Here is a 144,179-nt window from a genome sequence, read left to right on the forward strand (position 1 = left end):
ATGGGAGCTGCAGTCCAGCAACTTTTGCAGAGCCACACATTGCTCACCTCTGGTCTAAGCCAAGAGTGTTTCCCACAAAAGCATGAATTATAACGTTCAGCTTTGACTCTGCCACTGATTTGCCGTATAACTATGAAACCTTATACCTACACTTTTATTTCCATCCTATAATTGCAGAGGTGTCTTGTCTTGTTGGAATCTTCGACCTGGTAATTTTGAAATATGCTATGAGTCACCATAACTTTGTCAACATATTGTGGCACCACATATAGATTAAGGAGGAGTGAATCCGCAGAGCTTTGCAGTTTTCTTTTTTACTTATCTAGAAATATTTGTTGTCTGGTTTTTTTGGGCGGAGGGTGTCTATTCAAAATGCGGAGACACCAAAAGAGATGCCAAGCTACGTTATCAATTACTCATCTTGTCTGGAGAGCTTAACCCAAGGGATATATATTGGGATCTGAGGTAACAGTCCTATGATGTCAAACCCTTCTCATATTACTCATAGGTTAAAGGTACAGAGCAGCAGCTGGCTGTGTGTGTTTTGAACCATCTGCTTTGCATCACTATGGAAAGAGGTGATGCAATTTGCACTACACACCCTGTTACTGTCTGCCCTTTCATCCCCTTTGATACTGTGCTTCATTTTTTTTGCACCTCAGTAAGAAGGTATACATTTATGGGCTGAACAGAAGATTCACTCTATCCCATCTTCCCAGCTATTGTCTAGCTCAGAGAGAAGGACAAAATGCAGCCCTCCAGAGGTTGCTGAAATGCAATTCCTATCAGTCTTGGCCAGCTTCACCAATGGTGAGGAAACAGAGCCACAGTCCACCAACATTTGAAGAGCCACATTTTACCAGGACCTGATTAGCTCAACTATGGCTAACCTGGTTCCTTCCAGCTGTAATGGATAGATGGTGTATGTGTTGGTTAGTGATAAGAGGAACTTAGAAAAGTTACATTTTCAAACTAAGAATTCCTCAAGAGTCTGTAGTTAAAAATACTTTTCTAAGTTCTAAGCACAACCCAGGTTCAAATTCCCATTTACCCATTAAGCTTGCTGGGTGACTATAGACCAGTTGGTCTGTCTCAGCCTAACCTACTTCACAGTGTTGTTATGGGGATAAAAAAGAGGAGGGGAAAATCTATACACATCACCTTGATCTCCTAGAGCAATCATGCAACAAATTTTGAATTTGTTTTATTTGCTTCAACTTCATAGAATCAAAGAATCATAGAGTTGGAAGAGACCATAAGGGCCAACCCCCTGCCATGCAGGAACCTTCAGTTAAAGCACACCCAACAGATGGCTATCCAGCCTCTGTTTAAAAATCTCCAAAGAGGGAGACTCCACAACCCTCCGAGGGAGTGTGTTCCATTTTCTAACAGCACTTACTGTCAGGACCTTCCTCCTAATGTTGAGGCGGAATCTCTTTTCCTGTAGTTTGAATCCATTGCTCTGGGTCCTATTCTCTGGGGCAGCAGAAAACAAGCAGAAAATATTAAAAATATTATATTGTTATATTTCTGTTATTATATTATCATATTAGATTAGATTTACAATTGCTTTTTTTTAAAAGGTTATGTTTTTAGTATCATGCTCATTATCTTAAAAGAGCCACTGTGGTACAGCGGTTTGAGTATTGGAGCAGGACTCTGGGACACAAGGGTTTGAAACCCTGATCAGCCCTGGAAACCCACTTGGTGACCTTGGCCAAGTCACACTCTCTTGGCCCCAGGGGAAGGCAATGGCAAACCATCTCTGAAGAATCCTTGTCAACAGAACCCCAAAACAGGGCCTCCGTAAGTCAGAAACAACTCGAAGCCACTCAACAGTTAAGGTATACATTAGCTTAGATTTTAAGATTTAGAAGATGCATTTCTGCTTCTCGTGGGACAAAATGTGCTTCAAAGATTATTCTTGCCATCTGCAGTCTCTAGAACAAGTTGCATTAACATCCTTGGTGCATCAATATTGTACTTCTAAAATCACTCTATCTACAAATAGCATATACAGTGGGACCTTGTTATCTGCTGGGGTTTGGTTCCAGGATCCCCTGTAGATAACAAAATCTGTGGATGCTGAAGTCCCATTAAATGTAATGGCAGAACAAAATGGTGTACCTTATATAAAATGGAAAATCAAGGTTTGGTATTTGGAATTTACTGTATACTTTTTTGGAATGTTTTCAAGCCGTGAATGCTTGAATCCATGCATAACAAATCTGTGGATAAGAAGGGCCGACTGTATGATATAGAATATGGAGAAAAATAACGGTTCCCTGTACAATAATAATTCTTAAAATTTGGTGTCTGGTTAATTAGGCTAGTATCTTTTAGCTGACTAAACTATTTCCCCCGAAGCTATTAATCCAACCAATTCATCATCCAAACATTGCAGCCTGGTTTATTTATAACAACAGAACTAATGGATGGGCCACAAATATAGGTATTACTGAGGAACATGCACTCAGGAGAGTCTGTGCCACACAACCCCATCAGTACATTCTGTTCTGTCATAAGATTTACACAGGGAAAGAGAAGAATGGTCCTTCTGTAGAACGACTGGAGTAAGTAAACGTAGTGCTTGATTCCAGGAAGCCATAAACTGTTCAATAACACACAAGGCAGGGTGCCCTAACCAAAATGAAGGGGAAATCTTTTGGCTTGTTTCAGGCATATTGCTTGCAGAAAGCCCTGGAAGAAGTATGTCATATTTTGACTTGCCTGGCCTCCTGCCTTACTCCTTACCCACCCCTGCCTTCTCAACTTCGGAGACCACAATGGTTCAATTGTATATGCTGATTTTAGAAAATATTGCTGTTTTCTATAGATCCTTGCTTATTAAAGCTTATAAAAAGCCTTATTAATTGCAGCATTAGCAGGGAGCTGTACACACACATGCTTTTTGGATCTGAGAACAGTACTACTGGAACAGTATTAGCAGACAGAAGGGCCTAAATGCCCTAAAGGCACCAGATCCTATCAGATCTTGGAAACTAAGCAAGGTCAGCTCTGGTTAATGCTTGGATGGGAGACTGCCAACAGATATCAGGTGCTGTAGACTATATGTCAGAGGAAAGAAATGGCAGAACCACCTCTGTCCTTACCTTTAAAAACCCTATGCATTTCATAGGGTTGCCATAAGTGAACATGTGACTTGAAGGCATATACACACACATACTGGAACAATACTAGTGAAGAACACACCCACTTTGTATAACTCCCCATTCCAGTCTTCCTGGCTTAACCAGTATTTCTAGGAGAGGTCTTGGGTGAATCACTTTTGCATTCCAAAACCATCTAATGGATACAGTAATTTTAAGGGAGTGCTTGTTTAATTATTTCATCCTCACCATAGTCAACATTGTAATGGGTGATCTGACAGTGTCCTTTACCGAATGCATAGCAATCTAAACAGCACAGAAAAGCCTTTTTCACTGAATTTCTTGTGTAGTATTGTCGGCAGTTTTGGTGAATATAAATCAGTGTCCAGGGCCCTTATAAAAATATACTAATGTTACTTGACAGCTGAAATCCTCCTCCAGTCTTTGCAATGGAATACACTCTTCGGAGGATGGAAATATGATTCCTCCACCTCTGGGCTAAAAAGTAAAGAGAGGCTGTTTGGAGCCAGTTCTGCAGTTTGCATTCCTCAACCAAGGTGAATAATGGCTCTTCAGATGTGGTGTTTGACTGCCACATAACTGGGGCTCATGGGAGTTACAATCCAAGAACAAGATGGCCATCTGTCAGGGATAATAATAATAATAATATTTATTTATATTTCCCGCTTCTCCCTTAGGATTGAAGCGGGATTACAACAGTAGAAATGTCATAAAATCCATAGATAATACAAAATACATCAATCAAAATCAAAATAAAATAAAATAAAAAGGGGAAGAGTTGTTACAGTGTTGCTCACAGTTGTAAGAATGGAGTCATCAAATTCAGATGTTCAAAATCGGATTAGAGGAGGTCCATTGGATAGGCCCACCAGATGCTTTGATTGTGATTTCCTGCATGGCAGGGGGTTGCACTCAATGGCCCTTGTGGTCTCTTCCAATTCTATGATTCCCGTTCATGCTGTAGAGACAGAGAGGGCTGAGCTGGCTGAAGCATTACTTGGCTGCAGTTGTTTCTCTTGGGAACCTGATGGATTAGCAACTATACTGTATGCTTAAAAGGACAGAAACCAGCTGTGCAGTGCCACCCTTGTAATTTCTCATCATTAGGAAAAGCAAAACAATATATGCCTTCATTAACACCAGGTCATGTCATGGCAACAAAATCTGCTTCTTTTTCATTTTCAGGACAGGTGACAATTTTTTAAAAAGGGTTACTAGAACACACAAATTCCATTACAATGCACATGCAATCTATGCACTTTGATCTAGTTTAAAAGAGCCTCACTTTTTTTATCTAGGAGATCATGCAGAAACAAAGCCACGCTTCAAAAAATGGGGCTCATGTAGCCCTTTAGATGTGGTTGGACCACATCTTTCCCTACGTTGGCCAAGGCTAATCCAACAACATCCGCAGGGCTGTGTGATTCTCACTCTCCTCCTCCTCCCATATATCCTAGACATTATCTAAACCAGTCATGAAAAGATCAACCTCCCATGTCTGATACTCACTTTCTATCTCTCAAGCTGATTAAAATGATCAGTTGAATGGTAAGGATCATGTGGCCCTTCAGATATTGCTGGACTACATCTCCCATCACTGAGCATAGCCAGTCGTAAGGAATGCTGACAGTTCAACAGCATAAGGTGTACCACAGTTCCAGTCTAAAGGATATATTGGAAATATGTTTTCTACTCAGGCAAATTTCTGAAAAAGGTCATGTCAGGGCTTAAAATGGAATAATGAAAATTTAAGCCAACCCTTTACAGTCTACTTCTATATCAGGACAACTAGCCAGATTAAGAACCAAAGAGTAGTCACTGACTTCTTGCCCACTGGGTCTTCCCTGAGAAACTAGGTCAGAAGTTTACACTCTCCCCTTACACAATTCCTGCTGTTTCCGATCCAGAGCTCTGCATGTTATTTTTGAAAAGATAAATGTGTTTTAAAAAGTAGTATGCTACCTGTGGTTGTTTTCTTTGTAGAGTAACATGTCACTTGTTTGTAACTTCAGACTAACTTGTTATTAACACATCGCCCTGGGTTATAATTTCATGATGGTTTTACAAAAATACACATAACAATGTAGCAATGAACAGTTTTGTGATACATTAAAGATTAACACGTTTTAGACAGCATTTCTGCTGCAACAAAACCAACACAGATACATACTTAACAGGGCTTTTTAAAATAGAGGCATGCCCCCATCACCCTATTATCTGTGACATGCCTTCAAGTCATTTCAGGCTTATGGCAACCCTATCACAGGCTTTTCATGGCAAGGTTTTTGCAGAGGGGTTTACCACTGCCTTCCTATGAGGCTGAGAGAGTGTGATTTCCCAAGGTGGCCCACTGGGTTCCTATACTCTGTGTTTTGGAGTCCTTGTCTGGCAATGAGCCACTATACAGTGGGCCCTTGGTATCTGCTGAGGTTGGTTCCAGAACCCCTTGTGGACACCAACATCTGTGGATACCAACATCTGCATATACAATGAGCTAGTAAAATGGTGTCCCTTGTATAAAATGTATAAAATCAAGATTTCTATATATTTTCAAATATTTCCCAGCCGTGGATTGTTGAATCCGTTGATATCTGTGGATAAGGAAGGCCAACTACACTACACTTGCTTCATCCAAGTATATGACCCTCAAAGCAATGTTTCTGAAGTAACAAGTAAATGTGACTCATTAATGAGAAAGTAAAAAGGTTAACATGTGTTCAGTTAAAGAAAAATATGCACTATTATGCTCTTGTTACCCCCCAAATCGATGTGTCCTAGTTTAACACTATTGTGACACAGTATTTCAAAACTCTGCTCTCATCCTGCATGATTATACTTGCTGCTTTCCTCCTACCTTTCCGCACTGATGGGTGGTAAGCACACCAATTGTTGCTACGCAACCACTACACAACACAAGTCGTATAATAAGCCTGAAATTATTGTGCTTATTAAATGACTATAATTCTCTCAATTTTGATACATTCAAATAGGTCCTTTGCATTTCTTGGCGACAACATGAGTGTGTGTGTGAACAAAGGGTGAGATAGTTTTTTGTGGGTTTTTCGGGCTATGTTTTTCTAAGCCACAGATGCTGGTGAAACATCAGGAATAAACTCTTCCAGAACCCGGCCACATAGCCCGAAAAACCCACAAAAAATATGGATGCCGTCTGTGAAAGCCTTTGACTTCACAAAGGTGAAATGCTAACTGCACATTTCTTCCTTTTACTTCTGGAAGGAAAAAAAAGGAACTAATACTTCCCTATCGTACAGTTATAAGATGGAAGGGACCATAAGGGACGCCTACCCTAACCTCCTCCCATGCAGGAATACATAATGAAAACACTCTTGAGAGATGACGCCTGTTTGTGTGTATCTGTTGTACATTGGTGAATATCTAGGTCACAACAGGTGTCTGTGTAGGGCGATAATTTTATGGAGAATGTGTGGTCCAGTCAAAACTGTGTGACATCTGGTACAATGGCATGCCTGTCATTAATTCTGCAGACCATTGCCCTCTAACACTCAAACCTTGCTCCGGCTATGCATAGCTGAAATGGCCATACCATTAGGCATAGTGGCCATAGTGGGTTGAGTGTTCAATTCAAGCAGGGTTCAGGGGATATTCACACTGTGAAAATAATCCAGGATGAATCTGGGTTGAATCTCTGTTGTTCACATGCATCTTGGATGTGCCCAATTAAAGTTTTTTTTTTTTTGGGGGGGGGGGTGGCTGTTAAAAAACCCACACACTCCATAATAATAAATATCAGGTTTCCTCGCAGTTTTTAAAAGAGATCTGGATTGTCGGTAGCGTGAATAACTGATGCGAATAGACCTGAATAGACCCTGGATAAAATGATACATGCCTTGAACGTGTTCCGAATGCATTTGCATCGTTGCCTCCATCTTTATTCGAATGCTTGCATGTGTGAGCTTACATGTGAACTTGCAGAGATGCGCACTGATGTGGTTTCATGGCCAGCCAGTCATAACTTATTACAGTCCATAGACCTCAAGGTTACACAGTCAATCGAAATATACATGTTGTCATATCCCCCCAAACAAAATCGCCCACAATACAAGAGTTGTGGACGTTGTTAAATCTAACTCTGTCTAGCTGAACTCTAACTGGCCCTTTATACATAGTGGGGTCTAATCTTGGCTGCCTCAGAGAGAAATTGGGCAACGACAAGAGTGACAGGCATTTACCTTCCAGCAAGAACTTTACATTGAATAAAAAGGTCTGATCTGCCTTTCCCCTTCCTTAATAACCGGCAGATCTTGGCTTGTCAGATCTGACTGTAAAGACTACAGAGCAATAAAACATTTTGCATAGACTTGGCTTCCAAGTTGTTACCTGGGCATCTTCTTTTGGCATAAGGAACCCTGGCAAATCTAGTTCTGTGGTGTGAATAACAAACCAGGAATGTGTGAGTGCCATGATTTGAATCATTGTGCTAAAAAAGAAAGCCTGAAGGACCCCCCCCCCCCCAAATCCCCCACTTGGCCATGAAACACACTGGGACCTCAGCAGAAGGGGCCAGAACAAACGACCCTTCCCAGAGTTCCACAGCCTCGAGCCCTGGAGGTTAAAGCGGTACCAAACCGGGTTAATTCCCCAGTGTGGAGGCAGCCTAGGGAGCAGAGGCGCTGTGGGCCCATCATGGGCGGAGAAGGCAGCAGCAGGGCAGGTCTGAGCAGAGCCCGGCTGCGGAGTCGTGGTGGTTGCTGCTGCTCCTGGGCGGAAGGAGAAGGAGAAGGAGACGGAGAAGGAAGGCTGTAGGAAGAAGGGAGAGGGCCCCGGCCTCCTCCTGCTGCTCCTGCTCCATCCATGTCTGGCCCCCGCAGCGCCCTCCAGGCCTGGTGCCGCCGCCAATGCCAGGGCTACCCGGGAGTCGAGATCCGAGACCTCAGCAGCTCCTTCCGGGACGGGCTGGCCTTCTGCGCCATCCTCCACAGGAACCGGCCCGATTTGCTGTGAGTAACCGGAGGAACCGCGCTAGGCCCAAGAAGCCCCGGCCTCGCCTAGGCGCAGCAGCCCGCAGCCCCCGGGGAAGGAGGGTTTGGGAGCAGGCGGGTGGGAGTAGCCCTGGGAACAGGGTGAGCCGACGCCCTCCTTTTCCAGGGCATGTCCTACATTTCGGTCTCTTTCTGCCCAGGAGGAATCCCCAATGGTCCTCCATTTCCCCAGGACAAGCCCTACATTTCAATCGCAAATGTCCCCCATTTCCCCAGGAGAAAGACCTAGATTTCAGCCAATTGTCCTCCATTTCCCCAGGACGAATCCTACATCCCAGCCTCCTTCTGCCCAGGTAGAATTCCCACTTGTCCTCCATTTCCCCAGGACAGGTCCTACATTTCAGCCTCCTTCTTCCCAGGAAGAATTCCCAAATGTCCTCCATTCCCCCAGGACAAGTCCTACATTTTAGTCTTCTTCTCCCGAGGAACTCCCAAATAACCCCAATTTCCCCAGGATGTGTCCTCCATTTCAGCCTCTTTTTGCCCAGGAGGAATAGCCCAAATGTCCTCCATTCTGACCATGACTAAGACTGCAGAGTTAAGACAGTTTGGCACCGCTTTGACTGCCATGGCTCAGTGCTGTGGAATCCTGGGAACAGCAGTTTGTTGTGGTTCCAGAGCTCTCTGACAGAGAAGGCTAAATGTCACCCAGAATCCCATAGCACTGAACGAGGGCAGTTAAAGTGGTGCCAAACTGGGTTATTTCTGCAGCGCGGATGCAGCCTAGGAAGCATGAATTCGTGTTCCTTAAGTCTTTCCCAGAATGGGGAACATTTTGAAATGTAGGATATATCCAACCTCCCTTGACTTCCTTTTATGATGGCTGCACTGATTTTCCAATGTGTATATGACACCCAGTCATCGGCTGCCGTGTAATATTGGTATTTATTAATATGGTGGCTGTAATGAATGAAATGAATCAAAATGGAGGACATTTTGCAATTCCTCCTGGTCAGAGGGCTGAAATATAGGAGTTTATCAGACAAGGGAAATTGGAAGTATAATCCAATGGCAATCCCAACGCAATCAGGGGGTTTCACGTTAATGCGTGATAGACTACCACACGCAATTTTGGGCAACGGGGAGTCAATTCAAATGCAATTCGCATTCACGTAAATTCACTGAACTAGCGAATTCATGTGAATGAGTTCTGGCCCCACTTTCTTTTCATTTGAAATTAAGAGAAACTCCTGCCGTGTGATAAACTCCATAGATATATCCTGGAAAGGATGGCATCAGGTCACCCTGGGAGTGGAAGGGATTCCTTAGGTAAAAAAAGGAGGGAAGCCCTGAGGGATAGTTGTGCCCTGGAGAGGAATGAGGAAAAGGGAGCCCAAATATCTGTGGTGGAGAGGGGAAGACTTGTTGTTGTCCACAGGAACACATACACCTAGTCGCACCTTTCTACTTTGTTGTGGTTGTTGTGTGCCTTCAAGTCCTTTCCTACCTCAGGGCAACCCTATCATGGGGTTTCCTTGGCAAGGTTTGTTCAGAGGGGGGTTTGCCATTGTCTTCTCCTGAGGCTGAGAGCATGTGACTTGCCTAAGGTCACCTACTGAGTTTCACAGCCAAGTGGGGAATCGTACCCTGCTCTCCAGAATCATAGCCCAACACTCAAACCATTACACCACGTTGTGGTGTGATACATTGTTTTATACTTCTTTCCTTCCCCACAGAAGTTATTAGAATTTCAATGATTAAAACTGATTTAGTAAAGAGCAACTGATTTAATAAAGAGCAATTTATTGCCTCAAGGTCAGCAGCCAGTTCTCACAACCTTTTTCTTTGTTTCATGGACCTCTTGAAAATTGTGGGGAGTCCCAGCAGACCACTTAATAACCCCCCTAACTTTGGTTACACAAATCAAAGCTCATTCCTAACTTATATTTTGGTGGAATTCAAAGACATAAGCCATGGTTAGTCTGGAACAGGGGTAGGCAACCTGTGGCCCATGGGCCGGATCCGGCCCAGCAAGGCCTTGGGACCGGCCCCAGCCCGGTCCTGCCACCGATTGCCACCGGGGCCTTTGGTCTATCAGGAGGAGGCGGGCAAGTGGCAGTCAAGGGGGGCAAGGGGGAGCAAGCGGCGGGCAAGGGGGCAAGGGGGGCAATTGTCTATAGAAGCCTCAGAAACATGCATTTATATTAACATTTTTTTAAAAATCAGAATTTTTTTTCGCGTGCCCTCCATTTTTAAAAGTGTCCTCCATTTGAAAATTTTGTCCTACATTTGGCCCGGTTTATATATATATATATATATATATATATATATATATATATTATTTTTTGGCTTCGGCCCCCCCAGTTGTCTGAGGGACAGCAACCCGGCCCCCCGGTCACAAAGGTTGCCTACCCCTGGTCTGGAAAATCAGTACGCAAAAGTATCTTGCAGCACCATTGAGCCTAACTGAAAGATAAAATTGGTAGCATGAGCTTTGATAAACTTGAGTCTATTTCCTCAAATGCATTTGGTCCAAAAGTTCTAATCTATGAAATCTCATGCTACCAATTTCTATCTCTCATCATGATACAATTCAAAAATGTAGCCATGTTAGTCTGTAGAATCAGTGTGTAGAGAAGTCTTGTAGCACCTTTGAGACTGCATCAGCCCCTTTTAGTGCCAGATTGGGGCCAAAGCAACTGCACGCTGCGCCCTCGATCTGGCCTTTCCAAGGCACAAAAAGGAGCTGCAAAAAGCTGTTCCTTACAGCGCTGTGGAAAGGGCGCCATAGCCTCCAGCGCTGCAGCTTTTTGGTGCTTCTTTGGTGCTGCGTCATCTGGATGCAGCGCCAGAGGAGTGCCATGATGCCTCTGGGCGTGTGGTGTGGCAGGTGGTGTAACACTGGCACAGGGGCGGAGTTGGGGAGTGCATCATGTGGATGCCATGCCCCCACTTCATCCCAATGCTGGCCTTAATGGACAGTCTATACAGTCCCTAAACTTCTTTCTTTAGTTAGGTCCAAAACACACTGCAGACATAATCCAGTTTGAGACCGCTTTAATTATCCTGGTTCAGTGCTAGGGAATCCTGGGAATTGTAGTTTATTGTGGCACCAGACAGAGAAAGCTCGATGTCTCACAAAACGACAGTTCCCAGAATTCTCTAGCCATGAGCCAAGGCAATAAAAGCTGTCTCAAACTCGATTATATCTGCAGTGTGTTTTGGACGCTAGTCTCAAGAGTTGCTACAAGAGCTCTCTACATATTGATTCCACCTCTCAGTTAGTCTCAAAGATGCTGCAAGATCAATTTGCATATTTCTATTTCGATGGATATATTTTGAGCCAAGTTTTGTGGCAATTGGGCATATAATGTTGGTTAAGCTTTAGGCAATTTAGCTATTCATCTGCTGGGGCCTCAGGGCATCAAGTGACAACAGCACCACGTTATTGCAATCACAGATGCTAAGCAAGGGTCTGTATAATTTACCATTCAGCCCTGGTAAAAGTGACCTTGAGCTCCATTATCTGAACAAAAATAATGAACTGAATGGCTGGGCACAGCTATTCTCAACTGTTCTGCAACCTTTCTACAGACTGCCACTGCAGAGCGCATAGGCTGGTGGTAGTCTATTGACCACAGTTCAGTTTGTGAAGAATCTCATATACACACAACCATATATACAAAGGAAGAACAGTCTTCCAACTTTATAGTAAAAGATACTTCTAAATTATTATTTCAGTTTTCTGGAATTCTAAGTAGTTGGGATCCAAGGAAGGCTCTCTCAGCATTATCAGAGCGGACTTATAGGCAGAAGGGTTAACATCTATAATAGTGTGCTTTGGGGACTTCATATGTTTTTCTGTTTTACTTTGCTTGATGCCTTGGATTGAACTGCTGTGATATCTTATACCTGTGTGGTGTCTTAAACTGTGGCCTGTTATAAACGGGCACCCTAGCATGGACTCAGTCCGTACTAGGGTTAGAAAGGGGCGTCTCTTCCAGACGCCCCTAACCCTAGTACGGACTGAGTCCGTATGAAATGGCGGCAGCCGTTCCACATGGCTGCCGCCATCTTGACGTAGCAGACTCGCTGCGTCTGCACGTCGCGCCCCAGGAATGACACCGCGAGTGTGCACTTCAGCACTTGCGGCGTCTCTTCCGGGGCGCAGGAAGGAGTGCGATTTTCACACTCCTTCTTTGCAGCATCCGGGAACCGCGCCGTTAGGCTGCTGCGGTTCCCGGACGCTGCAACTGGCGGCGGCAGCAGACCGCTGCTTTTTGGCGGTCTGTAACCCGCCTATTATTGGTTTTCCTTCTCTGATATCAGAGGGCAGCTTTCCAGCCTGGAGATGAACAGTTGAATTCTGAGGTTGGGAATACAGTATTTTAGAAAATGAATTGCAACAGTGGTGAACAACCTGTGATGAGTTGAATCAGCTCACCAGGTACACATAGGTTGATCGGTTCTCTGAGAAGGAGTGGGTGATAGTTGCTGCATTTTGTAGGTAATCATACAACCTTTCCCTACCTGGTGTCCTCCAGATGTGTTGGACTAGAGCTTCTGTCATCCCCATCCAGCTTGGTATCGGAGGGCGCTAAGTAGGGAGAAGGCTGAGAGACTAGCTCTATCAGCCCCAGATTATTTAACACTACTAAATATTACTGCCACTGTATTGTTTTCAAATTCATCTCTCCATATAAGAATCAAGTTTTCTTCTTCATTCTAATTTTTGTTAGGATTTCCTGCCTTTCATTCAATATGCTTCTTCCTTCCTTGCTTATTACTATTTATAAATCTGACTTGTGAACAAAGCACCAGAGAATACAATGTATTCATAGGAAATATCACTTGACAAGGACAGGAGATAAATGACTATGACCCAGTTTGTGTCTTTCAGTGATTTCTGTTGCCAGTATTACTGCGGAAGGTTGCATATTGTTTGCTGGTTCCTTGTGATTGGATTAATTGCCTAGGAGGGAAGACTGGTCCAGTTTTGGGGGGACCATTATCTTGGGCTCCAAGAGTGTCCGTCTGCACAAGTATTACTTGAACAAGGTAGAAAAGAACTAGTATTGTAAATAATTATTTACAGAATGCTTATGAAACAGACATCGTTCCCCATCCCTATCTGAGAGATGGTCACTTACCCATCTCTAGGCCCATATATCATTCCGGGCTGTTGCTAAATCCATATGAATCACAGAAAATTACAATTGATAGAAACTTTGGAAAGTGTCCAGTCAGATCTTCTGCTCAGTGGAATATCTTCCAACTACAGCTTCCTGGCATAGATAGCTTTTTAAATGGATGTGCCATTCACATTAGCTTTGATAGCAACAAATAAAAAATGTGTTAAGTGCACCATTATTATATATGTAGACTAGGCTCCCACAGTTTAGTGCCCTCCAGATGTCTTGGACAATACAATAGAGTAAAAGCTCTATCAACCCCAGCCCGCTCAAAAGGCACGAAGATGGAGGTTGTTGTAAACAAATGGGATGATTATGTGTTCTGCTCTGCTTAAGGACCTCCTTGGACATTTGGGCATTACTGTGGGATATAAACTGTAGGATTTAGATGAGGGACATTCAGTTCATAACGTTCTGATGTTTCTGACTGTAACTCCCATCAGCCATACAGCATAGCCAAAGAGATCATGGGAGTTGAGTCAGACAACATCTGGAGGACACATCCCTTAACTCAATGTTGTGTTCTGATTAGGAAGGACAAGGGAAATGGCCATAAGGAAGCCACTATGTCTCTCATCCTTAGATTCTTTTCCTCTCTGCAATTGGTGTTTTTTTTTGTTTTTTTATTTATATACCGCTTTTCCAAAGATCATAGCGGTGAACAGCAAGTAAGCTAATTAGCAAGTAAGCTAATTTGCCCCCAACAGTCCGGGTACTCATTTTAGCGACCTTGGAAGGATGCAAGCCTGAGTCGAGCTTGGGCCCTTTTGCTGGTCTTGAACTCGCAACCTTGTGGTTTTGAGTGAATGGCTGCAGTACAGGCATTTAACCACTGTGCCACCAGGGCGTGTTGATAATATTGACTTGGTCACCTGATATAATGTGTGTGAATGTCCTTGAACTGCATTTTGTAAAGACATACTATGTGATGATAATCATCATCACCCTCTTTCAGCTGGAAAATTAGCAAAGTGGAAAAAATTAAAGTATGCACACACACAATATCTGATGGTTCCTTTGCTGACTGCCAGATGCATTGGCAGAAATAAGTAGACAGGGAAGAGCTTTTCTCTTTTATCAAGAGGACTGATAAAAGAAACACTTCCTTACACAATATATAAATTACAGAGTTTGCTACCATATGATTTAGTGATGACTGCCAACTTCGGTGGCTTTAATGTGGGATTAGGTAAATTCATGGAATTCAGGCCCATCACTGGCTATTAGTTATGATGAAGATATATTACATCTTGTATCAGAGGCAGTATGGAGACTGTGAGACAATCCTGCTTGCCAGCATCCCATAGACAACTGAGTAGTCACTGTGAAGAGTAGATATTATAAGTTGGGAAATATTAATTAAAAAATTAATCTTAAAAACCTGAGCCGAGTTATCCACTGGTCAATGCTGGTTTTATAGGAGTGGAAACCAGCCTGCCCAATTTGGGGAAGAAGGAAGGAGGCTTCTGAAAATCACTAGAGGAGTTTGCTGGGTTGATTTTCAATTATCCACTCCCTCAACCTCCTTCCCTGGAGGCTTGATCTGGGGTGATCACTCTGGAGGTCCTTGAAAAACCATCCAGAGCAATCAGACCATGGGTTGTGTGTGTGTGGAGGGAGAGGATTGTCAAAAAGCAACCCAGAAAACAACTACGAGCTTGAGGCACATAGGGATCTGCCCAGAATCTCACACAGAGATTCTCTTTACACAGCAGAGAACTTCTGAATTCTTGCCTAGAAATGGAGCAGCAGTCAACTACAATGTGACACTGATGAACAGTAACAAATGTATGTGGGAACTGTCAACTTTTCCTACAGTTTTAAAATACATGTGATAGATGCCACAGGCCAAAAAGGCAGCTGTTAGAAGAGCACATGTCCTAAGCTTCCATTGGAGCAAGCAGCTCAAAAGAGCTACATTTGGCAGAGGTAAAACTTCTCCTTGAAAGAGAATGACTGTTCCATTAAGCAGAAGTCGCTGCTGTTAAATATCCAGGACATAAATCTCTTTTCTAGCAGATGGTCTAACTAAGCAGTTCGCAGTTAAGTGGAGCAAAGTGTATGGTAGGCTTGACACATAGGACCTTACAAGGACATGGCACATTAAGAGAGGATTTTCCAGGGAACATTTAAGGGGAATGTTGAATCATTATTAACCACTTTAGTATGCCCTGATTTAGAAGCTGAGAGATCAAAGCTTGGGAAAAAATTGTCAAAAATCACTCCTTTGCCAGATCAAAAGCAGACCCTCTTCGAAGTTATATTTACAAAGTAGCACACATTAAAAGAGTCTAGCTGGGATAGTGAATAGGCTGCAGTTGTATATTCCTCTGCAATTCCAAGGTCCTCTGTGGGGTTGGCCTGCTCTCCAGCTAAGCCTTAGAATACTCTAACAAGATACATAGACCACAGGAAGATCATAGAAAAGTATTTTTGGACTACAAGTCCCAAAATCCCCCAACCAGTATGGCCTTTAACAATCAGAGCTTTGTGTGTTTAACTCTTGCCCACATATAGTACCTAAACAAATCAGATTAGTCCTAAGAAAAGATTTAGTCACGCAAAAATAACTTTTTCAAAAATCTACCTTCTCCCATCCTTTAACAGCTTAGTTGCTGACACAAGCTGTGGCAGAATGGCTCTCTGGTCTGGTCTGGTCTAACTCACTTTTGGCTTTCCACCCCTCCTGGCCCCATGCAAAGGGTCTCTACTTCTGCTTGAAACTCCAGGCCTTTTCAGTTGGAGGTTATGCCATGGAGGTCCCACACATGTCTTGTGCAACAGCTACTCTGCCAGGAGACTTCACTGGAAATTACATAGCAGATGAGGGAGCAAGTGTGTGATCTTTTTGTTGCTGTTCTGTGCCTTCAAGTCATTTTCTGGCTTATGGTAACTCTAAGGAAAACCTATCAGGGTATTGTTGTTTTTTGTTTGTTTGTTTTTTTGCAAGATTTGTTCAGAGCGGGGTTACCTTTGCCTTCCTCTAAGGCTGAGAGAGCATGACTTGCCCAAGGTCGCCCAATGGGATCAGGGAATTAAAAATAAGGCCCATCATAGCCCACCTTTTATTAGCCAATGTTGAATTTGCTTAATTCCATACACAGCTAGAACAGTTCGCACAACAGTTGTTGGCTGAAGTTTTCAGCCACCTGGGTGCTTCTGCAGTTCAGAAATACCTAGCGCTAGCTGGGTTTGTTTAGGATTATTTGATGATCCAGTCAACCATAGACTGGTTTTTCAGTAACAGGACTTAAGCAATATTTTAAGCTAATGACAGAGCGCTCTTAAGGAAGTCAAAAGTCCAATCTCAAGATCTTTATTTCAGGATTTAGTAAGGACAGCTAGAGTAGCAGCATTTGCCTATTTGATACTATCAGCTCTGTAGTTTATTAGTGAGCATGGCAAAGGCTCTTCCAAGCAAGTAGAGTTGTCCGCAAAGAGTATCACTTACAAGCATCCATAAATCATAATGGATCTTTTAAAGCAGTCTGTAGAAGGAAATGAAAAAGAAAAGAAACAAACATGCAGGCTGATTTTAGAGACTTGTATTCAGAGAGTTAGACACAGTGACTTCAGTGAGATTAACTCCCAAATGAGTGTGTATACAAGCCTTCCCTAACCTAGTGACCTCCACCGGGACCCTGCTGGGGTTAGTGAAAACTGTAGTCCAACACCATCTTGAGGGAAACTAAATTAGTTTCTTGGACTGCAAATGTGATCAGATTATCTGATCTGTGAATCTTTATTGTGTTATTTTTTGAGAAACTGTGATGTAGAATATACATTCTGCAGAGATAATTTTTGCTTTCATCTAAAGATTGTGGATTGTTGTTGTGTGTCATCATTTCCAATTTATGGGGAACCTATCAGGGGGTTTTCTTGGCAAGACTTGTTCAAAGAGGGTTTGCTTTTGCCTTCTTCTGAGGCTGAGAGAGTGTAACTTTGCCAAGGTCACCTAGGGAGATTCCATGACTGAGCAGGAACTCAAACTCTGGTCACCAAAGTCATAATCTCAGACCACTACACCATGCTCTCATCCTTAATTAAATGTTATGTTAAGAAATCTACTCCTGATCATTGACCAGATGCTATCATAACCAATCATGGGTTATGTATGTAACACAGGGGTAGGCAACCTGCGGCCCGCGGGCCGGATGCGGCCCGGCAAGGCCTTGGGACTGGCCCCAGCCCAGTCCTGCCGCCGATTGCCGCCGATTGCCGCCGATTGCCGCCGGGGTCTTTGGGGGGCAATTGTCTATAGAACCCTCAGAAACATGCATTTATACTAACATTTTTTAAAAAATCAGCAAATTTTTTCGTGTGTCCTCCATTTTTTTTTTAAAAAGTGTCTTCCATTTGAAAATTTTGTCCTACATTTGTCCAGGTCTATTTATATATTTATTTATTTATTTAAAAATTAATTATTTATTTTTTGGCTTCGGCCCCCCAGTTGTCTGAGGGACAGCAACCCGGCCCGCGGCTCAAAAAGGTTGCCTACCCCTGGTGTAACAGGTCAGACATTTGTATCCCATGTTCTAGCTTGTTAATTTTCCTCCCTTGGAGAAGGTCCTGAAGATCTTGATAAATGTTTTGTCTTTTAAAGTAACAGTTGTTTACCTTCTTCCCAAACCCATTAGTAAATTTTAAGGGGCAGTGGTCATTAGAAGAACTAAGAAAAATGTAAATTGAGTTGTAGCATTGTTACTGAGCAGATAGACAGAAGTGAATAGGATACAATATTTATTATTATTAACCTTTATTTATAAAGGTTATTTATTTGTAGGTCAGAAGTTGGTGGCATTGTATGAATGAATGATACCATTTTATGATTGTGAAAGATATCATTTGCATAGAGTGTGCTGACATGTTGTCCCATGCAGTCTCCTTTAAGGTTGTTCCCCAATGTTCACATTGTTATTTTTCCTCATGCTGTCATTGTTTTTCAGTTCTTTGTTACTGAATGGGGAAGGAAATCTGGGATTCACTGGTGAGAAGTGGCATTCTAGAGGAAGAATGCCAGGAATCTCTAGTTATGGGGAGAGTCATATGCTGAATGAAGATGACTTGATTTGGTACCCTCTGGTTTATAAAAACAGGTTTTGGAATGTTTTGAGAGCCAATTGAAGCATGTTTGCATCCTACATTGCTCTCTGTTTACTATAAAATGTATTTACCATGCATAAATATTATACAGATACTTCTCAAGGGTTCAGTTTGCCAAAATATAACAAGAGCCATGCTGGATCATTCCAAAGGCCTACCTACTCCAACCTTGTGTTCATACAATAGCCAGTCTGTTGCCTTTAGGAAGCCTATTAGTGGGACCCAAAGAAGCTCATAGTCTTGTGTTTAGCACATGACTGCCAGGCATAGCCTCCCAACCAACATGGTTATTTTCTATGGAGCTATGATCATCTTATATGATGATTTTCATTGGTGTACATAGGGAACAGCTCCCTGGGTAAAATGTAATGTGAAAACTATCTGCATGATGGTGTATACTGGCACTAATAGTGATGGCTGCCAACTTGGACAGATTTAAAAGAGTTTGGTCCAGGACAGACTGCCTCAAAAGGGCAGGCAGGTGGCAGCTTGTTTCCCTCCGGAGGGACATCACAGTCGCCAAACTGCGCAACGTCCCTCCGGAGTAAAAAGAACCTGGTTCTTCCGGGTTCTTTTTGCGGCACCTGGCTTACATCGCGAGTGTGCCACTGGTGCACTCGGGACGTAAACAACGCACAGTGACGTGTGGACGCTGTGTGACCGTTACATAAAGGTAGCGGCCCCCGTGTGGATGGGAGGCCGTCATTAGGCCGCCACCAACACGTAGTAGGTGTGGTTGGTGTGTGGTCCCGAGCCCTATTATCGCTGCCAGGATGCTGCTTCCTGGCGGCTTGTACTGGGCCCATTAGACAAGTAAAGCTAATAGTGGCTACTAATCATGATGGCAGTATATGAACTCCCATATCAGAGGTAGTTTGTTGGTTTTTGGGAAGCACAAATGGAAAAATACTGCTGATGGGTTTCCCAGAATCATCTGTTGGTCCGTATATGCACAGAAAGTTGGAATACTTAGGGCTTTTGTCCTGGCACAATTCTTCCTGTACTCCTAATATGTTCTATATTTTGGTTCAAATGTCATATGTGGATTGGCCTGGATTTTGAGCTCAACTCATTGGGAACTTCTTTTGAACAGGTTGCACACATGTTGGTGAAGAGCATGTTGGTGCAGAAGTGTACCTTTCCAAGTTTTTGTTTTGTTTTGTTTGCATTGTGCCTTTTCTTCAGCCCTAAGACTGAAGTGTAATTAAAGCTAATTAAAAGAATGCCAATTGATATAGGAGAGCAACAAACATAAACAATATAGTAGAGATCTCTCTCTGAAAGTGCCTCCTACGTCTTCATTATTATTTTTTGTCACTTTTGTCATTGGTGGTCCTGTAACGGATATTCTTCTGCAGTCTGAATTCCCTGCCCTTTGTGTCCACAACTGAAGGGTTTCTTTTCCTATGGACAACTAAATTTTCTCTTCCTGAAACATGACACTCTGAAGTGTCTGGCTAATAATGGCCAGCTCACAAAATCTACATATGATCTGGTAGATACTGAAGCATATTTCCTGCCCTTCCTGTGACATCTTTTTTGTTTTGTTTTGCAGGGATTTTAATTCACTTTCCAAGGAGAATGTGTACGAAAACAACCGCCTGGTAAGTCTCTATTGTGATCTTCACTGTTCATCAGTTTATTTTATTTTTATTTATCCTGATTCAGATTGCTCTCAGTAGTGCAAGAAAAATCCTATGTGCCTGGTTGCCCGTGTGTCTGGAAATTTGATACTGGCACTGAGATATTTGAAGCCTGTGTCCCTTGCCAGCTTACAGTATGCTTTTCCCAAACCTTTTTCTTTTCCCATGGTGCTCAAATTATGAAGTCCCTGTTTTCCTTGGCTCTTTTGATGTTCCCTGTATTGATTGATTGGTTGATTCATTCTTCTGCTGCTTATTTTTTCAAAACCAGAAGCTGTTAAAATATTGAAACACAATTTCCTGTTCTAGTTGTCTGATTTTCACTGTGAATTTCCCAGCACTTCCTAGTCATTGGGTAAGGGGTGGGCAGGTAAGAGTGGAAGGCCATTTGGGGATGGCTTGAGAGTTTGCTCAGCCTCCCCTATTCAAACTGATGTGCTAGTACAACTGATTGTCATCCATGAATTCAGTATCTAGGAACATTTTTATGGCTTGCTTGTCTTTTAAAGATACAGCATACTAAGATCTCCAGAGTACAGTACGTGCTTTCCATGCTTTCTGCTGGTATTGGCATATCCATGCTTACATGACAAATTTGCAGACCCAGACTTGCAACCAAATGGAACAGGCATGCCATGACAGTAGAATAATATGGTTACATGTCTTGTGGCATATTTAAGATACCACACAAGCATAAATAATAATCTTGGCTGGTTAGAAGCACACTGATATAATTGCAGAGTTCTGACTAGGGATGGGGTAACTCTGATGTAACTTTTAGTAGTCCCTTTCTTGTGGGAAACAACTGAGCAAGCAACTACAAACATAATATATGTATTATACAACTATACAAACATGCATAGACATAGTTCTTAATTGAAAGGTTGCATTAGCCTCTCCCAGGTCGCAAAGATTATGGCATCATAATTCCATAATATACTATTTGTGTGGATGCATGTTTAATGTATTGCTTATTTCTAATTATTTTGATGTGTTCATAGGATCCTGATCCCAGTTAACTCCATTGTTTCATCTTGGAATAATAACCATGCAGTAATATTCAGTTTTTAAATCTGTGTTTTATTATTGATTAACTCTTTATTAGTTACATTTGCAGTAGTTACATTTGCAGTCTGTTGTTTCTATAACAAGCTTGAAGTAGCCATACATGGCACTTCTCCACTCCATTCTATCCTAACGACAATCAATCTGACTTCGACAAATTTTATGAATCAGTGGGAACTGGAACCTACGTCTCAAGTCCCAGTCCAGCACTCTAACTGCATACCATGCTGGCTTTTGACTTTTCTTTAAGAAAAAACAGAATAAAATAGTTCTGTCTGTATGTCTTACAATATGATATGCAATTTAACACCAGTTATAAGCTCTGGCATTCTCAGACTATAGAAGGATGACTCACCCAAGGTCACCTGGTGAGTCTGTGGTGCAGCTGAGAATTGGTCATAGTCCAGCATACTCTAATGTGCTGCTGCTGGAAGCAAATCTACCACTGTCTTCTTTCTTATTTCCACCTTTTTCTTCATCCTGGCAATTATTTATCATTGAAAAGATTCACCTGTAGTCAATTTGTTTTATTTACTCAGTATTGACAAAGAGTCTGATATTTTGCTAAGCTCTTCTTGCATGAAGTATATTTCATTTGCACAATGTTTTCTAACAGTATTCCTCGCTCCCAGAAATTTGGAGGAGTATTCGAAAGGAATTTAGATTGAAGGGAAGAAAGAGGCGAGGAACTATGAAGTGTAGGACATGGTAAAGTCTTTAAAAGCCTCAGGGACAAGGCAAGATGGAAAAAAGCTGGTGTTGGCCTTTCCATTATTTCTTTTCACTCTGTAACCTCTTTGTTTATTACATTTATATCCTGCTTTTCTGCCAACAAATTCATATTGGTGTATGTGATTCTCCTTCCCATTTTATCTTGTGACAACCTTGTGAGGTAGAGTTGGTGAGTGGTCCATGTTCGCGTTCTGAGCTTTCAGGGCTAAGCCTGGATTTTAACTCAGAAGTCTCCAGTTTTCTAATTTCTGACTGGGCTATTATATCAGTCCAACTACAGCACTTCCAAATGTCGAAACAGTTTCTGTGTACTGTGCTGGTCTTAAGCATAACAGGGAGTTAGTAGATTGTGGCTTGGGCAAAGTTTTACCACTCTTCATTACCAGTATCTTTACAGTACACCTGACCGAGTTCCTTGCTGTCTCTGAAGCAGGTTTGCAGTGTGACTGGCATTTGAATGAACCTCCTTAGATTACCTCTCATGTCTTAGCTTAGGCCTGGGCAGGAGGTACATCTAGATCTATTGGAAGATCTAGTGATTTGAAGTAGGTTGGTGAAGATTTCTGATTCCCAAATGTTTAATAATGACAATAACAAAATAACATACACACAGCCCTCTCCCCCATTAAACTGTTGAAATGAAGAAAGCTGGAATTGAGGAAGAAAGCTTTCTTCATTTTTGATATTCAAAACAAATTCCTCTGCTTAGAATTATTCAGTTTGAGGAGTGTGCCTGTTGCATGAGGAACTAGTTAGTGGACTGTGTCGTTCTATTGAAAAAGAAGGTGGATCCTGGATACCTAACATTTGCCCATCTCTGTCTTAGGAAGCATGCAGGCATAGGAAGAGAAGTGGCTGGATTTGTTGTCCTTTCAAAAAGCTTTATATTGGAAAATTCACCCTGTTTTGTGTTACCTTTCTGACAGAGAGCAGAAACTCTTCCTTTGCAGAAAATTGGCACTCTTCAGGATAAAAAGAATGGGTTGTCAGAGCAAAATTCATTTTTTCATGGTTTATTTATTTAAGTCAAAATACTAGTGGAAATGGTGGCCATGCTGGCTTGGGAGTTCTGGAAGCTGTAGTTCAAAAATGGAATTTTTCCAAGTTATAATTTTGATACACTTATGTGTCTGTGTCAGCCTCAACTTCTCTGAACTGTTTTCCTCCTGTTGCTTCTGCAGGCTTTTGAGGTTGCTGAGCAGGAGCTGGGGATCCCTGCCCTGTTGGATCCCAGTGACATGGTCTCCATGAAGGTCCCTGACTGCCTCAGCATCATGACTTATGTGTCTCAGTATTATAACCATTTCAACAATCCCAGCCAAGGTGAGAGCACTGTTCTTCACACACATACCCATAATACTTTCAGCATTACCCATAGTGGCTGAGGAGTTCTTCTCATTTATGGTGTAGCAGCATCGGTTTCTTTGCTCTCCTTTCAACTTGAGTGCTTGTGCCGAGTCCATAGAGCTATTCTCCATGTGAACACCCTTATGCAAGTATAACAAGTCCCAGCCCTTATCCTGAGCTTGTTCTGAGAGTGAGAGGGAAACGAATAAAGCATCTATATCAGAAAAACCCACGAATGCCTTTCCTGTTTACTGGCAGTATAAATACTGTGATAAATGATTAACAGTTTCCTACCATTTTTTTGCTAGTCAAAAACAACTCTCTGTGGCGACTGCCTTATTCTGTTTAATGGTAGGAATAGTCTTTGGGCAGGGGGAGGGACTTCAAACAGTCCTGAAACATGGAGAATTCCCACCCTACTTTTCATTTTGGAGTTGGGGAGAGCAGTGGAAGGTTGCTTTTAACCTCTAGTATGCTTTGGGAGTGCTCTGAGTATCTCTGGATTTCAGCATGTTAAGACTTCTTCCCCAAACAGAGGTTGTCTATTAAGCCACATAGTGTATAAACACACTATGGCCAAGATCCTGTATAGCACAGCATAGCATAATAGTTCCATAAGCAGAGCTACTCTACATTTCTTCATTCAACCCCCTGGCTAGACTCACTTTTTAGCAGCTGTAGCCCCCTCCAGAATCTTCTGGAAGTCTAAGTAAATTAGGTCATTCACATGCACCTGACTGGACACTTCTCTGATCTCCCCCAAGTCATTCAGCAGCTACTGAATGACTTGAGGGGAGGGCTGTACTAGCTAAACAGTGAGTCCAAGGGTGGGGTTTTGTTGTTCCAGAGGGTGGAACAGAATACCAAGCTCTGCAACAACCCAAAAACATGTTGTTATTGTTGTTTGCCTTTAAATTGTTTCCTACTTATGGTGACCCTAAGGCATAGGGTTATCAACTGGTTTTCTGGTGTTGAGAGTGGGTGACTCACACAAGGTCACCCAATGGATTTCTATGGCTGAGCGTAGAACTGAACCTTATTTTTCAGAGTTGTAGTCCAGCACTCCAGTTGCTACACTAAAAAAAGACATATGCAGCTGTAAGTTGGATTTATGCCTGTATATGTCACTAACAGAATGACAGCCATTATGTGTTCACTACTGAAGTCTCCTCTCACCAAAATCTTCTGGCACGTTCCAAAGGTGAGGCAGAGACTTCTTTCATTTGCAATGAGTATGGAGAAGGTGAGAACACTGTGGGAGTTATTCCTGCTTTCCTTTTCATTCTCCAATATGCAGTGGAAGTGAGAGTTCGGAGATGAAAGCATGATGGCTGGGTCACTAGCAGGCATTTATTTTCCACCTTTCTCCAGTGAGTTCATAGTAGCCTGTATAATTGTCCTTCTTCATACTTTATCCCCAGAACAACCCTGTCAGATGAAAAAGGTCATGCAAAGACAGACTAAAGATTATCCAGTGAGTTACATGGCTCAGTGGGGACTTGAACCTGAATCTTTTAAATCCCTGTTCAGCATTCTGACTATTACACCACACTGGCATAAGATGTTTGCCTCTGGCAAGTGAATGTATAGATGTCTGTGTGTGATATGTATGTATGTATGTATGTGGAAAATTAATTTGTATATGGAGGTAAGTTACCTGTAGCCTATGCTGTCAGGGCAGTGTGCATCATATAAACAAAAAAACAATATAAAACCAATCATTCTAAGATTACAAGCACAATAAAAGTAGAAGCAAAACCACAATTTTTTTTTCCAAAACAGAGAGTAAAACAGCAACAAGACAGCAAATTAAAAAAGATATAAAACAATAATGGAACTAAAGCAATTCAGGACACAAGTTCAAAATGGGAGACAGAAAATATAAAGCCTAACTTGGATATAAAAATACAAAGTGAGTTAAAATGCCTGAAAGATTGAAAGGTGGCTTGCTAGTTGCTGTAATATTAAGGAAAGCACTAGGCAATCCTCTCTAGGGAGAGCGTTTCAATTCCTCAGTTGAGGGGGCTTGGGGACAAGACTCCATCCCTTTCTTCTAACCAGGGGAGAAGCAAGGAGGTTGTGATGAACACAATATTTGCTGCTAAGTTTCTGTCAATATTTGTGGATATCTGGCACTTCCCATGACTTTAATGATGCTGCTCAAACCCTTAAGCCGGGTGCTAAGTCAAACTTAAATGAAAAACTTTGAAGTATGATGCAGAGAAAGAGTGAGTTGTTTGCTGTCAAAAATCATCAGGTAGGAAAAAAGTGAAGGTTTTGCACTTCAGCCCCAACTGTAGGTGGCGTCAAAGTGTGAAAAGCCAGGTTGGCCCGTTGGGCCTTTTAAAACCAGGGAATGCTACCCATTTTTTCTCTTTTCTCACTCTCCAGCTGCCGTTGTGGGTTGAGCTGACTTTTTTCCCCTCTGCCTTTGCAGCCAGAGTCCCCCCATCTATGAAACGTCCAGCAGTTGCCTCCTCACCCACCCTTCCAGTTTATGGGCCTGCAGCTGCATCTGAGACTACATCAACATCCCAGGTACCTAAGCCTGCTAAAAATCAGGACCCATCTAATTGGTCCAGATCTTTCTCACTTGCTTCCAGTCCTGGCTTCTCAAATGATACACTCCAAAAGAAATTCAAAACAGATAGTTTTGCTTGGCTTACTTATGTGCTGTTTGTAGTACTGTGCGCCCGCATCATATGTGGACGTGACATAAATGGCTTTCAGCATATGCTGAAAGCCATGTGGGAAGAAGCAGCGCCACGCACCAGAAATACTAATGGTGTATGAACCGCCACGCCGCCGCAAGCACCTTACTTTTAATGGGGCTTGAGCATACATGGAATTTCCTTTACACGGGGGATCCAGAACGGATCCCCCATGTAAGGGAAGGGACCACTGTAATTGTTTATATTCTGTATTTTAAATTTTTGGTACTGTGCCTGAAGAATTCTGGTCATTAGCTGGTCTAAACATGTAATAAAAAATAAAATAAAATAAAACTAGTTCTTTCTCTAAGAGGGCATGGTGGGCAATGCTCAGCTTGTCACGCAACCAGGTTGAATGCAGCTCACTTGTACCCTGGGTGACAGCCTACCAGGAGTTCATTAAAGATCATGCTTATCTTGCCTGTGGTTGCAAAAACACAGAGATTGTCAAGATCTGTGCGTGCCATAATATAGTGCACATGGATCAAAAGGTGTTCTGGCCTAGTGTGGAGAACTGAAAAGAAGCTGTAGCTCAGTGGTAGGGCACACAAGGTTACAGGTGCAGTCTTCAACATCTTAGGATACAGCTGGAAAAACACCTGCCTGAAGCTGTGGGGTTGTTACCATTAACTGTTAAAAATAAGAGGCTAGACATAATGTGTGACATAGTGTAAGTCCTATGTTATTCCTAACATTCCCAGGCTTTTTACCTTACTTATTTTGAAATAGCTGTCAAAGGAACAGTTGATGTATTTACAGGATCTCTGGACCCTTTTATTCCACTGTTTCATCCTGAAATAATAGTCATGCTATTGCCTTTAATGGAATTGTGTATGTGTTCCTGGACATAGCGGTTCAAAAGCCTTGCCTAGAGGCAAAGTACAGAGATACTAAGCCCAGTGACATACCTTTCATGCCAGGATTTAGTTAGGTTACCTACAGGACTGCTGAAGAATAGTTAGGTTCAAGCTGAGATTTGTTGCTGTTGTTATGTGTCTTCAGGTCATTTACAGCTTATGGTGATTCTAAGGCAACCCTATCACAGGATTTTCTTTCAAAATTTGTTTAGAGGGGGTTTGCGATTGCCTTGCTCTGATGTTGAGAGAGTGTGACTTGCCCAAGGTTACTCACTTAGGCCTGTTACAGACAGCCAAAATAAAGCTGCTTCGAGTCACAGTGGAGGTATAGTGTTTCAATGATGCATGCGTCCTAAGAGTCCAGAAATCGCACCAAAGCCACGCTCCAGCCCTAAGGACTGGAGCGTGGCTTTGGTGTGGCTTCTGGACTCTTGCATCATTGAAACACCATACCTCCACTGTGACTCAAAGCAGCTTTATTTTGGCTGTCTGTAACAGGCCTTAGTTTCCATGGCTGCAGCAGGGATTACAATATGATAAATCCTCTCCATTCATTTGTCTAAGTCCTGTCAGCAGCATGTAAACAAACTAACATTGCCTTCAATGATGTCAGTATTTTTCCTCCACCACCATCCACCAAGCCAAACAATAGCACAAGACTTGAAACTACCAAGGGACTAGATTTGTCTGTGTAAAGAAGATGGAGCCATTTTACACTGAGTTAGGTTACTGGATTTGTTGTTCTGCTCCACAGCAGTGGAACACTGCTGGGCAAGAGTTTTTAAGTAATTTAGATTTTATTTATAAATGAGTTGATCAGCCACAAATTAGTAATAGGATAGCAAACATCTGCATTCTCCAGATGGTAATCTGGGGCCCAGAAGTGTACTTTGCTATTTAGATCGACCCCTTAGAATACCTTTCAGACAGCAGTAGGGAGTTTGTACCCCTTCCACATGCTGGCCTTCATCAGCTCTAGGGAGTATATCTAGTGGTGAGGGATGATTGGATTCTCAGTCCCACAACATCTAGAGGGCCACTCTTTTCCTGTCCCTGCTTTAGGGATTTCACAGTAGCAGAACTCTTGGCTCAGGTGCTACACTTTATGCAAACAAAAGCACATTGGATGATTGATCATGCATGCAAAATCCAATAGAAAGGGCAAAATATCTCTTTCACAGATTTCACAAGTTTCATTTTACAAAAGAAAGTGTGGATCAACCTCTTTTTGTAACTTGGTGACAACTTTGTAGGGTTGTAGGAAATTGACTTGAGGGCCAAATCAAGCTTTTGGGTGCACCTTGATTCCCCCCAACTGAAGTCATACTTCACCTGTTTGCAACATGGGCATTATTCCCCTAAGTAGATGATCACCTAGAGGATGAAAAGCCAAATGATGTCAGGAGCAGAAGGAAATTGCTCTTGAAGAGATCTCTCACCACTCAAAAAAAAGAAAAAAGAAAAAAGAAAAAAAAAGGAAAAAAAGAAAGAAAGAAAAGAAAAGAAAAAGAAAGGGAAAAAAGACAAAAAAAAAGAGATAGAGAGAGAGATAGGGAAAGTAATACAACAAGATGCCTTTTCTCTTTAAAGGCAGTAAAAGAACTTCTCTCCTTAGGAGCAATGTGGCCAGACCTTGGACTGCTGCCTAGAGCTGGATTGTATCATTGTTGTTATTATTCAGATGTTGCATTTAAAAATTCAATAGTTATCATAATATATTTTCCTTTGAGCTAGACAAATCATTTGTAATGGGACAAATACTGGAAGATTGCCTTTTACTCCGCCCTTCCTGGCAATCACTTCAAGAAGAGGACCATAGACTAGAGAGGATTCATTCCAGTATTTACTAATGCATCCTCAGCCAAATGTCTTGAACTGTTAACTCCCATTGTTCTGGACAATAGGTAGATGGTTGATTTGGAGGCTATTGTCCAATGCACTTAGGAGGCACAAGCTTTGCTTCATTCATTCCAGGATTAGATGAGAGCCAGAGTATCTTGTAGAAGTGGATAAGACTCTTCATAATATTCTACCGTATGTGAACTGGGTGAGGCAGCCATTTGCAATATAAATATAATGCAACTGCAATCTGATAAAAGTATTTGGCACTTGACTTCCCCTCTCCACTCCCTAGTCTTTTGGTCAGAGTTGCAGCTCTGTGGACTATCTTTCTCCAAGGTGGTGCACACCAATGTTTTGAAGTAGCTCTCATCAGCTCCATGCAGCATAGGCAGTGGCTAGGAATTTTGGAAGTTGTAGATTAAAAAGTCTGGAGAGCACAAGGCTGGAGAAAGCTATACCAAATAGAAGTCTGTTAAGACTTATAATAGAAGTGGATGATATATAGTCTTCCAGATTGCACTGGACAGCATGTCCTATCAGCCTTAGTTGCAGAGCAAATGGTGAAAGATGATAGGAGCTTCAGTTCAACAGCTTCTGGAGGTTGACTGTCTTCCACCTGTAGCTGAGGAATAGTTCTTTGTTCCAAGAAATGGAGGCATCCTCATTAGAACTTCTTTTTACTTCAGGATGATGTTGCTGAAGGCCTGGCAGAACAGTCCCAACGAACTACCCTTAGCAGTACGTGTACAGCTTGCCAACAACATGTTCACTTGGTCCAGCGCTATCTGGCTGATGGAAAACTCTATCACCGTCAGTGCTTCAGGTAAGCTCTTCCAACCCAAGTCCATTGAAAACAAACACTGTCACCTCTTGTCCTACAAGTCTGCTCTTCTTTTACTAAGCATGCTTAATGTTGCCAAGGCCACTTGGAGCATCTCATTTTCTGAATGATGAACTCAGAACACTTTCATATTTTGTTTTGTTATTGTGAGGCCTGGTGCCCTGGTTTTTAAAGAGGAAAAATATTGAGGTGGAGGGAAGCGTCATCAGTCTTCTGTATTTAAAAAGAGTCCATCATCTGTACACTCAAGAAGGCCTATGATGGCTTTTCCTGGCCAGTGACTGTCTTTTATGTGCTTCTCTATTTTATAGAATTATTGCTCAGACTAGCTTTTTTTCTTGTTAGTACTAACAACAAGAGGCAGATCGAGGCGGGATTACAACAAAATCACATACATCATACAGATCAAACGTTAAAATTTCCATAAAAATAGCCCTCCTATGACACAATAATACAGGACAACTCTCTAAGGATAGCAGAGAAAAACAATAGGAAAGTTGCCACTTCTCCTTCTGCCTTGTTTAGAATAAGCTAGCAGGGTCTTGGGAGATGAACAGTTTTCTGATGCTGCTACCTGTCTTCTTTCCCTCTGTTGCCAGAGAAGTTGGCAACTTCTCAGCATCTTTATATAATTTTGAAGGACAAAATTTAACCTAATAAGAGTGAATACCGGCAGCTAGCTGTGTGTGTGAGAGAGTGTGTCAGCGGGAAATTGGCTGCAGGTTTCTTGTCAGTTTGGGAAGAATGTGAGATGCTTTGCAATGTATATAGATAAGCAAAATGACTGTGCACTGATTCTCAAGAAGTGCAGGTACTCAAGAAGAGGGAACAGCAATAGATTTTGGAAAGAAGACAAACCATGCAGGGTACATCAGCCAGACCAGGTAGGATAGAAGGGACACCTACTTTACCCCAACTCTCAATTTCAGTTGGATAAGAACTAATATACATATCAGTTGCGATTCATTTTGATTGGTCAGCAAATAAATTGAGTGGGCATAAGGATAGGATAAAAGAGGGTGAATGCTTTTTAGCATTCCTCCAGCATGGAAGCTCGTTGTCTGTGATAAACTAAGAACTGATAACTGCCTGATACATGGGCCAAAAATGTTGATTTATACAGGTACTGGGAAGGATAGATATACTTAAATAATTATGACTGCTGTTAAGATATAACAAGGATAATAACTCTTTTATGCCTGCATGTAGAGAGATCTTGTAGCACCTTTGAGACTAATTGAAAGAAAAAATTTGGCAGCATGAGTTTTTGTAGACTTAAGTTGAATGATGCATTAACATGCAGTATAAACAAATGTACTCAAGCTGTGCACCCAGATATTGCTATGTCAGTGTTTTTCTCTAAAGGGAATGGAAATGTTTTATGTCTATGAATAGTTATAATAAATAGCTTAATAGTACCAAAAGAGACTGCTCATTTTCCCTATAAATAACCTGAAATTCCCAAACAGCTGGCCCTCCGCATCCATGTATTCTTTGTCCACAGATTCAACCATCCATGGCTTGACAATATTTTAAAAATATATAAATTTCAAAAAGCAAACCTTGATTTTGCCATTTTACTACACCATTCAATATAATGGGACTTGAGCATCCGTGGATTTTGGTATCCACGGGGGGTCCTGGAACCAAACCATAGTGGAAAACAAGGGTCCACTGTATTTGAAAATGCACAAGTGGAGTGTTAATGGCCATCTTTATGTGACGCCATCTTTATGTGACACTATCCATATGGGGTGCATGTGCATGACGCAAGCACAGTGGTACATCCGCACCTCCGGATGCCACGCTTGCGTCCTGAATGCATCGCCGTGCGCCAGTGGTGCACTGATGACGGCGGCCCCACATGCCAAGAAGAACTTGGTTTTTCTAGGTTCTTTTTGATGTGGAGGGATGCCGCGCTGTTTGAGTGTTGTGGCGTCCCTCTGAAGGAAAACTGGGCGCCTCCAGACCGCACCTTTGAGGCGGTCTAGAGAGCCCCAATGATACCCTGTATGGTTTAACTAACCTTGTGAGTTTGGCACTTAGGAGACCAGACATTGATAATGGCACCCCAGGCATAATTCAGAATTAGCTGGCAAGTGGCAAGGGCCCTCAACCCCTCAGTCTAAGGCAGTGGTTCCCAACCTTCCTAATGCTGCGACCTTTTAATACAGGTCACCATGTTGTGGTGACCCCCAACCATGAAATTATTTCCGTTGCTACTTCATAACTGTAATTAAATAGGTGTTTTCTGATGGTCTTAGGCGACCCCTGTGAAAGGGTTATTCGACCCCCAAAGGGGTCCCGACCCACAGGCTGGGAACCCCTGGTCTAAGGGATAGGGGCGGGGAGCCACACCTGTTTCCCTCCCTCTGTCACTCTTTGAGATACATGTAGGGTTGCTTTTTCAGTTTACAAATGGGAGAAGGAGGCCAAGAAATTGAAGTTTAGTGACTGAATTTTGGTCTTTTGAGTATTTTGGTGATTGCTAGGCCACGACTCTTTATAACCTTCTAGTAACATGCTCTCTTTCTGACAGATGTAAGGAATGCTCCAGCACACTCCTTCCTGGATCCTATAAGCCTGGACCTGAATTGGGCACATTTGTATGTACCCAGCATCGTGGCAAGCTAGGCCTGAATGGAAGGGCTGAACGGAGGCCAAGTCCAGATCATCAGCATATAAAGGAAAGCAGAGAGACTGGGGTAGTGACTGCTGGGATGGAGGAAGAAAATGGAGTATTAGAGACTCATCCATCAGCTGTAGAAGCGAAAAGCGAAGGGACAAGATCATTTGACAGAATGGAGGCAGAGACTGAGACGCCTCTTGCTCAGCCAAAGAATGAAATGCTTGCCTCTACTCCTGACTCTGAGCCTTCCTCTCAAATGCCTTCCAAGCCCCCTGTGCCAGCCAAGCCCCCCATGTTCATCCAGGATAAAGCTAAGCTCAGGGAGGCTCGGCCTACTCCTGCCCCCCGGAAGAGCATGGACACCACAGCCCCATCGCCACCAAATTCCCATCCTGTTCCAAGGCCCAGAGCCAACATCCAGACTGAGAGCTCCAGTGAGCCAGGATCTGAGCTGGTCAATGGTAAGCAAACGTGAGTACGGTCAGGAGATCAGAAAATGGATCTTGTATAAGCCAATTCATGATACTAAAGTAAAATGAGGTGTGTGTGAATTGTAGGCACAAACAGACATCTTGGGCATCTAAAGGCATATTACTGTGCAGCCCTCTGGGAAGTCTTTCTCTCCTGAAAAGCATACCTATGTGCTAGGATAAACCAATTGTCCACCGAGCCCTGTATTGTCTACTGTGATTGGCAACAGGATTGGCCACCAGAGCAGTCCTCGGACAGTGCTGGCTCTTTGGCTTAGTAATGGAGATGAGCACTGCCCCCTACAGTTGGCTACGACTAGACATTCATGTCAAGGGACTACCTTTACCTTTACCTTTAATCCAAAAAAGTAACTTTTCCAAGCTGGATGTCATTCACAGCCCTGTTCCTTGTTTCTTTCAATTAGAAACTGACTGAAATTCTCTTTGTAGTGTAGACATAGATCAAAAACATAAAATAAACATAAAATAAAAGGTAACAGTAAAAGAACAATAAACATAAGATAAAACCAACATTACTATACTCAACTATAAGTCGACCTCATGTATAAGTCAAGGTCAGGTTTTGGGGCCAAAACTTTGCCATGACCCATGGATGAGTTGAGGGAAAAACTTGGAGGCTCCTTCAGTGTGCGTATGCGTGCATGCAGCAAGAGGGACTCTCATTGAAGCTGTTTCTTTCAACTTTGGTTTCAGCCTTCACCCAGACAGCATAGTCAATGGGCTGGAGAGGTTCTCTGTTTGTTTGTTTAAAAGCAATTAATCACTCAGGACTCTTTCTGCTTGGCGCAAGAGAAAAAGAAACTATCTTCCCACTGCATGGGGAAATCTGAAAGAGCTTCCATTCCATTCCATTCCATTCACATTACCATTCTGACCTGTAAATAAGTCAACCTGGGATTTTGGGGTTAATTTTTGGGAATAAATTTTTAGCCTTGTAGATGTATATACAATAGCAATAAAAGCTTACCTATAACACAAAATAAAACCAGCCAGGAAAAAAAAAAACCAGATCTAAAACTACATTTCCTCATCATCCCAGTCAAAATAGCTAGTGGTCAGAGATTGAGGAATATGTCACTCATCAACACTTGGGAATCCAAGCAAGAAAGGGAGGGGGAAATCCTGATCTTAAAATACTAGAGCAGTTCCAAATACTGCTGGGAAAATTAAAAACCTAGTATTGAAAAGAGCCTCTAGGGAGAGTGTCACATGGCACCACAGAAAAAGTCCCTTTCCCTCTTGCTACTGATCTTGCCCATTCTTTAATTCAGGGATGGGGAGCTTAAGGTCTTGGACATGAATCTGTTCCTTAAGGCTTCCCCAGATTGCCATGTCTCATCTTTATGGCATCATTGTCTTGGTAGCTTCCCAGGCTTTGTACATTCCCCATTCTGAAAGGTTAAAATTCTTCTCCTGGGGGCTTTGTTCCTGGCAATACTAAATTTAAGGTAAAATATGGTAGAGTTTTTGGTCACACTCTTTTGCCACTGAAAAGCAGCTTCTAAGAACTTCTCTGAAATTGAAAATGGCTTCTGAACTGATAGAGGACCTCCATCCTTGATTTAACTGGTGATGCTTGAGAGATCTGGGAGCATCTTCTGCATATAAACTATTTGTTCTGTTGGGAAATTCTGGCCTCTCTGCTATTTGCACTGTAGATGCATTGCAGAAAAAAGGAAACACTAAGAAAAGCAAATACTGCCCTTCCCAGAGCACAGTCTGAACAGAAAAACATGGCACATAGAGGTCATCGTGTAAATTTGGGTATTGAATATCACAGTGACTGCAGCAAGTCAATAACAAAGAACTGTGGGTTTCAATGTCTGTTTAGAAGAGAATAATTTATATCAGGTTTGAGGGATTTGTGGCTATTTTAATTTTGTTGGGATTCTGGCCAGGGGTAAGGGATGATGGGGACAGTAGTTCATCAACACATGGAGGGGCAAGGTTTCCAAGCTCTGATTTAAATGTATTGCAGGGAAGTAATGCAATTGTTATTGGCAGCTACTACCCATTTCTACTACTTTCAAAAGTTACTTTTAAAAGGGCATTTTTAGACATATTTTGTCAGGAATTTACATGTTTCTGCCATTGCCTTATCTTAAAGGGTTTTTTTCTCTCTCTCAAGAAAGTAATTAAAATTGTTGGAAAAGTAACCAGCAGCAGAATGAGAAACTTAACGAGTTACTTTTTAAACATTACATCATACAAGAGCAATGGGTTACATGTCAAACATTATGATGAATAACAGGAACAAAATACTTTTAAAAGGTGAATTTCAAAACCTCTGCTTCAGTGGTATAGGGAAAGAGGCAGAGTCTTGGAGTCTCTCCTTTTTTTGTTATTTGCACTCAGAATGTGTTTTATCTTCCTTTCCCACAGTAAATATCAATCATATGGAAATTTCCTCTCTTGATTTGGCTGTCATTGTCTCCTGCAGTTGGGGCCAGCTTTTTGTGGAAAACTGTCGAGAAACTCTCTTGTGAAGCAATTACAGGGCTAGGTTTGCATCTCTTTATTTGGCTGAGGCAGAGTTCACTTTGCCCCCACTGTATTCACAGGCAACTCTCGAAGTGTTCCATTGTCAGGATTATAGGTCTACTCCCATTTTACAATTCTGTGTCAAGATAATCTCAGTTCTGTACCAAAAGGGAATGCAGCCTTATAAATCAATCCACTGAAGTTACTAGTCTTACAAACTGTTAGGGTCTTAATAGGGGAATTAAAATGGCCTTCTTCCAAGTAGACTGGAGGAGGGACTAAGCTGTCTTTTCCCTGTTTGACAGCCTACTGTGTTTTCATGCTGGTCCTTTCTTCACAGCTGGCATACAGAGTTTAGAAAAGGTTATTTTTTAAAAAAAAAACTACAACTGCTGGAGTCCCACAGTCACCATGGTCACAATCATCATCTCTAACATATGAGATTTTTGGTTGCCCACGTCTACTACGTGAGTTGTTAAACAGAAGGAATGGCTTCTTGAATGGATGGGTGGCAGAAAAGGCATGGAAATAAAGGATGAGTGTACCTTGGGCTTGGACCAGAGAATTGTAATCAAAGTATAAAAATAAGGAGCTGTGTTGGTTCTGCTCCCAGCAGCAGACATCCTCCCTCATAATTTAACACACTACTTTCAGAAGACATTGTGCAAATATATGGTCAAGTTTTATAAGGACTAGCCATTTTCTTTGTAAAATAAATTTTCTGCATTATAATGGATTTGGAACTATTTTCTAGAAGATGTTACACACCTGTTGTTTTCTTCAATTTCTGGTTAGGTAGGCCATCTGACCCCTGCCTTCCAGTTCCGAAGCCCAGAGGCAGGCCAGCATCCTCAGACCGGTATGTTCTTTTGCTTGAAAATCACATTGAGATAGAGAAACCAATACTGAAATGTAAAGTCTAATAAATCTCTGACCACAGTACTTCCCCACCTTGTGGAACACATGTGAAAATATTAGCAATAAGTGTGCATGTGTGTGTGTGTGTGTGTGAGTGTAAATGTAATAGAGATTACCTCAGGAAACATATTCGGGATAGCCATGTTGGCCATGAGACAAAATAGAACAATAAAAGTGATACTTTTATTGGCCAACCAATATGCACATCTGAGACAAAATGTTGACCTGTGACTCTAACATCATCCCTTTTCTTCTACTGTATGATTTTTAATATCTTTGCCTGATGAAGAAGCCAGTGAAGCTTGGAAAGCTTGCATGATGTATTTTGTGCAGGATGGCTTCTGTGCTCAGTATCCATTTCTGATGCTTATGTAGCAGAATCACAAAGTACACGTGAACTTGGACATAAGGGAACATCTGACATTCATTGAGCAATGAACATTGGATCACCTCATTACTCAAAAAGACAGCTCCATTTTTCCTCCCTACATCTATCTTTATACAATGTCTATTTCTCCACCTTCCAACTAGAACTGGTGAGTCACCAAAGCCAAAAGACCCTCCATGGATTGCATTGGTTCAAGGGGAGCCCAAGAAGAAGCCTGCTCCTCCCCCACCAGGTGGTAGCAAGGAGAGTCCACCTAAGGCTTCAGAAGAGGATGAAGGTGTTGAAGAGGAAGAAAAAACACAAGGGAGAGAAAGCCAGCCCACTATAAGGGAGCCAAAGCCCTATAACCCCTTTGAGGAGGAGGAGGAGGAGGAGGAAGAGGAGAAGGAATCTGTCACACCACAGAATGCTCCAAAGCCAGAGCAGATTGACGCTGAAGCCACCACGAGGGTTCTTCACCCCTGGTATGGCATCACCCCTACCAGCAGCCCCAAGACAAAGAAGCGTCCAGCACCAAGGGCTCCCAATGCATCCCCACTTGGTGAGTCTGTATTCTATCTTCAAATGGGAAACAAATTACCCCTCTATGATATCTATCCAACATACAAGTTACTCCATCTCCTTCATATAACATTGTTCCCTGGTAACCCTGTACTTTTGATGCCTTTAGAAGCAGAAGAGTGCAATTAAACTGGGTCATCTTGGCCTACATTTGAAGGATCAAGGAGCTGAGAGATATTTACTGGTAATGATTTCTCTCAGTAATTTGTAGTAATTTTCTCTGTCAACATTCCTTTTTCTTGCATATGCATTCTGCTTAAAACATGCTGTGATTTGGATGGCACAGAGCAGTTTTCAAGTGGTTCTGCAGATGAGTGTGTGTCATCCCATCCTCTCAAGTGTTTCACTTGTTTTGCAGCTCACCATTCCATCTCCCGACTCTCCAGATCAGAGCCATCTTCTTCTACCCCATCGCCTGCCCTCAGCCTAGAGAGCATCACATCTGAGTGTTCAGCCAAGGCCTCTGAAAACTTGGAGGAGACCTCTGTGCCCAAGAGCTCATCTGAGCCCATGGTTCATGCTCCAGCTGTTTCCAGTGATCCCTGCTTGGATCCTCCACTTGCCAGCATCTCTAGCGAGGGTCCTGCAGCTCTGCCCAGTTACTCTGCTGTTTCCTCATCATCATCCAGTGAGTTGGCTGATTCTGGGCATGAGCTACCTGGGGGAAATTTACAGTCCACCAAAAGCTGCTCAGCTGGGAACTTGAAAATCAGCTCTGGGCAAGTCTCACCCAAGCCTTTGGTTGGTGCCACCCCCACACCTATCCTCTTGATGTCGGATCTGAACAGTGGGGGTGCCAGGAGCTCTACTTCACCCAAAGCACAGCCAAAGGTAAGTTGAAGTGCTTCAAAAACCTAAATGGAATTCGGTGACCCTGGCCGTGTCTGTAGATCAGGGTGGGGAATCCTAGGTCTTCCAGCTGCTTTGGTGACCATTTCCCAGAAGTTCGGGTAATAAGGGACTGTGGGAGTTGAAGCCCAAACCTTCTGGAATGCCAAGAGTTTTTCACTCCTGCTATGCGTCTTTCAAGTGATTACTTCTCAATCTTGCACTGGTCTTCCGTGTTGAAACTGGGTGTAGTTTTAAGCCTCCCCAAGAGTTTGATGCTGAACATTGGCATATATTACTGCTTTAGCATAAACTTTATTAATGGTAAATGTTGAAGCAGATGGTACACAGAAGGGAAAAATTCAATCCCTTTCACTAATGGTTTCCAGAATCCTCTCATAGCCAATGGTAGAATTGGGCCTCTAAACAACTAATTCTATCCAGACTATTCCCCAACTGGCGAGCAAATTCCCCATAGCCGAAGCCCTTAGACTTGGGTTCACTCCACGAAAGGCAAGACTGACAGAAGATGGACTCCCAAGGGTTATACAGTATGCCCTTGTCATACACTGCACTGCTGCAAGCACAAATTCCATTATTTGTATTGGGGTTCAAGCATACATGCAATTTCTTTTATGTGGGGAGGGGGTCTGGAACAGATCCCTCACGTAAAAGAAGGGCGCACTGTATAGAGGAGAAACAAACAAAATCAAAGTGCACAAGTGTGACTCTTATCCCCCACAATGGCTATGAGAACTATGCAAGCAAGTTAAAAATAAAAATTTGATAATAAGTTAGTAATAGAGGAAAATTCACTCACCCAGTCCATTTCCAATCTTTGTATCTTTTCCCAGGCTCAAACTGCCATGCTGATGCAAAAAGTATCGAACAGTGTCATTAATACAAATTAATTTGGTTTAACATATCTGTTTAACAAATCTGTTAATTTGTTTATGCTTGGCCATAAAATTAATAACAACTCTAAAATAAAAATGGATTCAATTACAAGGGATTCCACCTAAAGATTAGGAAGAACTACTTTACTGTAAGAACTGTTATGACAGTTGAATAGACTGCCCCGGACTGCAGAGTGAACTGTACTTCTTTGGAAGACTTTAAACAGAGATTGGGTGGACTCTTTCAGAAACGTTGTAGCGTAGTTATACTGTATTTTCCTACATGTCAGGGATTGGACTAAATAGCCCTTGCAGCCCCTTCCTAAGGGTATGTGATATTATAAAACCCATCTATCTGGTGGCAGAGGCCCAACTCCTTACAACAGGTCTGTCAAGTACTTCTTGGTCCTCTTGACTTTGGCTGAAATCAGCCCCGGCAACATGTGTACCAACAAATGTGTATATTCAAGTATCTTGACACGAAGCTTTAACCAGTTAGGGCTTTACTGCCTCAGTTGTTCAGGATTCATGATAAAATGTTTGGCCTGTTCTCCATTTCCCTTTAGCTATACTCACTGATTACATTAGTGATTATACACTGCCTACAAAATTAAAGTGCACAAGTGCTTTTGGGGGTAATTGGGAATAATACACTCCCAACAGGAACAGTTGCTATGCAGTGTGGTACAGGATTTCAGATCCTTGAGCCAAGCCTGGTCAAAAACTCTTTGCTACCTGAGGTAAGGACAAAATGGTGCCTCTTCATGTTGCACACACACCACCTTCCCATCTAAGAAAATCCACCAAAAGTGGAAGTTATTTTCAGGCTTATTTCTGGCTTCTCATCAGCCACTTTTGAGTGTATGTGTGTGTGTTCTGGGGTGTATGCAAAGGTAAAAATTATCTCCTGTACCCTCTGCAGTTGCCCATCCCTAATCTTGCCCAATATTGTCAACACTGACTGGCAGCAGCCCTCCTGTTTTCAAATGTGTTGCTTTTCTGACTTGTTGAGATGCTGCAGATTGATCCAGTTACTTTCTGCACATAAAGCACACACTTGATTCTGACCTGTGGCCCTCACCCACACCCTGGGCATTCAGGCAGAGTGATAGCCCACTTAATGCTTAAGGCGGGCCTTTTGATGTTCTGTCTTGTGTGTTTATCCACAGTCATCCTGTAAAGAGAATCCCTTCAACCGGAAGCCATCACCTGTTGCCTCCCCATCCATTAAGAAAAACCCAAAGGGACCCAAGCCTGCAAGGCCTCCTGCTCCAGGACATGGCTTTCCATTAATCAAACGGAAGGTAAATGGCAAGAAAGTAGAAAGACTGAACTGCTTGCTCTGATGCTTTAATTCCCAGGGTGTCCCCACCCCCAACAGTAGTGGAATGAGGAAAGTAGAGGCCTAAGTGGTGCCATGAAGGAGCAATTGATATTTAGAGGTGGGGATAGTAGCTTCTTTCAAAAATTTGCACCAGAGTAAAAAGTGCTGGTCAGGGATATGAACTGTGGTCCTGGAACCTTACTTTAAGATCATCTCCACCCAAATTCTCTTCATGTAGCTATTTCCTGATTAATTTAGGCACAAAACAGATGGCGGGTAAGGAGTTGTTTAATGCTGCCCCAATCCAGTGTTTTTCTGGGCCAAAAAGAAGCAGCAAAATGCCGCTTCTTTTTGGCCCGGAAAAAGGACATCCTTGCCGTGGCGGCAGCACTTTTCAGCACTCCTTTTGGCATGTAGTGTGTGAGTGCCGTGCCAAAGGAGTGCCGCAACATTGTTCTTTGTGTGTTCAAGTGAGTGGTGTGACGCCAGCATTGAGGCGGCATTGGGGTGTGCATCCAAATGTCCCCCCCCCCCCCTATGCTGCCCCGATGATGGTGCTTACTGTCGGTCTGTACAGCCTCTTACTTCATGCCATACTCAAAGCTGCGTAAATTTTTGTAAGTTCTCAGGATTCCAATCTCCCAATCATGAATTTGTATGCTTAAAAATAACAGCTTTTCATTTTAAAAGAAAAGTTGTTATCCCTCATAATTGTGTAAGCATGTTCTCAAAGGCTCAGGAGGTGCTTGCAGGAGGCAGGGAGTCCAAATTGTGACATTTCATCCTAGCCTTTGTTCACATATTTTCTGTAATGTTATCTCCCTCTCCCCCCTCCCCACTCTGGAGTCCACAAAAATATGACTGGCTTGGTTTGTTTGTTTTTTTTAAAAAAGGAAAGAAAAGAAAGCATGGCTCTGTGTTCCTCTTTCTTGTAGGTTCAGTCAGACCAGTATGTCCCAGTGGAGGATATCTATGGTGAGATGGACAGTATTGAGCAACATCTGGATGAGTTGGAGCACCAAGGAGTTGAACTCGAAAGAAGACTCCGCAGCATGGAGAATGGTAGGATGAGTGATGCCACTCTTGAGGGGAAAGGGGGAAAAGTCAGGAAGAGTCCTGAGATACAAGACAGTGTTGATTAAATTGCCAAGTGTGCCAGCTTTTCCTTCTGACTTACCACTGTGGGATCGTTAACCTGGTCTTGAGTAGCTGTTGTCTGGCAACATATTTCCATATTGTATCTTGTGTATGTGCAGCTTTTTAAAAGTTTCAATATTTTCAATGATTTAAGAAAAATAATTATTTTTAAATTATAATTATAGATAATAACACTATCAGTGTTTATTTCAATGCACATTATTGTATGGAAACATGGAGGCTGAGGACCAGTATTTGGTTAGAGAAGCAGAAAAAAGTTTGAGGGCAAGGTATTGAAAGGAGAGAGTACTCAAATGTACTAGGTGGAGAATCTCAGGAGGAATAGATGTAAGGCTGCTGTGAAGGAAGGGGGTATGCAAGATAGGACAGCCTGGCTTCTTGGCATGTAAGAGAAGGGTAAAAGTAAAGAAGGAAGGATTTGCTCTTCAATTGCTCCCTCTTAGCTCCTTCTGCAAGTGGGAATAGCTCAAGAAACTTGGGTCTTCTGTCATCAGTTTATTGTCAGGAACTTTGGCTTGATTCTCTCCAGACAAGCCAGAGTCATAAACTTGGGAGTGTTTTGTGCTTATACCTCTGGCTTGTTGTGGGGAAGAGAAGCTGAAATACCAGATTTGCACATCATAATAAACAAACCACAGGCTTAGGCTTGTACTTTCATTCACAGTAAGTCAGAATTTTCTGAATGAGGCCATTGTGAAATTTATTTGATTGATATTCAGGGTAAAGGACTTATTATGATGCCTGTTTTTAGTGAGGAGGAGAGTGAACTGGAACATGATGAGGGGCTGGTTGAAGGAGGATAAAACAGGATATCAGTTTTAACTGACAATTTCAGCCCCTGGGTGAGCTGGAGAGTGAGGATCGCAAGCTAACATGCTGCTTGCTGAGGTAATGTATCTCCATTAAAAACAAAGGCAAAGAGGAAGGTTGAATGTTGGCAGCTTGAAAAGGAGGAGACAGGGTTTTTTTTACAAAAAATCCCCCAGCCAGCATTTTGTAGCAGGTAGGATGGAATCCATATAGAGACATTGTTAGTTGAAGAAACACTCTTCTTGTTGGACCTCTGCTTAAAAAATAGCATCTCTGGGTCTTGGGTGCTTGAAGGAAGCATTGAGCATGAGTCAGAGATGCTCTGTCTGCATCTGCCTTCTGCTTTTGGCAGGTGAAGGAAAGTGACTCCTTTATTTATTGACTGTTTCTGAGCCTCTGCTCTCCATTTGACTGGCAGATGTACCAGAAGATGGTTTGCTGGTAGACTGGTTTAAACTCATTCATGAGAAGCACATGCTGGTACGACGGGAGTCTGAGCTCATCTACATGTGAGTATGGCTTAGCTCCAGACTATTTGATGAATCTGCCAGAACCTAAGATCCTTGAGAGAAGGCTTTCTCTTGCTCCCACCACCATTGCAGACTCACTTGGAGAGGATGTGAGAGAGAGCCTCCCAACCTCTGGAATGCCCTTCCAAGGGAGGTTAGGCTGGCCTCCTCCCTGCCTTCCTTTCATTGGCAAGCTAAGACATATTCAATATATAATTATGCCAGAGTGATTTTTACAGACTATGTGTGTTTTAGCTATGCCTTTCAACTTTTGTATATTTTAATGTGCTGTAATTTTGTACTGTTTTAGATGATCTTGACAGTTTTAAATTTTACTGTACAGTCGTTGCTCTGGATTTTGGGGGATCCATTCTGGACCACCACCACCCCGCGCCCCCCCCCCCCCCCGCAAATATTAAAGTCCCATTGTCCCCAATGGCGGCGCTGGCCAAGGAAAGGCCATGTGGCTGGGGAAATGGTGCTGCTGGCTGCCACAAGATTGCACTGGCCAAGGAAAGGCCGCACGGCTGAGCCAAGGCCGTGTCAGTTCAAAGAAGGTATTGCCTTGGCCAGGGCAGCCTTCCTCTGGCAGGCACAAGCTTTCCTCGGCCAGAGCAAGGCTGCAATGGCTCGGAAAATGGCTGCAACAGCTGGATGAAGGCTGTGCTAATTGAAGCAAGGCCACGCTAGCTGAGGTAAAGCCGGAAGAAGGTCATGCTAGCCATAAGGTGAGGGAGGGAAGGGAGGGAGAGAGCTGCGGGCTTGTCAATTGCAAGTAATCGAAACCGCAAATGGCAAGTCCACAGATACGGAGGGACAACTGTAATTTCTTTTAATGTTTTTATCTGTGAGCCACCTTGGGCCCTTTCTGGGAGACAGGAAGCATACAAATATAATAAATGAATAATACAACAAGCTGAGTTTGGCTGCTGTCCCAAAGACATTTACTGGGGAGTTGATCTAGACTACTGCAAGACTTACATGGATTCAATATGCTGTGGACTTTACTGTTAGTGGGGTAGTCTCTGGTAAGTGGAAATCTTAGGACAGGGAACAAAGGCAAACTGTCCAGTGAAACTGAGGAAGTGAGATGTACCTCTGTGCATTTGTTAGAATATTAGAATAATTATGTCCCATGTTATAGCCCCAACAGACATACAAAAGATGTCCATACAGGGCTAAACATTACCTGGTGTCTATATGGGAACCAGGGCTATTAAAGCAGCATTTTCTGCCCTTATCTTTTTGTGGTGCTACCTAAGGCAGTAACTCCCACTGGTATCATCTGGGAGTTGGGTTGAACAGCTGTATTTAACTTAGCCTATGATTCCAGTAGCCTTTCTTTGCTGGTAGTTGGCCACTGTTCATTGGAATCAAGGAGAAAAATCAATGAAATGTACCCTCTCTGTGTAGGCCTAACCCTGATTCCTGAAGACCAGTCTGAATGAGCAAAAACATAGGAAGAGCTGTGCTGGGTCCGACTGAAGGCCTATCTGGGAAGCCCACAAGAAGGGCTTAGATGCAATACTGCTTAAAGTGGACTTTATGGCCTTCTGAAAGTTGCTCAGATTGAATTTTGGCAAGTCTGCAGCAGCAGGGAATTCCACAATGGCAGTAGGGGAGCACATGTGTGGGCAGCTGTAAAAGTGGCTCTCTTCATAAGAAATGGAAATACCATTTCCATACAGGAGTGTGGCAAAAGGCACATTTTTGTTACTGCTGAAATCACCATATCTTAAGTAGTAGAAATCCTAGCCATGAACCACTGAACTGGGAAAAGTGAGGAAGGTTTCCATTTCTCAAAGGAAAGGTGTTTTCCCTTCTTTTAAATCATCTCCCAAAATTTGGATGGCATACAATAGATCTGTGAAGCCCTGTAGCCATAATCTTCTTCAGAGTTTCCAGCTGGAAATGGCTGTGGTTCCCCTGTGACACATAGTAATCTCATTCAGTCATGATATCCTCTTTTACTGGATAGGACTGAAACAAAATTCAGTGTGCTGCTGGATTTCGAAGGCATCCAGGATTCAAACCGATTCTTCAAAAGGAATATTATCGTACTAAGTATTTCCCTGCCACTGCATTCCTGGTTTATAACTAGATTGAGAGGATTGTAACCACCTTAAGAGAACTTCTCAGCCCTTAAAGTGGATAACAATCATTGGGCACAGGAGCAGGAGAATGATGCATTCATAACCATAATGGTGAAGGGTCTGGAAACCATGTCCTATGAGGAACGACTTAGGGAGCTGGGGATGTTTAGCCTAGAGAAGAGAGGGTTAAGAGATGATATGATAGCCCTCTTTAAATATTTGAAGGGATGTCATATTGAGGAGGGAGCAAGCTTGTTTTCTGCTGCTCCAGAAAACAGGACCCAGTACAATGGATGCAAGCTACAGGAAAAGAGATTCCACCTCAACATTAGGAGGAACTTCCTGACAGTAAGGCTGTTAGACGGTGGAACACACTTCCTCAGAGTGTGGTGGAGTCTCCTTCTTTAGAGGTCTTTAAGCAGAGGCTGGATGGCCATCGGGGATGCTTTGATTAAGAGTTTCTGCATAGCAGGGGGTTGGACTGGAGGGCTCTTGTGGTCTCTTCCAACTCTACAATTCTATGATTCTATAATCTGTTTATGGGCTTCCCAGAAGCATCTGTTTAGCTGTTATAAATAAATAATAATAAAAAATTTATTTCTATCCCCCTTAAAACAAGATTAAACAGTATAAGATTAAAAACTACGGTGCATATTAAAAACCAACTAATCCAAATAAAATCATCATGGAAAGAGTTCACTAGATGGGAAGTCTTATTCATGGCCGAGTATTTATTCTGGGAAGGCCTGCCGGAAGGGATCCATCTTAATGGCTTTTTTGAAGCTCTCTAGATTGGTAATTTGACGGATCTCGTCTGGCAGGCCATTCCATAAGTTGGGAGCAGCTGCAGAAAATGTCCTCTGGGAGTCGCTATGGAAGCAAATAGAATGCTGGGCTGGATAGATGTACTGTATGGTCTGATCCAACACAACTTATCTTAAAAGTCTTGTTAAAGGATTCAGACACAGACAGTTACTTGAAAGTGAATAATGCTCAGCTTCCTTCCTTTTAGCTTTAAGCAACAGAACTTGGAGCAGCGTCAGGCTGATGTGGAGTATGAGCTGCGGTGCCTTCTCAATAAACCTGGTAAGTTTCTTTTGTTGTGCTCTTGTTTGGCCGTGTGTGTGTTACAAAACTTGGAAAGTATTCAAATAACTTTAATGACTGCCTGGGGATACAGACAATCATAATCCAGTACATCAGGAGGCTCCTGAGTTGTGGAGAGATAAATTATATTGAGATTGCTTTTTGTGGCTATTATTGTTTTTTCCAGTGCATCCTAACTGCCAGCAGAGAGCACTGTTCAATAAATAGACTTTTTCTATTTCTGTTACCGGCCTATCCACGCATTATAAGGCATTTCCTGACCTGTTTAGTAAGAGTCCAACAAGAGGGATGCTCCCAGAATAGGCTGAAAATGTGAATGATGCATAGAAAAGTAGAGAACTTAAATCAATCAGTGTGCAAAACTATGTTGTGTTGAGCCACAATGGATCTTTTGTCAGGAGAGAATTTTGAATATAATTATCAGTCCCAGACAAGGAAGTCAGGGAAACTGGAACATAGGAATCAGCTTCATACTGAGTCAGGCGGTTAGTCTGCCCAGTCTAGTACTCTTTATTACAGTCTACTTTGATGGGCCTTACCATTCCTCAGAGTTTGGAAAAAGTTTATTTTTCCAGAGGGTGGAGGTAGGGGTGGACTACAGCTCCCAGAATCCCCTAACTATCATCGTCAGTACCTTTTCCAAGTTGTGGCCATGCTGCTTGAGATCCTTTTAATTGGAGATAACGTTGCAGTTAATTGCTGTCGTTGATTTCAACTTATGGTAACACTATCAGTGATAGATCTTCAAGTCAGCCTATCATCAGTAGCCCTGCTCAGGTCTTGTAGATTCAGTGAGGTGGCTTCCTTGATTGGATTTGTCCATCTGTAATGTGGTCTTCCTTTTTTCCTATTGCCTTCTACTTCCCTGGGCATTATTGTTTTTTCTAGTGAGTCATATCTTCTCATGATATGGCCAATGTACAACAGCTTCATTTAAATCATCTTGGCTTATAAGGACTGTTCAGATTTGATTTGTTCTAGACCTCATTTATTTGTCTTTTTAGCAGTCCATAGTATCTGCAGAACTCTTCTCCAGCACCACATTTCAAATGCGTTGATTTTCTTCCTACCAGCTTTCTTCCTTGTATAGCTTTCACAGCCCTACATAGAAATAGGAAATATGTTGATATGGACAATCATAACTTTCGTATTCAATGATACAGCTTTACACTTCAGAATCTTGTCTAGTTCCTTCATAGCTGCCCTTCCAAGTCCTAGTCTTATGATTTCTTGACTGCAGTCTCCATTCTGTTTAATAGCTGAGCCAAGGTATGGAAAATCTTGTACTATTTCCATTTTTTCATCATCTACTTTAAAGTTATTTAAATCACCTGTGGTCATTATTTTTGTTTTCTTTATGTTCAGCTGTAAACCCACCTTTGCACTTGCTTCCTTGACTTTCTTCAGTAATCATTTCAAGTCTTTGCCATTTTTTGCTAGTAATGCCATTTTTTGCAAGTAGTATGGTGTTATCTGCATATCTTAAATTGTTGATGTTCCTTCCTGCAATTTTCTTACCTCCTTCCTCTAAATCAAATCTTACTTTACATATGATACATTCAGCTTACAAGTTAAACAGATATGGAGATAAATGCAGCCTTCCCTGACCCTCTTGTCAATTGGAAAGCATTCCATTTCTCCATATTCTGTCCTGATGGTGGCCTCTTGTCCTGAGTACAGGATAATCAAATGCTGTGCCACATCCATTTCTTTCAGAGTGATCTATAATTTTTGATTATTACACACTCAAAAGCTTTGCTATAATTTATAAAGCACTGGCTGATTTTCTTTTGAAATTCTTTAATGCGCTCTGTTATCCAGTGTTTCCTATATGATCCCTAGCGCTTCCTTTACTGAACCCAGCTTTGACATTTGTCATTTCTTACTCCATATATGGTAAAAGTCTTTGTTGTAGAATTTGGAGTATCACTTTGCTTGCACTGAAAATTAATGCAGTAGTCCTGTGGTTATTGCTACTACTTGCTGTAGCTTGAGCGCCTTCCAACTTGGGAGTTTCATCTTCTAGCACCATGTCTTGCTTCATTTTGGATTGTTTCATCATAGGGTTTTCATGGTAAAAAACATTCAAAAGAGGTTTACTGTCCCTTCTTCTGCACAGTAGTAACAAACATTTGCTATGATACCACTGCCATTGTCTCTGAGAGACCATTTGCCAGTGTCACTCCCCACTTTTTCTGCTGCCCAGAAGCTGTTTGGTACATTTAGTCTGTCTCCTCAGCAAAAGCCTGTCTAACATGGGTCTAACAGACCCTACTAGTAGCACTGCTGCTGTCAGCTTAGCCTCTTGCCCCACAGGAGTATGCAGTCCCACCACCACAGAAAGACAATGCCACGAATGGGGGAGATAGCATATTCTTGTCCGATGTGTTTTACCACTTGTTGATAGGCTGTCTTTTATATCTTTATTAGGCCATCTTTTATATCTGACAAATGAGAATAGAAAGACAAAGCAACTTATTCCCAGCAATTTGTGTATTAAAAGAAGACCTTTTTTATATGGAAAATGTTCTCCTCTTTATTCTGACCAGACGATCAAGTATGTTTTCAGCTGTTAAGGAGCTGCTTAGTAGTAGAGTTTACTTGTAGAAGGTATCTTTTTTATTTCAATAGCTTTCTTTAGCTTTGATGCTTCCTTCTTTTCAAAGTAAAAAAGTGGTGGCAGCGCTTAAGCCCATCAGATGTGGCTCACCCCTGGAATTCGATCTCACACTTGCAATGCCCGCTGATCATCTTCATCCCACACTTTGATGGCTTGATTGGGTCACAATCGTGGGTCCCCTTTATTGGAGGCTGACAGACTTATCTACCCTGTAATGACCCCAGGCAGATCTTATCCCTGCAGCAAACAGCCACCATCAGGAGCAGTTGTGTTTGGTGGCTATCGCACCGGCCGTACCACCAGAAGCCAAAGGAAGAACATTTTTTAGAGTGAGATGGGTGTCATATGGATCCACCTCAGATAAAATTTCACAGAGTCGGAGTTTGGCCATTGTACTGAATGAAGTTCTTTTTGTCACTGTGTTATTCTCTTACTGTTGGACAGAGAAAGACTGGACGGATGATGACCGGGTGAGGGAGAAGGTGCTGATGCAAGAGCTTGTGACCATTATTGAACAACGGAATGCAATTGTCAACTGTTTGGATGAAGACCGGCAAAGGTAGCTTGAAGGAAAGGCCAGGGAAATAGGCTGCTACTAAATAATAGGGGTTGGGATGACCATGCTGGCTCTAAACCTTCAAAACACAAATGTACAATGCAATTCTTATCATGAAACCATATTCAGGCAAAGCATGGAGCTTTGCCTGTGGGAACCAATGCTGATAGTTTGAGCAAGTTTGGATAGTTTGCGTTGGACCCATTTCAAACTGGCTTCCGGACGGGTTACGGAGTTGAGACGGCCATGGTCGCCTTGGTCGATGATCTCTGTCTGGGCATTGACAGGGGAAGCGTGTCCCTGCTGGTGCTCTTGGACATCTCAGCGGCTTTCGATACCATAGACCATGGTATCCTTCTGGGACGCCTGGCAGAGGTGGGAATCGGGGGCACTGCGCTCCAGTGGTTCCGGTCCTACCTCTCCGGGAGGTCCCAGATGGTGCAGCTGGGAGACGTGTGCTCCGATGAGAGACCCCTTAAAACTGGGGTCCCTCAAGGGGCCATTCTGTCTCCCATGCTATTTAATATCTACATGAAACCGCTGGGAGAGATCATCCGGAGACATGGGGCGCGGGGTTATCAGTACGCTGATGACACCCAAATTATTTTCTCTATGTCTCCGACTGATGCAGTGACCGGGGATGGCGTCTCTCCTCTCGTGGCCTGTCTAGAGTCAGTAATGGGCTGGATGAGGGAAAACCGACTCAAGTTGAATCCAGAGAAAACGGAGCTACTAGTGATAGGTTCTCCTGGTCCAGGAATGGCGGTGGTTCCACCTGTCCTGAACGGGGTCACGCTCCCTGTGAAGGACTCCGTCCGCAGTCTGGGGGTGCTTCTTGATTCGTCGCTTCACCTGACAGCTCAGGTGAATGCGACGATCAAGAGCACCTGTTATCAGCTTCGGCTGATTCGCCAGCTGCGTCCATACCTGGCCCAGAGGGACCTTGAAACTGTTGTACATGCTCTGGTAACCTCGAGATTGGATTTCTGCAACGTACTCTACATGGGGCAACCCTTATACCAAACTCGGAAACTGCAAATGGTACAGAACATGGCGGCCCGGCTGGTCACTGGTGCTCCCAGGACCAGCCATATAACACCGATTTTGAAAGACCTCCACTGGCTGCCCATTCGTTTCCGAGCTCAATATAAGGTGTTGGTAATTACCTATAAAGCCCTAAATGGCTTGGGCCCAGGATACCTAAAGGACCGCCTCTCCCCATACATTCCGCCTCGCACCCTCAGAACGTCTGGGCAGCAGCTACTGAAGGTGCCTGGGGCTAGATTAGCCTCCACTTCTCGGAGGACGTTTTCCATAGCTGCCCCAGCCCTTTGGAATGCGCTGCCCACACAGCTCCGCTCGTCTACCACCCTGGTCCAATTTAGGAAGGACCTTAAAACCTTCCTATTCCAACAGGCATTCCCCGAATAGATATCCTGTGGGCCTCCCTCCTCTTTCGTGGCCAAGAGGTTGGGCTTAGGGGCTTTTATTGTTGGTTTTGTTTTATTGTATTGTATGCATTTTAATTTGTATGTATTTTATCTGTTGTAAGCCGCCCTGATCGAAGGAAGGGCGGCATATAAATAAAAATTTTATTTATTTATTTATTTATTGTGGTTTGGGAGAATATGTGGCCAGGTTCCTAAGCAAGAATTGGAGCCAAATGGTACTTAGAGAAGAGTAATGCTTCTTGCCTGCATAACTGTTTTAAGCCATGGCTGTTCTCCCTAAGGTGAATCTCACTGTAGCTTTCTCTTGTTTTGTCAGGGAGGAAGAGGAGGATAAAATGTTGGAAGCAATGATTAAAAAGAAAGGTAAGTGAGGACTAAGTTCCAAGAATTAAGCAGCCACAGAGTCTCAACTGTCTCCCACATAATTACTTGTTGACATCGATTCTCAAGTTATCAACCAGATTGTCTGTAGCTAACCATACTAAAAACTTAATACAATCTCAATTCTATCCTGAGAAAACCTCATTTATATATATATTTATAAATGATAGAAACTGAAATGTATATATTGTGTTGTTTTCCATATTTTTCCAATCAGTCAAGTGGTATTCTACCTGCATATTCAGTTGAAATAGAAATGGGGAAGTATAGGAAAATATTGGGGGGACAGAACAGATATCCAAGGATTCTTTGCTTCCTCTCCAAATGAGTTTCAGCCACATGTGCTACAGGTACACTTCCATTATTGAGGAATATCCCCCAGCAGAGGCGAACACATAGTTACTATCCCTGCCCAAAGACGGCATTCGTTGTGTTAGCTGGATGCAACAGAATCTCCTTTAACAGTTATCTCAACGATGAAGGAAACTCAGTATTCTCCTCAAAAGTGACTGTGATTGAAGGAAGGAGAAAGTCAGAGGCACTGTGCCAAAGAATTCAAATCCCACCCCCAGCAGTTGCCTGGGGGCAAATGGAGGTTAAATCTTCTCTTCTCCTCTAAAGCAACCACTTCAGAAGAATGAAATGTCAAAAAGCTTTTCATGGCTACACTGTTAATTTTGTTAATTTATTTGGATTCTAGCAGCTATAGGGTAGTGGAAGAAACAGTACACGATACTAAATCCTCACCTTCCCTGAAACATTAGCAATCCAAGAAGCAGAGAAAGGGGGAAAATTCAGGAGTCTTGTGGAACCGTTAAGAATAATTTATTTTAGCAGGCGCATCTGTGGATTACAATCCAATACCCAGATGTACTGATAGAATACAGTATTCTGGCCCTCAGGTATCTATATTTCTGTAACTTATTTCACAGTACTCTGGTATATGGATAATTTATCCCACTTCCACAACTATGTAACTGTGTAGATATGCCTGTGGCTTGAATATTTTAATCTATTAGTGGATTTGAGGAACTGCCTTTGCAGTCCATGATAGCTCGTGCTGAAATAAATTGGTTAATCTTAAAGGTGTCACAAGACTCCTTTCTTCTGCCATCACTTTAATACTGAAAACTCTTTGAGATTTTATATGTGCACTTTCAAGTATTTTATTGTCAACCCTAAAGACTAGAATTTGGTTCCTTAACAAAAAATCTCAGGCAGTTTAATTTAGCATCAAGAAAACATTCTGGGTCTTTTCTATACTCCTGGATAATTATGGTATGCACATCATCCTGGTATTGAATACACAGAGATCATTCCAATTTGAGGCTGTATCTTCATGTGCAAAACTTGAAGATGTTCACATGCATGTATACACAACCAGATAGTGACACTGTATTAATTGTGAGGGCATGCAAACAATAGTTGTGCATTTGTTCAGTGGCTATTGCCTTTTCCACTCTTCTCCACAAATAATAATAATAATAATAATAATAATAATAATAATAGGTTTTATTTATATACCGCCCAATCACTGGGAATCCAAGCGGTTTACAATAGAGGGGATAACAGACAGTTCCCTGCCCACAGGCTTACAATCTAAAAGACATGACACAAAAGGAGAAGGAAATGGTGAGGGGGGAGGGAATCAGGTCCAGCATTCTTCTCTCCCTCTGAGGCCTGGACCAAGGCAGATGGACTGGAGGGAGGGCTCTTCTTCTTCAGGCTAGCCCCTGATGGTACTGGGCCAGCCTTCTCTCTCCCTCAGAGGCCGAAAGATGAGTTAGGGAGGGAGGAGCCTCTTTCTTCAGGCTAGCCCCTGATGGTACTGGGCCAGCCTTCTCTCTCCCTCAGAGGCCAAAATAGTAGAAATCATTTCTTATTTGCGCATAGTTTAATTTCTGTAAACAGTGTTTGACTGATCTAGTTAAAATTATCCACCTGCATAATTTAGATTTCAGATCCTGGAATGAAGACTTTCTTTAGCACAGAGTCTCTGGTGTTACATTTTGTTTACACACACACACACTATGTAGGAGCTCAGGTTGAATCCCTAGTGTCCCAAGAAAGAACTCTTATTATAAAAAATATGGACAAATGCTTGCTGGTCATTCTTGGTGCTGTTGTCGAAGCAGTTAACATTTCCAAGCTCTGCCCTTTTCTCTCTCCTGCCTGCCCACCCCACGATGCATTCCAAAGAAAGAATGTTTTATACATCTCCCTTTCTCTCTCCAGAATTTCACAAGGAACCTGATGCTGATGGCAAGAAAAAAGGGAAATTCAAGCCTATGAAAGTGCTGAAGCTGCTTGGGAACAAAAATGAGTCAAAGAGCAAATCACCCAAGGAAAAAAGCTAAAGCAGGTGGCAACCAGAAGCAGGGGAGGGCTGCTGTGCTCTGTGATTGCCTCTGTCCTATTTGGCTGGGCACTTGGCAAAGAGGACTTTTTGCCTCCTGCTTGCTCTCTTTCTTAGAAGGCATGGCTTGCCATACATCAAAGCTGGCTTTTCCCTGGAGAAAAGGTAGTTACCTTCCAGCAACAGATACTCCTCTGCTTAAAGAAGCAAGGGGGCAGGAGGCAAGGCATGTCCAGTCAGCACTGAAAATTATGGAGGGATAGATGTGAAGGAAAGAGTCACTTGTCCCTTTCTCCCTCAGGGTGGGGTGAAGGAAAGGAAGAAATGAGATTGGGTTTGACTTAACCAGTTATGCACATGTTATTATTCATGTTTCTGTGCAGTCCAGGATTTGGTTAGCTGTGGCAAATTTGCACTAATTGACTCCCTTCTCTAACTGTGATAATCACATGTGCCTCACATTCTGAAAATCTTTCACAGCAGTCTGGGGAATGGGACTCTGTTTTCCTGCTCCAAATGCATTTTTACTTGCTTGTCAAAAAAACAAAACAAAAAACCTGGGGCTTTCCAAGCAGGATTATTTATTTTATTGCTGGCTTAAACTGTTAAAACTAGAGAGATTGCAGAAAACAATTCAGTATCGTAAGGGCCCATAGAAACAGCCAACAAACCAGAACCTGTATCCTACTTTTAGAAGCCTTCTGTACTACCAAAAACAACGTGCCGTGAATGTGAGGCCTCTTGGGAAACTGTTAAGCAAAGCAAGAGAATTGTTTTGGTTTGTATGGGACACTCACTGCGCCTTGTAAACCCTCTTGGTTGCTGCTGCTAATATCATCCATGGTGCTCCTTGGGATGCAGGAAGCTGGGAAAGGATCAAACGTTCCCTGCCCACTATTAGGCATGAGGATGTCAAGCTGTACTCAATGCCAACAAGGCTTTCATTTTTGCCTTGCTCACCAGTGCCACCCTTTGCCCATTTGGGAGGGATCTCAGCTGCTCCTCTCCCAGCTTAGTCTGTATCTACTTTTCTAAAAATGCAAAGACAGCTATTTCTGTGATATTCTTAGCTGACTTTGAAACCTATCTACCCCACTTCCAGCTTTCTTTTGATTTGTTGTATGTATGTTGTGTGTGTGCTGAGAAGAGAGACACATCTTTCTTTCTTCCTTTCTGCCTTCTCCTCTGTGCTGAGGAGTTATTTATTGAAATGTTTGTTTCGTCTGAGTTAAACACTGATAGTATTGTAAGTGCTGGTTAGTCAGCTGTTAGTCTTGAGTTCTTGTTAGCAGAGTAGACTACCAGCCCAGAGCAAATTGCTGTGCTGCCTTATCCAAATATGAATTTCTTGGCCAAGCCCTGGCTACGATACACACTCCACACAATTGCAGAAAGAGGATCTAGGTTGATAATGTTACCAGCTCTGGTCAGGGCCATATTCTGAGTCCCTACAAATGAATGACAACTACCAACAAACCCCCACTCTCCATAGCAAAGTCATCCCTGGGTTTGATCCCAAAGCACAACTTTCCCTTCTACCTTAAAAAAAAGGTTCCAAAATACCATCTAATTTGCTCTCATCAAAAAACCCTGGTGGTCAGAATGACACTGTATTAACCACAATTTTCACTGATATACAAGAAAAAGAAATTAAACAGAACAATTGTACTGAATGTCTGTTGTAGTGTTTATTTCTGTGTTTTGAACCACTTTGTTATAGAAAAAAGAGAACAAAATCATTTCTACATAAATATATTTCCAGGGAGTTAAAAACAGAGGGTCATGAAATCTCAAGTATATATCCAACACTAGTCTTCTTTCTTTTTATTCCAAGTGAGACAGCTGACGGTTGCAGTAGACTTAAGCACACACCTGCCTACCCTGTCACATCTAACTTAGAATATGGACAAATGAAGGGAGCTGAATGTCCTTTTCTATCTCTTTGTGTTTAGTCACTTTTCTCTAAGCTCAATTTCTGATACCAGCAATGGAGCAAAAGATGCTTCCAGCTACAGAGTGCAGTGAATTAAGGTACGGATGATATCAGCTCCCCTCATCCACCCACACCCATGGCTGTAACAAACTGAAGCTTTCTGCATGTTTGAGGCAGACATATGAGCAGACAAACATGACTCCTCCATTACATCTAGATTGACCCTGGCTACTTACTCTATACCCACATTAAGAAAAAGGCTTGTGTTTAGATAAAGTGCACCAATACGTCACTTTTTTACTTTGGTTCAGAACATACCATATTTGTTCCTGTGTGATTATACACAAGATTATGATTGAAATAGCAAAATTTAACTTCCAGTGAATCTTGCAGAGGTCCATTCAAAAATATGTGACCTGAACACTTGCTGAAAGTTCTTCACACAGTTCTCATCCTAATGAACAGAAGCACTAAATGCTAGAAAATGACATGAGGTACACTGGGTTCTACTATTACTTCCTTGTCTGCTTAAAGAAAGAAAGCACTTTGTGCCTTTATTGTTCCCAAACAGCAGTTCACTGGCTGCTTGTAAGCCATACCCTTGAAAAGGCTCTGCTACTGCAAAATACTATGAACAGAGAGTTCCTAATCTTCTGAGTTCATGCAGAAAACAGGATTTTTGATCAGCTTAGCTGCAGGGGAAATGATGTTCACTAGCTTCCAAGATTATTGTTTACTTGCTGCTGGCAAAGGCAGGTAAAAAGCAATCTCAGTTCAGATAAACAGAGGGAAGAATGCACTGAGCAGACAGGAAGACTTTGGGTGGGGAGAGCATGTATGTGCAGCTGTCTTACAGCTCACCAATAAATGGGGCTCTCAAGTCCAAAAACATTGTGCATTGCTTCACTACAGTGTTACAATTACACCATTAAGAGCCATTCTTGACACTGTCTTCTGTGAAGCTCATTAGGGTAGCAGAAAGTAGTTAGGGTGAAACAGTCTTGTGCTAAATGGGTAAAGGATTACTGGCCTTCTTCATTTGTGTTTTCAGGTTCAGGTTTGTTGCCTGTATTGAAGGATTTAGCCATTGCCTCTTTCAGTTCTGCACTTCTCTGCTTATCAATTATCTCCATCTCACGTAGTTTCTGAAAAAGAGAAGGTGGGGCAGAAGAAAATTTATTTCATTCCTTTACAAAGTAATCTGCAGTTCTAGAGACCAGAAGGCTTACTTCCACATATTCACTTACTTGAAAAATCTCCCTCACAGTCTTAAAAGTATGTTATACCCAACAGACAGAATGAAACAGTAATCCTATAAATGTCAGAATCTTCAGGCCAGAAGAGGCCAGATACCTGTGATATTTCAGTAAGGATGATACCATGGTATGACTTGCCCTGTCCCAGAGCCTCCATCTCTGCCAGAAACTTCTGTCGATCTTGGATTTCATTCACCACTAGACAAGTGAAGAAAGAAAGGAATCTGGAATGAAGGACCTATGGGTTTGGACACATCAGTACTTCCTGAACATCAATTTTTTCAGTTCTTAAGACATATTTTGTTAGTTGCTTGTATGCCTTTTAAATTTAACAATGATTATCCCTTTCTTTGGGAGGAAGCTTGATAACTTTAAGGTTTGTTTGCTTGTCTGGAAAGGAAGTATTTTACAGATAATTTATTTATGGGTTATCATTTTTCACATGAAGAGCTCGTGGCCCCAACGTTAGATGGCATTCATTACAGAATTATACAAACATGGATGACTGGTTTCGCAATGGATGTAGTTTACAGTAAATAGAATCTCCAGGTTTAGTGGAGATACACTGCTGAATACTAGCTGCTAGAAATGGAAGGCAGCAGTTCAAGAGAGCTGTTGCCTTCCAGGAAGATAGAGGTAAATCATTGACCACCAGATGGACAGGAATCTATCATTTTATGAGATGTGTATGAATGGCTCTTACTTTCTCTTACCTTTTGTGCCACATGTGAGACATTGTGGCACCTTTTCTTCACAAATAGCATACACCTCAGAATTCCTTAAAGATTTAATGGGGTTCTGCACTGTGTACACCATTTGCAGAGGGGACATTGCACACATTTATGTATGTATGTATGTATGTATGTGTATGTATGGTTTCTATTGTAGCAGGAAATCTTTTAAATAGGTTAACCCAGGCTGGCTGCTTAGCCTGCTGGTATAGTTGGGTCAGTTTTGCTGATGGTCAGTTCTACATTGTGTGTGCTCTGATAAGAATATGGCTCATGTAGTTCTGTTGCTATCTTTGATTTGCTCATTTCTTGCATCAGTTTGCTGTGGTGCCATCATGATGAATTGCCCTGCAATATTTATTTTGTGGGGATGGCTTTGCACTGCATTGTTCCTGTGTAGCAGGGCAGGAGTTGTACCCCTGTTTCATCGTTCAGCCCAGACGTATAAGAAATCTTTGGCTGGGCAATGCAAATAAACTGTTACACCCAGCTACAGATTTGGCAGCAGTGTTTGGCATCTTTAGATAAATAACAGGGCACAATAAGGGGGATACCTATAATACAGGTATTGATTTCGTCTGAGCAACATCTCTACTCCAACCTGGAACAGTTGCTCACACTCTCCATCTTCCAAGACTACAAATTGCACATCAGAGTACTGCTTTTAACCAGGCAGATCCAGTGTACGTACATTCATCAAACCGGTCCAGTTCTGGTACATCTTCTTCCACTTTGACTGGTTGCTTCTGGGGTTTTTTCCTTATCTTATCCTTTCCCTTTGCGAAGATATTTTGGAGCCTTTCCTTTTCCTTCTCTAGGTCTCCTAACAAAGAAAGGAGATGATGTTTCATTTCCCCCCCTACCCCTTGCAGACAAGCTTCTGTCCCTAAAAATAAGGAGACCTCCTATACAAAAGATACAAGCAAAATCATTCTTGCCAGTTTGTATGTTACAAAGTCTGTGCACACAGAAAGTAATAAATATTTGGGTAGAAGTTCTGAATCAGCTATGTTTATTATATGAGGCAACTTGAGCACAGGAAGCTTTAGAAAACATTTCAAACACAATCCTAGCATGTTCCTCCCAAGTTAACTTTGAGTGAGGATTGTAGCTTTCGATTTTTAAAGAAGAGAGATGAAAACTGACTTAACACAAGGACCTTTTAAGCTATGGTGTTAAATTTCTGCTCACCTTTTAAGAATAGGAACTTCATAAATGGGTGACCTTGACAATAAGTTTAGGATAAATGTAGCACAGTATTCAACAGCTGGAAGCCAGGACTAGGAAATTCTAGTTCATATATTGTCTTGGCTATTCACTTATTGATGTCTTCAGGCATGCCATTAATTTAATTTTTTTTTACTCTTAATAAATTCTAACTTGCACTTTATCCTAAGGTACCAAGTGGGATAAAACTTAAACGAAAACAGAAGAGCCAAAATTTACTACTAATATAAAAGGATTAAAATCCCCCCCCCCCCAAAAAAAAAAGCATTACAACACAAACCAACCAATACCAGACTTTAATATGGCTGGGCAAATAAGCTGCATGTTTGACTTGAAATGTTAGCTCAGTTGGTACTACGATTGCTTCCATGGGAAGGGCATTTCAGAGATGGGGTTCCACTGCTGAGAAGCCCCTCTTTCTTTTCTCTCAGCCTCATGCACATAAATGCACACTCATACACTGCTAATCTGACAGAGCTGTTTTGTTGTTGTGTGGCTTCAAGTCATTTCTGATTTATGGTGACCCTGAGGCAAATGTATCATGGGGTTTTCTTGGCAAAATTTGTTCAGGGGAGGTTTGCCTTTGCCTTCCTCTGAAGCTGAGTGTGTGTGATTTTCCCAATGTCAACCAGTGGGTTTCCATGGCTGAGCAGGAATTTGAACCCTGGTCTCCAGAGTTGTAGTCCAATGCTGAAACCATTACACCATGTTGCCTCTCTATTTTTAATGATGACTAAAACTTATACTTTCAAAATTGTAAATGCTGTATGTAGAAATGCTATATGTTACTGTTGCTAACTAACTTCAAATATGGAATATTATTTGCAAAAGTGTGTTGGCTTACGAGTGGCTTGAGGCCTGAATTTCTCCCGGGTATATGCATCTCCTGCCCGGCAGATCTCAGCAGGACGTCGATGTGATCTACCATAGGGGCTGATGGAAAGAAAATCCTTGGGAGGTGAGACAGACTTTGGAATCTGTGGTTCTTTGCTAGATGTTGGGTTGCAGCGGAGAGGCAGGGAATCACCTTCTAAGGAATGAAAGACAGAGTGGATATTAATTAGCTTTGTGACATACTGCTAGGGGCACTATCTTAACACGACTCCTTTTGGCATAAAAAACAATTACTAATCTGAATCAAATGCTTAAACAGCTATTTAGAATGTTTTGCTTTGTAGAAACACACACACACTTGTATCCTTATACACAGATTTTTTATACACGGATTCAAGCATCCACGGCTTGAAAATATTCAAAAAAAGTATAAATTTCAAGTAGCAAACCTTGATTTTTCCATTTTATATAAGGGACATAATTTTGCTCTGCCACTGTATTTATGGGACTTGAGCAGACACAGATTTTGTTATTCATGGGGGTTCCTAGAACCAAACCCCAGTGGAGAACAAGGTCCACTGTATTAGCCTTTCAGAGAAAAGACTTGTGTCCTACATTGCTTGGATTTTGAAGAAGGACTAGGGAAGACTAGCACAGGACCCCATGTTCTCATTGCGAGGAAGAAGGGAACATCTAAGAACACATTTAATTAATGAGGTGGGGTGTGTTTTATTATCGTTACTAATCATAAGGAACAACGTACAAGTAATGTGTTATTACTAAGTCCTGCTTGTTTTTGTAGTGCTTACACATCACTAGTGAGCTAACAATAGCAAAACCAGTTATGAATTCAATAAAATGCCGACACAGCAGCAATATAACAAAAACAAACAATTTATTAATTTGGGAGTTGTAATGCAAATAAGCTATGGAAATTAGCCTGGCTATGAATGCAAGATAGAGCATGGTATGTGACACAAAGTCAAAGTCTTTTAAATCTCTGCTTTAATTAAAAACTTGCCCAAACTAATTTTACAGTATATGTTGAAGATCCCATTCAGCAGCAGTCAGAACCACAAGACAGCCTTCATTAATGTTCTATAGAGAGAGCTGGATAAAACTAGAGTAAAGTAACCATCACTCGTGACTTATTTCCACTTACGACCTCTTGAGCCTATATAAGATTCCTTTACGAGGGGCTGAGTTATTTCTTTGCTCAGAAATGGCTCATGTGACTGAGAGTGAGCCAAATTCAGAAACCTGGAAACTAGTAATAACCAGCAACTTTGCAGCTAATTGTAAAGAAAGGGTTGAATTTCAGCATAACTCACGTTTCATGCAGTTTACAAGATGACGCTGCTGGAAGTTGGTAAGTCTGGATTCTTGCATCATCACTGAAATACAAAAAAAACAATCTGAAAAAATCCATATCAACAAAGATGGCACTACCTTCACAGCAATGGATTTAACATGAATAGAAGTTAGGTAGAAGAGGTAAATCCGGTCTCTGGGAATGGCTCACAGGTAGTTAGACGATGCTACCCAAGGTCTTTAAATACAGCATTTATATCACTAGTGTTCTTCACATGTGTTGGACTCCAGCCCCTGCCTATAGAGGTATGTAGATGGCACCGCAATGGGGAAGCCTGATATATAGCAATGTTTGTCAAAATGCCAATCAGTGGGCCAGTACTGGTCCATGAATCATTGGCTGCTGGTCAAGTTTCCAAAATAGAAAGAAACAGTTGTAGCCAATGGGCACAAAGATGGTACTGATTCTGGGCACACTAAGGAAAACTATGCCAGTTTCCCGCATTAGATATCCTGACAAGCACTGGTCTATAGTATTATTCCTCATATTTAAACAGAGTCTTAAATGACTATTCTTCAAATGTATGATCAGCTGTCAGGACCCACTGGTATCATGAGCAAAAAGCATTCTACACTGACACTGATTAAATTCAAACAACACTTTCTGATTAATACTCAAGGTCTTTTTTTTGTCCTTCCAAAGTAAATATGTACATACTAAATATTGTTCTGGAGTACAAAAAATCCAAGCCAAAGAGATATTTTTGATACAATTTGCACTGGATTGTCCATTTCAAAAGGCATTAACAGAGAGGCTATTACAAAGAAACAACTGATATTTTTAAAATGATGTTGAATTTAGATACTGCTTGCATGTCATCATGCAATATGGATAACCACACCTAAAAGAAGGGCTGATGCTCAGTAAGAGAATGCATACTTTGCATCTTTTCTATGTCCAGATAGATCTAGGAAAGACTCATTATCTGAAAGGCTAGACTGCTGCTACGAACCACTATAGATAATTCTGAGCTGGATGGATAAATGGTGTGACCTGAGACAGCTTCCTATATTCCTGTGGTTGGACAAACAATGCTGTACCTGCAATTGCTGCTGCCTGTAGCTGGGAAGGGAGAGAAGGAGCAACCAATATAAAAGGAACTGCAGAAAGAAAAGGTTGTGCATCTGCCACTGTTTAAATACTTGAAGGGATGTCATACTGAGGAGGGAGCAAGCTTGTTTTCTGCTGCTCCAGAGAACAGGACCCGGAACAATGGATGCAAGCTCCAGGAGAAGAGATTCCACCTCAACATTAGGAGGAACTCCTGACAGTGAGGGCTGTTCGACAGTGGAATACTCACTCCTTCCTCGGAGTGTAGTGGAGTCTCCTTCCTTGGAGGTCTTTAAGCAGAGGCTGGATGGCCATCTGTTGAGGATGCTTTGATTTAGATTTCCTGCATGGCAGAATGGGGTTGGACTGGATGGTCCTTGCAGTCTCTTCCAACTCTATGTCTATGATTCTATGATCTTCTATCCCAACATCCATTGGTGGCTGGACAGATTTTTTAAAATATGCATGTGATCTGAAACACCATTTATTCAAATTGAGGTTTATACAGGACATCATGGTTGGATGCTCTAGTACTGCAAAGCAGAATGCGTAGCTACATAACCTTGTTCTGATTTCATGTAGCCTTCTAGTTACCTTTTAGCAGTTCTTGTGTTTCCTGGCTGTATTTGGTCACAGTGGGCGCATGCCAGAATCCAGTGCCTTTGGCCACAGCTGGTGTGGTCCTCTCTTGGGAAGCCATTGTGGCACCTTGAAAAGAACAGTGGAGAAACGCATCTTTTGTAACCATCAGGACCACAATGCCAGGAAGTATTCTCTCTCATTCTACTAAACCATTCTATCACTTCTTGTTTACGTCCCTCAAAAGTTGGTCATTGTGAGGAATTTTCCTTTTTCCTTTGCATGATGAGATATTTCTTTTTAAAAATAAATACGGCGTGCAAACCTTCCAGACTTTGGAAGATGCCAGGGATAGTTTTGCTCACATTTAGTACTTAATTGCCATACACGCAATCCACTTTGTGTTTGTTATGCATAGGCCACACTTGTGTGTTTCTAGGCCAAATTTCTGGGGTTTCAGCTACTTGCAAACCACATCTCTCTACACTGGCCTCCATACAAATAGTTTTCCTCCTTCCTTGGTGTGGGAAATGTGAACCTCAGTTCCTAGGAGCAGTTGGCCTCAAAGTACAAAACAATCTTAGAGTTCCAAAAATGCCAGTCATTAGCTGCCTTTTTAGCTGCAAGACCCACTACTTTCAGCTGACGTTTGGCATGAGTGGATAGGTATGCTAAGGTCCAAAACACACTGCAGGAATAACCCAGTTTGAGACCACTTTAACTGCCCTGGCTCAATGCTAGGGAATTCTGGTAACTGTTGTTTTGTGAGACATTGAGCCTTCTCTGTCGGAGAGAGCTCTGGTGCCACAATAAACTACAATTCCCAGGATTCCCTAGCACTGAGCCAGGGCAGTTAAGGCGGTCTCAAACTGGATTATTTCTGCAGTGTGTTTTGGACATAAGTGTATTAGACAAATTATAAGAAGCAGTAAATACACTTTTGTGCCACACTTTTAAAACTATTTTTTAAACACAGCTAAAGGTTAATTTGCTTATAAGCTTCTGGTATCAGTACTGATATATATATATATATATATATATATATACACACACACACACAGACACACACACACACATATATTTCATTTCAGAGTTATGATGGTGAGCCTAAGGCAAATCTGTCATGGGGTTTCCTTGGCAAAATTTCGTTAGCGTGACATTGTCCCTTCTTCCTCTGAGGCTGAGAGAGTGTGACTTACATAAGTGGATTCAAGACCAAGCGGGAATTTGAGCCCTGGTCTCCAGCGCCCAAGTCCAACCCTCAAAACACTACATACCTATATTTCAAATCAAGTGCTACAGATGTTAGGCATTCGCCCCCAGAAAGCACGCCCAAGATGGCGGCCTTTTGCAGTCAAGATAGGCAAGTGACGATGGGGCCAAGGCACAGCAGGCTTGCCTTCTCTTATACTCTGCAGCTTGGCTGACTTGCTTGGGGGAACTAGCAACACTGGGCCACCTCTGGAGGCCATTTTAACAAGGGGGACCGACCTCCTTGCACCTTTTAACACAGTGGAATGGATCTACAGAAAGTGGTGTCCTGTGAACCGCTTATCAGGCTGGGAAGGGGATTGTGATGAAGGAATGGACTAGAGTCCAGAACACACTGCAGGAATAACCCAGTTTGAGACCGCCTTAACTGCCCTGACTCGGTGCTGGGGAATCCTGGGAACTGTAGTTTGTTGTGGCACCAGAGCTCTCTCTCTCTCTGTCAGAGAAGGCTCAATGATGTCTCACAAAACTACAGTTCCCAGGATTCCCCAGCACTGAGCCAGGGCCTCAAGCTGGGTTATTCCTGCAGTGTGTTCTGGACTGAGACTCTGGAGACCAGGGTTCGAATCCTGGCTCAGCCACAAAACCCAATGGGCGGCCTTGGTCAAGTCACACTCTCTCAGCCTCAGAGGAACCCTATGGGACAACAACAACAACCCTCTCTTACGCCAGGCAGCGTCCCCCGTCGCCACGGCAACCAGCTCCTCCTCCTCCGACTTCCTGTGACGTCAGCGGTGACACCGGAAGTACTCCTGAGGAGGAGCGCAGCCATCGTTCGGAGGCAGCGGCTGGCCGTTGGTGAGCAGCCAGGAAGAGGAGCGGGATGTCGGACAACGAGGACAAGTAAGGGATGTCTGCCCATAGGAAATCATTGGGAGTCTTTGCCCATAGGGATACATTGAATGTCTGCCCATAGAGATCACTGGAGAACACTTGCCCATAGAGAGTAATGGGAGAATGCAGTACTGGCCCATAGGGATACATTGAATGTCTGCCCATAGGGATCACTGGAGAACACTTGCCCATAGAGAGTAATGGGAGAATGCAGTACTGGCCCATAGGGATACATTGAATGTCTGCCCATAGAGATCACTGGAGAACACTTGCCCATAGAGAGTAATGGGAGAATGCAGTACTGGCCCATAGGGATACATTGAATGTCTGCCCATAGGGATCACTGGAGAACACTTGCCCATAGAGAGTAATGGGAGAATGCAGTACTGGCCCATAGGGATACATTGAATGTCTGCCCATAGAGATCACTGGAGAACACTTGCCCATAGAGAGTAATGGGAGAATGCAGTACTGGCCCATAGGGATACATTGGGAATTACTTGCCCATAGGGATCACTGGAGAACACTTGCCCATAGAGAGTAATGGGAGAATGCAGTACTGGCCCATAGGGATACATTGAATGTCTGCCCATAGGGATCACTGGAGAACACTTGCCCATAGAGAGTAATGGGAGAATGCAGTACTGGCCCATAGGGATACATTGGGAATTACTTGCCCATAGGGATCACTGGAGAACACTTGCCCATAGAGAGTAATGGGAGAATGCAGTACTGGCCCATAGGGATACATTGGGAATTACTTGCCCATAGGGATCACTGGAGAACACTTGCCCATAGAGAGTAATGGGAGAATGCAGTACTGGCCCATAGGGATACATTGGGAATTACTTGCCCATAGGGATCACTGGAGAACACTTGCCCATAGAGAGTAATGGGAGAATGCAGTACTGGCCCATAGGGATACATTGGGAATTACTTGCCCATAGGGATCACTGGAGAACACTTGCCCATAGAGAGTAATGGGAGAATGCAGTACTGGCCCATAGGGATACATTGGGAATTACTTGCCCATAGGGATCACTGGAGAACACTTGCCCATAGAGAGTAATGGGAGAATGCAGTACTGGCCCATAGGGTTACATTGGGAATTACTTGCCCATAGGGATCACTGGAGAACACTTGCCCATAGAGAGTGATGAGAGAATGCAGTACTGGCCCATAGGGATACATTGGGAATTACTTGCCCATAGGGATCACTGGAGAACACTTGCCCATAGAGAGTAATGGGAGAATGCAGTACTGGCCCATAGGGTTACATTGGGAATTACTTGCCCATAGGGATCACTGGAGAACACTTGCCCATAGAGAGTAATGGGAGAATGCAGTACTGGCCCATAGGGATACATTGGGAATTACTTGCCCATAGGGATCACTGGAGAACACTTGCCCATAGAGAGTAATGGGAGAATGCAGTACTGGCCCATAGGGATACATTGGGAATTACTTGCCCATAGGGGATCACTGGAGAACACTTGCCCATAGAGAGTAATGGGAGAATGCAGTACTGGCCCATAGGGATACATTGGGAATTACTTGCCCATAGGGATCACTGGAGAACACTTGCCCATAGAGAGTAATGGGAGAATGCAGTACTGGCCCATAGGGTTACATTGGGAATTACTTGCCCATAGGGATCACTGGAGAACACTTGCCCATAGAGAGTGATGAGAGAATGCAGTACTGGCCCATAGGGTTACATTGGGAATTACTTGCCCATAGGGATCACTGGAGAACACTTGCCCATAGAGAGTAATGGGAGAATGCAGTACTGGCCCATAGGGATACATTGGGAATTACTTGCCCATAGGGATCACTGGAGAACACTTGCCCATAGAGAGTAATGGGAGAATGCAGTACTGGCCCATAGGGATACATTGAATGTCTGCCCATAGGGATCACTGGAGAACACTTGCCCATAGAGAGTAATGGGAGAATGCAGTACTGGCCCATAGGGATACATTGGGAATTACTTGCCCATAGGGATCACTGGAGAACACTTGCCCATAGAGAGTAATGGGAGAATGCAGTACTGGCCCATAGGGATACATTGAATGTCTGCCCATAGGGATCACTGGAGAACACTTGCCCATAGAGAGTAATGGGAGAATGCAGTACTGGCCCATAGGGATACATTGGGAATTACTTGCCCATAGGGATCACTGGAGAACACTTGCCCATAGAGAGTAATGGGAGAATGCAGTACTGGCCCATAGGGATACATTGGGAATTACTTGCCCATAGGGATCACTGGAGAACACTTGCCCATAGAGAGTAATGGGAGAATGCAGTACTGGCCCATAGGGATACATTGGGAATTACTTGCCCATAGGGGATCACTGGAGAACACTTGCCCATAGAGAGTAATGGGAGAATGCAGTACTGGCCCATAGGGATACATTGGGAATTACTTGCCCATGGGGATCACTGGAGAACACTTGCCCATAGAGAGTAATGGGAGAATGCAGTACTGGCCCATAGGGATACATTGGGAATTACTTGCCCATAGGGATCACTGGAGAACACTTGCCCATAGAGAGTAATGGGAGAATGCAGTACTGGCCCATAGGGATACATTGGGAATTACTTGCCCATAGGGGATCACTGGAGAACACTTGCCCATAGAGAGTAATGGGAGAATGCAGTACTGGCCCATAGGGATACATTGGGAATTACTTGCCCATAGGGATCACTGGAGAACACTTGCCCATAGAGAGTAATGGGAGAATGCAGTACTGGCCCATAGGGATACATTGGGAATTACTTGCCCATAGGGATCACTGGAGAACACTTGCCCATAGAGAGTAATGGGAGAATGCAGTACTGGCCCATAGGGATACATTGGGAATTACTTGCCCATAGGGGATCACTGGAGAACACTTGCCCATAGAGAGTAATGGGAGAATGCAATACTGGCCCATAGGGATACATTGGGAATTACTTGCCCATAGGGATCACTGGAGAACACTTGCCCATAGAGAGTAATGGGAGAATGCAGTACTGGCCCATAGGGATACATTGGGAATTACTTGCCCATAGGGATCACTGGAGAACACTTGCCCATAGAGAGTAATGGGAGAATGCAGTACTGGCCCATAGGGATACATTGAATGTCTGCCCATAGGGATCACTGGAGAACACTTGCCCATAGAGAGTAATGGGAGAATGCAGTACTGGCCCATAGGGATACATTGGGAATTACTTGCCCATAGGGATCACTGGAGAACACTTGCCCATAGAGAGTAATGGGAGAATGCAGTACTGGCCCATAGGGATACATTGAATGTCTGCCCATAGGGATCACTGGAGAACACTTGCCCATAGAGAGTAATGGGAGAATGCAGTACTGGCCCATAGGGATACATTGGGAATTACTTGCCCATAGGGATCACTGGAGAACACTTGCCCATAGAGAGTAATGGGAGAATGCAGTACTGGCCCATAGGGATACATTGGGAATTACTTGCCCATAGGGATCACTGGAGAACACTTGCCCATAGAGAGTAATGGGAGAATGCAGTACTGGCCCATAGGGATACATTGGGAATTACTTGCCCATAGGGGATCACTGGAGAACACTTGCCCATAGAGAGTAATGGGAGAATGCAGTACTGGCCCATAGGGATACATTGGGAATTACTTGCCCATAGGGATCACTGGAGAACACTTGCCCATAGAGAGTAATGGGAGAATGCAGTACTGGCCCATAGGGATACATTGGGAATTACTTGCCCATAGGGATCACTGGAGAACACTTGCCCATAGAGAGTAATGGGAGAATGCAGTACTGGCCCATAGGGATACATTGGGAATTACTTGCCCATAGGGATCACTGGAGAACACTTGCCCATAGAGAGTAATGGGAGAATGCAGTACTGGCCCATAGGGTTACATTGGGAATTACTTGCCCATAGGGATCACTGGAGAACACTTGCCCATAGAGAGTAATGGGAGAATGCAGTACTGGCCCATAGGGTTACATTGGGAATTACTTGCCCATAGGGATCACTGGAGAACACTTGCCCATAGAGAGTAATGGGAGAATGCAGTACTGGCCCATAGGGATACATTGGGAATTACTTGCCCATAGGGATCACTGGAGAACACTTGCCCATAGAGAGTAATGGGAGAATGCAGTACTGGCCCATAGGGATACATTGGGAATTACTTGCCCATAGGGATCACTGGAGAACACTTGCCCATAGAGAGTAATGGGAGAATGCAGTACTGGCCCATAGGGATACATTGGGAATTACTTGCCCATAGGGATCACTGGAGAACACTTGCCCATAGAGAGTAATGGGAGAATGCAGTACTGGCCCATAGGGATACATTGGGAATTACTTGCCCATAGGGATCACTGGAGAACACTTGCCCATAGAGAGTAATGGGAGAATGCAGTACTGGCCCATAGGGTTACATTGGGAATTACTTGCCCATAGGGATCACTGGAGAACACTTGCCCATAGAGAGTAATGGGAGAATGCAGTACTGGCCCATAGGGTTACATTGGGAATTACTTGCCCATAGGGATCACTGGAGAACACTTGCCCATAGAGAGTAATGGGAGAATGCAGTACTGGCCCATAGGGATACATTGGGAATTACTTGTCCATAGGGGATCACTGGAGAACACTTGCCCATAGAGAGTAATGGGAGAATGCAGTACTGGCCCATAGGGATACATTGGGAATTACTTGCCCATAGGGATCACTGGAGAACACTTGCCCATAGAGAGTAATGGGAGAATGCAGTACTGGCCCATAGGGATACATTGGGAATTACTTGCCCATAGGGATCACTGGAGAACACTTGCCCATAGAGAGTAATGGGAGAATGCAGTACTGGCCCATAGGGTTACATTGGGAATTACTTGCCCATAGGGATCACTGGAGAACACTTGCCCATAGAGAGTAATGGGAGAATGCAGTACTGGCCCATAGGGTTACATTGGGAATTACTTGCCCATAGGGATCACTGGAGAACACTTGCCCATAGAGAGTAATGGGAGAATGCAGTACTGGCCCATAGGGTTACATTGGGAATTACTTGCCCATAGGGGATCACTGGAGAACACTTGCCCATAGAGAGTAATGGGAGAATGCAGTACTGGCCCATAGGGATACATTGGGAATTACTTGCCCATAGGGGATCACTGGAGAACACTTGCCCATAGAGAGTAATGGGAGAATGCAGTACTGGCCCATAGGGATACATTGGGAATTACTTGCCCATAGGGGATCACTGGAGAACACTTGCCCATAGAGAGTAATGGGAGAATGCAGTACTGGCCCATAGGGATACATTGGGAATTACTTGCCCATAGGGATCACTGGAGAACACTTGCCCATAGAGAGTAATGGGAGAATGCAGTACTGGCCCATAGGGATACATTGGGAATTACTTGCCCATAGGGATCACTGGAGAACACTTGCCCATAGAGAGTAATGGGAGAATGCAGTACTGGCCCATAGGGATACATTGGGAATTACTTGCCCATAGGGATCACTGGAGAACACTTGCCCATAGAGAGTAATGGGAGAATGCAGTACTGGCCCATAGGGTTACATTGGGAATTACTTGCCCATAGGGATCACTGGAGAACACTTGCCCATAGAGAGTAATGGGAGAATGCAGTACTGGCCCATAGGGTTACATTGGGAATTACTTGCCCATAGGGATCACTGGAGAACACTTGCCCATAGAGAGTAATGGGAGAATGCAGTACTGGCCCATAGGGATACATTGGGAATTACTTGCCCATAGGGATCACTGGAGAACACTTGCCCATAGAGAGTAATGGGAGAATGCAGTACTGGCCCATAGGGATACATTGGGAATTACTTGCCCATAGGGATCACTGGAGAACACTTGCCCATAGAGAGTAATGGGAGAATGCAGTACTGGCCCATAGGGTTACATTGGGAATTACTTGCCCATAGGGATCACTGGAGAACACTTGCCCATAGAGAGTAATGGGAGAATGCAGTACTGGCCCATAGGGTTACATTGGGAATTACTTGCCCATAGGGATCACTGGAGAACACTTGCCCATAGAGAGTAATGGGAGAATGCAGTACTGGCCCATAGGGATACATTGGGAATTACTTGTCCATAGGGGATCACTGGAGAACACTTGCCCATAGAGAGTAATGGGAGAATGCAGTACTGGCCCATAGGGATACATTGGGAATTACTTGCCCATAGGGATCACTGGAGAACACTTGCCCATAGAGAGTAATGGGAGAATGCAGTACTGGCCCATAGGGATACATTGGGAATTACTTGCCCATAGGGATCACTGGAGAACACTTGCCCATAGAGAGTAATGGGAGAATGCAGTACTGGCCCATAGGGTTACATTGGGAATTACTTGCCCATAGGGATCACTGGAGAACACTTGCCCATAGAGAGTAATGGGAGAATGCAGTACTGGCCCATAGGGTTACATTGGGAATTACTTGCCCATAGGGATCACTGGAGAACACTTGCCCATAGAGAGTAATGGGAGAATGCAGTACTGGCCCATAGGGTTACATTGGGAATTACTTGCCCATAGGGATCACTGGAGAACACTTGCCCATAGAGAGTAATGGGAGAATGCAGTACTGGCCCATAGGGATACATTGGGAATTACTTGCCCATAGGGGATCACTGGAGAACACTTGCCCATAGAGAGTAATGGGAGAATGCAGTACTGGCCCATAGGGATACATTGGGAATTACTTGCCCATAGGGGATCACTGGAGAACACTTGCCCATAGAGAGTAATGGGAGAATGCATACCATACTTTCCCATTGGGGAAGACTGAACACTCTCCCAGTGTTTCCCTATGGGCAAGCATCCTGCAGTGATTCTCTATGGACAAGTACGGTTTTTCTAGGCTATGGGCAAGTCCTGTCATTTGTTTTCCTACGTCCCCATTTTGGACTTCCTCCCACACAGAAGATAAAACACCATATAAAGTGTACATACGTTCATGCTTTCTTAGTCCTGCTCAAAGTGGAGAACATTTAGGAATTCCTCTTGGACAGACGATCGAATTGTAGGACATGTCCTGGAAACGGAGGACGTCTAGTCACCCTGCAGGGGTACCTACATAAATTCATCCCCAGGGCTGCCCCAAATGTTTTCACTGCAAAGGAAGACAAGGCACCATTCAAGAAAAACGTAGGCCCTGTGTCCTAATAACAGCTAAAATCATATGAACAGAAAAACCCATGCTTCTTAGTCATGCTGAAAATGGAGGGCGTTTTGGAGTTCCTCCTGGAGCTGCCCAAGTCACCCAGTGGGTTTCATGGCTGAGATGGGGATTGAAATTGATCTCCAGGGTCCTAGCCTCGCACTCAAACCACTGTGGTCCAAAACACACCAGAGAAATAATCCAATTTGAGATCGCTTTAACTTCCCTGGGTCAGTGTCAGGGAATCCTGGGAGTTGTGGTTTATTGCAGCACCAGGGCTCTCTGACAGAGAGGGCTAAATGCCCCTCTATCTGCTTGTTTTGTGGCACAAAAGGCCAATTTCTTTTTAATCCTTGAGCTTGATTTTTTATGAGAGTGGCATTGGCTCCCTGCCCCCTTTGCATTGCCCTCCTGAGATTTAGTTTATGCTTAATATCCCCTGATAGACATGTCCTCCATACATTTACTTAATGTATCATTTAAACATCTTGCTGTTGAAGAAGATTGAATTAATGCATTTCTTAGTGTTCCAATCCTGAAAAGAGTTGTTTGGGTATTTAGGGGATACTGTTTGTGAAAATGAGCAAAAGGGTGTTTGAATTTGGGGATGCAGCAAGGTTTGACCTGCTGAATATTTTAATATTTTTTCTTCCAACAGTTTTGATGGAGATGACTTTGATGACGTGGAAGAAGATGAAGGACTGGATGATCTGGAAAATGCCGAGGAGGTAAATGACTTCCATTTGTGGAACCTGAACATCTGTAAAATCACAGCACTTGCTGGCAGTACTCTGAAGTTTTATAAAGAATAAGTGTGTGAACATGTACGCATTTTGCCAGGGAATGTGTGTTCTATGTTGGAATGAAAAAGCAGAGAATAGGAAATGCATCTATATCTTTAGCCTGAGCCTGGATGGCTCCAGAGAATATTTAGTGTAACTCCTCCAAAACTCTTGTGGTGAGGATTTTGGTCAGTGGCTTGGAAACAAGCCCTGGCCTGTTAAGGAAAGCACTTGTTTGAAAATGATAAACCTTGTTTAATCAGTAATCTATTTATCTAGTGCTTTCCCCCTTTCATTGCTTTATTTAATGTCCTTATTTAATTTAAATTATTTGTATGCTTGAATTTAAGTTTCAAGTTGTCCCGGTGACTTATTTATATGTGTAATTCTGTGGATGTGATTAACTGTTCTTTATATTCTACAGGAAGGTCAGGAAAATGTGGAAATCCTACCATCTGGAGAGCGACAGCAGGCAAACCAGAAGAGGATCACTACTCCGTACATGACCAAATATGAGAGAGCCAGAGTTCTTGGTACCCGTGCCCTCCAGATAGCGTAAGTATTTTTATGGCCTGTGTGTTAAGCTGGAATGGAGAGTATGAGCCAACAAATTCTGCAGAAGTGTTCTCCCCTGTGTTTATAGATACTTCCATCTAGGGAATATACCTGATGCTGAACTCACCTTTTTACCCTTCTCTTAGAAAAGTTGCCATTCCATCCAAAGGCAGAATCTTCAAACAGAACAGTGGAGCTTTTGCTATGTCCTGGAAAGTTCTAGGCTTTGTCTCAGTACATCAGAGATGTCTGGTTACAGCTTAAGTGGGAAAGTCCATTAGCCTTCAGATCTTGCATCACATAGATGGATACCTGAAGAAGTGAGATATGCTTAAATGGCAATGGACAATAGGTTTCATCAGCTATAAGTTTTGCAGCCTCACTACTCTAAAAGCTTTTCATACAATCTTGCAAAACTTCATATTAATTCTGTTACTGCTCATTCTGGCTTGCCAGAAAATTCCAGTTTCTTTGATTGTTCATAGGACATACAGTAGAAGGCTGTTAGGGACGCATGCTTTAAATTAGCAAGAAGATAAATGTTTCATTCTTAGAGACATAACCATGCTATGTCTCTCAATTATCTCTGTCTGCATCACTTACTTACATTTCTGTCGTTACAAAATATAGGCTTTAGCAATTACTGGTAGCAAGGGATATATAGCACACATAACCCCTTTTCAGAGATATGTTTAGACTACTTAGTCAGCAAATATTCAAAGCAAATAAGCATTACACTTATTCCTCCAGGTTAGGGGCATAGGATCCCCATGAATGTGGAAAGACCACAGATAACAAAAACACTTTGTTTTTACCTGAGAGAACACCTCTTTAGGAATCTCTTGGTCCTCCAGTGCAACTCTGTGGTCAACATCTGCCAGACACTGACCATAAAATTGCACTGGAGGAGCTACAAATGCCTAGTGGAGTGTTCTCTCTAGGAATCTCAAGGTCCTTTGGTGCGTCTTTTGGTTAAAGTTGGCAACAGGGATGTGCTGGAGGACCTAGATATTCCTAGAGAGAACATATTAATAAAATCCATGAATAATCAAAGCCGCAAAAGTCAAAGCTGCAAATGTGGAGGGACAAGTGTAGTTGTTAATACAGAGTTCTTTGATGATAGTATGCAGACAGTTCCATAAGAAAACCAAGTATCTGGCCAGTTTTGTTCTTGTGTGAACACAGGTTTTTTTAAAGTTCATTTTACTATCCATAAATGTTACGATAAGTGATAGATATGATCCAGGCTTCACAGTTTCGATCAATTCCACGAAAGAGACAGTTAATCTAATATTTGTAAAGCTCCAATGTTATTTATATTAGCATACTATCCCGATATTGGATAGGAGCTTCAATTCAGATGAGGGAATGTGTGGGTGAGATGAGGGATCTCTTTGGATATATGAAGACATAACTCTTCATATAGGAAAAGTCAATAAGGAAGCCTTAACATGAGGTACAGAAACCATGGTTCCAATTATGCTGCTTTGTACTTTGGATGGGTGTTTTTTTATGGGTGTTTCCCCCCCTCTTCACTCAGCATTCTGAAAAGGCTGGGGGTGGGAGGCTGCTTTTCTCTGCTAATGTTTGGGCATTTTGAAACATTGGTCAGTGAATAGCAGTAGCAGCTTCATTTATCTACTGCTTCATACCATTCTAAGCAGTCTTTAAGCGGTTTACAACTGTAAGCTAATTGCTCCCATCAAGTTTGGTACTCATTTTAGTGACCTTGGAAGGATGCAGGCCTGAGTCGAGCCTGAACTCTGTCTGGTATTGAACTTATAACCTTGTGGTTTGTGAGTGAGTGGCTGCAGTACAGGCATTTAACCACTATGCCACCAGGGCTCATAATGTGGAGGTGGAGAGAAGTATCCTTGTCCTAGACGTATCTTCCATTTAGAGCTTCAGGAAAGCACACAGAATTAATACAGTGACATACTTTGAGGTGGGCATGAGCCTTACATGAGCTTTGACCCTGACAAAATTAAATACAACATACCTAATGCTGAGCCGCATTCGTATCTGAAGTCAGTAGAAATTCCATTACTTTGATAAGCCATCTGACATATACTGTGTTTGTTTTTAATAAATAAATAAATAAAAAGAATATTGTGTTTGTGTGAAAGTCACAGCACATGCTTTATTTATTTATTTATTTATTTTAAACATTTTTATCTCACTTGACCAAAAAAGTGCCCTGTTTAAAAATGTACTTATACCTTGAATACTGTGAAGGTGCCATGTAGATGTAATTATTCCACGCTGTCTTATTTTATGCAGTTCTATATCTTTCTATTAATCCTCCATAGAGGATCTACTGTGCATGGTGTAGGCATCCCTCTGGATACCAGTGGGGTTATTTTGCATGGTCTGCTAGTTGCCTCTCATTCTTGCTGCATGGCCAGTCCACAGCTTTTTGTGTTTGTACATAATTTCAGTGATGTCTTTAATAATGTTTCCTGTCTACTGAATCATTAATATAGATATTTAATAAATGTAGTAAAATTATTTCTTTAAAAGCTTTAAATTGCATCAGTTAAAATATTAGCAACTGTACATATCACAAAACTGGGTCAGCTGAAAATGAGAAAGATGGGGAATAAAAAGTCAGGGCAAATTAAATGTTTGGCTTTGAGAGAAGCTTTTCATTGACTGCCTAAAACACATGGAATCATTTTCTTCCTACTCAGCATGTGTGCACCAGTGATGGTAGAGCTGGAGGGAGAGACAGACCCATTGCTGATTGCAATGAAAGAGCTCAAGTAAGTTGGAGATATTCCTGCTATGTGCATGATTTGTCACAGAATATAATTCTCTCTCTCTCTCTTTCTCTCTTTCTTTCTTGCCCTTTCTGAGCATTCTCTCTGTGTGTCGAATCAGCATGCAAAGATCAAGGATGAGTATGTTCACCCCACCCTGCCTGTCACTACCCCCATTGCCACCCCTTTGTTGGAATGATAATATCTGATTATATAGGCTCCTTCATGATCAAAAACCCTGATTTTCATAGGTTCTAAATTTCCAGAAAATGTCCACCAGTAGAGAAGACTCCTCACTCCCAATTTTTTAATGACTGTCATGGACAGTTATGGAACAGGGGGAGAGAGAGCTACTGCACTCGCTACCTCTCTTATATGTCGACTCTGTACAAAAGTAGAACTACTGGAAAAGTGTCTCTCAGCTCCAAAAGAGGAAAGATAATTCAAAAAATAGTTCTTAAAGAACTACGTTTTATTTTGTTTTATGTTTTACATGTGCATCTATAAAGCAGAAGGAATATTATTTTATCTTCAAATCATTGTAAGTTTTTATACAAAATTCCATACTGCTGTTCTATTCATACTTACATCTTTTCTGCAGAAATTTAATCAGCAAACTTTTGAATTTTCTCTAGTTTCTGGTTCTGCACTGTGAAACCAACATTATTTGGAACTGAAAGCTTCATAGACTAGTACCAGTTTCTGCATTATGTACAGCTGGCCCTTCGTATCCACGGGGGATCTATTCCAGATACGCATCCCCTGCCTCGCGGATAAGAAAAAATGTGAGACCTCAAGTCCCACTGTTTCCAGTGGCAGCGTGACATGCACACTGCCATTGAGAACAATAGTGCTTGCCATCCACAGATACTCACATCTGCAGATGACAAACCTGCAGATGGCGAGAGCCCACTGTACAAACGGTGAAAAGAGTACTAATAAGATGCAATTCTGATTTGTAAGTTCCATTTGATGCATAACAGCAGAAGTGGCAAGAAAAAGAAACACAAATTAAAAGTCAATTCCTCTTCTTTCATTTCATTTGTACCCTCTCTTCTAGTTTGGCATTCTTCATAAAATGAACCTGAGATCTAGCTCTCATTTTCCATATAACTGTGTACATCTGTATGCATAATTTTATGGAAGCACATTTCCATAGTCCGAGTATCTAAAATTGTTTTGATGTTCAAATTGTGTAGAGACAGTCATTCCCTGATGCCTCCAACTGGAAGTCGTGATGAGGGACTTGCCAACAGAGATATCATTCTCTATGTAGCTTTGAGCCATTGTAATAAATTCTTGAAATTTTTAGATATTTCCTTGTTTTTACTTTTCATGTGCTGCAAGATTATAAACCTGAAGTCCTGGACAAAGTCCAAGCTGGATAATTACATTGTTGACCTAAAAAGTCGTATTTAGATTAAACTGGATTTGAGTTACTTTTCTTTCAATTCTAAATAGTTTGCTTCTCTAAGAGCTTTTAATGGCTGTAGTATTCCACTCAAAGTTGGGGTCATTTCTGTGGTTTTTGAAGTGTATGAATGTTTTAAACTCTGTGTCACATAAATAAGACCCTTTGTGTCACCCCTAGAGGGAAATTTTTCAATTCTTTCCTCTACCTGTTCACTGTGCTAGTTCCTTCCTGGGACTAGTTAACAAAGAGCATCTCCCTATAGTTTCGAAGGAGAGGGAAACACTGTATCTGAAAATTTTCTGTAAGTGTTCAGTGTTGATATTCCTCATGCAGGTCCCAGTGAGCCAGATCCTCCAAGACATGACCAACATTTGTGCTGTTTTCTATTTCTTTTCTCCTTGCAGAGCACGGAAAATTCCCATAATTATCCGCAGATACCTGCCAGATGGAAGCTATGAAGACTGGGGTGTAGATGAACTAATTATCACAGATTGATCTGCTTCTTTTCTGTGTTCCAACCTCACTTTTACTGCATATTTTTTAAATTTTATTTTTGTGTAAATAAATACTAAAATCCAATTGTAAGTTGGTTCTTGGATGTCATCTCTCTCTGTTTAATTCTGAAGAAAATCCATAATCTTTCCTTTTTCTGTTTTAGTGTTGCAGCTACTGTTACAATACAGCTTTCAACACTCTCTTTTGAACATTCTGGCATTTAATCTGTGGCTGGCTTTACTGAGCAACATGAAGTGCCTGCTGCCTTTGAAATGTTACATCTGTGAACTGGGGCAGGGAGAGAAGAGCAGCTTCCTCTATATTTGTGACCATCATGTTATACCTAAGCGATTTTAAAGTGATTCTGCAGCTGCCAGGCTTCCAGATGCCCTCTGAGGCAATTGAGAGACCCCTTCCTCCCCCCTCTGACTTACACCCTTTTCCAGGGGCCTGTAGTAGAGGAGACATTTCTGTTGCCTGCCAATAGACAGACATGCCATTGTGCCCAGGAGCAAGTTGCCTTGGAAACCCCTCAATTTCCCCTCTGATCAAGGCTGGCTCTGTGGGCTTCTCAGGAGTATCACAGAGCAACTCTCATCAAATCTCCCATTGTTCCCTGCTCCTGCCCTGGCTTCTTATCAGTCAACAGGATCCCCTTACAGTGGCTGTTGTGCAGCAGGAAACGCCGTTGCCTTGATGAGTGGCTACCTGGTGAGGCTCTGCCTGACATGGATGGGTATCATCTATGCTTTATAGCAGGTATCAGTGCACCTCTTTCCCACCACCTCAACATCATCCTAGTCACTGCCTTGCTCAAAGTATGTCTGGTCTTTTCATTCCAAAGTACCACAGAACTCCTTAAGCAGGAGGAAGGGTGGTTCTTAAAACTTTATCTTAGTGGATCATGCTGCGCATCAAGGAGGCAATCTGTTTGGGGGCACCTCAAGTGTAATGGACAAAATTAAGGAGAGGGTTTCCTCTTGACTAAACAAATGTACCAACAATATTTTAAAAGGAACAGCTGTTTCTTCAATAGACATTTTAAAAATTGTTGCAGGGAAAATAGTCTTGTGGCACCTTAAGGCCTATCAAAATTATTCAGGTCTCTTCAGTTGGGATGTTGATCTGATATGAACAGCATTAGATCACAGCCTTTAATTGAAAGTTATACATGCTTTTTAAAGTAGTGTATTTATTTATTTATATGGGACATGAGTACAAAAAATAACATAACTTTTAAAATATAGAACATCAATTGAAAATAACATCTTTAAAACATTACAATAAACAAATATGTTAGTGGAAATCAGTAAATGTTTTGTAAATAAGAACACTGTAAATTGCCAAGCAAAAGCTGGAGTTTCCAAAGGGAGAGTTTCAGAATTGGAGCGCGCATATATATATATATGCTTCTGTTCTTGTTGGCTGTTAGAAGTGTAAGAGTAAAGAGACTTAATGTACTGTTCTCTGTGTACTGAGATATGCAAGGCAAGGCAAGCATTTTTAAGGTATTTTGATAACTGCTTAAAGGGTCAATGGCAGCATCTTAAACTGTGTCTGCAAACAAATAGAAAGCCAATGTAGACAGTCCAGCATTAAGTAATATGACCTCTACTAGACAAAACCTCAAGTAAGTAAACAACCTCATTCTGCACTACCTGGAGTTTCCAGTCTTCAAAGGTAACATCGCAGTAGACTAAACCAAGTCATCCTTATCCCAGAGGATGAGTTACAAATGGCATGCTGGCTGAAGCTGGTAGGAGATATTTCTGGGTGTAGCTACTATGTGAGAGTTAAATTGCAAAGCAAAGTTAATGAATACTCCCCAGAACCCAACTGACTTCTGGGAAGAGCAACTCATTCAGCCCTTGATTTACTAGCAATCAATGCATTGGCACCTTCATCTTACTGGCCTACTTCAGAGCTACATCCATTCTGGTGATGACTCAAAGCCTTAATATCAGGAATCTGTACAGGAAACAGGTTACTAGCAAGTTCTCTCTCTCTCTCTCTCACACACACACACGAAACCCATTAGGCATTTCTTAAACGTTTTTACATGCATGTGCCAGATACCTTAAAACCAAGGCCACTATGAAAAGATGCATATAACAATCTCTCACAAGTCTGTCTAATTTGCCTAGCTCTTGAAGAATTTTATTGTTGAAGGTAAGGAAAGTTGTTGATCTCTAGCTCAAATTTCTATCTGGGATACTAATGCGGTTATGAGCTTTAATCCTACTTGGCTTAGGTGTCCAGAAATTCATTTTCACACAAGAACCCCTTCAGCTGCTGCACCACCACTATCACTTCAACTATCTCCAAAAACACAACAAATAATTTGATCAGTTGCCTCCATCTGAACTTTTTCAGTACTAGGCAAATGATGGCCTCCTTCAGAGCTATACCTACATACTCCTATTCCATATAGAATTTATATATATTGTTAGTAGTATCAATGGTTCCTAAAGTTTTTCTGTGGCCAGTAAGGTCTCAGAGGATCTGGCCTACTGCCTTAGAAACTGCTCTTCTAACATTTGACCACAAGGCAGTAGATATCTCAAGTGACTGAAAAAATAATGGGACTGAGTAGGCAATTTTTATCAGCAAGATGTTTAATAATGTTGTTCCACTTGAAGGTTTCATTTCATCCAACAGCTGAGGAGGGCAAAACAGTCCCATACTAGCTAAAATTGTTTTGCTATACAGTTTGGGGAAGACGTAAAGGTATGTAAGATGTGGGATGCAAAGGTAATGAAGACATTAAGATGGGCTCTAAAATGGTTAGATTCAACAGGTTTTTTACCACTCACCAGACTGAGCTGCCTTTTTCCTGTAGTTTCATTGGAACTCCACTGAAATCAAGGAAAAAAGTTACTGAAAACTGATGAGTGAACACATTAAAAGCCTAGGCTAGGTTTTGGTTTCAATGATCAAATGAGTTGCAGACCAGAAGATACATGGAAACACCTGACAAAGGAACAGATTTGGAAATTAGTTTGATTCAATAACCTGCTTAACAAAGGGGGCTGTGACCTCACAAAGTCTGGAGACGTCTTGGATCTCAGAGGAAATATTTTTAGGTGTTGCTAATGGAATTCAAATTTTATATTCTGTACTTTGAAATGCTTTTCTTACAATGACACATGGCCAGAAGGAGGCGGGACAGTTTGCATACCTATCCCAGCTATGGTCCCTATGCTTCTAATCCATAATGCCAATATAGAAGTATGCAACCAAATTTCATGGGCAGAAGGGTGACAAATACCTCTGAAGACTGCTTTAATCTTTGTGGATAGGGCAACTTTAAAAATGTTCAGAGGCCAGTCTTGCCTTTAAATCTGTAATAGCTGAGTCTTCTTTGCCTCTTTTTTAAAAACACACTTCCTTTCTACTCAACTTTCTACTCTACACAACTTTGCTCCACCCCTAGAACAGAATACTCCAGCAGTCAATATACCCAGCAGTATTGTGGCCCGGCAGACCAACCAACTCCCTGCTCAACTCAGTGGCAAGGCCTTGTTGTTATGGAAGGGAGAAAGGGAAACCTTCAGCAACTTCATACTTAAGGGCTGAACATTAAAAGGTCATAAAATTTGCCAGACACACATTTTGTGGAATAAAAATGGTCCAGTAAAGCACCTTGTTTTATCAAGCATCTTGTTGAACGTGTTGCTTGTTATATGGGAGGCTGTTGGCCAACTGCAATAAGCTCACATTTATTAAGACTGCCATGAAATCCTGAGCTTTATTTTATAAGGTGGACTCAAGATGGATATTGATATCCCATTGAATAAATAGCCTTCATACTCTGTTGGCTGTTACTTTGATCAACCCAGTAATTTTGTTGTTGTTAACTGCTGTTTAGAGGACTTTGACCCATGGAGACACCACGAATGACAGATCTCCAAGTCACCCTGTTAGCAACAGCCCCACCCAGATCTTGCAGATTCAGGGCTCTTGAATCTGCAAGATCTTGATTGAACCCATCCATCTGTAATGTGGTCCTCCTCTTTTCCTACTGCCTTCTATTTTACATGTCTTCACATGATGTGACCAAAGTACAACAGCTTCAGTTTAGTCATCTTGGCTTATAGGGAGAGTTCAGCCCTGATTTTTTTTCTAGGACCCATTTATTTGTCTTCTTAGTAATACAGTAATACAGAAGTTTGTTTTTCTTAAAGATCAGGACTGCATCAGGGTCTGTCAGGGTGCATATGCCAGCAGTGTGTGGTGAAGCCATTGGTGGGTAAATCATTCAAAAGTCACCAGACGTGTTTTTTTTCTGCCTCCTCTGTCTTTCTTTCTAACACCCCCTTTACTCTCTTTCCCTTGTCCTCTCTCTTTATTTACACCTAGCAAGTAACTGAAGGAAGGACATATCACTCTTCTTGGATGCATGAATTAATAGTTTTTTAAATTATTTTAAAAATTAAGCTGGAGACTGCATGTAGTTTTAGTGTTGCAGGTTGCAGTCTTCTGCAGCAGCAATACTTTCTTCCTAGGTGCAAATGGAATACAGAGATGGGAACTGTATATGCTTTAAGGAGTGGTTTTAGGGGCCATTTTGTGAAATGGCACTTAAAGGGATATGATAGTCAGCTGTCACCAAGAGCAGGCATTAAAACCACAAGGAATGTGTTGTGGGCTCACAGCAACCTTGCCAATAAAAGGTTAATCTGTGGAGTTGCATCTTACAAGCCTCCTTGCCCTCCCCACTCCCCCTGGCGTTTAATCACGTTGGCGTGATGAAATTTCAGTAATGAAATGTGCCTTTGTGTGATCATTTTGGCATCCGCAATGGAGCGCGGGAGTCGTTTTCTTGGTTCACTAAAAAAAAAATAGCTTCTTTGTTTTAATAGTCCCCCTCCCCCTCAAGCCTTGCATCTCTATCAGATACAATTAAAGGGATAGCAAGGGACTCTAGGCCAGCTCCCACCAGACTGCAAAGGGAATGTGCATCTTCTTTGTGTCCAGTGTGGAAGCTGGTGGGTGCCAGATCCTGCTTTTGCTGTGAAGACAGAAACATAGTTGTTGGCACTAAACATGACCAGCCAGTGACTAAGGGAGCACATCACTACCATTTCCTTAACCAGCCTTCTTTTGGGGGAAGTGTGGGGAACAATTGAATTCAGCTGAGGGATCTCTTTGGCCACCTTTGCGGTCATTCCTTAGGCAGGATTACTCCTAATCTTCAACTGTGGCAAATCCTGTTTGGCTATTTATTGTTTTCCTAATCCAGATCTCAGTTGTACTTCCTCAGACATACTGCAAGAACTGCATGCAGAATATTACTCTACTCTTGGCTATCCCTCCCAATTTTTACGGAAAGTTTTCTTACTAACATTTTATTTTCTCTGTTCTGGATTATTGGAAAGCACATTTTTGTTTGCATTGACTTAACCCTAAAGATATACTATCTTAATTTGCTCTGTCCTTACTTTAGACTATATATTGAAGGAACAAGTTTCAGAAAGTTTATTGTAGCAAAAACAGAGTCTTGAGGACCCTAAAGCTTAAGTGGACTCTACCAACCTGCCTGATCTTGAGATTTCCATGAAAACTCTTATCTGGGTCCTTTATGCCAACAGAAGTCTGTTGGGCAGCCACAAGAGAGAGGCCTCTTTTTATGGTGGCACCCTGTTTCTAGAACAACCTTCACTGATGTTAATATTATTTCAATTCCAGGCTCAACTTACAGTATTTTAAAGTTATTTTATACATTTTAATGTTTTTGAGTTGTTCTATTATAATGCTGTTTTAACATTCCGCCATATTATATTTATGGTAGGTTTCTGTCTTCTCATGCCTTTTGTATATTGCCCTGGTTTCTGTTCAGATGAAGAACAGTTTACAAAACAAAACATTACTGAAAATAGGTCTGAAAGTTATCAAAGAGTGACACAACACCATTTCTTAAAATGATGACTATGAAGCCCTCTGGAAGAGGCAAAAGCTGGGTGTTCAGTATGCCAGGGTCCAGAGCATATCCACCCCTACTTCAAATAAAAATTCACCATCAATATGAATGTCACAACATGACATTCTATACCCACTTACCTGATAATAAAACCCATTGGATTGGATTGTGCTGTTGAGAATATAAGAAGAATCACAATGGGACAAACCAATGGCCTATCTAGCCCAGAATTTTGTTCACATAGTAGCCCACCACTTGTGCAGCAACTAGCATACAGAGGCATAATGGCCATGATACTGGATGGAATAAATATGCATCTTTTCTAGTAGCTTCATCTTTCCCAAAATTGTCCAATCCATTTTTAGTCACCCAAGTTGGCCCTTATTCTGTGTTGATTTCCACAGGTTAACTATGCACTACTTGAAGTACTTCCTTTTATCTGTCTTGCATCTCCCATTATTTAGCTTCAGTGGCTGAGTTCTATTAAGACTGAAATAATCAAGCACTGTCTGCTGTCCAACCTCCATGAATTAAACAGGATTCTCAGTTTTACCTTATTTGCTAGTTGAAGGAATAGATTTTACTGCTTTTCAGTTTTTGCTTTCACGTGAAAGAACCAAGAGCAATTCTTTCCATAACATTGCTCATATTTCAAAATCCCATTGAATTAGTCCACTGCTACCTTTGTGCTTTCTTTCACCTTATCCTCAGCTATAATTGCAACTTTGTGAACAGCTAACTGAAACAAGCCATCCAGCTCCCAGTCATTATAACCTTTGGTGCTATGGTGAAGGCATGGCCCAAATTACTTCATTTGCCTGGGCATTGAAAACATTTGAACTGAAACGGCCCTCAGTACATAAGACCAGAGCCATTAAAGTCAGAAGGGATAATGTCAGGCCAAATGCATAACCCATTCACCCACTCCATTTTTTTGCATACGCCCACACAGAGACTGAGCAAATACTGCACTCTGCTATGCAAAATATGGCATTTCCAAGCTTTAGGTGACCTATGACTATGACTCCCCCTTTCTTACCTTGCTACCTTTTGTCTTGCAAGAAGAAATTCCAAGGTGAAGAAAGGACATGTCATCTGGTCATCATCTTGAAAGGCTTGCTGTGGAAACGTCTACCTTTAGAAAAGCTAGGCAAGTCAATGAAAATGATGTTTTAAATTCCTCCTGGATGCTATTGAGTATAGTAACATAGAGAGCAGAGGTGACATTGGTTGTTTTCAAGGACAGTGTGGAGGCTTGAAATGAAAGGATCATGGTTTGAACTGGAAATGTGGGTAGTATCAAACATGTTTGTTGCTACAAGTGATCTTGCCAGGGTGTGTTGCTAGTGGAGGAGCATGTTCTTTTGTTTAGGATTCAGCCATAGTGCATGAATGAGGCAAGGTCACGTTCAGATTTGTTTATCCAAAAAACAAACTGTAAGTTAAAACAAATTGTGAATGGTTCAGAATTTTCTCTCTCAAGATATCAACAGTTTTGAGATTACTCAGCAGTCAATTGACAACAGGCTTATAATATTGTAACAATAATGCTATACATTATTAGCTTAATAATAAGTTAATAATGGGTGGGATGGGGACTATGTGGGTATCTAGTTGTGGCTGAACTCCAGTTGCCACCATCCAATGCCATAATTATACCGGCTAGGACTGATGGGACCTGCAGTCCCACAACATCTGGTAAACCACACATTCCCTATCCCTGAGTTATAGAATTCATTTCTATGAAAGGCAATGGTTACTATTCCATCTTTCAATGAAAGGATTAGTTATAATCCTGCAGGATAGATCTGTTCAGTTTTTGTGGTTAGATTTATCCATTGCCTTGATTACATCCCATTTGGATTACAGTAACACACTCTACCTGTGTGTTTGAAAACTTCAGAAACTTTAGCAGATCAAAAATGCTGTGGCCAGGGTGCTGACCACTGCTGCCTACCAATTAATTTCTGGATGAAATTCAAAGTGCTCATTGTGATCTATGACGTCCTATATAACTTAGGCCCAGACTATATGAAATACTGTATTTCCATATATGAGCTTGCCTGAGGTTTAAGATCCTTGGACTTTCACACCAAGTACACTTGGTGTGGATACAATAGAAAGAGCCTTGTGGCAGGTCCCAGGCTGTGGAACTCTCTGCCACAGGAAACTAGGCTGACTCCCTGCTCTTTTTTCTTTAAAAACAAAACAAAACAAGAAGAAGCATTTAGTTAAGTGCCTGTGCAGACAGGTCTTTAAAGGGGAGGAGGTGCTGTTGTTCTTGGAATGTTCTTAAATGATTTTATATTGTTTTGGAGTACTGATTGTTCAACATAGTATTCTAAATTGTTTTTAAAACTTTTATTAGGTGGCTTTAATTTATGTACCTAGCTTTATTTTATACTGTAAGCCACCTAGAAAGGCAGTATAAAAATTAGGTTACATTTAAAAAAAAAAATCCCTAAGGCCTAAAAATTGTCCCTCCACATTCAGAGACAATTTTAGAATACCAGATACACTGGAAAACTGACAGGAGGAAACTAGCATCTTGTGACCTTTCCAGTAGCTTCTAGTTGATCACAGCTGGACATGAAAGATATAGTCCATTAAAAGATGGTGTGCCAGAGTGTTTAGAGAGAAATTTGGTCTTTTGTATGAGAAAGGTGTTATGTTCTGTTAGCATCTTTTCATCAATGTGCCGAGAAGGTATATGTGAGCAAAAAAGATTTGTGTGTAGTGTAGAAATAGATCTTTGTGCCTCTCAGTCCTTTTGTTTGTGTGCGTGTGTGCAGGTATGTAAAAGGTAAGTGACAATGGAAAAAAGAAACAGAAACTGACACACAGAGCAGAAACCTTTTAAAGTTTATTATTTCATACATTTGATGCAAAGTTAATTGTGCTAGGACAACACAGGGCTGTAGTGCTGGGGACAGGGAAGGATGTGCTACTTGCATAAATAAGGGTGCAGAACAGTTAATAGATTACATGCATACAAGGAATACAGGCATACTACATGTCCTTTTCAAAAACTATGGAGAAGAGACAATCATCCATAGCTGAAAATGGAGGCAAGCATATATAAAGTTCATAACTTTGGGCAGGTTAGCCTCATCCATCTCATTTCAAAGGGGTTGGGAAGAACAGCATGTACTGCAATGCATATTGTGGCTATTAGTGTCCATCTTTATGCGCCATCTGTTCTTCTTCTGGTAGATTCATACCATCATTTTATTAGGGACAGCAATCTTACAAGTGACAGATTCAGTGACACTAACTGGGGACAGTGTTTCTGGTATGTGCAGGCAAAGCTTCACACAGGGCTATGGAAAAGATGAAGGCACAGTTTGATTTAGCTGGATTGGTTGCCTCCATATGAAAATTCAAAAGTCAGTGCAGAGTTCTTCCATTTTTGCACAGCCTGACTTTCTTTTTAATGCCCATTCAACACAACATAAGGACCAACAATGTCCTTGTTGTGGCAAATTTAGAATGTATAATAAAATTTGTGAACACAAGAGCATGGCTGATTCTACTGTTAGGCAGGGAGATGCATCCTCTCACAGCAGATTTTGGAAAACTTTTAAGGGCAGGGAATGACTAATGCTGTTAAATGGATTTATTTAATTTTTATATCAGTACTGGGAGTACTTTTTAAAAATTTCTGGCTCATGCACCAATACTTGTACTGTCTCTCTTGAGAGACAGAGAATATATTAGCTAAGCTAATATGATGGTCACACAGAAGTTCTCATGACACATTTGATTATGTATTCAAGCAAGAAGTAAAGGAATGGGGGGACATGGCCCTCTGAATGTCAGACTGTACCTCTCATCCGGCCTAGCCTGCATGCTCAATGTTGTGAGATGATGGAGGTTGCAGATCTGCAACATAGAGGAGTCCATGTGCTCCCCATCACTGAAGCAGGAGTACTACATTGACTGTTCTTGGTTTCTAAGCTCTTCTGTCTTCCTTCACCCCCCTTTCACACACATGTGCACACACTCACATACACTCATAAGCATGCCAGAAGGAAACGCATTGGCTTTGGCAGGGTATTTTCTGGAGTATTAGAAAGGTAGCTGCAAGAGTTTAGATTAAACCACAGAGTGTGGAAACAAACTAGGAATACAAAATGTTCATAACAACAAAGTAGGAATCAGTCCCCTTTGCCCTTTATGGTCCAAGGGACCAACATGTACACACACATTTACATGCTGTGATGCAAAGGTGGCCAGAGCATATAATGCAGTTCCTGAGTCCAATGTACTGTGTAGTTAAGTCTTAAGAGAGCCAGGCAGCAGAGAGGTGATGGACTAGATAAAAGAAAGTGGAACGCAGATGCCAATTATCAATAGGAAAAGCAAGCATAGGTTGGTCTTCCAATGGGGAACAAAATTTCATGCATGTGCGATTCTGAAGCAGGAATGTCCTAGAGCACTGTCCACATCAGCTGCACCATCCTATTTCTCCTCCTATAACATATCCATCAGAGAGTCCAACTAGCCAGGCTTCACCCACAGCAAGTGGCAAACTAATGGCCATTGGTTTCTTTCTCAACCATCAGACTGATGGTCTGGACAGCTGGGGGATGTCTGGACAGGAGGGGATGAGAAGGAAAAGGATTATCTTTCAATTGTATTGTTGTTATTTTTAAACCCTTGATCTGCCCGACAAAAACCCACCATGAATAGTTGCTCCATGCCTAGAATCATCCTCATCTAGAAGGCCTACGGGATCTTGGAAGCCAATCAGGGACTGGGAGTATGGGGTATGGGTGGGAACCTTCCTCCAGCCAGGTGAGCCATCGATAACTGCGGTCATGATAGACACGCCCGGATATTCTTTGGGTTCTGGCGACTGGATTACACCAAATGACCTCGGAACTTGGAGGCTCGTCTTCTGGGGCTGATTCTTCGGAGCCTTTCCGCTGCTGCTTTGGTCACTGCTCCCCATTCCCTAGGGTCTCGAAAGGGTCGTATACACAGGCTGTTCCCAGTGTGTGGGACTATGAGATTGTGGCACTGAGGGTGCCGGGTCAGAGATGGCAGTGTATAAGGGACGTTGGGAAGGCCCCATATATGAAAAGGCCGAATAGAGGCCAGAAGCCTGACTGGAGTGGCTGTAGTAGGGTCCTGTGGGCTGGTGGTCAGGGTAGTCAAATTGGGGCCTGGATATAGAGGGAAAGGCTGAACCATAGTGGGGCAGACTAAGGGATGTATATGCTATCTGAGATGTAGAGGGTTGGTCAGTGTAATGACCCCCTGGAGCTGAGCCCTCTGTTTTGACTTGAGCCTTGGAGTCTACCACTGATGATGTGGCAGCAGACAAGGAAACCCCATGCTGTTTGGAGATCCAAGCAGAGTGTCCACTGGCTGCAGCCAGGGCACTCCCAAGGCCATAACCGGCAGCTGCGGCATAGCCCCCAACATGGCCTGGATGAGCAGCATGTCCATTTGGTGGCAGGTACTGGTCAAACTCATTAACATCAAAGGGCTCCATGTTTGACATCACTTCATGGCTGATCTCCCCGATATCCACATTGCCGAAGTCGATGTGAGGCTTTCCTCCTTCCCCAAGGGAACGACCCTCCCGCTTGGCGTCAGTCTTACCCGACTGCAATTCTGTTTTCGGAGTGGTTGGTGGTGTGGGGGGCCCATGGCTCTGACCTGTAAGAGGAAAACAACATGAAAGGACAGAACATGCGAATGATCAGTACCTATGCCTAAAGTAGGGCTTCCTAACAACAGAAACTCTTTGCTGAATTATTTCAAATATACCACATGGAACTGTTCTCCTGCAACTGTGGCCCCTACACCTACAGCTCCCTTCAGCCATAGTTAGAATAATCAATAGTAAATGATGATTTGAACTGTAGTTCAAAGGCATCTGGAAGACCACAGATGCTCATCCCTATCTTTGAGGATGGAAAGTGCTCAGGCCAGGACCTTCTACTCTCACTGTACTGGAATTCAGATATCCCTTTGCTGGTGTAGAGGCTAAAGGACAGTTAGTAGGGGGGGGGGTTTGTTTTGTTTTTTAAATCCAAGATGACATCTGGGTGTAATTCATTTCTTGGCCTTTAATGGTGAACCCTTGAGTTCATTATGTTGATAAGCTCATCCATGCCAAACCAAAAAACAGGCCGGTCGCTGTTGTATTTGCCATTTCTGGTATGGTTGTGAAAGCTAGACAGTGAAGAAAACTGACAGGAAGAAAATCAACTCATTTGAAATGTGGTGCTGGAGATACTGTGGCCTGTTTATAAGAAATGGGTCCTAGAGCAAATCAAGCCTGAACTCTCCCTAAAAGCCAAGATGCCTAAACTGAGACTGTCGTACTTTGGCGTGATTCACTGGAAAAGACAATAATGCTTGATAAAGTGAAAGGCAGTAGAAAAAAGAGGAAGACTGCATTCCAGATAGGTAGATTCAATCAAGAAAGCCATAGCCCTGAGTCTGCAAGAACTGAGCAGGGCTGTTGATGACAGAGTGACTTGCAGGTCTCCCATTCAAAGGGTCACCATACACTTGAAGTCAGTTTGGTGGCAGTTAACAACAATCTTTCATAATTCTATCCTATCATGTTTAAACAGCAGGTTTTATGGGACTAACCTGAGGAGTGTTCAGGGTGCCCATCAGACAGGGGTGATCCTTCTCCAGCATGCCTATGGTCCAAATGGGCATTCTTATAGTGAGCCTGGATTGCAGCAGCTCCACCTGCTTCTCCATCAGCTTGGCCATCATTTTCACCCTGGGCAGCCTTGCCATTTTTTCGCCGACGTGGCTGATACTTGTAATCAGGATGGTCCTTCTTGTGCTGCATCCGCAGCCGCTCGGCTTCTTCAATGAAGGGTCGCTTGTCACTTTCATTCAACAGTCTTAAAGAGATCAGAGAGAGAGAGAGTTGGGAGCAGGGGACGGAAGTGGGTGATAGGTTTGTCAAAGGAGGAAGCCACAAAATATCCAGGCCATATAAACAGACAACTTCCAAAAGAGACAATCTCATATTACCACAGAATTGAAGAAAAGAGGGAGAAGATATAATCTGAAATTTGACTTCCTCATGCTGCTGGTCAATCTCCTTTAAGCCATCTAGCAGTGTGAACTACCAATTGTGTGAGCAGCCACATTTTTCTTAGTCCAGAGAGAGTTACACTCTCAGATAATCAGTAGGCATGATGAGCAGAATGCAGTTCAGTGCACCAGAAAAGTTATTTGCTGTAGGTACCATTTTATTTAGCCTTTGCCAACATGAAAAAACTGGTGGTTGCGAACAGGCAGATTATTTGGAAGTGTGTGTGGTTTCCTCCAAATGAAGTCTATTAATTTTCAGTATATGTTGTCCACTGAAATTCTAAGAGTGTGTAATTTCTTTTGTGTGGTTCAACAGAATAATATGACATATTTTGTGAAGATGTGGCATATTCCATACTTTGTTCACTAGGGTTTAGGCAGCTGTATAATTTGGAAAATGCCTCTAATAATCCCAAATGTTGCACATATTTATAAGGCACCGTGTGTTCTAACCTCAGTTGCTCCTGTTTAACAGGGACTGCTTTATATTATGCTGTTTTGGACAAGTAAATAAAAATACAGCGCAGCCTTGTAGCATTTTCCATGAAAGCCACTATAGAAATGTAAAATCAGTCTGGTAATATTAGGCATTTTCTCCAGTCAGGACTGGATTTTGCTGCTCATCTCATTCATTAGACACGGGCTGGAAGAAATCATGTATCTTTTTGTTTCCGACTCTTGTTTTTATTCCTTTTCACTGTATGTCAAGCATTGCTGGCCAGCCAGTGTAATTGAAGTAATTTTCTACTGGATCTTAAAAACTCTACTCAATTTTTATGACGCTATAGTCAAAATTTTTGTTCTCAACTATTAGAAAATTAGTTATAACCCAAGGGGTGAGGAAAGGAGAAAATATATTACTACATGTTTTACAATTCACTTTTTTTCTTCAAGGATACATACTTTTCTCCTCTGGTTTTACTCTCACAACCACCTTTAAGCTGAACTCTCATCTTGCTCCCCCCTCCCCCCGCCAAATAATGCGAAGAGAGGGCAACACTGCTCCCCAAATGACTGTGGCGTTCACCTGCATCCCTTCAAAACCCCGGAACTCAGCAGAAGAGAAGGCACAAGTGGAGTGAGGCTCAGTGGGCAAAGAAATAGAAATCTCAGGGTTTTTTAAAAAAATACTCTTTAAATTTTTTTTTTTTTAAAAGCACCACTTCTTACAAAATTTTCACTTGAATCACAGGAAACTACGTAAATCTAAATACATTTGGGCTGTGATTATGATGCTATAATTGACAGATATAATTTTAATTTTGCTAGTTGTTTATCCCACAACTATTGCCATTATATTCAGTGATATATGGAAATTACGATTTATGAGTAACATAACTACAAAAAACATTACTAAGGATATGGTATGGTATGGTATGGTATGGTATGGTATGGTATGAGTTCAAGGGAAGTAACACCATGAGTTACTGCACTGGGTGACGTCAATCCTAGTGATGCCACTGAGTTGAGAGAGTGTGGATTGCCCAGTGTGCCCCATAGGGATTACAGAGCTCCCTAGTTCTGACCACATCACTTATATATAAGAAGGCTTTTCTGCTAAGTGTCACATCCCCTCTCAGTGTGCTCATTCCTTTTTGTGGGGTAGTAGAATAAACTTCCAAATGGAGATAATATATTTTGGCTGCTGAGAGGGTGATTAAGATGCTGCCCCCCACCTCCATTCCACACACAGAAGCCAGCTGGGTGGACAGTTCCATTTTTCTTCAACACTAGTGGCAAAAGGAATTGCCTTCTTCTACACAGGAGGGCAGTAGGCTACTTTAGGGGATGCATGCCAGGCTGCATGGCACACACTATTCCAACTTCTTACCATTCCCAAACATCTTAATATCTGAAGCCTCAGGCAGTCACAACGTTCAGTTTAGTGGTAGGGCTGTCACAACCTCTAGTGAGTACTTCAATAGCTTTTACCACACTATCTGTATTATACTTTTATTCCATATTGTCCATCCATGCCCAGAAAAAAAAATTTGGCCCAAATGTTAATACTGTATCCCCAGTAGTTTACGTGTGTTCAGTGGAAACTACGGCGCGTTACAGACGGCCCAGAAGGGGCAGTCTCGCGCCGCTGCTAGTTGCTGCATCCAGGAACCGCAGCATCCAAACGGCGCAGTTCCCGGATGCAGCAAAGAAGGAGCGCAAAAATTGTGCTCCTTCCTGGGCCCCGGAAGAGACGCCGCGAGGCGCTAGTCACGCACTCGCGGTGTCACTTCTGCTGCGTGATGTGTGGACACAGAGTGTTTGCTACGTCAAAATGGCGGCGCTCATCTGTATGCGCCGCCGCCATTTTGACGTAGTCATTACGTGCGAGGGGCAAGGCACGTCAGGAAGCGCCGCCCCTCGCACGTAATGACAGTGCGATGATGGCGCCTCATGGGCCCGTCTGTAACGAGCCTACCACTCTCTTTCACTTGTCTCTTTTTCCAAAGGAGGCAGAAGCCTCTGGGTCAATGGGAGTATGAAAAACCCATGAAGCAGGATCTTTTCAATTAACCAGTTTGTCATTTACAGTTGGCCCTCTGTATCCACTGATTCTTTATCCATGGATTCAAGTATTCACAGCTAGAAATACACACACACACACACACACACACAGAATATATATATATATATATATATATATATATATATATATCTCCAAAAAGCAAAACTTTTGTATGAGGATCACCATTTTACTATGCCAGGGACTTGAGTGTCCATGGATTTTGGTATCCACTGAGGATCACCATTTTACTATGCCATTGTATTTAATGGGACTAGAGCATCCATGGATTTTGGTATCCACTAGGGATCCTGGAACCAAACCCCAGTGGATACCAAGGGGCCTGTATTACTGTTAATTTTGTTTTGGGGTTGACTCTGAGACTTAATTCACATATTCAAATAGCCCATTAAACTGTTGCCAAACTTTCTCTGTGGTCCCACTTCTCATAAGAGCCATGGAAGACGTTATTTTCACATGCATGCTGTGTCTGGGAGGGGAGGGAATAGAAAGGGAATGCTAAAGAAAATTTTCTCCATGAAATTTGTGCAGCTGTTAAAGCAATCTGTGAGGGGGAAAAGGTGCAGTGAAAGTTGTTCAAGCCAACAGAGGACCTAGCAATAGTTTATAATGTGAGAGATGCTTCTGCACCTTTACAGAAGGGCCGGCCCAGTAGTTCATGTGTTAATCTTTAGTCTTGCTCTCATGTGTAGACTTTCTATCTGTGGAGATATCAAGCCTATATATACAAAATGATAGGCTATTATAACCAATACTTATACAATCAAAAGGTAGTAAACTTCACTTATCATATAAATAATGCTCCAGAGATGGGAACCAGAGGCTTCAACCTTGGTATCTGTTCCGGAATAGCAAGGTTCAACCTTGGAATATGTGAAGCAGCAATTTAATAACTTTAGTTGATAGATTAATCCATGGATTGATAGATTAATCAGCTAAAGAAGTCTTCCCGAAGATGGTACACTCCAGACGTGTTGAACTTAAACTCCTGTCATCCTCAGCCAGCATGGCCAAGGTTTAGCTTTCTAGCCTGAAGGACACAAGATTAATCTGTGTGAAGATGCAGGTTAATAACAAATTGGTTTATTTGTTCTGAGATGTTACACAAATAGGAATGGAATGAGAAAATATTAGAAATGACCATTCACTCAAACTGCTTATGTTTATGAAATTATAAATTTTATAATTCCATAAATTTTATAAATTATAAAATTACATGCTTTCCAATAGCTATCTGCCTAACTATCTTTCATTTGTTTTTAATGACTTGTTTTTCGGACAACTTTGGCTACCAAAGTGGTTTGCAATAAAAATGCCCAGTACAATGATCACTGTTGTATTGTTGAGATATGCCTTCAAGTTGTTTCCAAGTTATGGTGGCCCTAAGGTTTTTCTTAACAAGATTTGTCCAGAGTGGGTTTGCCATTGCCTTCCCCTGGAGCTGAGAGAGTGTGACTTATCTAAGGTCACCCAGTTGGTTTCCATGGCCAAGTCAGAATTTGAACCCTGGTTTCCAGGGCCGTAGACCAACATTTACACTCCTTCACCACATTGGTTCCTCATAATCACTATGCAAAGGTATCTATAAGACAGGCCCTATGGGGCGCCATCATGATGTGCGAGGGGTGGCACTTTCAGACGCCCCTCGCACGTGATGAGGGTGTCAAAATGGCGGTGCCCTGTACATATGGGCACTGCCATTTTGATGTGACATACGCCTAGCCCTCGTGATGCCACAAATGCGCCATTGGCGCCTTGCGGCATCACAACCACACCGCAGAAAGAACCTGCTTTTTGTGGGTTGTTTTTGCTGTGCGAGGGAGCCGTGCGGTTTGTCCGCTGTAGCTCCCTCGCGCAGCAAACCAGAGCAATGGGAGACCGCCCTTTTTGGGCGGTCTGTATCCCGCCTATGTCAGTCTCTACAGGGACTAAGCAGTTTCTAGCTTAAAATATATTAAATGGGTATCTCTTCTAAAGTCATTTTATTTACATTTGACTGAGTGACTAATACTTGAAAACACACGATTAATCAGCTAAACGTTACTTGATACATTGTCAGCCAGATTAATAGTAAAGAGTCCCCATGGACAGCATTTCTTGCCCTCACTATTGAATAACCCAACCTTCTCTAAAAATAAATAGGATGCTGAGTATGAGCTAGATAGACTTTTTACAACGATATAGTGAGCAGGAAACATATATCTTCAAAACTTGCATTCTTGTAGACAGGAATGAATACTTTTTCCATTTTTCTCCCCACTGTAAAAAAGTTCTCAAAAATTAAGCAAGTCCATTTTCTGTTTGTGACTTATTCTACATTTTTTTAAAAAATGCATACATAGCTATATTGTGCAGAAAATGGCATGTTTTCCATATATGAAATTTGTTTTCTATGCAAACAACATCTATGTGATTTTACACACATAATAAGTCTGCAAATTGTAAAGATTTTCTGCAAGTCTAGGAAGTATGCAAAGTGCCCAGGAGTCTCCTTGTTAAAGTATTTCAATTCTTGGGAAACACATTTGTCATCCATTATTCCATTTTTTAAAACAATATTCTTTCCATACCTAATAGTGAGTGTTTCCAGAGTTCAGCAACCCTTGTTTAAGATACATCTGTACACATCCTCAAGTATACAATTTAGTATATTCTGTCTGTACATTTATGATCTGTGTAATGTTTCACCCTTCCAGTCTTGGTGTTTCCTTTTATTCTGCATATTGTTCTCTTCTGTCTTGTAACACTGAGGAATTATTAGTTGGCCAATGCCCATACTTTTCATCCTGACTTTAGGTTCTAGTATACCCACCAAAATCTAAACTGACAGAGCTTCTGCATATTTATGCAAGTGAATGAGGTTCTTATATTAATGAAATAAACCTTTTTGTAGAGTCTAAGACCAGAAACGTGAAGAGACAATAGGAGTTACTGGCTGGAATGATAAATGATAAGCAGTTGATAGAGAAGGTAAAGGCAGATTCAAGACTTAAACTTGCATTTGCACTGCAGAAATAATCCAGTTTGACATCACTTTTACTGCCATGGTTCAATGCTATGGAATTCTGGGAACTGTAGTTTGTTGTGGCACCAGAGCGCTCTGACAGAGAAGGATAAAAGTCTAGCAAAAGTACAATTTCCAAAATTCCATAGCACTGAGCCATACCTGTTAAAGTGGCATTAAACTGGATTATTTCTGCAGTGTGGATGTAGCCAGAGTCTCCTTTTTTTTCAGCCATCATATAGGATGACCTGCACTGGAGCTTCTTATGGTGTTGACCTAACTTCACACCAGGCAGTGCTGAGTGGGTCACCACCATCCGCCACATAACTACATTCCAGTATTGCCTTAATCCAGCAGATTAAAACAATAGTGCCTCCATGAGTTCAACACCAGCTTTCCTGTCTCTCTTCCTGATCACATATCTCTCACACAAATGCCCCCAAGAATGATCAGCCCTGATATTAGTTATTAGGGAACTTGTCCCTTGCAAGCTGTTTGACTTATTCTGCCCTTGCACGAACTAATACATACATAAAGCAAACAAAATGGATTCCATAAATGCATCCTTATCTACCTATTTTCAAGCTTGAAAAGTTATTTTTCTGGCCCATAACTCTCAGAATTTCCCTAGCCATCATTGTGAAAGGCCGTGCTGTCTGAGGAATTCTGGGGGCTGATGTCCAAAAAAGTAACTTTTCCCTTTCCATGTTCTAACCTAATTATGCTGCATCTTCCCAACAAAATGCAACTAGGAAGCACTATATGTGTATTGTTATGGAAATATATTTTACAGAAAAAAATGTGTTCTAGGAAAACATGCCTTTTTCATCAACTGTCTCTGCTCCATCTTGGCATTGAATCACAGCATTCTGATTTCTTTAGTCTCTCCTTCAGATTTCAGGTAGGTATTATAAGTGAGTATCTGCCACACACCTGCACCCGCACCTCCACTGACCCAACCCTATCTTTGTCTTCTCGTTCTACATCTCCTGGCTTCCTCTTTTTCTTCCCAGGGATCAGAACTCCAAATCAGCTTTAGCAAAGTGAAACTGGTATAAGCAGGCAGAGGCTGGGAGATTTGCAGGATTTAGATTTCACTCATTTCCTGCCTGGACATCCCCCCTACTTCATGACCTTTCAGGCAAAGGAATTTTTCTATGGACATACAAAAAGAAAAAGGAAAGAACAGATTGGCATGTAAAGCCATTGGTCTTAAATCAGCTTTAACTCAGCCTTCTATCCCTCACTGCCCCAAATATGGACTGCTTGGTGGTGTCTACGAACCAGTTTTACAGTCAGAGAAAGTCCAGATCTGTGTGTTGCAGTTCTGTAATGTATCTAGTCTATTGGGTATGCCTTTGTTCACTGCAGTGATACGGCTGAACGGTTACGCTTACTCATCCCTCTTTATTCACTGGTATCAGGGGCAGCCAAGTCAGTAAGATAAGAGGGGCTTAGTCATTGCTCATCCAGAGAGTCACAGAACTGGGCAATGTTACTTTTTTGGACTAGATCTTCCAATATCCTCCACAGGCCATGCTGGCTCGAGGATTCTGAGTGTTTGAGTCTACTGACAAGAATTTCCCAAGTTTCGGAACATAATGATGAAAATTCATCAGGGGATGGTCACAGGGTAGAGGGCATTTGATCATAAGTTCATATGGATGCACACAGATATGTACCAACAGAGATGTTGCAACGATGACTGTATTATGCCAGTGGAAAATTTTCCAACATTGATTGTGCTGAAAAATCACAGATTTCTGTAATGTCATAGTGTATATGCCAGTCAACTTTCTCATGGCTAGATCATTTATTTCCTCTTGAACCAAGAGAGGGCCCTTCACATACCCAAATCAGGCAAAGGAACTGAGTCATCTGTTACGCATCATATTTTGCCAGATACAGAAAACACTTAAAAGGGACCACCAGTACGAGACGGATGAATTTAGACTTATCAAGAGACCCAGTGTTATCCATTAGCAGGTGTTGGTAGACATAATTTCTTCCCCCATGATAGGTTTTAAAGGAACAACAACAAAAAAAATCTCATGGCACCTTAAAGAGTAACTTATTTTGTCTGTAAGGCAAAAGCATTTGTTGGTCTTGCTGCAACAGACTAACATCACTACCATCATCCCCATGGAGTTTATATATATATATATATATATATATATATATATATATATATATCCACCCTACATCATGGGATCTCTGGGCAGAGTAGAACTAAAATCCATGTAACAATTTATAATCTAAAACAATGAAAACAATTTAAAGTCTAAAAGCAATTAATTTAACAATGCTAGGATATTACCAATTGTAAAAAATATATTGGGAGGGTTGTGTATGCAAACATTTCATATTTAAATTAATGGTTACAGACTGTACATTTGACATTTCACTGGCATTTGACTTCACTGTTTACATTTCCCCCTCGTTTCATGTACATTTGTTCATCTGATAAAACGATTCCATTCCACCAAAGCTTATGCTGTAATTTGTCATTTTGAAGGAACCACAAGACTCTTCATTGCTTTTGGTGAGGGAACAGTATTGGGAAAGGCGTTCACTACTTATGTCACATGTTTGGAGTCTTTGCTCTGGCATTGAAAATCAGATTTTCGGGTTGAGACCTTGCATGACAAGCTTAAATTGCTGAAACTCCCTCTTCATCAAAACTATTAAATTGATAAATTAATGTTGTTGTTATGCTCCCTCAAGTCAGTCCCCTCTTACAGGTAAGAGTGACTTGGCAAGGATGAAGTGCAAAATCTTTCCTAAAGGTACTGCTGAGCTGGGCAATCTATTGTCCTCCAGATATTATTGAATTAGAACATTTGGGCATGCTACCTGCAGCTGATAGATGAGTCCAAGATCTAAAGGAGCACAGTGTCTTCATTCCTGCCAGTGTGTAAAATTCATTTGTTCTAAAATAATATCAAGCACTTTCTAATCAATTTTCCCCTTCAAAAATATTAACTTATCTCCCATGTGGGTGCCCAGTCTGTGTGCACTGAGCCAAGGGGTTGTTCTTGGGATGGTACACATTTTTCGTCAATTAAAGCACAACAGTTGGCAATATGTTGTTGTTGTTGTTGTTAGCTGCCTTCAAGTCAGTTTTGACTTATGAAGACCCATAATAAGAGATCTTTCCAAGTTAATCCATCCTCAACAGCTCTGCTCAGATATTGCATACTCAGGGCTGTGGCTTCATTGATTGAGTCTATCAGGAATGCATTCCTCCTCTTTTCCTTCATCTTACTAATCATTATTGTCTCTTCTAGTGAATCATGTCTTCTCATAATATGGCCAAAGTATGACAGCCTCAGTTTAAGTTGTCTTGCCTTCCAGGTAGAGTTGAGGCCTAATTTGTTCATGTATTGGTCTTTTCAGCTGTCCACGCTACCAATGAACTCTTTTCCAGCTCCATTTTTCAAATGAGTTTATTTTCTTCCTACCAGTTTTCTTCATGAGTCAGCTTTCACATCCATGCATAGAAATAAGAAATACGATGGCATAGACCATCCTGACTTTATCCAGGATCTTACCTAGTTCCTTCATAGCTGCCCTTCTAAGTCCTAGTCTTCTTCTGATTTCTTAATTGCAGCAGTCTCCACTCTGATTAATGACTGAGCCAAGGTATGGGCAATCTTGAACTATTTCAATGGAGTTTATCACACGGAAGGAGTTTCTCTTAATTTTGAATGAAAAGAAAGTGGGGCCAGAACTCATTCACGTGAATTCTGTAGTTCAGCGAATTTACGTGAATTCGAATTGCATTCAAACTGACTTCCCATTGTCTGAAAATAGCTTACCATTGCCCGAAATTGCGTGTGGTAGTCTATCACGCAATAACGTGAAACCCCATGATTGCGTTCGGACTGACTTCCCATTGCCCGAAATTGCATGTGGTAGTCTATCACGCAATAACGTTAAACCCCATGATTGCGTTCAGATTGCCATTGGATTATACTTCCAATTTTCCTTGTCTGATAACATTCAATGTCTTCAGTGTCTACTTTAAAGTTATGTAAATCATCTGTAGTAATTCTTTTTGTTTTCTTATGATCAAGTGTAAATCTGCCTTTGCACTTTTCTTCCTTGACTTTAATAATTGTTCCGTCTGCTATTTTGTGCTAGTAGTATATTGTCATCTGCATATCTTATATTGTTGATGCTCCTTCCTCTAATTTCAGTGCCTTCTTCCTCTTAATTTAATCCTGTTTTGTGTATAATATTTCAAGCATATCCATTAAATAGGTTTTAATAGTTGTATGGTTTTAATAGTTTTTAATTGTAATTTTAGTAGTTTTATCATCTGATAATGATTGTAATATGTTATGTTTTATTTTGAATTGATTTGTTTTGTTCTGTTGTACATCGCTTTGATCTATTTTGGAAAAGCGGTCTATAAATAAACTGTATTATTATTATTATTATTATTATTATTATTATTATTATTATATAAGTAGGGTGATAATGCAGTCTTGTTTGACCCTCTTGCCAACTGGAAACCATTCCATTTCTCCATATTCTGTTCTAACATTAGCTTCTTGTCCTGAGAACATGATATGCATCAGGATAATCAAATGTTGTGCCACACTCATTTCTTTAAGAATGATTCATAGCTTTTCATGATAAATACAATCAAAAGTTTTGCTATAATCTATAAAACACAGGCTGATTTTCTTTTGAAATTCTTTGGTACTCTCCATTATGTAGCATATGTTTGCAATATTATTCCTAGCACCTCTTCCTTTCCTTAATCCAGTTTTGACAGCTGGTATTTATGACTCCTTATATGGTAAGTCTGTTGTAGAATTTTGAACACTGCTTTGTTTGCATGGGAAATTAATGCCATCATTCTGGGGTTATTGCAATCCCTGGTGTCCCCCTTCTTAGCGACTGGAATGTATATTGAGCATTTCTAATCTGTGGGCCATCATTTTGTTTTCCATATCTGTTGACAGATTAGAGTAGATTCTGTCTCTGTATGCCATCTATTCCTGATTATTTGTTTCTCCCAAGTGCTTCAGAGTGCAGTTTCCACTTCACTTTCTAAAATTTGAAGTTGGTCTTCATGTGGTTCTTCTTCAAATGAATCTGTCATCCTTTCATCTCTTTTATATAATTCTTCCAAGTATTGTTTCTATCATCTTTTTATGTCTACTTGGTCATATAATGTGTTTGTTCCCCTGCTGGTCATAGAGCATCTCCATTCTTGGCTTAAATTGCATTTTGATTTTTCGGATCTTGTGAAAGAGGTCTCTTGTTCTTCCTCTTTTGTTTCCAGTTTCTGTTTTTCTGCATTGGGTATTATAATAATTCTTCTTATCCCTGTGCATAAATAATCGAACAGTTGTATTTAGGGTTCTGACTCGATTTTTGCCGCCTTTCACTTTTGCTTCTCTTCTGTCCTTTACTGCTTGAAGAGTTTCATCAGTTTCATTGAGGCTTCTATTTCTTTTTGGCTACAGTGTCTTTCAGCATTCCAGCTAGGCTTAATAGTGCAAATCTCCCCACACACAAACATTGTCTTTAAATTCTTTGGGGATTTCTTCAGATTGTATTTCAGTATGATAGTTGGCTTAGTATTATTCTTTAACTTTACTCTAACTTTTGGTATTAGTAGCTCATAGTCTTTGCTACAATCTGCTCCTGGTCTTGTTTTTGTAGAGAAAATGGAGTGTCTTTAGCTTCTTCTTCCAAAGACATAGTCTGTTTGATTTCTATATTGTCCATGAAGTGATGTGCATGTATACAGTTGTTTCTTGGGTTGTTTGAAGAATGTTTGTGATGTACAAACTATTGGCCTCACAAAGTTCAGACAGTTAGTCTCCTGCCTCATTTCTTGATCCTAGGCCAAATTTTCCTACAATCCTTGACTCTGTTCCATTTCCTATTTTTGCATTCCAGTGGCCTATGATTAACAGGAAGTCCTGTTTTGCAAACTTGTAAACATGGCACAGATTGTTCTTGCAGAAACATCATTGGCATCTGATGTGCCCAACCTAGGGTGTTATTTCTGTTAGGGAAACTAATGCCTCCTCTCCCTTTCACATCCATGAGTTTGCCAGAATCTTTTGTTAAAATTATGCTTTGTTTTAAGGCTTAAAAAACTTGTTTAGAGGTTGTGTGCTCTTCCTACCTTGTGGAGAGAAGTAATGTGCAGTGTGGTATTGAAAAGTGAGAGAAAGCAATAAACAGTGAAAAGTTTGCACTTCCACCATCTACTTACATTGTTTTATATTTGTTATGAATGGACAGAATACTAAGTTATTGTTTGGGCAAATATTGCAGAATGGATCAAATATGACAGTGATACTGAGTTGCAAATTGTGTAGAAAGCCTTTGAGGGCATATCTGCTGACCTGAAGTACTAACTAATAATTCCTGCTTCCTTAAGAGCATAATTCTGTAAGGAGGCTACAATTCTCTGAAAAGGCGATACTTCTTTGCCACATTAGAGTTCCCTGTAATCTCTGGTGAAGCCTTAAATTGGCATAAAACTACAACATGTATGTCATATACAGATAATTTATCCAATAACATGTTACTGTTAAGATTATCAAAAACATTAATTATTACTAGAACAAATAGATCCTTAGGACTGTTAAGGGAATGGCATAAAAATTCTACTAAAATGCTCTAAAATGTAATTTTAGAAGTAACTGGAACACATCAAAGACACTGCAGCAAGAAAGTAATGTTCCAGTCATTACATTACTGTTGACATTCAGTTTCATTATGCTTTCATTGCAAGAATTAAAAAAGGGAACACATGACAGGTAAGAAATTATGGTCATCACTTAACTTGCAAGGTATAATTGTGGATAAGTCCTCAATTTAGCATCTCCTTGTAATCAGTTTGTTATTGACATCCCTACAATTTCTGGATGTGCACATTGGGAAGTAAGGTACGTCAGAGAATATTTTTAATGTACTTTTTTTCATGTCATAAGTTCATATAATTAGTGATGGATACATCTCAGAATTTCCCTCCTTTTACCCTTTTTGCAGCAACTGCTACTCCTCAGGGACCTGTTCTATGGAAAATCTTTCTTCTGCCTGGAATTTGTTATTCAATTTCTAATCCAGGAGAGGGTGCTGTGGACACCAGTATCTTAGTTACTAGGAATCAGCAGAACAAGTTTCCAGATTCCAATAATTTTAATTTTGTCTCCAAAAGGTTGAGGCTGCTGTTACAGGGTTTTCACAGAATACATATACAGTATATGCACCTACTCCCTCATGCATACCAAGGTTTACCACTCTCTTCCATAACACTGCCTACCAACATGTTGTACCTTGCCTCCAGCCTTGAAAAGAGACGGGAAAGAAATAAAAGTTGTTATTATTATTAACCTCACTGAGCATCAGCATCCATCACTATTCTCCCTCCCTAATTCCCTTTGTCTGTCTCTGACTCTTAAAGAATAGGATCCCATCTCTCAAAGGTTTTGCTGGTTAGAACAATCCAGCAGCCCTATAGAAGCTCAAGCCAATTTGGTATCTAACGTGGGTCCAGCAATATACTCCCACAGAGTCTGAGGTGTCAGATGCCACAGATGTCAAATAGAAAAAAGTGGCTAGTTTCAGTTTCAAAAATATCCTAGGGTTCTTTTAACATCTTTCTAAGCAGGCTTCTTTAAATATACCATCATTGTATCCTGGATTCTGTTGATTAGTCCGAACTAAAACTGTTGAATCAATTGTTACATACCTTCCAACATTTAAGAGATGAAAACTGTGTGGCCGAGCAACATCAGAGTATGATCAAGATGGCAACAGTTATGAATGAGGAAGAATGCACAAGCTAGGAAAGGCTGCAGCAGTTTACTTTTGCCTAAGTCTATAGTAAAAGTAATTTACACTCAGTTAATTCAGAAGAGGGGAGAGGAGGGAAGGAAGCAGAATCATGCTCTTCTGCTGCGTCTCCTAGCTTCTGTATGCCTAGTTTTGTACTTTTAATTCATCTTGCAACAATTCAAATAAGTTACAACAAAGAGGGAAAGTGGAGGGAGACAGAGAAACTGGGACATTTTAAAATCAGCTGACAAAATGGGACAACAGAGAATAAATCATGCCTGCTCTGCCAAATCTGGACATTTGTAGGGTATGTTGTTGAGGGGTGCATCAACACATTGGTGAATCCCATTGATTAAATGGGTCTATTTTAATCAGGACTCCACTGATGTTGGCAATGGGAGAGGAGTAATTCCGTTTTCACTGTATAAAAGTCCCCAATGACACATACTTATTAAATGAAACAGCTAATGATTACTAGTATGTTTCAGTCCTACAGGCCAACCTTTCACATTGTCTAATTATGACCACAGCTAAACTACACTGTGTAATACAGATGCTCACCGAGCCAGGAGTCATGAACAGGTCACCAGTGATGAGACAGCAAACGGAAGGAAACAGGCACTCATAAATCAGCCTCCAGTCCCTCTGAATTCTTTTTTAACAATTCAAATATGGCAGAAGTCTGTTGTTACAGCCTTTTGTCTCCATCCATGCACCCTTTCACTGCATTGAGTCATTTCTAAATGAGATTATATGTGTATGTCTTTCATGCTAACAAAATATTCTGCTACCTGAGGTGGAGCAGAAAATGAATTCCCCACCGATCTACCCAAATCAAGGTATATATCCCACTCAACCACAGAAATCCACTGGGTGACCCTGAGAAAGTCAAACTCTCTCAGCCTCAGAGGGAGCCAAAGGCAAACTCCCTCGGAACAAATCTTGCCAAGAAAACCCTGTGACAGGATGTCCTTAGGGTCACCATAATTTGTTAATGACTCAAAGGCACACAACAAAACCAGCAGTGATTAATGTCACCCAAGTTATTTTGGTATATGGGGCAGAAAATCCCACAAGAACCTCCCTGCTCCCTAGCAGTAAAAATAAATAAAGAATTAAATAACCAACAGTTTGCTGTGCTTTCATGACACCTACAGTCTGTTGCCTGAGGCAGCTTCATTGCTCTGATTCATAGTGAGGTTAACCCTAGTAACTAACCCTGACACCCTTCTGGTGGACATGAAAATGCTGCTGTCTGTTCCAATGAAATAGTGATGATGATGATGATGATGATGATGATGATGGATCTAAAATTAGCCAATAGGACTGAATCCAAATTAGATCGGATGTAACCAACTTGTAGCTTATGACAGGTAGATTATTTAATGGTTGTTATTGTGTGCCTTCACGTCATTTCTGATTTATAGCAACCCTAAGGCTGCTATAATTGGGTATTGGGATAATATCATTGGGATTTCTTGGCAGAATTGGTTCAAAAGGGTTTTACTCTTGCCTTTCTTTGAAGCTGAGAGAGTGTGACTTGCCCAGGGTCACCCAGTGGGTTTCCATGGCCAAGCAGGGATTTAAATCCTGGTCTCCCGGAGTCTTAATCCAACACTCAAACCCCTAAGACACGCTAGCGTTCAATTATTTCATTACCACTAGACAATCTAATGTTAAGAAGGGAACCCTGTCTGGAGTAATTTAATAGATTTGTATAGTGCCTTTCATAACATTTTTCCCCTTGGCAAGTTTACAATGCTGATATTTCTAACTTGTCAAAATCAACAGGTAAACTTTGTCAAGAATCGGGCATGATCCAAATACATGTGACTTATCTATCTAGTAGAAATGAAACAAGCTGGAGCTGGTCAGTGCTAGGGTTCAGTGCATAAAAGCCATTCTGAGAAAGATTAGATATAAATGCCACCAATGATAATGTCCTCTGTAGCCCAAAACCTTCTATGGGGTACTTCCCAGCATGATGTGAGGGAGCAGAGGAGTATAACTAAAAGCAAAGTAATTAGAATGATTAATTGCAGCATACAAAAGAAGTTGAGTAGTTACCACTGCAGATGTTACCACACAGGCTAAATCACTTCAAGCTGTCCCCTTATACAACAGATCTCTTAAAAATCTGAGTCACACTGTAAGGGACAAGCACACAATAACCCAGTGGGAGATTCACCATGAAACCAGATAAGGGCCGATTGATGTCTCCCAGAGGTGTGGTTTCATAATGAATTCTGGATGGGATGGACAGAGGTTGAGCGTACTTCACACACACTTGTTTTCCCACGCTAGCAACGTTATCTGTGCCAATGCACTTGATTTTAGTAACAGTATGCAACCTGTTCTCCTACACTGCCAGCTCACAGTGCTGCTACATCTTGGTAAAACAGGAGCAAAAACATAAAGGCAAAGCATGCAAAAAAGGGAAAGGTTTTTGAATATGCATCCATGCAACCAACAATTGGCCATTCTATGTCACTTTCTTGTTTTCTTGAAGCCTGTATAGCAAATTATAGGTAACTGCGAATTATGCAATCGCATGTCAGGACAAAGAGATTTTGCAGCACCTTTGAGACTAATTGAAAAATAGAAATTGATAGTATGAGCTTTTGTAGACTTAAGCCTACTTTCTCAAATGCATCTTAGGAAGTAGGCTCAATTCTATGAAAGCTCATGCTACCAAATTTTGTTTTTCAGATAGTCTCAAAGGCGTTGCAAGATCCCTTTGCATGCTGATCATCCAGACTAATATGGTGATGTCTTTGTTCAATATACCAGGACAGTACACATTGGTCAGGCAATACAGACACACTGCATGTTCTTCTCACATAAAAATATACACATAAACTATGTGCATACAGTTTCCTAAATAAAATATATGTTGTCTAAGAAATTAATTTAGTATGAAATCATTGGCCCTTGATTTTCAGAATCAGTGTGGTTCCATGCCGGAAGAGACCCAATAAAACTCAGCTGAGCTGCTGAACTACTCTGTGAATATGAAGGCAGGAATAGTGAAAAAGGACCTCTTGGGCAACTGTCAGCACATGATCTGTAAAATGGAAATATTAAAGACAATGACCTAAATCCAGTTATTAGGCCCAAATTGCGTAGACCCACTGCATTAACAGAATTTATATTTGGTTTACCAAATTCCCATTGATTCAGTTATCTACTCTAGTTGAAACTAATAACATAGGTGTAAAAAGGGGGATATCCATGATATAGTATGTAAAGTACAAGGAGATAAGGGGCCCCAAACCCTAAAGGCACCAGATCTTGTCTGATCTTGGAAGCTAAGCAGGGTCAGCACTGGTTAGTACTTGGATGGGAAATCACACCAGGTGCTGTATGCTATATTTCAGAGCAGGAAACTGGCCAAACCAGTCTGAATATTCTTCCTTAAAAAAAAACTTATAAAATTCAAGAAGCCACCTTATATCAACAGGCAACTTGAAAGTACATACATGCACAAAGAAAGAAAGAATCTATAATCTTTAAAATAAAACTTAAATGCTGTTAAGTGCTCCCTTTTTTTCCTTTTAAAGTGTGCAATCACAGGACAGAAGGAGTAAGTTGAACAAAATGTACTAACTGCACAATGGCAATTGTAGGCATACTTTGGGTTAGGAGAAGAGAAGCAAGGAGGATTCATAGTTCGCAAAAACAATTTCTTTGAATTTGCTGTCAACAAACCAGACATATCAGTTCTGATTGTTAAGCCTATCACTTTCACCATACTTGTTTCTGTATAGGGACTTAAATAGCCTTAAATCTCTTTTTCTCTCTTGCACTTTTAAGTCAAGACTGGAGATGTTGCTTCTGATTCTGGCAGCTGTTGTTCAAAAAACAATGTTTCCAGTCTGGCTTAAAAGTAGATGGCATGGTCATCCAAAACTCGACAAAACTCTGCTTGCTTTTAATGTAGAAGAGTTGCATTTTGCATTTTGGCCAAATGCGTCTCACATTTACAATTAAAATGTCCTGTATGAAAAAACAACAAGGTGAGATTCAAAATATTAACCATTGGGCGGGGGGGGGGGGGAGGGGGTTGGAGCTATTGATCCATATTTAACTCTGCCTGTACAATACAGGGCAGTTTCATGATTTTACATGAAATTCCCCTCCCCTTCTGTCACTCCCTTTTCTTCTCCTTACTTTAAAATACATTTGTAGTTGGTCCAATCTACAAAAAGAAAAGCATAGCTCACCAACTGAAAACCATCAATTGAAATGGCCTTCAACCATTTAAATCTATGTAAACTTGCTATCCTTTAGCCTGTCCATCTCAAGTGGACCAAAGGAACAATGTGGGAATGATCCACCTAATACCATGCTGCTGTGCAGCCCCTATTCATTCTTAATGAGGCTTGTACAAGAATCCCACCAAAACTCAGAGAAAGGAGTGCCGAAGCTAATTTTTCCTGTTTGTGTGTCTCTCGGGTCAGATCAGAAAATGATCTTGATTTCAAAGTAGTATTTGAGGGCTCAAACACTGCTGTACTGTATTGGAATTTCACAGCAGAATTACCAAGTAAAATCACATTTCAGTTTTTCAGTTAGAGGGCAAAGTGACGGAAAGAGAGAGAGAGAGAAGTCTGAAGTGTATTTTAAGGTAATATTTATTTTAAAATATTTCTGCTGATTTTGAAGTGTTGGCAGCGGGGTATTGAAAAAATGAAGAAAACGTGTACAGCCGTGTTAGCGGGGAGAGACACAAGGAATTCTCTGTTAGCAAAAGCAAATAAGGCAAAGCAAATAAAGACATAAATCAGATTTTAAAAATAAATAAATAAAAAAGAAGGCAGCCATGTTGATTTGGCCCACAGGTCACTGTCATGTGAGCCAGCAGGAAATGTTGTGACTGCTCTTCTGAAGCTAGAAGGAGATTGCCCTACCATTAGGCAAAAGACGGTGGATGCCTTAGGCAGCAGATGTCTGGGAGTGGATATGGGGAGAAGCACCAAATGCCAAAGGACAGAGCTATGTGCAGCACATGGCCTGCTGTGTGCTTCCAAAACAAGCCTCTTGCCCTCAGGTGGAGTAGAGAATGCAGCTCCACTGCCAGTTTTAGTCTGGTTATTTGTGTCCATGGAATTGGAGCACCACCTTGCACTTCAACTTAGGACTGATAAGGTCTTCGGCCAGCACTGAGCCAGAATAATACAGCTGGTCCTCCATATCCACAGATTCTTCATTCGTGGATTCAACCATCTATGGCTTGAAAATATTAAAATATATATATATCAATTCCAAAAAGCGAACCTTGATTTTGCCATTTTATATAAGGGACACCATTTTACTACCCCACTGTATATAAAGGGACTTGAGCATCTTGGTACCCACAAGGGGCAGGGGGTCCAAGAACCCACTGTACTGCAAAAAGTAAATATTGGTTATATGCTATTTTATATAAGGGACACCATTTCACTAGCTATTCTATTTAATGAAACTTGAGCATCCATGGATTTTGGTATCCCCGGAGGTCCTGGAACCAAACCCCAGCAGATACCAAGAGCCCATTGTAGCAAGAATAAGAATAAAAAGAATAGCCATATTAGTCTGGAAATCCAGTATGCTACAAATCTTGCAGCACCTTCGTGATTAACTGAAAGAAAGAAGCTGGTAGCATGAGCTTTCGTAGACACAGACTCAAGCCTACAAAAGGTCATGCTACCAGCTGCTTTCTTGCAGTTAGTTGTAAAGGTGCTACAAGATCCCTTTGCATATTTGTTTTTGTTGTTCTTGTTTTTGTTACTATCCTGCCCTTCCCTAACTAAAAAAATAAACCAAAAACAAAAGTTACAAATATAATTAAACTATGCATAAAATTGAAACCAATTAAAATGTATAATTCTTAAAAACAACAAATCAACAAAACACAGACAGCACAGTTCTGCATTTCCCAATCCACCGGAGATGCCAGCCTTCCAAGGCTTGCTGATTATTTTTTTTAAGTCTTAAGCAGCTTGCAGAAAGCTAGCAAGGAGGGCACCTCTCAGTTCCAGAGCCAAAGAGCAGCCTTTGAGAAAGCCGTTTCCCATTTCCCCACTAAATGTACCAGATATACCTGGGAGGCTGGGAGAGAGAAGGGCCTCCTTCTCAAATTATGTAAGCATGACCAAAGTGATGATGATGATGATGAGGAGGAGGAGGAGGAGGAGGAGGATACACATATCAGAGACCATAATACTAAAAATTCAACATTATCGAGAACTCTGTCAATACATGTTACTATTCACCATGATACAGGAGACATCAGATAGTGTCCAGCTCTTTTGACTCTAGAAATCACAATTAGAAGTCCCATCCTGATTCTGGTGCATGGTGGAATCCTAAGCAAATTTACCCATAAATAAATCCCAGTGTTCAATGAACCTTATTCCCTAGACAGTGAATTGAAGCTCGATTCAGATATAACACTATAATAAGACCACTATAATAAGCCTAATAAGAATTAAATGCAACCATGAGCTGAACAAAATCTAGACCCAAAGCTATCATTGTCACTCCATTTACCATTCACTAATCTGATTAATTCTAGATAGGTTAAAAAGCCACTGGAAACAATCTGACACCATCACTGGGCTTGTAGTTACAGATGTGAATGCTATTCTCTTCTCTGAAAATAGTTGTTGTTTTTGCCTTCCTCTCTATACTGCAGAAATAGATTTATTTTAGATACTCACCTTCTTGTTGTATTTTTCATTATGTAAATTATAATTACTATTATTATTAAGCTTTATTTATAAAGTGCTGTAAATTTACACAGCGCTGCACATACAATCAGCTGAAAAATAGAACAGAATAAAATAAAATAAACTTGCCTATGGCATATGTTCTACAAAAATAATTAAACATAATACATATTAATACAAATTAACATTTAAATAATAAAATATAGCAAACAACAAATAAAAATAAACATAGGATAACAATCATGTGATGTCTGGGAACGTTTCCCTGAACAGTAGTGGCTTTAACTCAGTTTTAAAGCTGGTTAATATTTTGCATTGCTAAATCCTTACACCTTTGTAAAGGCTAAATATTTGTTAAGCTGAAAACTCCCAACAAAAAGGATTTGGGATGGTCTTTTAATGGTTTCTAGCTAATACTGCATAAGAAAGTACATGGAATAAAGACATGTATTATTTGTCTTCATTGCTACTCATTCTGTTCCTTACTTCTAATGTCCTAGTTAGGTACCTAGCCATCACACACAAATATACCTTACAGATACCAGGATAGCTGAAAACAGTTGTCTTTATGTCAGGTTCTTGTTGATAAACAAGTTTATAATTATATCAACAACAGAACTGGACTTTAAAATCTGTAAATGGTCAAGAAAGTCCTTCCCTCCCTCAAATGATTATTTAACAAACTTCAAAAAAAGTGAAATGTGTTGTCATTTTTAAAAAATCAGTAACAAATATTAGATGCCCAGCGATAGAGGTGATTCTTTTTAAAGGTAAATGAAATATTTCAAAGTGTTCCCAACCTAGAACTGAATTAAAATAGCAGAGCCTATTTAGAAGTAAGTCAACTGATTTCTGTAGGACTCTCCTAGAGAAGTGTGGAATGTAGCTCAAACTTATCTGGAGGTAAATAATAATAATAATAATAATAATAATAATAATTAGTTTGGTCTGATTTGGTATAAGGCAACTTCCATTGCTCTTAAATCAGGTAGGTATGAATACAAATAAGATCATGGCCAAGACATTTTGTGGCCCAAGGAAATATAGCAACCTTCAAAACTGCGACATAATCAGTCCTGGTGCATAGTATCCAAACCCGTACAGATTTTTCTGACATAGAAAGCAGAAAAATCCCTTAAACATCTCTCATTTTCTCCAAGGGGCAATACATTAATAGACAATAATAACAGCACAGTAATATGTGACAATATACGAGAAGAACTAACATCTAAAAAGTTTTGCTATCCTTTCATAACTGTAACTGCTACTTGAAATGTCCCCCTTATTCTGCCTAGTGGTAGGTTTTGCACTGATCATGATTATGACTACTACTGCTATGACTGCTGGTGGTGATACTAAAAGCAGTACTAGTGGTAGTAGCAGCATTAGGTGTACTAATGACCATGTGCATTAGTAGAATGCACAAACCCACCAAAATGTTATAAATTCTGGCAAAACATTAACATGAAATAAGGTCAGTCCACAAACTTGCAGATTTTACACAAAAAACACTGTTATCCAAAAATAAGAATAAAATAAATACAAAAATAAGATAGAATGCATACACATTCACAGCAAAATACAACTACATTATCTGAAATAGTTTCACATGGATTGAGAAAAATGTAGATGTGGGAAAGATGAATGAATCAATCCTAACACTTTGGCTGCGTCTGCACTGCAGAAACAATGCACTTTGATACTACTTTAATTGCCAAGCCTTGGGGCTATGGAATTCTTGGATTTGTAGTTTTGTGAGATATTTAGCATTATCTGTCAGAGAGCCCTGGTGCCACAACAAACTACAAATCCAAGGACTCTATAGCACTGAGCCATGGCAGTTAAAGCAGTGTCAGACTGCATTATTTTTGCAGTGCAGATACAGCTGTAGAAGTGTTGTTTGTGGTTGACATTTTATTTCAGCGTTCTATTTTCTTTGAGTTGTTATACAGGAAGAAGAAATGGGAAAGGTATTTGGTGTGATAAAGAAAAAAAATCCCCCATAGGTGCTACTTTCCTTTAGTGAAGAGATAAACTGAGGTTACTGGAAAGGATGAGTCTGGAAATTAGTGTTTTAATGTTTATTCCTGGTTTCTTTAGTTCCATTAAAATAAGGATTCTCTGCCAGACATATCTCAGCTAAAATCAAAGAGGGAAACAGTAGAGATGAATACCACTTTTTTGAAGTTCAGTCTATACAGTATTTTTGTGTGTTGACACAATGAAAAAAAACTTTGGGGTAAAAATGGGGTGTACCTCAGACAGTTTTAGGGAGACAACAAAGACGTATTTCTGTATAGAAAGTTGCCTTATAATGAGAGGGATCAATGATCTATTTAGCTCAGTATGGTCTGTGCTGATCAACTGATAAAATCTCTCCAGGATTTAAAGTCAAAATCTTTCCTCACATGGAATTCTGAGGATCAAAACCTGGAATTTTTTTTTCATGCAAAGCATGTGCTCTTCTACTGAGCCATGGCCCTTGCTGAAACCACTGACTGGAGTTATTCATGAGGAAGGACACAAGGGGCATAAAGTGGAACCCTTGGCCCTACATCACATGTGTGCTGCATTGCTCCCCATAGACAAATTACTCAGCAAAGCTAATCACATGAACTCAGCCTAGCTACTTATTTAGATTCCTGGAGGGAATGATGGTTAGGGTGTGGATAGGAGAAGGACTTTGAAAACAATCAGTGTGGCCAGATCTTGGGATTTCAGTCTCTCTGTTTTGCTTATCATTCCATTTATCCCCTAAAAACCATTGGTCATGTGATAATATCAAAACTGCATCTTCCATTTTGTTGTCTTTTGTTTGAAACTATTCTTTTCAAACTCAAGTTTTCAAATAAAAGCAGAAATCCAACCCAGAGCCCATAGGATTCAATTCAAAACGAAAGTACCATACATACTCAATTATAAGTCGACCTCATATATAAGTCGAGGGCAAGGTTTGGGGCCAAAATTACGGATTTTGATATGACCCGTGGATAAGTCAAAGGTAAAACTTAGGGGCATGTAATGAAGGATATAAAGGACGAAGTGAAGTAAAACAATGCCAAAGAATTTACAAGATTCCAGCTGGCATAACTATTTGTGCACATACTAAAGGCTAGATGGATGTAGAAGGGGGTCAGTGCTTCCAGGGCAGATTAAACTCTTGCCTTTCACCATATATAAAAATACAGTTCTTACACTGACCCGCAGATAAGTTGACTCAGTTTTTTCGGGTCTATTTTTTAACCTAAATTTCTAGTAACTCATTTATTTTATTCCTTCAGGCTTTATGCATATAAACTGTGCTCTATTGAAGCTGAATGCGAAAGGATATCTTTCATTGATAGAATTCACTTTTAAGGCTGATATGCATGACCTTGTTGCATTTTAGATTTTGCAGCAAGGTCCTGCACAGCTCAGTTCCCAAGCCAATAATGCAATATAGATTGCTACAAAACATGAAAAGATTACTCAACTCAGTAAATTAAATGCTATACTGGTCACCTTTAAAAAAAATGGTATGTAGTGTAGTGGTTTGAGTGTTGGACTATGACTCTGGAGACCAGGGTTTGATTCCCCATTTAGCCATGGAAATCCACTGGGTGACATTTGGCAAGTCACATACTCTCAGTCCCAGAAAACCCTGTGATAGGTTCACCTTAGGGTCACCTTAAGTTGGAAATGACTTGTAGGCACACAGCAACACAACCATATATATGTTCTAGGGGAATATTTTGCCCACAAAGCCACAATTCACATGAAAAGAGAAACTAGCTACCCTCAAGCAGAAGTTTGACAAGTTATTTTTTGGACTATACATGGATAGGAAACTTAGGAAGTTGCAATAAAAAAACAACAATTTTTTCCAGACATTGGTCTCAGGTAAGAAGAAGCCACATGTCACAATCCCCAAGACAGTAAGTTTACATAAAGCCACAGAATAATGCCATGACATTAACAAGTGACTTCTCCATGTCTTGCCTTAAGACTAGTTCATTTCAGCTTCCTTTTTGTAAATTCTGTTTCAGGTGTTGGGGGAAAGGGGAGAATTGTCTCCATAATAATCACTGACTTCGTAAGCATTTTTCTATAGATTTTCATGACATATTCACAACTGCACACAAGACAGCACTGTAAATGGTAATGCCCTCTATAGCATGGGGAAATAGCCACATTTCCCCATAACTTATATAGTGCATTTTAAATGCTGGGAAAATGTGCTATCTCAGAAAAAAAATGCCTCCTTAAAAGAAGATGCCCAGATCTCAAGTAGCAGATGAGTAAGATGAACAAGGCAGATGGATAACCCTCCCAATACTTAAAAGTGCAATCTTATGCATGTTTTTCAGGACAGAGTATGCCCCACAGTGTTTAGTGGGACTTACTCCCAGGCAAGGAATGCAGATTTAAGCAATTTACTATATGAATTCACATATGGACATGAGTAAGGAGTGTCATATACCTGCTTATTATTTCAGTGAATGCTGGTTTATTGCCACAACATATACAGTAATAAAGTTCTGTATATAAAAAGAAATCCAAGTTCTGACAAACTGATATTCAAAAAGTAATGAATATACTGTACAACAAAAGATCATGGTCTAATGACAACATAAGGGCCTTGTCTTTTCATTTTAGCACCTTTTTCACTATTCCTGTTACACGGTTCCATTATTCTTCTCCCACCCAGCACAGCCCTTTGCTATCCCAATATTTCTCTAGTGCCAGATTCCAAATGCACATCACCTTCTGACAGTCACCACTTCTATTGATACATGTAGCTAAACAACAATGGGATGGAGGACAGAACTTTTTCTCTTCCCAAACCTCCTGTTATCAGCAGTTCCCACTCTGTCATCAACATTTTGGTTAAAATACATTTAAAGAAGTTTTTGAAAAATGGTTGGTAATAGTGCAACAGCAAGGTCAAACTCCAAATGCTCCAAAGTGAACTTCCATAAATCATGAGACGGACTTAAAACCGTAAATTAAAAATAAGTGTGTGTCACATGTGTGCATGTCCTGCATGTCGACACATTCATGAGTGCATGCCATTTTTCTGCTCAGCCTTTAGACCATGAGAGTAACATATGGAATTTCCCAATGAAGAAAGCAGATTCATATTTTAATTCAAAATTACCCCGATTTTCTCATCGTGATTGTTCATTTTAGATTTAAGAATTGTCCAGAGTCATCAGTTCAACACCCAAGCACTGTCAAGTAGAGCCTCATAGATTAATGAGGGAGTAAAATTTTAGCGGACAACCAAGGGTGTACAGAGAAGGAATGCAAAAGGTCTAACTTAGGAGGCAAAGTACATAGTGTTTGAAAAACCATCTCATGGGCATGCATTTTACTGTCCAATGAATCAGGCCTTGGGATAGAAAAGAAGACTATACAAAATCAAAACAGCCACAACTTCAGAGCTTTAAAAATACATCTTTTTGGACCACAGCTACTGGAATCCTCACTGTCCGTGTCAGCTAGAGGATTCTGGAAGTCATGACTCAAAAAAGTCACATTTCCAAGTTCTGACTAAGTTTTATACTGGCAACATGTAACTGACACAGAATGTTTCTTCTGTGCTTCCTTCTATTGACTGTTCCTCTTTACTTGGAACATCTCACTTGTCCACTTTTTCATGCTGCATAAAGACAAACCCAATATGTTTCCCGACTTTCTATCCCTCCATAGCATGCCTCAGCTTTTCCCCTGTGTTGTATGCTTTCTTCCCACACTTCAGCCATTCTTACCTCCAGAGCTTCCCAAGGGTCTTACTAAGCTCTGCATTGTGGAGGTGAGGATACTGGTCTGCCAGCTTCCTCCGGGCAGCTTGTGCCCACACCATGAAGGCATTCATAGGCCGCTTGACATGGGGCTTGCTCTTGCTGCTTCCATTGACCCGCACAGGCATGGGCACCAGGGTCCAGTCGTAGCCGCTCAGTACCTGGCTCACTGCTTCCCGGATGCACACTGGGAACTTATCATCGTCTGCTTCAGAATCCTGCTGTTCCTTTTTCACCTTCCCCATCTCACCGCTGCTGGAGTTGGTAAGGTGAGTGTTGGCATCCGATGCCATGGAAGGTCCTGGTGAAAGGCAATGGTGGTCTTCAGAACCCACAGGGCTCATCTCCACCTCGGAAAGGTCTTGATCATCTGTCATGGTTTATTCTTTGTTTTACTCCTCAGATATTTACAACTTCAAAACTGAAACCACAAGAAAAAGAAAGGAATGGAAAAAGGAAGGTGAGTGTGAATGCTGAAACTGAAAAGCACTAAAAAAGTTCCAGAAATCCAAAAGAACCATTAAATATTTAACAAAAAAATATGGACAGGAAACATACCACCTTACAAATCATTTTATGAGAGCTAAATCTTTTTTCATTTAATGCAAAATCTGTGATCAAAGGAGAGTGAGAGAAGATTTCAAATTAATTAGAAACTTCCAATACCTGCTGTAAAGTTCCCTAGTATGGAAATCCACTTTTGGGTGGGCATATTGGACAAAAACAAAGATCTTGGAGAGGCAAGAAGACCAGAAAGCAACTCCTACATTCTAATTTCTCCTTCTAAATTTCAGTTCCAAAGATGGCTGGAACTATCAATTTAAACTTACTTTGAGATTGAAGTCAAGAATGTTGGCAGTTGTAGGAGGAATTGATGGTTTTAGCATTAAAGGATCCAAACACAAATGCCTTACAATTGTCTGAGGGTACATTTCACAGTCTCTCTTTAGGGCACTATGCCTTTTGAAGCAGACCAGGTAAAAGGCACTATAGAGTGGGATGGAAATGTTTTGGCTTCATATTATCTTCCTGTTTCAGTTATGCTCTAAAATTCCTTTAAAATACAACTTCTAGAAAATTCAAAGCTTCAATTCATTGTCGCTTCCCTGTTACTTCTTATAAAGTTTCTGCCAGATACTAACCAACCTCTGGGAATCAAAAAATAAACTGGACACCATCACCTGGTGTATTTTCCCCCCTCTTTTCTTTAAATGAACTTAGCCAAATGAACCATTTGCCTTTGAAATTTGCAATTTTTGGTTCAAAGATCATTTGAGGAGAATAGCAACAACTTCATCTGGAAAAGAAAAACTGAAGGAGAGATCTGTCAGATACTTTAAAAACAAGAGAGAGCATGAAAAAGAGGGAACGAATTACCAAGTTCAGGTAGGAAAACTTACATCGGCCGGTCTGTCGGGCAAATCCAGAGAGAACTGTAATTTGTATCCCAATAGCCTCTCTGTTCTCCTTTCACAAGCCTGGTGGCTTTCAGGAGCTGTGTGCTGAGGGAACTCTCAGACAAGTGCCATTCCTAGGGGGAGGCTTGGTTTTTCCTAATACCCTGCATGAATGTCTCTGTGACTGGCTTGCTGCTTAACACTGGGGGAGGGAAAGGCAGAGGGTGGAGCTATGAGCTCTTTATGGCCCAAATACATTCATTGTATGCAGGCAAGAGATTCCTAAGCATCCCTTTACACACACTGCATTGGAGCCCCCATCTCAAACTGACACTTGTTCAGAAAGACGTGGTGAATGGCAGACAACTTTTAATAAATTTGTCTTACACTGGGCCCTTAAACACCAGGGGCTTGTTAGTTTTATTTGTCAGGCCGCCGTGCCTCCTCCAGCATAAGATAGGTCTATGTTTATGGGTTGCTTCTTCATACATGCCTGCATGCAATGCACAATGTATGTGTGTGACAACTGTGCACTGATGCACACTTGTCAATGTACATATTTTGCAAGGCTGCTTTAGCCACCATGGACACAGCTATGTCAAATTGTCTTCATTGTAGAACACGATAAACTACTGCAAAAGGTCCAGAGGCCAATTTTCTACCCTAGAGTCCCATTTGGAACTACTCAGACTGCCAAAAAAACCCAAAAAACCAAAACTCAAAAAGCAAAATCCAGACGTATCCAGAAGTAGTACACTTTGGGTTTTGAGTAATGGTGATACTGCCGATGAAACCTGTTGAATAGATAAATTGCCAGTTCTGGGAGCTTCTAAGAGAGACAATTATTCCCAATTTTTTGGCCAAAAGAAGGCATTCCAGGGATTATGGAGGGGTCCAGAGCAGCACACAGCCTTGGAAGCCACATGTGGCCCCAGGACTGCTTTGTGCCAATCCTTAGAGTAGATAGAATTTTGTTACTTTTATAGCAGTCTTCTTCAGCCTGAGATCCTCAAGATGTTTTTGGATTCATTCTTTTAGTTTCAGTCACCATCGTCAATGATTGGATCTTATAGGATTTGTAATCTGAAACATTTGAAGAGTGCCAGTTTGGTATACTGTATCACATATGTGTACTATAAGTCTTCCTAGGCTTTGCTCAGCATCTCATCACATATAAGAAATCAAACTGAGGCCTTTACTTGATCATTCTTCTGGATATATTTTATCTTGCACAGCTTAGTAAAATTATGTTTTGGGACTAGAGCTCCCACAATCCACTAGCGTTAATATGGTTAGTGACCATGTTGGCTCAGCAGGTTTGGGAACTGCAGTAAAATAAAGTAACTTTTCCAAGTACTGAATAGTATTGAAGAGAAAGTTCTGAATTTAGAAGGGCTCTTCAAATATGTTGGAATACAATGCCTACCAGTAAGGCAGCAGATGAATATTAGTATGTGCATTCAAGTCAACTCCAATGAGAGAGTTTGACTTGCCCAAGATTGTTGTTGTTGTTAACTGCCCTTCAGTTGACCCTGATTCATGGAGACCCTGTAGATGAGACATCTCCAAGACCCCCTATCCTCCACCTCTCTGCTTAGGTCTTGTAGATGCAATCTAGACCTTGACTGAGTCTAGCTATCTGGCCTGCAGTCTTCTTCTCTTTCTACTGCTCTCAACCTTTCCCAATATTATTGTTTTTTCTAATGAGTCATACCTTCTCATGATGTGGACAAAGTACGAAAGCCTCAATTTGATCATTTTGGCTTCCAGGGAGAGTTCAGGCTTGATCTGTTCAACATCCCATCTGTTTGTCTTTTTGGCTGTCCACAGTATCCGCAACACTCTTCTCCAGCACCACATGTAAAATGAGTTGATTTTCTTCCTATCTACTTTCTTCATTGTCCAGCTCTCACATGCATACATGATTATAGGGAATACAATGGATTGGAAGATTCTAACTTTAGTGTTCAGTTGTATATGTTTACCCTTTAGGATCTTGTCTAGTTCTTTTATGGCTGCCCTTCCCAATCTTCTTCTTATTACTTGACTGTAGTATCCATTCTGATCAATCAGATTTTATCACACCAGCCTATTCAGTGATTGTAATTGCATTGTTGAATCAAATGGGAACCTTCTGGTTTGAAAACAATCACTGTCACCCTTCTCAGCAATTGAGCTGATATGCTGCTTTGGTAATCCATGGTCTCATGTTCACTCTTCCACACTGCCTTGCTAATTCCACATTTCTCCTCAGGTATGATATACCCAGTATATGTGTGTCTTTTTATTTTTATTTTTGCTACTTGGAAATAGTGAAGGGGAAAGGGGAAAGGGGAAAGGAGAAGGGGAATTATGTCCATTCACTCCTTGTGACTGCCAGAATTTTGGAACTTTAGCAGGAGGAACATATCATGTAACCTATCCTATGGAAAAGGAGCAATATTGGGAGCTATTGATGGGGTTTCCCCATCAATGAAAAGGTGCACTCCACCAATGACAGAAATATACAGTAGCAACTAGAGAGACACAATATTGTGTGACAAATAGCGGCCAAAAATGCGATTATCCTACTATAATTTTGATATACTGTACTAGCCTTGTGCGATAAAGGCCATCCTCTGAAATTAATATTAAAATGAATAAAAATTAAACACTGATGTAGGCTACCTTCACTTTGGCATGCTGAATGCTTACAGAACTCTATGAAATCTCATATGATGCATTTCACAACAGGGAGCCACATAGAGGTGTATTAAAGTCCAGAGTTTGTGTATAAGTGGAATCTATATTAGCAGTTATGGAATCCACACAACCATGTTATGTTATGAACATTTTTGCATGACTGCAAACAGAGCTTGGAAAAATTACTTTTTTGACCACAGGTCTCAGAACCCTCCAGCCAGCATGGTCACTGGTCATGATGGTGGTGGTGGTGGTGGTGGTGGTCTCAGAGCAGTAATCCAAATAAAATAAATAAATAAATTCCAAGCTCTGGCTGCAATCAGTTGCAAAGATGTGTAAGCTAAACACATGCTGGATGCCACCATGGCTCCATTTGGCTTATACAGTGGATCCTTGTTATATGCTGGGGTTTGGTTCCAAGATCCCCCGTGGATAACAAAATCTGTGGATGCTCAAGTCCCATTAAATATGACATAGCAAAATGGCGTCCCTTATAAAAAATGGAAAATCAAGGTCTGATATTTGAAATTTATACTTTTTTTGAACATTTTCAAACCATGGATGCTTGAATCCATGTATAAGAAGGGCTGACTGTATATTATCTAGCACATCAGACTGACCACATGTCTTAGCATTTGAAATGAGATAAGTGAAAGACTCCAAAGTTATATTATTGACAATGTCAGCATAAGCATATATTATCTCTGGACATTGTGTGCTTCCTGGTATGGTATCATTTTGACCTGTGTTACTCTTGCTAGTCAAAGCCCTCTTTTGCTTTCTCATGGCTCAGTGACTTACAATGAGTGCTAATTAATAGCCAATCAGTGCCACTTTTTGAGGGTTCATATTCTGCTACTGATCAGGTTACTAGACATTAACACAGAACTCATCGTAGTTAAGGGGGGGAAATCAAAAGAAGGAAAAGGATGCTTTTGGGACTCTTTGTCTTGCCCAGCTACACAGGTCATTTCACCTACCTTTCTTGCTTCTTCAAATCATAAAATCATAAAGTTGAAAGAGACTACAAGGGCCAGTCAATCCAACCCTTGCTTGCTACGGGGGTTACAGAAAGGAGAAAGCTAGGAGCCATTGCAACGCAGCTTATAAATAATGAGGTAGGTAGGAGCGAACTGACTGGGGATATCCGGAGCTAGGAAGCGGTGCAGTACCCCACTTGTGCTAATGGACTAATTCCCCAGCCCAACAGTTCCACTTGTTAAAAGCAAATAGGGGAAGAAGGCAAAAGAATTAAATCTTGCAAAAAGTGAGCAGGAGACATAGAAGTCTAAGGTTCTGACTCCATTAGTCTCTGCATCAGCCACAGCTACAAGCATGAGCTCCAACAGCAGTTGTTCAAGTTTCTCCAAACTGGTGCCCTCTAGTACAACATCCTCTGAAGAGATTATGGATGGATGGGTCTGTTTATTGTATATAAATAAATAAACATTTTAATAAAAAATAATGCTTATCATGACTGACAATAAAATATGTATAGACAATTAAAACAAATGTAGATGGCTCAGTATGGCCGTCCTTCTCAAACATTTATCACAAGCAAAAACTACACAGAAAATACAACAAAGGGCTATATGGCAACATCCAAGTTAACAAATTTGTTGTTGCTGTTGTTTATTTAGAATCATAGAGTTGGAAGTGGCCCTATGAGCCATTAAGTCTAACCACCAGCTCAATGTTAGATTTCCAGCTACAGCATCATCAGCAGGTAGCTGTCCAGCTTCTTTTTGAAGACCTCCAGAGAAGCAGACCTCACAATCTTTCTAATCAATTAATCCCATTGCCGAGCCACTATATGACTATCAAGAAGTTCTTTCTAATACTTAGTTAAAATCTGCCCTCCTGCAACTTAAAGCTAGTTCTGCCCCCAAGGGCAGCAGAGAACAGACCTGTCCTTCTTCTCTGTGGCAACCCTTGAAATATTTAAAGAGTTGTGATTGTGTCACCCCTCACTCTTCTCTTTACCAAGCTGAACATGCCCAGCTCCTTCAACCTCTCCTCATATGTTTTGTTCTCTATACCTCTTATCATCCTTGTTGCCCTTCTTGGAACTCAGAGCTAAATGGACCAATAATGTGACTCAATAGAAGGTAGTTTCCTCCATTGTTAAGGGAAATCTAACACAGTTATCCCTTTGGAAACTGTTACAGAGAAATTGGCATTATGCTCAAGAAGATATTTTCAATATTAAAGCCAAGTCCTGAAATATTTGATGGAAAAACTCTGAGAGTATACATAGTGCATTACTGTCAACATCGAATAATTGTAACTTAAGCCCACCCCACAATCTTACCAATAAGGGGAAATGGTAATTATGGTTGCATATTACTACTATTGTGGTTTAGTATTTTTCATTTTTTAACAAAATATTTTTTAAAATAACAGTGGCAACACCAATAATGCATTATGCAGTCTCCCAGGGCTAATGCTGGCATATTATAAAATCAAGAGAGTAATGACTAATTCTAATGTGTGACTCATTTTGCCTGATGATTCTATGTTCTAGGCTGTTCTTCTGAAATACTGGGAATCTGCAATGATGCCAGCAATTTTCAAACAGTTTTTCAAAATCATAGACTAGTTTCTCACCAGCCAGTGGGCATCCAGATGCATTGGACTACATGTCCCATCTCCCCCAGCTAGTACCACAATATGATGACTATTCCAGCCATGAATCATGGGATTTATAGGGTGATGCATTTGGAGGGTGCCAGATCAGGGAAGATGTTCTTAGTCCTAGACATTGCCAAAATTGATAGATTAATGGAACAAGTCTAACAGAGAAGCTAACCAAATTGACTGAAAACACATTGGAGCCAAGATATTTGAAAACTTACACCTTCTCCTATGAGCTTGACCAGAATTTGGAATCTTCAACAGAGGATCTGTTATGTCACCCATCTTCCTCAGAAGCTGGATTAATGACACAAGAGAGAGTTTTCTTGGTAGTAGTACCATGATTAGGAATTCCTTTCCAAAGCAATTCAGATTGGCTCCATCCCAGCTGAGCTTCTTTGTGAAGATAAAACTTTATTACTACATATGGACTTTGGTTTTAAAAAGTGAGTTTTAAATGGGCTTTAAAAATATTTTTCATTTGTTTCAAATGTTTCCTCAGATATTACTGTATCTTGCCTTGAGAGCCTTGGTAAACAGAAAACTTTGAAGAAATCATAAAATAACATTTGCAAAGAAATGGCACAAACCTCATTGAAATAGCTGGTCTTTTAGCATAGCTATTTTTGTGAGCATTGCAAAAAGTCAGTTCAGAATATACACTGGAAAGGTTTTGCTAAATTGTCTTATTCATCTTATCATTTCCACACACAATTGTTTGAATAGAAAATTGTATTTTTCATGAACTGAATGGACGGTCCTAATATATATATATAGACAACCCAACCTGGTTTAAATGTTGCACAAGAATGGCAAAAGTCACAACATGAGCAGCCAATGTTTCATTCAAATTAAACCCTAGAAAAGATAATTCTTTGGATTACAACTCCCAGGATCCCTCAGCCAGTATGGGAGAATATGAGAAAAGTACAGTTGCATCTCATATCACCTGTGGCTATATCTAAAAAATTTAACCACTGGCTGTAATTTGTGACCTTCCGACATCTATACAGGGTGATTCAAAAAGAATGATGCAAAATCAAGTAAGAACAGCTTTCCTTTTGCACAATTCTTTTTTTTAATCACCCTAAACATTTTAAACATATCCAATAGCGGCACATAATTTTCCTCCAAATTTTCTTCAGTGAATACCGTAGCCCACTGAGAGATGAAGAGGAGGGCTGGTCTGGTGTTTGAAAAACAGGGTCCTCTGGGATCTTGCTGTGAACCACTTTCATCCCATCAATTAACAAGAAACAAATAGAGTTTGGTAACCTCTGCCCAGGGGAATAATTAATTTCCACAGCATTTTTGTAGACAATGTAATTGTATCACATAGACTCAGCTGCAAAGAGCCAGTCTCCCCTTGTTAAGAGAGGCTCATCTTTAGCCAGTGTGAGAGATGGAAGGATCTTCAGACTATGGAACAGCCTCAGGGAGGGAAAAGGGGCTTGTCTCTTGGTCCCACTGGGAGATCACCATGGCTTGGAAACACTGGCCTGATTGTTCCAATGTCAGGCTAATATTCAACTTAGGGTGGGGGAAGAGCAAAGTGTGAAACAATGGAAAAAGGGAGACGCATGCAGTCCCCCACTCGTACCCCATGCCCAGGTGCACGTTCCTGCTGACCTCCTGATGAAAAAGAGAATGGATGGCGGATATTTTTTCCCCTCAAGCATAGAGAGTAAGATGTTGGCTGGGAGAAGTGTACGGATGTGTAAAAGTACAGCTGGAGCTCACTGAAGGCATTTAATTTCAACCTCGGTGTTCCAGTTCAATTCTGAATTAGATGAAAGAACTCCCCCCCCCCTGATTTTGGGAAAGTTACCTTTTTGCACTACAACTTCCAGAATCTCCTAGACAGTTGCAATCCATAAAGGAAATTTCCTTGAGTCTGTTCTTTTCCTTGCATGGATATTTCTATGTGTTTCCATGTATATGTTTCAAAATGTATGCATTTTTCTCTACAGTTTTTAAATGGATGTCTATTTCTTCCATGGACTATGTTTTGTGTACATTTTTTGAATGTGCACATTTTTCAAAGGCATTTTTGTTTCACAGTCACAGCGCAAGCTCATAAATGTACTTCCAAAAGCAAACTGGATAATCTTGTATAAATTTATGATCCCAGTGAACCCCCACCCCTGACAAGAACAGCTTGCTTCCTTACCACTTGCCACATACAGTCTCTCGATTGGGAGATTGGGAGTTTATCTTGTTAATATCCCGGAATAATCGTGTAATTATGCAAAATTATTTCACATGACATTGCACAAAACCCGCCATTAAAGTGGTCACAAAGAAGCATTAACACACATCTTTTTACTTACGGGATTTCAGCAACAATGCATTTCTGATATCACTTTATTTGCACAATTGTGTGTGATAATCACTCTCGCAATTACTTGCCATTTTTGCTTTATTTGCGGGATGCTTTAAATGTGCTTTAAACTCTCTTTAATTCTGTAATTACCCCAAGTGTGATAAACTCCACTGAGAGAGCTGCTGTATCTCTTAAGTGGTGTTTAAAAGGAGAAATTCTACCTTTCCTTCTTCTGTAGTGCTGGAATGGGAAACACTGTATCTATGGAAAGTGTCCCTTCTGTACATAGCCTTGAAGTCTTTGTGGACAGGGAGTAGTTATCCAAGTCAGCTAGCACAAGAAGGGATTTTAAAAAATGATAACATACAATCCCTTGCTGCATCCTATTTTTTATTTTATATGCTATCTTTCTCCCAGGACTTTATCACACGGTAGGAATTTCTCTTAATTTCAAATGAAAAGAAAGTGGGGCCATAACACAGTCACATGAATTCGCTACTTCAGCGAATTTACATGAATTCAAATTGCATTCGAACTGACTTCCCATTGCCCGAAAATAGCTTGCCATTGCCTGAAACTGCATGTGATCACCTCTCACACAATAACGTGAAACCCCATGATTGCGTACGTACTGACTTCCCATTGCCCGAAATTGTGTATGGTAGTCTATCATGCAATAATGTTAAACCTCATGATTGTGTTCGGATTGCCATTGGATTACACTTCCAATTTCCCTTATCTGATAAACTCCCCAATATGGGATCCAATGAAAAAGGAAATCCAACTTTTTTGCCAGTGTTTTTACTGTTAACCAGAAAGGATGCTTCTCAGGAAAAAAAAGGCAACCCAGCATCAGCTCTCCTCTTGGTTATTTATTATTATTATTATTATTATTATTATTAAGCTTTATTTATATAGCGCTGTAAATTTAAGTATTAAAGGGACACTAAAATAAGCTAAGAAAAAGAATCCAACAGCAAGAGTATGTATGAGTGTCTCTCACGCACTCATACCTTCCTTAAAGGCACCTACCAACTTATGGTGACCACATGAATTTCACAGAGTTGTCTTAGGTGAGGAATACTCAGACATGTTTTTGCCATTGCCCTTCTCTGAAATATAACCTACAGGACCTGATTACAGCATTGCTAACTAGCATATCTTACTCAGTTTAATGGCAAAGATTCAGGGGTAGCTGTGTTGGCCATTTAAAAAATACAACAACAACAAAAAAACCCATCAGTGATACCTTTATTGGCCAACCGAAATGCACCTGATGAAGAAGCCCATGGAGGTTTGAAAGTTTGCAACAAGTATATTGTGCATTTCGGTTGGCCAATAAAGGTATCACTAATCAGTTTAATGGCATTCACTTCAAAAACTGTAGATATATGTAGGATTGTTGTGTACCTCAGCCATTAATTACACAATCAGCATACTGAACCTTCACACCAGAAAAGTTACTCCTTTTAAACTACAACTTTCCAAGTCCCCAGATAGCATAAATAGTGGTATGGCTAGCAGGAAGATTCTGAGGATTGTGACATAAAACAGCAATTGTCCCCAAGCTTTGCTCCAGTCTTTGAGAAGCCTTCTGTATCTTTAAGTCTGAAAACCTACATATGTTTGAAAACATGGGATCAGCATGCAAACACCTTCTCTGCATCGTACCAGTTCCTGTCCATGGGCAAGCTCTGAAGACAGATAGTGCTTCAGGTTTGAAAGAAAAGCTAACTGTGCACAGGATCCATTTTATAAAGTGAAGGCTGTAAATCAGAAGATAAATACATGGATATTTGTGTAATATTTTCGGATGGTATTGGGGTTGCATGGCTTGTTGGTTTGTTTGTTTCACATACAGGTTTTTCTGAAAGCTCATGTTATACTACATTGGTTTTTTTCACTCACAATGCTATAAAGCATTCGTTCTTAACCCGCTGCCTTTCATGTTATTCCTATAATTTAAGTAGAATAGAAATTCTTTACGAAGGTATCTTTTTCACACTTTTCAAGGCTTGTTGCAAGAAAAAGCACAATCTTCCTTTGAAATCCACACATTTGTGAAGCTGGTGGTATGGTACATTTTAGAAAAATGAAATATAGTTAAAACCATGCACACATTTTAAAATGAAAATGGCTCAAATCAATGTTTTAAATACACATAAACACAATTTTATCATTGAGGGGAAAATGTACTTTTAAAATTTATTTATTTATTTATTGTTAACTGCCATCACATTGACTTCAATTTATGGAAAACCCATGAATGAAATACCTCCAAGTTGCCCTATAATCAACAGCCCTATCAGGAAGGCATATATATATATATTAAAGTGTGTGTGTGTGTGTGTGTGTGTGTGTGTGTGTGTGTGTGGTGGGGAATACAAAATTGCTTTACGACAAAAAAATAATAATAATGAAAACCTTACAATTTGTTTTGAAGCTAGAAGATGATAATAATGCAGGTAGGATTTGGGGACACACAGCAAAATTAATCCAGAGAACACTGTTCACATCATCACCAGTTAGCATAGTTTGATGGGAATTGTAGTTCACCACATCTTGGGATGGGATGCCAAGTTGGAAAAGCCATTGAATAGAACTGAGAAAATTCTTTTCTATGTCTATATCACTAAAATCAGAGAAGACATATTGGGCTCAATTTTTTCTTTCATGTAAAATCCTTAAAAGTTTATGGTAGCCTGTCAAAGTCTAGAACTAAAATTTAGAACATTTTTTCATAACCAGAATATTTGGGAAACTTGGGATGCACACATGATTTATTCTGCCATGTGAGGCATGTCAACTTGTTTCTTGTGTAGACCTTCTTCTAGGAGGCTAATTTCTGTCTTCAAGTGATACCAGAACTGATTCTGATGAAAGAATATAGAGGCCAAAGAGTTTAGTGGAAATCTTCTTAGCACTAACTATCCATACTGTATATTGTGTTGAGAAAATCCTCCCATCCCAAACTTCATATAGCCCAGGTAACAGGAGGGCAACAAGACAGGGCTGAATCCCCATTGACAGGTTCAGTTCTCGGGTTCAGTTTTAATGTTCATATCCATAGACTGTCATAATGGAAGAAAAAGGTTGTGACTAGAATTTACTAGTAGGAAGTTCAAAGCTTACTTTCAGCAGCAATTTGATCCATTATTTATTACTGTTTTTGAACAGTAATTCACCATCGATACTCATTACTGTCTTGGTGAGAATAACTAGTTGCATTTCTTCTAATGCTCCCAATTTCTTTTCTATTAATTTTCATTGATGTTTGAGAGAGAAAACCTCAAGATTCACATAAATAGCAGAAAGTTTGGAAAATTCATGTCAGAATTCTTCAAAAAATGTCCTTTAAAAACATTACTCACATTACTTTTAAAATGCCATCTTTGCTGTTCAAAAAATAACTACAGTTGCCCCTCCATTTTCATAGACTTGGAGTCCACGTCCCTCAGAAATATGTGTGGGGCAAACAGAGGACGACACAATGGAGCTTGCATTCAAGGCGCACGCTCAGTGGTGTGTGCAGGAGTGCACCACCATGGAAGTCAATAGGGAGTCCAATATCTGTGATTTTCTGTTTTTGTGGGGGGAAGGGTCTGGAATGGATCCCCTGCGAAAACGGAGGGGAGACTGTAGTTACAGCTGCCTAGGTCCAAAACATGCTACAGAAATAATCTATTTCAAGACCACTTTAACTTCCCTGGCTCAATGCTAGGGAATTCTGGGAACTAGTTTAGTGAGACATTTAGCCTTCTCTGTCAGAAAGCTCTGGTGCCACAATAAACTACAACCCCCAGGTTTCCCTAGCAATGACCCAGGAAAGTTAAAGTGGTCTCAAACTGGATTATTTCTGCAGTGTGTTTTGGACCTATAATGTTAGTAGTATCTCTTTACTTCCCAGCTCTGAATTAAACAGAATTAAGTGTAAAAATAATTCACACATCCAGGGATGCCAGTTTAATCTCACATGATTCTATAACCCTAAATCTCATTTTAATGGATGGTTTATAGCCATGCCAGAGATGGTTTACAACATTGTCAGAACTACAATGCACAATGGTAAAATGGATAACAACCATTCCTCTCCCTTCACAATCACCTTACAAAAGCAGACATGTTCCCAAATTAGTGTCATTAAGTAGATATTAGCTCTTTCCATTAGCTTTCAATCCTATATTAACCCCCCTCCCCCAAAAAAACCCAAATATCTGAACAATTAGGCAAACTATTTCTTTAATACTTTGTGTGAGGTGGCAGTTAAACAAATAATGGGAAAGGAACACTTCAGTTTTGTCTTGTCCATGATAGTAAAGCCTTTGCTAGAAAGGTAATGTTGCTGCAAGTGTGCCATCAGTGACTGCTAGTGCTATTAAGAATGCTTTTACGTCTCACAATGATAGTGCTATAATTCCATTTTAATTGCTATGGCTGCATAATCAGAAATTCTGGAGTTTGATTTCTCTGGCCGAGAATATCCCTCCTTCAACTACAAATCCCAGATAAAATGGAGTCATCGTGCTATAACTGTGTAGGTATAGTGTTAACTGAATCCTGTTAAGAATTTATTCCTTCCTCAAACAAAATGTATCAGTCTTAAACAGATAATCATCTGGACATATATGTAAATAGCTTGAACCACAGACATAGCTTTGGAGTAGTGGTTCCCAACCTTTTCTATGACCCACACCCCAAGGAAATGTTTGATTAATGTTTGCACCCTTACAAAAGTAACATCACTTTTGAAGATGAAGAACTCTAATTAATTTTAATTTTTAAACTACATGCAATACTGTGGGTAAATAAACTGAACTTTAAAAAATAAGCTTTTAACTAAGTGCATAAAATGTAAATTTTAAATGAGCAATTAGATTCCAATTTATTCAGAAAAAATGTAAACAGTAAAATCAATCCCAGTTATGAACATAAAATTCAATGTCTTCTTTGCGCCTGCTTCATTCTGCTTCTTTCATGATTTTGTCAAAATATGGAACTTTCTTGCTGACTGCAATCCACCAGTCTGCCTGTGGATTCAGACAATTCCTAAATTTTGTCTTGACTGATAAAAGAGAACCAAATCCAGATTCACACAAGTATCACACCCCATAAAATGCCATCTGACACACCAGGTTGGGGATCCCTGCTTTAGAGTTTCTAAGAGATGCAAAGACTTTGTTTTTGCTGTGCACCTTCAAGTTGTTTCTGACTTATAGTGACCCTATGACATGTTTTTCTTGGCAAGATTTTTTTTAGAGATGCTTTGCCTTCCTCTGAGGCTGCAAAGATTTACTATAGAGATAGGTCATTGATGTGTAATTTTAAACTCCTTGTTTGAAATGTGGCACTCTGAAAAAATCTAATTTCAGAAGTAAGTGTAATAATAGCATTCAAGTTAAACATTACCAGCAACAGGAGCAATGGCAAGGATGAGGAGCATGTGGCCATCCAGATGTTGCTGGACTGGGATTTGCAGTCCATCTAGAGGGCCACCCCTGAGCTTTGAAAATGACAGTGCCACACATAAAAGGCCGTCACCTTGAGCAACAGGTGATAGTGGCAGTGGTGGGCTAGTAGTGAGGTATTTGAATGAGGTATTATGTGTGCCATGCAGACTGCCCTGTGGTGCTAAGCTAGATTTCTGCCCTCAGGTGTAATGGAGACTACTGACCATCAGCAATCTCAGCATGAGATTCACCTGCCAATCTGATCAACCCCCGAACTTGGAATGGAGACAGAAAAATGTTTTGGGCTGGCTCTGGCATCTTCAGTGCTTGGATGACGTGAAGAATTATCAGAAATGACATGGTGAGAAGCATAGCAAAGTTACCAGGGATTCTGCAGAAATAAATGGTGCCCTTTATAGGGACCATCTCTTCTCTCCCCCCCCCCCCCAAACATTTTTCTACATTTTATGTTCTTCTTCAGTCAGAGCTCAGACTGTTACTTTTCAAAACTTGGTTTTGTTTTTACTCATTTGTTGTTAATATCTTAGAATCAATCTCGACTCATGGCCATCCTGTGAATGAGACATCTCCAAGACCCCCTCTCCTCCACTACTCTGCTTAGTTCCTACAGATTCATACCCATAACCTCCATCTAGCATGTGGTCTTCTTCTCTTTCTACTTCCTTCCACCTTTCCTAGCATTATTGTCTTTTTTAATGAATTATGCCTTCTCATGATGTGGCCAAAGTAAGACAGACTCAGTTTGCTCATCTTGGCTTCCAGGAAAATGTCAGGCTTGATCTGTTCAAGGACCCATTTCTTTAATTTTTTGGCTGTCCATGGTATCCTCAGCACTCTTCGCCAGCATCACATCTTCAATGAATGTATTTTCTTCTTATCTGTTTTCTTAATTGTCCAGCTCTCACATCCATACATGGTTATAGGGAATATAATTGCTAGTACAGTTTTAATTTTTGTGCTTACTTGTAAAACTTTGTTCTTTAGGATCTTTTATATTTACTCATTACAGTGCTTGAAAGTAACCCTACTACTCATGCGGTGATTAAAGAATTTTAATCACTATGCTACTACTTACATTATTTTTACATTACTTCCTGATCCTTTTTTTTTTTTTTTTTTTTTTGAGAGGGGAAAATACTTAAGTGTTTATCACACAGGCAAAATTGGAAGTTTAAAAGGTTAAGAACCCATGTTTATTCAGCATATTAGCCTAAATAGCGCTGTTGGTTTTCACATGACGTTGTACGCAAACCACTAAGAATCTGACCATAAAGAAACATGAGCCAACAATTAGATATTTTCAGGAAAATATTGTGAATTCAGTTCTGTTTCATTCATGATATTGCTTTTTATGTGAAACCTATTGCTCTAGTGTGAAACCTATTCACAGGATTCTCAGAGTGTTTGTACTTGTTGCCAGATTTCCCATGGTTCTTTGGGGCGAGTTTACTTCTGGTGCTGCTTTTTTGTGCCTGGTTGCTGAGAAGAAAGCAGCCTTTTATACATTTTTAAAAACTTTCCTATCTTTTGGGTAATGTTTTGTTCTTTTTACTTAGGTTGGATACCATTATAGTACGGTATATTTTTATAAAGAAAATTGTGTACATAAAATCTGGGTGATTTTGTTTGCTGCCATGTGTGCTCTGGTGATGCAACTAATTCTTCTGTGCGTATGTGCAAAAATGCAATTCCCAAATCATCAACAGGATTTACAACCTTTAGTAAGGAGCCTCTAATGCATTACTGTGTTCTACATGTGAAAATCATTTGTGCATTTGTGCGCTTTTGTGGGATGAGGACATTTTAATCATTATCGGGATGGAGGTACATATGGTTCCCGTGTGATAAACTCCTTCTGATTGGTAAGAGGATGGTGTAAGACCTTGAGAACCTCCTGTCAAATTGCCTCTGAAAATGTACAGAAAAATAACTTTTAAAAATGAATACAAGCTGTTACTTATTACGGCAATAAAGCAACTTTGCTGTTCACTACCGAATACTGTTTTTAAAACATAACTTTGTTACAAACTCTTTGCCCAGAAGGTGATCATGAGCAATGTCGCCTGGTAACCCATTGCTCCTGAGCTTTGCCAGGACACCACAGGACCATAGCCAGTTATACTGGTTTGAGTCCTAGTGTAGCATCCATCTTAACTAGACCACACAATTGCCTTCTCCCAAATTTAATCCACTGGGAAGAAATGGTCTTCTTGCATGCAGTAGTGTGAATGCACAATCAATAATAACGGGACAGATGTGGCCTCAACCGAGCTTAGACAAGAGAGGGTATGGGCTCCATCATATCTTGGGGGCACAGGTCAGGTGTTGTCCTAGGTCTGCCTGGGGAAATTGGAGGGGCTCCCACAATTAAATATTTCTATACTGTAGAGCATAAATGAGCAAGGGAGCGGGAGAAGACTCTTGACACACAACGGCTGAACAATAACACCAGTGTACTGACGGAATGGGAGACCCATGAATTGGAAGTTTGATAAGGCTTTCTTTTTCTCTCAACAACCCCTTCAATTTCTCTCTGTACTCCCCCTTCCCCTGCTCTTGCCTGCTTTCTTGTTTGGGCTTTTAACAGTGCACTGTCTTTGTTCAAGATACAGGTGAACAACAATCATGTGATTAATACACACACACACACCACACTCATGCACAAAGCTTTTTAAGGGCCTGTCCTTTTTTGCCTCAGAACCAAGGAGCAGATAGAACTAAAAGAAGCTGGAATAGACCACAGGCCACAGCAGGGCTGCCTTTTTGCCATTTCCAATACCCAAGGTACCTGTAATGTTCTCTGCCTCCCTTGTGCATGGAATGCTTCTTTGCAAATAGGGAAGCAGCATCAGATATTTCGAGGACACAAAATGCATTGCTTGTTTCAGAGAGAGCTATGAAACCCTACTTCCTTGCTTTTTGTGGCTGCCACCACACTGTTCCCTGGCTATTTACTCAGGTTCTGTTGGCAAGCCAAGACATGGATTTGGTTTGCCTCTGCTTTTGTTTGCCACTGCTGATCTCAGGAACTATGACTGGAACTAAGGCAGGGAGATGACAAAAAGAGCTAAAGGTTAGTCATCTTTCTTTCCTTTTTTTTTAAAGTTGCATGCTGATAGCTGGAAATGGAACTGCTTAAAGCTGCAGGAAAATTCTGCACTATTGCTACAGAATTAACAATCTCGTACTACATTGCGACTCTATTTTAGTAGCAACGTAGTACTACATTGTACTATAGTTTCTGGGACTTGTAGTGCAATGTAGTAACTTTTCAGAGTGCTGATTGGCTGTTCCTCTTCAAGGTCTGGGGAGTCTTTTGTATGCCTAGGCCAGCCTTCCTTAATCTCACACCCACCCCATGTGGCCAATATCAGGTTGGGGAAGACTGGCCTAGATACTTTGCAAAATCCCATTCTACCAAAGAACCACAGGGATTATTCTCACTTCCTTCCACTTGTGCTCTTGGCACACAAGCACTTCCTTTCCTACTTGTGCAAGTACCTGCTTTTTCCCAGGAAGAAAAGGATATACCAGTGTTTCCTTCTTTTACAGTCACTCTTTCTCTGTGATTGGGATAACCTGAAAGAAAGGAGAGAGGACTGTGCATGTATACATTTCCAGAGCTGATGTGATGGGGATGTGACAGAGTTCACACAGTCTTTCCTAGGCCATGGGCAGGGTGAGAGCCTACAGATGAGAGAGCATTGTATATATTCCAGAGGATCCATTGCATCAAGGAAAAACCATTTCTAATGCCTTTGGATGCAACAGTGCTTCATGTGTGAAAGGAACACAAGGCAATGTTGATAAGATCACATTTTAGCTTCACAAAAGCAATAAAGCCATCAGTACTGAGCATTCTAAACAAGCTCTGAAGTGTGTGCCTTTTCTTTTCCTTCCTTCTTTCCCTCCTTCCATGATTGTGCTTTTTCTTTCACAGTACCTGCCCATTTCACACTCCTGTTTTATGATATTCCTTCTTCAGTACCAATAGTGGTACACATTTGTTGTAATGCATTTGTAATGCTTCCCCTACTACCTCAGTGGTTCTCAACCTTTGGTTGAGTAACTGAAAATGCAGAGGCCACACCTGATCTGATTATGTTTTTTTAATCCTCTGAAGCAGCAAAAGGAAAGTCCTCACAAATTTTCTTTTGGAAATAGTAATGACTGTTGTGTCTATGAGTCTGGAGTAAACCAAAAATGAGCATGCACTGTTAATACAGTATTGCCATTTTTACTGATTCCCCCTCCCTGCAAGAAAAAAAAAATGGTTTGTGCTAGTGGATTTATTATCACAACATCATAAATCTTCTGTCATGCAATCTTATTGGTGATTTATTCTGATTTTATTCAAAAGTGAGTTTATTTCCATGTAATGAAACAAAAATCTTCTAAAGTGGGCAACATGCACTTAGTGACTCAGTTCCTCTACACTCTCCCACACAGCATAATGAAAATACCCATCTTTACTCTAAAAGATCCATGAGGGCTGACTGAACATACAAATAATAAAGCAAGAGAAAAGTATTTGTTAATACATATCCCACTGTCTAATCTGGACAGGGTGACCAGCTATAATAACCACAAAGGAGGACAAAGCACCAAAAAATTTGGACATTCAAGAAAAACGGAGACTATTACAAAATAAAAGCGAAAAAACACTAATATAAATGTAAATTCTACTGCTATTTTGTTCAGCACACAGATAGAGAGCAAATTATCAGGCATGGTTTAATATCATGTAGAGTTTGGCCCCAAAACTGGAAACAGTGGAATATAAATTCTTGTAACTAAACTGTATTGCAAATGCTAGTCATGACTGAGGTCTGTTTGCAAGTTATGGAAGCTCTTCATCACTGCTAGAAGAAAGAGAACTGTTATCTTCTGGAGTACTAAAAGAAGATTTTCCACATCTTGACTATGATCTGCTTAGTGTGGTATATCTGTAAGCATTATATGGTATCACACTAGAGTGAATTGTTCTGTGGTGTGTGTGGTGACTTTCACATTGCACAATGATAGGGTTTTGATACTACTTTAATTGCCATGGGTCTGTGCTGTGGAATCCTGGAGTTTGCAATTTGGCTAAACATTTGGAATTTCATTGCCAGAGAGCTCTACTGAATTTCCAGATGTCAAATTTCAGGATTCCATAAAATGCGGCTATGGCAATTAAAGTGAAATCCAACCGTTGTAATTGTGCAATGTGAAAGGGGACTGGGAAACAAGAGGGATTGGTTTAGCATTATTGACATATGAAGCAGCTTGAATTTAAAAGTGATGCCAGATGTGTCAAAGAAATGTGCTCATTCAGGTTTACACATGGTTGAACTGCAGCATTAGCACATTAAGAATTCCCTGCCATAGGCACAGTACAGACTGCCCGAAAACGGCGCTCTGCAGGCGCTCATTTTAACTCCGGAGGGATGCCATAGCCGCTGGACAGTGTGACATCCCTCCTGAGTTAAAAGAACCTGTTTTTTCCTGTTTCTTTTCCTGATGCCCTGGTTACGTTGCGAATGCACCAATGGTGTACTCATGATGTAATGGACACGCCACAACATGCAGACACTCTGCATCCATTATGTAAAGATGGCAGCACCTGGGTGGAGGGGACGCCGCCAGTACTCCGCTGCCCACACATAGTAGGGCTCTGGATCATCCTGTTGGTGTGCGGTCCCGAGCCCTACTATTGCTGCCAGGATATCACGTCCTGGCAGTGTGTACCAGGCCATAGTTATGTTGCTCTGGTAAAAATCAGCACTGGAGCGAAACATGATGCTGCTTCACACTTTTTAAATTATTATTCAGAAACCATGTGTCACTTTAAAATTGGTTAACTATTGCCAGGGAAAGTTTAAGACCACAATGTTACCCTCTTTCACTGAGAGGTACTGTTATACTCAACCCAGTGACATCATTGTGGTGATGTGGGGGGTGCGGAGAGCACCGGGTGACACCCCAGAGAAGATTGTCACCTGTTGGGGGGGTACACCTGGAGGGACTGGCATGACTACTAGACAAGCTTCCCAGGTCTTGAAGGGCTTTGGGGGGGGGGGGGGGTTGGCAGCAGTGCCTCCAAGGTCCAGTGCGGCAAGAGACATGCTCGATCATGCAGGTAGAAACAATGATTTACAAGCAGATAGAAATAGTCCTTGCCTGTGAGAGTCTGTTAAGAGAAAGGTGTTGGTCAGGTAGTCCCAGTAAAGGGAGGCAACAGGAATCAAGGACAACACAGTCCAACGGTCGAAGAAGCCAGGAAGTCCAACGTAGGAAATGCAGGAATTGGGAAATAGGTATCAAGAACAGGAATGCTGGCCAGGAAACAGATAAAATGCTTCCAGCACCTGTCTTAGGCAAACTCAGCTCTTAAATAGCCTGACATCAACTGGTTCTAATCAGAGCTGGCTTGTTGATGCTTGGCCTGCAGCCTGACTGAGCATCTTTATTGCATCCTTTGTTTTATTCTTTTGTCTCTCCTCCTTGACTGAGGACTTAAGACCCCAGCTGTCTCCTCTGCCTCATCAGCAGGTGAGTCTTGCCCTTGTCCTGCTGGCTAAGGCTGCACTTCCACAGATCACCAGGCTGAGGCTCTTCAGCAGGGAGAGCTGCAGCCTGTTCCCTGTCTGGAAGACTTGCCTGGATTCCTTCCTCAGCCTCCTTCTCAGACTCTTCCTCCAAGTCCAAGTGCTGCAGCTTCTGGCCCATGACAGCTTCAGGGTCTAGCGCAGGAAGAGCAGGGGGCTGCAGCAGTCTGGCCAGGCAGCAGGGAGGGCAAGGCAGTTGGGTGACATCAACCTGAGGGACACCATTGACTCAACCCACTTCTCCAAGGGATAAAATGTTACAGGAGCGCTATGTTTACAAGGGTCACTACAGACAATGACTACAATGTTTATTTATAGGTCAAACTTAAATGAAGGCACAACTTACCAGAACACAGTGATTTTCTGGAGCTGTACTCTAAAAAATTAACATTTCCACGTTCTGGTCTTTCTCTCCCTCTGAGGCCAGATGACGTCATATAGCAAAGAGGGAGGGCTTTCTTTGTACTTTAGGCCAGGCCTGATGGAGCTGGCTGGCATTTTTCTCCCCCTGAGGCCGGTTTCTTAAAGTATTCACTGACAGAGAAAGACTACCATTCCCTCCCCGGCCCCTTTTTTACTGTCCCATTTGCTCTGTGTGATAAACCCCTCTGACTGTTGTCTGAGGACCAGCCTAGTTTAGTACAGAGAGTCTTGTCACTAGAGGTTGGCCTCTAGTGATAGATTGGGCATAGCAACTATAGCCTGAATAGAACCAGTTTCCATTAGTGGAGAGATTTAACTGCTTGAATGAAATCACAAATTTTTTCAGTTGTCCACAAACAATTGGGATTGCAAGATCCTAGTAAAGGGAGTGAGGTTAAGGGGAGTGTGTGTGTACGGAGTATTGTGTGTGTCACAGGAGACTTTTAACAGAGTTTAACAACCATTCCACATTCAGTTGTTGTTGTGTGCCTTTAAGTCATTTCTGACCGTAAGGTGAACCTATCACAGGGTTTTCTTGGCAAGAGTTGTTCAGAAGGGGGTTTGCCATTGCTTTCCTCTGACACTGAGAGACTGTTGACTTGCCCAAGATCACTATGTGTATTTTTATGGCTGAATGGGGATTTAAAGCCTGATCTCCAGAGTCATAGTCCAGCACTGAAACCTCTACACCACACTGGCTCCCCCACATCCACTTGGCTGCTGTTTATCCAGACAGTGGGAAGACAAGGTGATGGGGACTGTATCATATTGCATTATATCAGGAGGGTCTCAGGCTGGGACAGTCTGGTTTAGTAGAATAAGACTGTCTTGTATGTGTTGAACTAATATATAGGTTGAGGGAAGGGATCCTGTAAGGATAATCATTTGGAGCATATCTTTGGCAAAGAAGAGTGGTTCTTTAAGACAAGGATCAAGAGATGATATGACAGCTCATACAATTATCCTGCTTTTATCTCCCTTGTTGTGTGGTGCGGAACAACCCATGAAGTCAGGGGAAGGGTTAAGCCAAGACCTTTTAGTCTGCTGCCTTGCTCCCTACAATTCCTCCCAGGGAATAAGAATGGGAGAACAAGGAGTTCTTTCTGTTTTCAAGAATTAATAGCAAAGAGTCATCTGGGTTGTCATTCAAGCTCTGATCAGTTCCCAACCGAATAACTCCTCTCTCTCTCTCTCTCTCTCTCTGTATGCATACATGTGAGAGAGCATAGGGCCTGAGGCTGAGATGCCAAAACAAGGATAGAAACAGTTCTCCTGGTAACAAGAGGTGTAAGCTGGCACCCAGTCAAGGAGACGTTTCTTAATTTAAAAACCTCTCAGTCTCTGCCAGAGCTAGATATTTCCACCCATTTTATTATCTGTTTGTCCTTTACTATTTATTTATTAGTCATTTACAAATACTTATGAACCCTTCAGATATTAAGATTTCAGAGTGGTATACTATATGAAATGATAGAGAGCCAGTGTGTTGTAGTGGTTAGAGCGCTGGACTATGACTCTGGAGACCAGGGTTTGATTTCCCAGTTGGTTATGGAAATCCACTGGGTGAGTCATACACTTTCAGACCCAGAAAACCCCATGATAGGGTTGCCATAGGGTCGCCTTAGGTCAGAAATGACTTGAAGGCACACAACAACAATAATAATGGAATGATAAAATACAATGTTCTTGGATACAAGTTCCAGAATCCCCAGTCATCAGGGACATTTTGCTTTGAACAATTGAAGAGTGGTCCTCAAGAATATGTACTAACAGAATCTTAAAACTGGCCTACTAGTAAAGAGCTTGCCAGTGCAATTCCTTCATCAGAGGTATTATATGCTGCCAGGAGGTCACCCCTACAAGGTTTCTAGTCAAATTGTTCTGTACCAGTTACAAATGTAGTGCAGTCTAATGGCTATTTCTGTCCAAGCACAGCTGCAAATGACATACTAGCTGAAGTTTGAGGTAGTGAAGTCAGCTGGGGCTCCTGTGACAAAGACAGGTTAAGAAGTACCCCAGGCTGTGCACTTGGCAGTGCAATCCCACCCTGTACAGGTTGTCCAATTATCTACTGGTATGGCTAGAGTCTCTATTTTGCCTGTATTCAGTCTCTGTTTTTGTTTACCTTTATTTAGCTACCATTGCTGATCCAAGAACTGCATGGCCACATTTAATTCAAATGTGACAAAGAAAGAGAGCTGTGCATCATTAGCGTACTGATGACTGTTCCCAGTGGCATCAGATGGCCAAAAAAAAAAAAAAAAAAAAGAGTCTCTCGGTGCCAGTCCTTGGAAACTGTCCTTTGGATAAGAGAGGACTTAACATGTTCAGTGCACCAAAGTCCGAATTCACTGACCCAATCCAAGAGATAGATGATATCAAAAGCTTCTGGGAGTGCAAGCAAGAGCAACTGAATTGCACTTGTTTGTTGTGTGCCTTCAAGTAATTTCTGGCTTATGGTAACCCTTATGGTTTTCTTGGCAAGATTTGTTCAAAGGAGCTTTCCCGTTGTATTCCCCTGAGGCTGAGAGGGTGTGACTTGCCCAAGGTCACCCAGTGGGTTTTGTGGATGACCTGTAAATCAAACTGTGGTCTCCAGAGTCCAAGACTCAAACTACTATGCCATGCTGGAGTTGCATTTACCTATCATCTTCTTGTCAAAGATCATTTTCTTATCCCAACAAACCAATGGATAGTACTTCATTTCTACCGGAGCTGTGATGTTCTAGCTTGACTCACAGGAATTCACCTCTCTCAATGTGTGGAGTTCTTGGTGGGCTGCATTGAGGGCAAATAAAATATGTCTGCCTGGAACCTGTCCTTGTTAAATGAATGAGAGTGAAGGAATGTTTCATGTATGCCCAAAATTCTCATCAGATACTAGAGGAAAATAATAGGTGGCTATCTCTGTCTGTCTTGTGATCTTCCCAAAGTAATCAGGCTGATAAAGAAGGGATGCCAGAGCAGATGCTTTCATTCAATCTTATAGAGGTGTGTAATGTACTTTCTCAGATGTAAAAAATGAGAGCTCTGGAAGAAGTTGCTGAACTCTATGGCCACACATCGCCTTGCAGTCTAGTAGTCAAAATGTTGTAGAAAATCTACACTGTCCAGTATTGCAATATTAGGGTCACAAAAGAATACACAAATGGCATAACCTGAGTGGCCTTTTAAACTATTCTATGCAAAAAAAAATTAGGCAAAAATAAAACACAAACTACTATAACTCAGTGGTTTCTAGATTGTGGAACACAGGGGAGACCCTCTGTGGTATATTGACTGTTGTTGAAAAACTAGTGAAAGCATGGTTTAAATCTCTATACAGCCATAGTATTAATTGACAAGTGTTGGATATGTTGCCTTTTCGCTAACCTTCCTCTAACTAAGCGCCAAGCAAGAAGCTTGATAATGGTATATAAGATTAATCTGAGGGTGCATCTACATAGTAGAAATAAAGCAGTTTGAGACCACTTTAACTGCCATGGCTCCATCCTAATTAGTCTTGGGATTTGTAGCTTTGTCAGGCACCAACACTCTTTGGCAGAGAAGGCTAAAGACCTTGTAAAACCACAAATCCCATGATTCCATAAAATGGAGCTGTAGCACTTAAAGTAGTGTCAAACTATTATTTCTACAGTATAGATGCACCCTGGAACTTAGAAAAGTTTTATTTGGGGGTTATAATTCCTTCAGTTCCCTTATAAACATGGCCAATGAAAAATGGCTATTCTGGGAGTTGTAAAGAATTGTGAGAGCTGTAAAGAAAGTAGCTTTTCCAAACTCTGAAGGAGCTGGCCTTCTTCTTAAGAAGCAAATGCTTATCCTTCGGTTCAAAAACAATATCTGTAACACTTATTATACCCATCTTATCTTGAAATGCAGAACCATGGGGTAGTGTTGAATGACACCTTGATCCAACACATTTCATTCTCATCTTGAATTAATTAATTGAGAACATATCAATTTAGAACAAACTCCACAATTCGTGACTACAAAGGGTGAATTATTTGCTATAATATATTTGGAAGAGTTTGCTTGATGGTAAGAAATCTATGGCTTAAGTATACATGAATTTATAATCAAGTAATGCTTTGCTATCCAAAGGAGCTGACAATAAACTCTGCAAAAAAAAAAAAAGGGTTGAAATATATTCACCTTAAAACATGCAGTACTTAGTAGATATGCAGCGTGTTTTCATGTTGTTCTTGTTTGTTGCTGGCTAACAGTCCCCACAAAACTTAGCATTTTCTCAAGGTTTGAATGAGTCAAGAACCTTCTCCCTTATGATACAGATAATGCTGAGGCAGACAAATAGTGCAGTCAGTCACTCAGTCAGTCAGGAAGTTCGTTTATTCATATAAATTCAGAATTTCAGTAGCCTTTGGAGGTACACTTTGTGGAGATGTGCAACAGAGACCCTTCTTGAAGGTTGCTCCATGGCTTTGGAACTACTTGCTCAGAGAAGCTAGGCTGGGCCTGCCTCTCCTGTTCTTCTGATATGCAAAAATGTTTTTATTCCGATGGGTTTCAGAATCCTTTTAAATGAATGGGGTCAATTCTCTCTTTTTTTATCAATTTCTTTTCCATTGCATTTTGATTGGTTTTTATGTTTTAATTACATTTTTGTGTTTTCTAAAATGTAAATGTTATTGTTGTTAACCACCTCGAGTACCATTTCTTGGCAGAGGAGAAGGGTATGTCTGTGTGTGTATATATATATACGTAGGCAGAAAGAGAGACAAATTAAAAAATATTTATTTAATTGCTTTATTGAGAGGTAGCCATCCAATTTCTGTTTAAAACTCTCCAATGAAAGAGAAGCCACCATCTACTGAGGAACCCTGTTTCATTGTCAAACTACTCTTGATGCTTAGATGGAATTTCTTTTCTTATAATTTGAATAGGTTGGTTTGTATCCTAGCCTCTGGAGCAGTCCAGTATATTATACATTCCCCAATCTTTCTTACTTTCAACAGCCTGATGTCTATTGTCAGTAAGGTTTTTATTGACTTGCCGGTGTCTCATAGGTTTCCTTCTGCAAATCACTGAGACAGTGAGACAGATAGATATCTAAATCCAGTTGGTCACAACTAAATAACCAGTTGTTGAATAGAAAGTCAACAGTTATCTACATTACTCATTACATGGGTCTACTCTCTTTGGGACTAATAATTGGGTTTAGGTGAAAATACATAACATCCTCTAGCAACTGGGCACTCAGACCAATAAACACACTACTTATAAACACATCCATCTTAGTATTCATTGCATTATTTCAGAGAAGTTTATCAGACAAGGGGAATTGGAAGTATAATCCGATGGCAATCTGAACGCAATCATGGGGTTTAATGTTATTGTGTGATAGACTGCCACACGCAAATTCGGGCAATGGCATGCTATTTTTGGGCAATGGGGAGCCAGTTCGAATGCAATGCATATTCACGTAATTGTGCAAAACTAGTGACTTTAAGTGAATGCGTTCTGGCCCCACTTTCTTTTCATTCGGATTTAAGAGAAATTCCTCCCGTTTGATAAACTCCAGAGTCTTAAGTGACTGAGAATGAAATGGACATTGCCAATTGATATGTGATGATTGAATTAGCTGGCACATTTTAAAATTATTGTGATACAAGTTTTATGTGGGGTTTGTTACAACATTTTCTCTCCTCGTTCTTGTTGCTGTTGTTGTTTACCACAGTCCCTACTAAAAAAAACTAGCATCAAATGTGTGACATTGACTAGCTGTTGTTATTTTATCCTTTCACTCTTGTGGTTTCCGTGCATTGTCACAAGAGTATGGAAACGTTACTTTTGGGACAGTAACTTCCAGAATCTCCCAGCTACCATGACCAGTAGTGATATTTTCAGGCTCTGGTTGTTACTTAGCTTTTGAGTTACAATGCACAACATTCAGGGGGGAAACTGTTCCTTCCCTTTTAAGAGTGTTTGCTATCCATCTGCTTCTCCATATCACTAGTGGAATTAAGTAAAATCAACTGCCATATTATCAGCCAACAGCAAGTGTGCAAAGATGGAAGAATACCTACAGTTCAGTCTCTATGCTCCTCTTCCTCAGTTCCTCAAAGGAAATGTACAAACCCCTCACCCTATAAAATAAGGGCCCATTGTAGAGGAAGGGTTAATAAATGATGTGAAGAAGGGACCATTTAAGACATGGGAAACCTTGACCTTTCATAAATCATACTGGGTTGGTTGCTAGTATGTGGGGGCTATATGCAGCTGCGCCCGACGTTGACATTGTTCCCACCATCTCTAAGTGCAACAAATCCCTCTATTGTCTTCCCAGTTTATCTGGTTCCTCTTGTTTATTAGCAGAGGTTGTTTGGCACTGGTTCCAGCCCTGGGCGGGTGGAAAGAGTGCTGGCACGCACCAAAGAGGGAGGGAGGAAGGGGGGATGAGAAGGCTGTATCAATGGCGTTATTGTCCCACCATTTTTGTTTCTGCTGTAATGATATGTTTGAAAAAAAGGGGATTTAAAAGAGAGAGAGAGAGAAATCTGTGCAAAGGACTTGGTAAGAATTGTTGTCTGGGCCTCA

General features: G+C 41.2%; 4 protein-coding genes across 6 annotated transcripts; 2 read left to right on the forward strand and 2 right to left on the reverse strand.

Moving 5' to 3' along the window:
• The first annotated feature begins 7,670 nt into the window (after positions 1-7,670).
• MICALL1 (MICAL like 1) lies at positions 7,671-54,658 on the forward strand. Of its 2 annotated transcripts, XM_089528143.1 has the most exons (17): positions 7,671-8,110; positions 19,943-19,991; positions 23,009-23,150; positions 25,612-25,712; positions 29,271-29,407; positions 30,229-30,309; positions 31,965-32,515; positions 35,822-35,885; positions 36,476-36,873; positions 37,252-37,724; positions 39,787-39,921; positions 40,877-41,003; positions 42,328-42,418; positions 45,524-45,597; positions 48,683-48,797; positions 50,562-50,608; positions 52,862-54,658. In XM_089528143.1, the coding sequence occupies exons 1-17, from the start codon at positions 7,965-7,967 to the stop codon at positions 52,981-52,983; spliced, it is 2,853 nt and encodes a 950-aa protein (XP_089384269.1). In that variant the 5' UTR covers positions 7,671-7,964; the 3' UTR covers positions 52,984-54,658. The 2 variants fall into 2 exon arrangements, with proteins under 2 accessions (XP_089384269.1, XP_089384270.1); XM_089528144.1 differs by lacking the exon at positions 30,229-30,309.
• Positions 54,659-54,678: 20 nt separating this feature from the next.
• On the reverse strand, positions 54,679-63,968 carry CUNH22orf23 (chromosome unknown C22orf23 homolog). Of its 2 annotated transcripts, XM_089528145.1 has the most exons (7): positions 63,904-63,968; positions 61,980-62,093; positions 60,295-60,357; positions 58,974-59,159; positions 57,594-57,725; positions 56,269-56,369; positions 54,679-56,060 (listed from the first exon to the last, which is right to left on the reverse strand). In XM_089528145.1, exons 2-7 carry the CDS (start codon positions 62,083-62,085, stop codon positions 55,938-55,940), a joined length of 711 nt encoding a protein of 236 aa, XP_089384271.1. In that variant the 5' UTR covers positions 62,086-62,093; positions 63,904-63,968; the 3' UTR covers positions 54,679-55,937. The 2 variants fall into 2 exon arrangements, with proteins under 2 accessions (XP_089384271.1, XP_089384272.1); XM_089528146.1 differs by lacking the exons at positions 61,980-62,093; positions 63,904-63,968 and adding an exon at positions 61,636-61,966.
• Positions 63,969-63,981: 13 nt separating this feature from the next.
• Positions 63,982-77,367, forward strand: POLR2F (RNA polymerase II, I and III subunit F). The gene is made up of 5 exons (XM_089528147.1): positions 63,982-64,079; positions 71,931-72,000; positions 72,479-72,609; positions 75,300-75,371; positions 77,187-77,367. The coding sequence occupies exons 1-5, from the start codon at positions 64,060-64,062 to the stop codon at positions 77,275-77,277; spliced, it is 384 nt and encodes a 127-aa protein (XP_089384273.1). The 5' UTR covers positions 63,982-64,059; the 3' UTR covers positions 77,278-77,367.
• Positions 77,368-86,087: 8,720 nt separating this feature from the next.
• On the reverse strand, positions 86,088-117,596 carry SOX10 (SRY-box transcription factor 10). Its single transcript, XM_089526758.1, has 4 exons — positions 117,505-117,596; positions 116,072-116,525; positions 89,810-90,075; positions 86,088-88,864 (listed from the first exon to the last, which is right to left on the reverse strand). The coding sequence occupies exons 2-4, from the start codon at positions 116,479-116,481 to the stop codon at positions 88,155-88,157; spliced, it is 1,386 nt and encodes a 461-aa protein (XP_089382884.1). The 5' UTR covers positions 116,482-116,525; positions 117,505-117,596; the 3' UTR covers positions 86,088-88,154.
• Positions 117,597-144,179: the final 26,583 nt, after the last annotated feature.

This window comes from Sceloporus occidentalis, unplaced genomic scaffold, assembly GCF_023333645.1.
Source record: "Sceloporus occidentalis isolate IW3139 unplaced genomic scaffold, rSceOcc1.0.p SCAF_5, whole genome shotgun sequence".
In the NCBI taxonomy this organism is placed as follows: Eukaryota; Metazoa; Chordata; class Lepidosauria; order Squamata; family Phrynosomatidae; genus Sceloporus; species Sceloporus occidentalis.

What these genes read in the sequence shown, in the direction of transcription:
- SOX10 (XM_089526758.1), bottom strand. Translation starts at nt 116,481, where the DNA reads ATGACAGATGATCAAGACCTTTCCGAGGTGGAGATGAGCCCTGTGGGT. An exon ending in ACCCTTGGGAAGCTCTGGAG is followed by an intron (nt 90,076 to 116,071) that starts GTAAGAATGGCT and finishes GATCTCTTTAAG; the next exon opens with ACTGTTGAATGAAAGTGACA. An exon ending in GCACCCTGAACACTCCTCAG is followed by an intron (nt 88,865 to 89,809) that starts GTTAGTCCCATA and finishes TTCCTCTTACAG; the next exon opens with GTCAGAGCCATGGGCCCCCC.
- CUNH22orf23 (XM_089528145.1), bottom strand. Translation starts at nt 62,085, where the DNA reads ATGGCTTCCCAAGAGAGGACCACACCAGCTGTGGCCAAAGGCACTGGA. An exon ending in TCTTGTAAACTGCATGAAAC is followed by an intron (nt 59,160 to 60,294) that starts GTGAGTTATGCT and finishes TTCATTCCTTAG; the next exon opens with AAGGTGATTCCCTGCCTCTC. An exon ending in ACTGGACCGGTTTGATGAAT is followed by an intron (nt 56,370 to 57,593) that starts GTACGTACACTG and finishes TCACTTGTCTAG; the next exon opens with TGGTGAATGAAATCCAAGAT.
- POLR2F (XM_089528147.1), top strand. Translation starts at nt 64,060, where the DNA reads ATGTCGGACAACGAGGACAA. An exon ending in ACCCGTGCCCTCCAGATAGC is followed by an intron (nt 72,610 to 75,299) that starts GTAAGTATTTTT and finishes CTTCCTACTCAG; the next exon opens with CATGTGTGCACCAGTGATGG. An exon ending in ATTGCAATGAAAGAGCTCAA is followed by an intron (nt 75,372 to 77,186) that starts GTAAGTTGGAGA and finishes TTCTCCTTGCAG; the next exon opens with AGCACGGAAAATTCCCATAA.
- MICALL1 (XM_089528143.1), top strand. Translation starts at nt 7,965, where the DNA reads ATGTCTGGCCCCCGCAGCGCCCTCCAGGCCTGGTGCCGCCGCCAATGC. An exon ending in TGTACGAAAACAACCGCCTG is followed by an intron (nt 19,992 to 23,008) that starts GTAAGTCTCTAT and finishes TTGCTTCTGCAG; the next exon opens with GCTTTTGAGGTTGCTGAGCA. An exon ending in TTCCATTAATCAAACGGAAG is followed by an intron (nt 39,922 to 40,876) that starts GTAAATGGCAAG and finishes TCTTTCTTGTAG; the next exon opens with GTTCAGTCAGACCAGTATGT.